This window comes from Muscardinus avellanarius (genome assembly GCF_963383645.1).
Source record: "Muscardinus avellanarius genome assembly, chromosome: 13".
In the NCBI taxonomy this organism is placed as follows: Eukaryota; Metazoa; Chordata; class Mammalia; order Rodentia; family Gliridae; genus Muscardinus; species Muscardinus avellanarius.
Genome location: NC_137799.1, coordinates 41,945,234 through 42,051,388, shown reverse-complemented (window position 1 = coordinate 42,051,388; position 106,155 = coordinate 41,945,234). Strand labels below are relative to the sequence as shown.

At 45.6% G+C, this 106,155-nt stretch overlaps 1 protein-coding gene across 2 annotated transcripts; it reads right to left on the bottom strand.

Moving 5' to 3' along the window:
• Positions 1 to 28,337: 28,337 nt before the first annotated feature.
• B4GALT1 (beta-1,4-galactosyltransferase 1) lies at positions 28,338 to 96,185 on the bottom strand (the record flags this gene model as incomplete). 2 transcript variants are annotated; one of them, XM_080709385.1, is made up of 6 exons in its annotated part: positions 28,338 to 28,470; positions 28,671 to 28,775; positions 31,383 to 31,505; positions 39,021 to 39,208; positions 57,282 to 57,517; positions 95,792 to 96,185. In XM_080709385.1, the coding sequence occupies 6 exons, from the start codon at positions 96,183 to 96,185 to the stop codon at positions 28,338 to 28,340; spliced, it is 1,179 nt and encodes a 392-aa protein (XP_080565511.1). The 2 variants fall into 2 exon arrangements, with proteins under 2 accessions (XP_080565511.1, XP_080565512.1); XM_080709386.1 differs by lacking the exon at positions 31,383 to 31,505.
• Between the last annotated feature and the right edge of the window lie 9,970 nt (positions 96,186 to 106,155).

Below are 106,155 nucleotides of genomic sequence, written 5' to 3'. Positions count from 1 at the left end.
CAAGCGTGTGCCACCACGCCTGGCTCCTTATTTTATTTTTAAGGTCTCCTTATTTTATTTTTAAGGTCTCACTAGGTTGATGAGCATCTCACCACTCTCTGAGGCTGTCTAAGAACCTGAAATACTCCGGTTTCATTCTCCCAAGTACTAGGATTACAGGCGTGCACCAGTTTGCCTGTCCTGAGATGGATTCTTTCTGGAGCTCTAGGCTTGGAACTGAGAGGGAGGCCAAGACACAGGAAAGGAGAAAAGGGGTGCAGCCTCTGCAGACAGCTTCGGAGGTGGGAGTTGGCCAGGAAGTGGAGGAAGTTCACACCCATTACCCTGGGGCTTTTCTGTGTAGTGGTGTGAGGCCAGGTCTTTGTGGTGAGAACACAGACCTTGGGAAAATGGTGCGGTCAGAAAGGAGCTGAGGGAATCTGGAGAAGGTGTGTGGTTTGTGTTAAACTGAGGAACCCCCAGCTGGGGCTGCAGGTGATAAACTCTAAGAGGTTCCATCCACCCAGCTACGGATTTGTCTTCAGCAAGGCTTAACAGCAATGTTGGGGGTTACTGGGGGAGGGGCAACAGTAGGGGCTGGGGTGGGGGGCAGGAGGCTGCTGAGGAGAGCGGCTGGCAGTGTAGGGCTGGAGGTCCCACGAGGTGAAAGACATGTTTGTGATCCAGTGCAAAAGAACTGCTCAGAGATGTGTACAAGAGAACCTGAAATGTTGGATTTTTAATTTTCGGAGGTGAAGCCCTTCTTACCTATGACAGGAATCAGAAACAGAGGGAGTGGCTGAACCGGAGTGCAGGGGAAATGTTAGAGTAAGAAAATCATGGAATTGGGGACAAATCCATACAGACATACAGCATAGAAACACATGCAAATTCACCAGGTATACCCAGACACCAAATGCACACGTCCAGCAGATCTATACAGACACAGAGAATGGGCAGGCATGTGCAGATTCACCAAGGCAGGACACAGTGTGGACCCTGCCCTCTGCTCCCTCCCAGCACAGGACAGAGAGGTGCACTCCCAGGGATGCATACGTGGACATGAACACATGTTAAGAGACATAACCAACCACGTGATGGACTCGGAAACTTTGACGCAGTCCTGAGACTTAGGGGAGTTAGATTCTCCCCCACCCCCGGGTATTGTTTTTCTTGTTGACTCTGGCCACCATGGTCCCCACGTGGCACAGTACTTAGAAAAAGGACAGAAATCTGAAGCCTCTCTGGAGTTAGCAACAAAGGGCTCTGGCACAGACTCTCCCTGGCTTGCCAGCCCAAGACGCTTGTCTCCCTGGAACTGGTATTCTGGCTCAAGTCCTGACTGCCCTAGGGGATCTCAGTGAAGGGAAACAGCCTCCCCCACCCACCCCTGGCATGGGGCACTGCTGGGACAGTGCCTGACTGAGCAGACAGCTGACACCCAGAGCCCCCACCTTCTGTCGGAGCCCCCACCTCCTCCACCCAAGCATTGCTTTTTCAGATAAGCCAGCCTCACGCCCTGCACTGCAGCCTGCTGGTGGGGGGTGGGAAGAGTGAGGCTGGAGAGACGGGTTAGAAAGTGGGACTTAAGCCAGGCATGATGGCACACACTTGTAATCCCAGTACTTGGGAGGCTGAGATAGGAGTATGGCACAGGTTCGAAGCCAGCCTCAGCTACTTAGTGAGGCTCTCAGCAACTTAGTGAGACCCTGTTTCCAAATAAAATATAAAATAGGTCTGGGAGTGTAGCCCAGAGGTAGAAAGCTCCTGGGTTCCACCCCCAGTACCCCCCCCCCCCACACACACACACACAAAGTAAGGCTTCACTCAGAGGAAAATGAGGGGCCAAAGGGTGTCAGGGGGGAACCTGATCTGATGTGTTTAAATTTCTATTTTAGAACTCCCAACATCTAGAATAGTACCCGGCACACAAGAACTATGAATGGCTCTGTGCTGCTGGTGGGATTCTAAATTAGTAAAATCAGTATGGAGGTTCCTCAAAAGACTAGGAATAAACTGAGCAGGTGTGGTGGTGCATGCTTGTAATCCCAGCATTTGGGAAGCTGAGACAGGAGGATGGTGGTTTTCAGGCAGCTTCAGCTACTTAGTGAGGCCCTTTGCAACTCAGTGAGACCCTGTTTCAAAATAAAGAATGAAAAATGGAGCTGGGGGTGTAGCTCAGAGGTAGAATGCCCCTGGGTTCCATCCCCAGTAACACACACATACACACACACACACACACACACACACACACACACACACACACACACTTACATGGATAAAGAACATGTGATATATATTCACAGTGATTTTTTTTTAATATTGGGGTTCCTGGAAACCATTCTACCTCTGGGTTGCACTCCAAGACCTATTTTTTAAGCCAGAATAATAACATTTTAAAAAATAGGACTGGTGAGCCCGGTGTGGTGGTGCACGCTTGTAATTCCAGCATTTGGGAAGCGGAGGCCGAAGGATCATGGTTTGTAGCCAGCCTCAGCTACTTAGTGAAGCCCTTTGCAACTCCCCTGTTTCAAAATAAAGAACAAAAATCAGGGTTGGGGTGTAGCTCGGAGGTAGAATGCCCCTGGGTTCTACCCCCAGTACCATCACCAAAAATAAAATAAAATAAAAAATATATATGTATATATGTGTTTGCATACATACACGCGCACACACACCCGTGCGCGCGCGCACACACACACACACACATACACAGGGCTGGTGGTATAGCTCAGAGATAGAATTCCCCTAAGTTCAATCCCCAGCACCACAAACAAAACATATATATGAATAGTTATAGTAGTTTCATGTAGAAGGAGCTGGAAACTGGCAGCCCTGGTGTTAGTAAGTTGAGCCAGGGGTATCTGATGAGGTAAGGGGAGATGGGACTTGGTTTAGGGCCAGTGGTGATATAGAGATGAAAAGAGAAACAAATGGAAGTGCCTGAGGATTTTATAAGAAAGACTGGTTGGAACTGACCAGAGCTGGCCCCCGGGCTCTCACCCATGCCAATTAAAACACCACCATGAAACAGACAGTCAATTGTGTGTGTGTGTGTGGGTGTGGTACTGGGGATGGAACCCAGGGTATTCTACCTCCTAGCTATACTGCCAGCCCTATATACTGCCAGTCTTTTATCTGAAACAAGGTCTTGCTAGGTAGCTCAGGGTCTTGCTGGCCACAAACCTGTGATCCTTCTGACTCAGTCTCCCAACTACTGGTATTACAGAAGTACACCGCATGCCCGCCTGACTTGTCAACTTACTGTGAGAAATATGTTAGTCATGCAGATGAAAAATATGTTCATCAGCATAACTGTGCTCATCAGCACATAAATATGCTCTGGTATCTTTTTTTGTTTTTTTCGGGTCTGGGTGTTGGGAGCCATTAAGGCTTTCCCCTAGATTAGTGTCTCTGACTCAGCTGACTGTCCTTCGCCCAGAGTCAACAAGGTTTGGGGTATGGAAAGTTCTCTCTCAGACCTTTTTGGCAATAGGTCAGAAGATTAGTTCCTAACGTAAGAGTTGTAAAAATCCATTGGGTCAAAAAATATAATATACAATGGGTCAAAAAATAAGTTTTTTGTTTTTTGCATATATGTTAGAAGATATGCTTTGTCTTAAGCTTCCTAAGGAAGAATCTGCTGCTCAGTACCATAGAAATGAGTTGTTTTCTTTAATTTCACCGCTTCAAGCAGCTATAAATCGGGCTGCAGAAAATGGAGAAGATACTAGGGGATTTAGAGTTTTCCCTGGATACTGAAGAGCCTGATGGTTAAGGAAGTGTTACTAGATTTCTTAGATGCCGACAAAACTGGGTCAAGGAGGTGTTTTTAGAGGACATAGACCCTTTCCTTTCAAACAATTGTTACTGAAGACCCTGACAGTCAAGGAGGTGTTTTTAGAGGACATAGGTCCTTTCCTTTCAAACAATTAAAAGAATCAATATGGACCAACAGCACCTTTTACTCAAGCCACGTTAGAATCTCTCTTTATGGAGGCTTTGTGTCCTTCTGATTGGAAACAGATAGCCAGAGCTTGTTTATCAGGGTGATTTTTTTTTTTATTGTGGAAGTCTGAATTTGCAGAACAATGCCAATCCATGGCAGATTTGAACGTAGCTCAGGGAATACACATAAATTTTGATATGTTAGCAGGAGGACAATTTAGGGAGACAGCTCAGCGATTAAAATTCATTCTAGCTTCAGCCGGGTGTGATGGCGCACGCTTGTAATCCCCGCTCTTGGGAGGCAGAGACAGGAGGATCGCGCAGGTTCAAAGCCAGCCACGCGCGCTGGCTTAGGAGACCCTGCTTCCAAATTTAAAAAATGTAAAAATAGGTCTGGGAGTATAGCCCGGAGGTAGAAGGGCTTCCAGGAACCCCAGTACCACCAAAAAAAAAAAAAAAAAAAAAAAAAAAAATTCAGTCTAGCTTCTTATGCTCAGACCAATGCTGCTGTGCGTCAAACATGGAACAAGTTGCCCTCTTCAGGAAAACAAACAGAAGATCTTTCAAAAACAAGACAAGGACCAGATGAGCCATATCAGGAGTTTGTAGCCAGGTTATTACAAACTGCTAGTCAATTGATAGGCGACAGTGAAGCAGGGCTGTTGCTCGTAAAGCAATTAGCCTTTGAGAATGCTAATGCTGTTTGTCAAGCTGCCTTATGCCCTTTTAGAAAGAAAGGAGACCTGTCTGATTATATTCGGCTGTGTTCCGATATAGGACCTGCATATACACAGGGACTAGCTATGGCTGCGGCATTACAAGGGAAAACTGTACAAGAAATCATTTTCCAACAACACAAAAAATCTGGACCTAAGAATAGTATGGTTAAAAGCTATGAGTGTAGCCGGGCGTGGTGGCGCACGCTTGTAATCCCCGTGCTTGGGAGGCTCGCACAGGTTTGAAGCCAGCCTCAGCTACTTAGTGAGGCTTTCAGCAACTTAGTGAGACCCTGCCTGTTTCCAAATAAAATATAAAAAAGGTCTGGGAGTATAGCCCGGAGGTAGAAAGCCTCTGGGTTCCACCCCTAGTACCACCAAAAAAAAAAAAAAAAAAAAAAAAAGCTATGAGTGTAGACAAAATGGTCATTTAGTTAAGAACTGTCCACAGAGGTGGAGTGCTAGCAATAAACGAGAGCCAGGCTTATGCCCTTGATGTAGAAGAGAGAGAAGCATTGGGCTAAGGAATGTAAATCAAGGACTGATGAGCAAGGGAATCAGTTCCTGTCTGAAATGGAAGAAGGGGCCCACCTCAGGCCCCACAACAACAATGTTATGGGGCACTTCAGACAGCTGTACCACAGCAGGACAACTGTCAACAAAACAAACCATTCAGGACTTATTCAGAGCAACCCCAGGCAGCGTAGGATTGGACCTCAGTGCCTCCACCTATACAGTATTAACTCCCGAAATAGGAATGCAAGCCCCTCCTACTGGCATTTCTGGTCCGTTACCTAAAGGGACAGTAGGACAGTATTGTTGTTAGGACAGAGTAGTGTCACCATGAAGGGAATTATAGTAGCCCCTGGCGTAGTTGATTCTGACTATGAAGGAGAAATAAAAATCATGATACATTCTCCTCAAGGGATAGCTGTTATTAATGCAGGTCAACGACTGGCACAATTAGTATTGCTACCTCAGGTGCAAACTAATAATAGTGCTCAGAGACCTAAATGGGGTAAAAAGGGATTTGGCTCATCAGATGCCTTTTGGGTCCAAGCGATTGGAAATCAAAGACCAGAACTGAAATTGTTTATTAATGGGAAAGAATTTTCAGGGTTATTAGACACAGGAGCAGATGTTTCTGTCATAACAGCTGATCTATGGCCTAACAAATGGCCTAAGCATTCTTCCCTCACTCACCTTAAAGGCATAGGACAGACGCAAAACCCCGAACAAAGAAGTAATTGGCTTACTTGGAGAGATGAGGAAGGCCATACTGGAGTTTTTCAGCCCTATATTGTTCCAGGACTTCCTGTCAACTTATGGGGCTGAGATGTTATGCAGAACGTGGGTGTATATCTTTATAGCCCCAGCCCTATAATGACACAGCAAATGTTAGATCAAGGACTTTTACCAGAGGAAGGTCTAGGGATAAATAATCAGGGTATTATAGAACCTTAAAAGCTTCATTTACAACACCCTCGAGCAGGTCTAGGGTATTTTTAGAAGAGGCTGTTGATCAGCCTGTACTCCATGCCGATCCTATTACTTGGAAAAATGAGGAACCAGTCTGGATTGATCAATGGGCCCTAACCTTAGAAAAAATAAAAGCCGTGGAGCAGTTAGTACAGGAACAGCTTGACTACAGCCATATAGAACATTCTAACTCCCCTTGGAATTGACCCGTATTTGTCATTAAGAAAAAAATCTGGTAAGTGGAGACTGTTACAGGATTTAAGGCAAGTTAATAAAACTATGGAATTAATGGGAGCTTTATAGCTTGGACTACACAATCCATCAGCTATCCCCAAAGACACTTATAAAATAATTTAAGATTTAAAAGACTGCTTTTATACGATACCTTTAGCACAACAAGATTGTAAGAAATTTGCCTTTAGTGTTCCATCTACAAATTATAGAGCTCCTATGCAAAAGTATCAGTGGAAAGTGCTACCTCAGGGAATGGCCAATAGTCCAACTCTGTGTCAAAAATTTGTTGCAAAGGCTATAGCTACTGTCAGAAGATCCTATAAATCATCTGTATATATGATACATTATATGGATGATATTTTATTAGCACATACAGATGAAGAGATTTTGTTGTCAGCTTATGCTAGCTTACAAATTACATTACAAAATAATGGTTTGATTATAACTCCGGAAAAAATACAAAGAGAACCACCGTATACTTACTTGGAAAACATTCTTTATCCCAAGACTATTAAGCCACAAAAAATTCAGTTATGTAAAGATAATTTAAAAACCTTAAATGATTTTCAAAAACTTTTAGGAGATATTAATTGGCTAAGACCATCTTTAAATATTACTACAGGAGAATTAAAACCTTTGTTTGACATCTTGAAAGGTGACTCAGACCCAACTTCCTCTCAGATCTTAACAGAGGAAGGACGTACTGCTCTTAAAAAAGTTGAATTGGCTATTGAATGTCAAAGAAAACAGTACATTGATTATACTAAAGAATGGGCTGCTTATATATTAACATCAGCATATACACCCACTGCTGTTTTGTGGCAGGATGGACCATTAATGTGAATACATTTACCCACTACTTCAAGCAGAGTTTTAATGCCATATTGGGAGTTAGTTGCCTGCTTGGTGTGTTCTGCTAGATCAGAATCTATAAAATACTTTGGAAAAGAGCCTTCACTTATTAGTGTTCTTTTTACTAAACAAGTACAATGGCTTTTTCAGAATGCTGATTCATGGGCTATTGCTTTTGCATCCTTTATTGGAGAAATTGACAATCATTTAACTCATGATAAACTATTACAGTTTGTTAATAAACATGCTCTTATATTTCCTAAAATAATTCATGCCACTCCCATATCTCAGGTGGTCTTGGTATTTACTGATGGCTCCTCAAATGGTAAGGTATCTTATGTAATTAATAAACATAGTACTATAATTCAAACATCCTTTATGTCTGTTCAGGTTGTAGAATTACATGCAGTAGCAGCTGTTTTTCAACATCTATCTGATACACCTTTTAATTTATATACTGATAGTTTATATATAGCTAATGCCCTCCAAGCATTGGAAACTGTACCATATATTGATATGCATAATAAATTGATAGGTAATTTATTTCTTCATATTCAAACTCAGATTTTATCACGCCAACATCCTTGTTTTATTGGGCACATAAGAGCACATTCTGCTTTACCTGGTCCTTTGGCAGAAGGTAATCAAATTGCTGATGAGGCTACAAAATTTGTCTGCCCCTCTCAGTTAGAACAAGCTCAATGATCACATTCTTTACATCATCAAAATAGTGCTGGTCTGCGTAAACAGTTTCAAATTATTCGAGAAGCAGTATGACAATTTGTTAAACAATGTCCTATATGTCCAGAATATTTACCTGTTCCTCATTTAGGTGTAAATCCACGAGGATTGGTTCCCAATAATTTATGGCAAATGTATATTACGCACATCTCTGCCTTTGGTAAGCAAAAATATGTTCATGTGTCTATTGATACGTTTTCAGGATTTATTATGGCTACAACCCAAACTGGGGAGGCTGCTAAGCATGTGATTTCCCATTGTTTGAAATGTTTTGCTTTCTTAGGCCTTCCTACCTACATTAAAACGGATAATGGTTCAGGATATACTAGTATGGCTTTTAAACGATTTTGCAATACATACAATATTCAGCATATTACAGGTATACCCTATAATCCTCAAGGACAGGGTATTGTAGAACGTGCCCACAATTCTTTAAAAACAACACTTTTGAAAATAAATAAAAAGGGGGAGTTATATCCCCATTCACCACAGAACTCTTTAAATCATGCTCTTTTTATTCTTAATTTTTTGAATGCTGACAAAACTGGTCGCACAGCAGCAGATAGATATTGGCATCCATCCTCCAAAAACAATTTTGCTTTAGTAAAATGGAAAGATCCTTGCACAGGAATTTGGAAAGGTTCTGACCCCATACTAATACGGGGAAGAGGGCATGTTTGTGTTTTTTCACAGGATGAAGATAACGCACGGTGGATACCTGAGCGGCTGGTGCGACATATGGATCAAGCAAGAATAGAAGACTCTCAGATTAATGCTGATGACTGAAAGATAGAAGACTCTCGGATAAATGCTGATGACTGAAACATGGGCTTATGTTCCAAATCGTCCCATACTTCAGCCAGCTATTTAGGAGCATCGGGAGATCACTGTCTTCAGTAACAACTCGCAATTGCTGGGACTTCTTGCTTTGAATTTTACACCCATTGCAAAAACTTTTGGTTATGCTGGACAAAGAACTGATAAAAATGTTGGGAATTTTACACCCATTGTGGAAACTTTTGGTTATGCTGGACAAAGAACTGGTAAAAATGTCAGGAAGATGGGATGTCTGCAGTTGACACCCGTGGTATTGCAGACAAGTACAGAGACTGATATTTTGGATAGAGAGTTGATAGTACAAAGACTGATAGGACAAGTACAGAGACTGATATTTTGGACAGAGAATTAAAAGTACAAAGATTGATAGAATTATTTTGGACAAAAAATGGAATTGGTACTTTTGGTGGTACTGGGGGTGGAACCCAGAGGCTTTCTACCTCCGGGCTATATTCCCAGACCTTTTTTATATTTTATTTGGAAACAGGGTCTCACTAAGTTGCTGAGAGCCTAAGTAGCTCAGGCTGGCTTTGAACCTGTGCGATCCTCCTGCCTCAGCCTCCCAAGCGTGGGAATTACAAGCGTATGCCACCACGCCCAGCGGAATTGGTACTTTTGATTATTTTGGACAAAGATTGATAATTGTGCTATTGAAGGTTTGGTCTTGTGGGGCCCTGGTTACCCAGGGAAAAAAGATAAAAATGTTAGCCCAGTAATAACTTGTTTACTCTGTAAAACTGATTCAATATGTAAAAATCATTGTGTTAATTGGAGAAAATGTCTTGCTGAAATACCTATGTTACATGATACTCCCAATACCTTGTTTGTTAGAGACTCGGGACAAAGTGTGGTCTCAGGACAAAGTGAGAACATTTTTTCAGCAGAAGTGCACAGTTTACCTTTGAAGGGTACCCCCGTTTAAGAGGCTGGTAGTCAATGACGGGTAAGATTTCCTTGGGACAAGGAAACCTAAGACAGGATATACAGCTTAGCTCTGTATTATCCAAAGATGGGTAATCCTTGATACAAAAAGGAAACAACCTAAGACAGGCACAGTCTTCTTTGAATATAGTAAAAAAAGGGGGAATTGTTGGGAGCCATTAAGGCCTTCCCCCAGATTAGTGTCTCTGACTCAGCTGACTGTCCTTCACCCAGAGTCAACAAGGTTTGGGGTTATAGAAAGTTCAAAAAGGTCTGAGAGAGGATCAGGTGGTGATGACACGAGGGTACTGATAGGCCTATCTGTAATGTGTGTGTTTTGGTCTTTATTGTATTCTGGTGGTGGTAGCACAAGAATGTTGATTGACTTGTAGCTGTGTATAAATGCCTCTGGAAAAACAAGCCCGTCGTCAGCGTCGGTGCAATAAAGATGAGATTGACCCAGAAGTTGCATCGGCCAGGAGTGTCGATGCAATAGAGAATACTGACCCAGGCATAGTCGTTGACCCATAGGAAATATTGACCCAGGAACAGGGGTCGACCAGTAGAGAGAGTAGGCTGGCGGCTCCCCCACGTTAGAATTAAAAATTCTCCATCCTCACGCCTCACTTCAGAACCCGTACTCTTGCCGGCTGGCTCAGGCATCTGGGGATGGAACCCAGGGGCATTTAACCTCCAAGCTACACCCCCTGCCCTATTTTTTATTCTTTTATTTTGAAACCGGGTCTCACTGAGTTGCAGGGGGCCTCACTAAGTAGCTGAGGCTGTCCGCGATCCGCGATCCTCAGGTCTCAGCCTCCCGAATGCTGGGATTACAAGTGTGCGCTACCATGCCCAGCTGCTCTGGTATCTTTCAACCTTCCTTGACTCAGCTCATTCTGCTTTATATCCCACTCCATTTTCCTTCTTTTTAGCTAAACTTCTAGAAAGTTTCTCCCAAATGTTAATTCGACTTCTTTACCCTATGCACTCTACCCTGTCCCAATATGACTGTCATCTCTACCATTCCATACAACCTTCTCCCAACAAGATCACTGGTAATTCCCACTTGCCAATCGCAACAGGCCTACCAAGGTCCTCCTCAATAGAAAATTAAGGCTCAGAAGGTTAAGTAGAATTTCTTGCTACCTGTCCCAGTCCTCCCATTGAAGACAACTGTAAAATTTAAAACAGATCTGAGCAGGGCCTAGAGTGGCTCATGTTTGTAATCCCAGTACTTGAGCAACTGAGACAGAAGGATCTCAGGTTTAAGGCCAGCCTCAGCCACTTAGGGAGGCCCCGTTTCAAAAACAAAAAAATAAGCCGGGTGTGGTGGCGCACACTTGTAACCCCAGTACTTGGGAGGCTGAGACAAGAGGATTTCAGTCTGTGGACAGCCTCAGCTACTTAGTGGGGTCTTCCACAACTTTGTGAGACCCTGTTTCAAAAATAAAGAATAAGCCGGGCGTGGTGGTGCATGCTTGTAATCCCAGCATTGGGGAGGCTGAGACAGGAGGATTGTGGCTCATGGACAGCCTCAGCTACTTAGTGAGGTCTTTTGCAACTCAGTTAGACTTTGTTTCAAAATAAAGAATAAAACAGGGCTGGGGGTACAGCTTGGAGATAGAACCCAGTACCGAAAAAAATAATAATAATAAAATAGGAGTGAGGGTGTAGCTGGGAGGTAGAATACCTTTGGGTTCATCCTTCAGTACTAAAAAAAAAAAAAAAAAAAAAAAAAAAAAGTTCTAGAAATCCCAACAGGATAAGCTAAAAGAAATCTATACCTGACCACATCATTATAAAACTGCTAAAAACCAGTGTGATAAGGAGAAAATACTAAAAGAAACTATAAGGAAAAAAGATTCCTTGCTTCAAAAAAGCAGCAATAAAACTACTACATGACTTTACTGAAAATAATGGAAGCTAGTAAAGAATGGAATTATAGCCAATACTTTGGAGGCTGAGATTGGAGGGTCACAGGTTCTAGGGCAGTGTGTAATAGTTTAGCAAGACACTGTTTAAAAGTAAAAAAAATAAGCCAGGAGTGGTGGTGTACGCTTGTAATCCCAACATTCAGGAGGCTGAGACAGGAGGATTGCAGTTTGCATACAGCCTCAGGTATTTAGTGAGGCCCTCAGCAACTTAGTGAGAACCTGTTTCAAAATAAAGAATAAAAAATAGGGCAGGGGATGTAGTTTGGAGTCAAATGCCCTGAGTTCCATCCCCAGACCCGCAAAAATAAATAAATAAATAAATAAATAAATAAATAAATAAATATATGTGTGTGTGTGTGTGTGTGTGTGTGTGTGTGTGTGCGTGTGTGTGTATAATAAAAAGTAATTGGGCATGGTGGCTCATGCCTGTAATTCCAGTACTTGGAAGGCTGATATGGGAGGATCATAGGTTTAAGGATAGCCTCAGCAATTTAGTGAGATTCTCAGAAACTTAGCAAGACCCTGTTCCCAAATAAAACATAAAATAGGGTTGGGGTATAGGTTAAAGGCAGTATATCCCTTGCTCTATCCCCAGCACCACACACACAGTAAATACATAAATACATACATACATACATACATACTTACATACATACATACATACATACAAGCTGGGTGTGGTGGCACACACTTGTAATCCCAGCATTTGGGAGGTTGAGACAGGAGGATCACGGTTCACGGACAGCCTCAGCTACTCAGTGAGGCCCTCAGCAACTTAATGAGACCCTGTTTCAAAATAAAGAATAAAAAATAGGGCTGGAGTGTAGCTCAGAGGTCGAATGCGCCTGAGTTTCATCCCCAGACCTGCAAAAAAAAATCATAAAAATTAATTAATTAATTAATTAATAATTATCGAGGCATAGTGGTGCACCCCTATAATCCCAGTACTGGGGAAGTTAAAATAGGAGGATCCTAGGTTCAAGGCCAGCCTCAGCAATTTAGGAAGACCTCCAGCAACTTAGCAAGTTCCTGTTTCAAAATAAAAAATAAAAGCCAGGCGTGGTGGCGCACGCTTGTAATCCCAGCGCTCGCTGCTCGGGAGGCTGAGACAGGAGGATCGCATAGGTTCAAAGCCAGCCTCAGCTACTTAGTGAGGCTCTCAGCAACTTAGTGAGACCCTGTTTCCAAATAAAATATAAAATAGGTCTGGGAGTATTGCCCGGAGGTAGAAAAGCCCCTGGGTTCCTCCCCTAGTACCACACACACACACACACACACACACACACAAATAACAATAAAAAAATTTTTAATTAAAATAAAATAAAAATAAAATAGGGCTGGGGGTATAGCTCAAAAGTAGAAAGCCCCTGGGTTCAAGTCCTAGTACAAAATAAATAAATAATAAATAAATAGTACTGTGGAGCCTGGAGTGGTGTACATACCTGTAATCCCAGTGCCTGTCAAGAGGCCAAGGCAGGAGGATCCCAAGTTAGCAAGACCTTGTCTCAAAAAAATAAAACAGGCCTGGGATGTGGCTCAGTAGTAGGGGCCCTACTAGGTTTAACCCCTAGAATAGCAACATAAAAGAAAAAATGTATTAAAGATGATTATGATAATCTTTCTTTCTCTCTTTCTTTCTTTTTCTGTCCTGGGGATTAATATTCTACCTCTGAGTTACACCCCCAGCTCTACTTTTTATTTTTTTTATTTTGAAACAGGGTCTCACTAAGTTGCAGAGGGCCTCACTGAGTAGCTGAGGCTGGTCTCGAACCAGAGATCCTCCTGTCTCAGCCTCTCAAATACTGGGATTGCAAGCATGATGGATTTTAAAAAGGTGGGCTCACATCTGTGTTCTCAGTTAACTCCAGAGGCTGAAGCAGGAAGATAACAAAGGCCAGCTTTGGCTTTTTTTTTTTCCCCTAAAACAAAAAAGCCACACAGCTGGAGATGTAGCTCAGCAGTAGAGTACCCCTGGGTTCAACCCTCCAGGTAGAAAGACTTCAGTAGGAGGCTCAGGTGCTCAGGACTGGAGAAGCCCCACTGAACATGGGGGGCTGACGCTGAGTCCTCTTGGGGTCTGCCTCAGGCAGCGTTGGGGAGGAAGCAGGAGCTAGGGTACCAGGGATCCTCAGGATGAATTTGGTGTCCCACTTTGCAAGCTGAACTTTGTGTTTCCTTAGCTCGGACCAAGGGGTGAGGCAAACTGAAGAAAGAAAAGAAACAGGCTTTCCAGGAAAACTCGCAGCAAAGACCCAGTTCCATTTGGACTCGGCCATGCCTTGGGGTCCCTCGGAACTGCCAGGGGTGCCCTTTCTTCCTCCTTCCCCACCCTGGTTTCCTGGATTGACAAAATAGACCTTTGTTTCTGGACTTGAGGCTTTCAAGGGAGGATGAAAGGTCTGTTTTAGGCCTTAAACTGGCTGAAAGGCTGGAGAAATAAAGATCAAAAACATCCCAGAGAGTTTTCTTAGAACCACAAGTTGGCAGCTCCAAAGGGCACTCAGCCATCCACCCAGTTTCTAGAAGAGAATCAGAGAGGGATGATCTGACCTTGCTCACTCAGAGTCAGCCCCGCTGTCCTGGGCCAGGACTTCCTCAGCTCCCCAGGCTGCCTGCACCTCCAGCAGGGAGGACATGTACTCACCCGAGGGGAGGCCAGGGCCAGGGAAGGGCTGGGCAGGCCTCGTTTCCCAGGAATAAAAGCCTGGAACAGTCTCCTGGAGGTTGTGAGCAGAGCACCTGCAAGATGGAGTAGGCCCAGGACAGGGACAGTGTCCACTCCCAGAGGCTGGGAGCCAGCAGGGCCAAACTCCATCAGCCAACACACAAATGGCCAGAGCTGCAGGGGACACTCAGCAACACGAGCAGATGTAGGTTCGTAGGAATGGCCCGGGCTGGCATCTGGGATGCCTTGCCCAACAAATAAGCTGGTCACGGGGACAATTCCCGCTGTCCTCAGCGTCCAGTGCTGTCCTCATTCCACAGCCTCATTGTGGCTTAGGTAAGCATCTACCCAGAGCAAACCGCATGAATCACAAATCACTGGGCTCTGGAGTCCATGGAGGTAAACCCCTTGGTTTGCTTTATAGGGCTCTTGCTTCCGCCTGTCTAAAAATCACGAATCATCAAAACAAACCACAGCCCCTGGCTTAGTTCGGAAACTTCTTTTGGCTGAGTGTGTGTGTGTGTGTGTGTGTGTGTGTGTGTGTGTGTGTGTGTGTGTTGGGGGTTTGGAATAGTGTGGCAATTGCCCTCCTTTGACAGGGGAAGAGAGGAGGCCAGAGGAAAGGGAAAGCTGATCGGGGGGATCCAGACTTCAGGGGGGCTGTCTCTGCTGCCCCTCGGGGTTCCTGCAGCCTTGGGACAGCTATCATGATGAGCCCTCCCGGATACCAGGTATTGGCCCAGGGCAGGGACAGGTCCAGGATGATGAACCAGGGTTTGGCATTGCTGCCCACAGAGGTGCTTCTAGAAGCAGAAGACTCCATTTTTCAGGTCCACATGGGTCCTCAGCCCCAGGTTCTACCTTCCTTCCTTTCCCCCATGCCTCGGGCCATCTGGCATCCTTGTGGTTAATTTCAGTATTAACTATTTCTAAGTGTTTCCCAGGTGGAAGTGATGCTGGTGGCCCCAGCACAGAGAGCTGTGGCTGCCAAGTCTACCAGGCTCCCAAGTCCAGAGGGAAAACAAAACACAGTCTCTTCAGAGAGATGCTCTTGGGCCCTATCCTGGGTCCCTTTCTCAGCAATTCTGTTGAAGCCAGGCTCCCTGAGGCTGAGGGCAAGACACCTCCTGGCCTCCCGCCTCCGGCTTCCATGTTGTGCTGTAAAGAGGCCTCGGGAGGCTGGGTGAGGAGCTGGCCCAGTGGCCAGGGGCTAGGCTGGGACTCAGGAGGTTGGGTCAGACGCTGCTAACTCGGTAACTCGGTGTGACCCTGTGTAAATCACATGACCCCCTCCTTGAGCCTGTTTCCAGTGACAGGGATTACCATAAGGAGCAGCAGAGAGCAGGTGGGAGATTTCTGAGTGTGCTTGGTGCTGGCCTGTCCCCTGTGCTCCTGTCCTCAGGGGAGACCACAGTCACTGCAGCCACAACCAGTACAGCTTCCCAGGCAGGGAACACACCAAAGCCCTTCTAATGGCCCAATGGCCCAGACTGGATAACCTCGGTGGCCCACCCCCTCTAGGGTTCTCAATGAAAGCTCCAGCTGGCTGGACTCAATGGCTGAGCGGGGTGGGGCAGGGCTGTGCACGCAGCCCGTGGCACCCCACCAGATAGGACTCAAGGCACGCACTCTTGCTGGTCACGGCCTGGCACATGCCCCAGGCAGGGACTAGGTCCAGAGCACCAGCCAACGGTCCAGCATTCGCATCTGGCCCGGAAATGAGTCTTGGACAGCTCCAGGCTCGAGTTTGTGTCAAAATCCAGATGTCAGGACCTCCCTGGGCTGAATCCAGAGCTCCTGGACTCTGGGGCCAGAGCTGCACTGTCAGTGGGGCCCCCTTACTTCCTCCTGGGCTCCTGTTCCTCTCAGGGCCCTGCTCAGGCACTTCCCAGCTAATCTTGCCAATTCAGAGCCAGGGAACAGTGCTCCCTCCCCACTTATCTATTCTTTGATGTTTTTATTATGTAAGTATAACAGACATTCAGGAAAGAGTGGCAAGAAATGCCATAATTTTTCCTAAATTTGAGAATATTACTAGAAGCCCCCCGCAGTTTGCATTAAGCTCCTGGTCAGCCTTCCTAGCATTCCATCTTTAAACTACATCTCCCAGTGATAACAGGGCTCAGTCCCCTTACTGGTCTCCCATGGGAGGAAGCCCCATCTCCCTTCCAAGTCTGGAGAGACTTGCAGGAAATGCAACCCTCCAGAGAACAATCCTCCTCCTCCTCCTCCTCCTCCTCCTCCTCCTCCTCTTCCTCCTCCTTCTTTCTTCTTCTTCTTCTTCTTCTTCTTCTTCTTCTTCTTCTTCTTCTTCTTCTTCTTCTTTTCTCTCTCTCTCTCTCTCTCTCTCTCTCTCACACACACACACACACACACACACACACACACACACACACACATTCATAGTGCTGGAGTTGAACTCTGGGCCTTGAACATGCTAGGCAACTGAGCTTTACACCCAGCCCTCAGCTTGTTATCTCAAGGGAACCAACACTGAACACTCAGCCCTCAGATAGTCCTAGAAACTAAATGTTGTTACCCCTTCCTAGGGCACTCAGAAAAAGAGCCTGGCCTCTGTCTGTGCAGAGAAGGGAAGACCATCCCCATTTTTTGTTCATGCATCTGCTCCCACAAATAGTTACAGAGTAATTTCTGCACTGACTTATTAATACATTTCCTTGCCATGTATTGAAACAGCATTCTGGAGTGTGTTCTTTCCAATCCATAAACGTAGCTTCACTTCATTCTCAACGGTTGCATTGTATTTGTTTAGGTGTACATCATTTTACTTTTTATCAGAGCCCCTGGTGTGTGTGTGTGTGTGTGTGTGTGTGTGTGTGTGTGTGTGTGTGTGTGGTATTGGGGATTTAGCCCAGGGGCATTCTATCTCTGAGCTACATCCCAGCCATTTTAATTTTTTTGTTTTGAAACAGGGTCTCACTAAGTTGCCAAGGTTGGCATTGAACCTATGATTCTCCTATCTCAACCTCCTAAATACTGGGATTACAGGTGTGTACCACCACACCCAGCTAGCATAGCCCCCTATTTGTTTTTTGCGTTTTTTGGGGGGTGTACTGGGGATGGAACCCAGGGGCATTCTACCTCTGAGCTACACCCCAGCCCTATTTTTCATTCTTTATTTTGAAACAGGGTCTCACTGAGTTGCGGAGGGCCTCACTAAGGCTGTGGGCGAACTGCAATCGTCTTGTCTTAGCCTCCCAAATGCTGGGATTACAAGCAGGCGCCACCACACACGGTTTATGGCCCCCTATTGAAGGTGGCTTTGCGTCAGGGCAAAGGACCTGGGAACAGAAAGGATGAAAGCAGCCATCGGTGTTGCCTTCTGTGAGGCTGAAGGAGGTAAACAGGAAAAAGAGAGGCCGGTGGGTGCCAGGAAATCACCACCAGCCCACAAGATAACAATTCAAACTAAGGATCAAAATTGTGCAAAAGTCATTGGTTCCTACAAACCCAATTCTGACCAATCATTAAAAAAAAAAAAATACAGAAAACCTCGGTAAGGTTTAAAAGCCACTCCCCAAGAGCTTCGGAAGTCACTCTCTTTCCGGGACCTCCCCACCATTTGGAGGGGGGGGGGCTTCTTTGTCTTCTCTCTTTCCTTGACTTAAAATGAACTTTTATATTTCTTTTATTATTTGCTTATTTATTTTTGCAGTACTGGGGATAGAACTCAGGGACATTCTACCTCTGAGATACACCCCAGCCCTATTTTTTATTCTTTATTTTGAAACGGGGTTTCACTAAATTGCAAAGGGCCTCACTAAGTAGCTGAGGCTATCCTCGAACCACAATCCTCCTGTCTCAGCCTCCAAGCACTGGGATTACAAGCATTTGCCATGGTACCTGGCTTAAACATATATATATATATATAATATTACATATATTATATATAATATATAACGTATAATATATATAATATATAATATTAAACATATACAATATATTATATATAATATATATAACATATAATATTATATATAATATATTATATTATATATAATATATATAACATATAATATTATATATTATATATTATATTATATATAATATATATAACATATAATATTATATATTATATTATATATATAATTTTTTTTTCTTTTGCAGTACTGGGGATGAAATTCAGGGGCATTCTACCTCTGAGCTACACCCCCAGCCCTATTTTTTATTATTTATTTTGAAGCAGGGTCTCACTGAGTTGCAAAGAGCCTCACTAGGTAGTAGCTGAGGCTGTCTTTGAACCGTGATCCTCTGTCTCAGCCTCCCAAATGTTGAGATTACAAGCTTGCACCACTAGGCTCGGATAAACTTTTATATTTATTTATTTATTTATTTCTTCTTCTTCTTCTTCTTCTTCTTCTTCTTCTTCTTCTTCTTCTTCTTCTTCTTCTTCTTTTTTGGTGGTACTGGGGTTCCTAGAAACTCTTCTATCTCCGGGCTACACTCCCAGACCTATTTTATACTTTTTATTTGGAAACAGGGTCTTTTAAGCCAGCCAGGCTGGCTTCGAACCTGCACGATCCTCCTGTCTCCGCCTCCCAAGCGCAGGGTTTACAAGTGTGCACCACCACGCCCGGCAACTTCTATATTTCTATATCCTTCACTAGGCCTTGGACTTCATTCATCAAAGTCCACTGGACAAGAACCCTGTAAGAGGAGACACCTCTGCTTCAGCTTCTCCTTTTTCAGGATTACAGGCAGCACTAGGGTAAACACTTCTGTTCATACTTTTTTTTCTTTTTACTGGAGTTTGAACTCAGGGGTGCTCTACCTCTGAGCTACACCCCCAACCCCTTTTTTTGGTTGTTGTTGTTTTTTTTTGTGTGTGTATGTGGGTCTGGGGATGGAACCCAGAGGTATTTGATCTCCAAGTTACATCCCCTGCCCTATTTTTTATTATTTATTTTGAAACAGGGTCTCACTAAGTTGCAGAGATCCTCACTAAGTAGCTGAGGCTGTCCTTGAACCACAATCCTCCTGTCTCAGCCTCCCGAATGCTGGGATTACAAGCGTGCGCCACCACGCCCGGCTCTTGGTTGTTGTTTTGAAATGGTCTCACTAGCTTGCTCACAGTCTTGCTAAGTTGCTGAGGCTGGCCTGGAGTCTGAGATCCTCCTATCTCAGCCTCTCCAGTACTTGGTTTGCAGACATGTGCCACCATGCCAGGCTGCCTATACATTGAGGCAGGAAGCAGATTGTTTCTTGGGATGAATTCCAGAAAGCTGAATTGTAAGGTCAGAGGATAAGTCCACTTTTAAGATTTCTTTCTATATAGTCTTCTCCCAGGAAGGGTGTACTAATGTGGCAGCATCCTTGCCAACACCAAGTTATGGTCTCCTCTCTCCAGAGTGCCCCACCCACCCTCCAAACCCCAGGGTCCGACACAGACCTCAGGCTCTCCCTCTTGACAGTAGGGGATCTTCATCTTCCTTCTTTCCTTCCTTCCTTAGTTCCTTCCTTTCTTCCTTCCTTCCTTCTTCTCCTCCTCCTTCTCTTCCTCCTCCTCCTCTTTCTTTTTGGTGTAAGGAATGAACTCAGGGGCATTCTACCCCCTAGTTCTATTTTATTCTGAAACATTGGAAACAGGGTATAAGTTACTGAGGCTGGCCTCAAACCTGTAATATTCCTGTGTCAGCCTCTCAAATTCTGGGATTAGAGGGATCTCCATCTGGACAGAACCTGTCTAGGTGTCTCTCTCCACTTTCAGCCCCAGCTCACCATTTCTTCCTTTCAAAAGCTCTGTCTCAATCCTACCTCCCTGCCAACAGTAAATGGGGATCCAGCAAGCACTCTGGTATTAGTGCTATCTTGCTCTTCACCCCGAGCCTAAATCCAGGCTTCATTTTCTCCACCCAAGCCCTGCCTGGCTAAAGGATGGCTGTGATTACATCCGTTCTGCCACAGTGGACCTTGTCAGGGAAGAACAATGCTTGTCTTGAGAAAAGGTAGTAATTAAAAAGCCAGTCCTCAAGCCGGGCGTGGTAGTACACACTTGTATCCCACCATTTGGGAGGCTGAGACAGAAGAATCGCAGTTCGTGGCCAGCCCCAGCTACTTAGTGAGGCCCTTTGCAACTCAGTGAGACCCTGTTTCAAAAAATAAAGGATAAATAATAGGGCTGGGGTGTAGCTCAGAGGTAGAATGCCCCTGGGTTCCATCCCCATTACTGCAAAAATAAAATAAAATAAAATAAAATGAAAAGCCAGCCCTCTGGGCCAGAGTATCAAGTTGAATTTAGACACCAAGCTGAGTCCCTGTGATCTGTCAGCTCTCAGGCAGCTCGTCCCTTGGGGCCAACCCACCTCTCCCTCAAACCTCCCCATAGATCCTGGGACTAACCACCACACTGTGCCCCCTTTACAAGAGAATAGATGAAGCGAAGCCCTAACCGCAGGGAACCCCTTTTTTTGATTTTTTTGAAACCTTGTGATAAAAGCCAAGCATGGTGACACACACTTGCAATACCAATACTTAGGATCACAGGTTCAGGGCAGGCTCAGCAACTTAGTGAGGCCCTCAGCAACTTGGACCTTGTTCCATAATAAAATATAATATAGGACTAAGGGTGAAGCTTAGAGGTAGAATGTCCCTGGGTTCATCCCTCTCCCTCAAGAAAGCAACAATCACAACACAAAAGAGAAAACACGTAAGGGAGAACAGTGAGAGGAAGCAGATCAGAGACAGAAGAACTGCTTCTGACGGGCACAGTTGGCGTGGTCGGGGAGCGTCTTCAGAGCCCAGAGGGCAGCAAGAGGAAGAGGGCAATGGCATCAGCAGAAACATTCCAGCCTTCCCTCACCAGGCAGGACTGTAACAGTTGACCAGCCAGCAGGATAGGCTTGTTTTTACAAATGGAGACACAATGACCTCTATCAGGATCGAGGAAAGAGGAAAGCCCAAGACCAGGGCGCTTCTCACTGGGGGCAGAATCATGGGAAGAGGCCGGGGGGATTGTGAGAGCAGTCCCAAAATGAAAGAGCTGAGACCCAGAGAGGGAAACTGACTTGCCCAGAGTCACCCAGCAGCAGGAAGGCCAAGGGAGCCAGAAGGGATGACCATTGTGTGTATGGCTCCTTCCTGTTTTTCCAAGCTCATGGCCTGATAATCCAACATAAACTCTCCACATAAATACCATGGCATTCTGGTACCAGGTCTCCCACCTTGGTGACCTTGGCATCCATCTTGCTGACAGATGTCCTTGGGAGTGCCACATTCCTCTGACTGTCAGTCAGACCCTATTATGCCAAACCAACCCCGCCCCACAGATTCCTCTGCCTCGCAACATGCAACATAGGTACCTTGAGGCCCAGACAAAGGCAGCAACCCCAGTCCCTGCCTGGGGACTCTGCCAAAGACGGAAATGAGGCTCATCTGGCACGACCAGCTCAGCCAGACGGACCTCATTTCCTTTATGAAAGGGTAAGAAGTTCCAGTTCTAAGGAGAAACTAGCCCCCCGGGGATGTCTGAGCACCCACCTTCTGGAAGAATCAAGAGCTGGGAGCATGGCCTGTGCGGTCGAAACGGGAAACCAGAACGTAGTCATCTTCTCCTTTCCTCGCTCTCCCCGCCCTCCCCATGCACAGCTGGCCTCGGTCAAGCAGCAGACTCTCCTTGCAGCGCCACCCCATCCTGGGCATGACAGCCCCACCCCCAGAGGACAGCCAGAGGTCAGTGATTTGGCACTCCGCCACAGTCTCCCATGGGAAAGGGGATCTGGTGCCACCAAATCCACTCCCATGGTTACCGGGGTCTGCCTGGTTCATACTTGGTTCTGGGGTTTGCCTAAAGTAGGGGACTAGAAGGGCATTTCTTGAAGAAATAGCCAAGCCCAGGAGCCAGTCCTTGGCCCCTCTCCTCTGGCCCCTTGGAGCCCAGCGGGGCCCGACCTCCCTGTCTCCCTGAGGCTGTGAAGTGTTGCTAGTCAGTTCCTGGGTGTCCCCAGCAGAGGCGCAGTCACTTAGCTGGATGTTCACCCATCCAGCAGCCTTGCAGCCAATGCAGACATGCACCCTAAGAAGAAGAAGAAGGTCCCCAGCACCTGCGCATGTGCACATCTGTGTAACGTGTACATATATATGTACATGTCAACAAATGCCTTAAAAATTTTTTTGGTACTGGGAATTGAACCCAAGGGCAATCTACCTCCAAGCTACACCCCTAGGACTTTTTATTTTTTTATTTTGAAACATGGTCTCACTAAGTTGCTGAAGACCTTGCTAAATTGCTGAGGCTGGCCTCAGATCTTGCTATCCTCCTGTCTCAGCCTCCCCAAGAACTGCGATTACAGGTGTCAATCACCATGCCTGCCTCTTTTTTTAAATTTTTTTTTTTTTTTTTTTTGGTGGTACTGGGAATTGAACCCAGAGGCATTCTACTCCAAGTTACACCCCCAAACTGATTTTATTTCTTACTTGGAAACAGGGTCTCTTTAGGGTGCTGAGAGCCTCACTAAGTTGTTGAGGCTATCCTTGAACCTGTGATCCTCCTGTCTCAGCCACCCTACTAGGATTACAAGTATGTGCTACCACACTCAGCTTCTTTTTAAAAATTAAACAGGCATTTGTAAGTTACAATGCTTATTTTGAGCCAGACATATTCTAAGTAACTTATAAGTATTAAGCACTTAATCTTTTTTTTTTTTTTTTTCCTGGTACTGGGGATGGAACCCAGGGGCATTCTACCTCCAAGCTACACCCCAGCCCTATTTTTTATTCTTTCTTTATTTTTTTTGGTGGTACTGGGGTTCCTGGAAGCCCTTCTACCTCCGGGCTACACTCCCAGACCTATTTTTACATTTTTATTTGGAAACAGGGTCTCCTAAGTCAGCGCACACGGCTGGCTTCAAACCTGCGCAATCCTCCTGTCTCTGCCTCCCAAGCACAGGGATTACAAGCGTGCGCCACCACGCCCGGCTTTTTTATTCTTTATTTTGAAGCAGGGTCTCACTGGGTTGCAAGGGGCCTCACTAAGTAGCTGAGGCTGCCGTCAAATTACGACCCTCCAGTCTCAGCCTCCCAAATGCTGGTTTTACCACTTAATCTTTTTAACAACTATAGTAATTATTATACAGATCAAGAAACTGAGGCATGACAAGGCCAAGCTATTTGCTTAGTCACAGAACCAGATTTGAACCTAGCCTTTGGCTTTTCATAGGCATGCCAGGCATGTTAATGTATTTTCTCCGGTTTTTTAACCCAGACCTTAAAATTGCAAACCCCTGTCTGACTTTGACTTAATAAATACTTGGTCTTTGTTCCAGTTCTGGGCATAGAGTTCCTAAAATATTTAAAATTTTCTGAGCAATAAGAGAGCTAGGAGAATCTTCTGTTCTGCTATTTGGTCTTTGACCTCCGTATTCTATGCAGAGCTCCCAATCTCTGAAATTTCCTGGGTGTTAGGAGTACCTTGCTTTAGTGACTTTTAGTGGGTTCCAGGATGGGAGCAGGTTGCCCTGTTCGCGTGGTGTTGCACGCTTATAATCCCAGTGCTTGGGAGGCTGAGACAGGAGGATCGCACAGGTTCGAAGTCAGCCTGAGCTACTTAGTGAGGCTCTCAGCAACTTAGTGAGACCCTGTTTCCAAATATAGTATAAAATAGGTCTGGGAGTGTAGCCCAGAGGTAGAAGGCCTCTGGGTTCCATACCCAGTACCACACACACACAAAAAAACAGCCAGGCATGGTGGCGCATGCTTATAATACCTGTGATTGGGAGGCGGAGACAGGAGGGTTGCGCAGGTTCGAAGCCAGCCTTGCTGGCTTAAGAGACCCTGTTTCCAAATAAAATATAAAATAGGTCTGGGAGTGTAGCCCAGAGGTAGAAGGGTTCCATCCCAGTACCACCAAAATAAATAAATAAATAAATATATATATATATATGTAAAACATAGTGTTTTCCTGGGTTCTGCAAGTCTCCTAGCAGATTAACTGAACCTGAAGAGGGGGTTGTGGGAACCCCAGTGTGTAGCTGGTTAGTCAGAATCACAGGTTACATTGGCGGTCTTGTGGCTGAGCCCTTAGCCTATGGGATCTGATCCTAATTGTGGGTAGGTGATGTCAGGATGGGTTACACTGGGCCAGGTGTGGTGGCGCATGCTTCTAATCCCAGCATTTGAGAGGCTGAGACAGGAGGATCTGGGTTCGCGGCCAGCCTCAGCTACTTAGTGAGGCCCTTTGCAACTCAGTATGACACCCTGTTTCAAAATAAAGAATAAAAATAAAAACTAGGGCTGGGGGTGTAGCATGGAGGTAGAATGTCCCTGGGTGCATCCCCAGTACCACACACACACAAAAAAAAAATTGTTCCACTGTAGGTCGCTCAGTGTGGAGAAATCCTTGTGCATCTGGCACTGGACATGAAGCATTGAGTGGTGTCATGTGAGAAGGACAGAAATAGGTTTGTTTGTTTGTTTTCTTTTCGAGGCATGCTGTGTAAAGGTCAGATGTGAGCCCTGGCTACCTCTGCTGAGGCCTGTGGCCACCAAGGATCCACCAGCAGTCACATACACAGTGGCCTGGGGCCACCGCGAGGGACTGCCCCCAGGACTCCTGTTTCCTAATTGCTGCTCATACTACAGCTTCATCCTCGTCAAGCCCGCACAGCCCCAACCTGCAGGTGGGGCCACCTCTCCCGCACTGGCACCTTCCTGCCCGTTTCTTCAGGAATGCCAATTCGACCCAACCAGTGTTGGAGAAGCTGCTGGTGCCTGGCCCTGGGCCACCAAGCAGGAGGCACTTGGGACAATTACTACCTCAAGTACCTGGCTGACAACCAAGACCCTTTAGAGCCCATGGTTACGTTTCCCGGGGCTGACAAGGTATTTGATAATACCATCTAAATTACATGTAAACACCTTAAGCCAATGGCTCTGAGGTCTGTATTGGAACTTTCCTGGTCTTTGCTGAAATTAGCAGAATGAAGCCACAGAACTACTAGGAAGAGTTCTACTTTGAAATGGTACTTAGATGTTATCTAGTAGAGTATCTGTGGAGTATCCAGGCCAATAGTTTAGATATATCATCTCTTTTTAGCCCCTCCTCCCAATGATTTCTTCCATGTTACTATTCCCTTTTCCAGATTAAAAAAAAAAAAAAAAAAAAAAAAAGCTCAGATGGGGAAACATCTGATTCCAGGGAGATGTGTGCACCTCCACCCTGCCCTGCGGCCAGGACACCCTTGAGCAAGAAGGCATGTGTGAGGCAGAGTCCAAACCCCTTAAATCAAGACAGAAACCACCACAGTTACAAAGATAGGGTCATTTATTCACGTTATATTACTGGATTTCAAAGGCAAAAATACAGTTGTTTGTTCTGAACACCAGAGTCAGATACTGCTCCCGCCCATGGTAAATACACACATTTGCATACATGAGATATCAAAATACACAGCACAACAGGTTTCTAGGATGTGAAAGCTGTTACTCAGCCCAGTGGTCTGCTGAGACCCTGCCCAGGCTGAAGGCCAGCAGAGCATTTCCTGTACCCTCCTGTGGCACCACTACCCTCTGATCTTTCCCAAAAACTGCTCCACACAGGGTCACCAGCAACAGGATGGAAAGACTCAGAGACAGACACAGCATATGACCACTCGGTGGTGGTACCTCCCAGGTGAAGGAAATGCTCCCTGAACCCTCTGTCCTGGAATCCCCAGGGAGGAAAGGGGACCGGCAGCTCAGAGGGCAGACTAACAATCAGGCCTCGCTGTCCCTGGGTTGTGCCCTGGGCCTGTGGGAGGCAGGAGAGGCCTGAGAGCACCAGAGGGGGAGCAAGGGTGGGAACAGGAGGAGCAAAATTTCCTTTGGTTCTGAGAAGGAACCACATACTCGGTAAAGTATGAAAATGTATCAGAAAAAAAAAAGGAAAGAAAGTCAGAATTTTGTTTTAAGAGTAAAGGAAATAACAAAGGAGTTACCATTTGGGGCATTCGACTCCTTTTAAGGCACTTTGGAAAAGTCAGGATCTGGGGAAAGAAAGAGAGGCCTTTGTGTTTCCCCAAATTTGCCCTCAGTGCAGTCAGTCTCAACTGTAAGCACATCCTCATTAAGGCGCAGGAGCTGACAGAGTGACACGCGGATACTTTTTGCATAGCCCAGCTGCTTAGGCAGAGGAAGATAATTTCTGACGAACACAAAGGCATCTGGAAAAAGAACCAAGTTAGCATCTGAGATGCTTAAAGCGATGAAGGCACAGGTGGAATTAGGGCCAGGCAACAGCTTAGCCTCCATACTCAGGGCTGGTACCCAGGAGAACAGAGGCTGGGGTCCCAGGTGACACAAGGAGAGGCTCAACCCTGGGACTGGGCAGCTGGACCGCAGGGCCTCAGTCTAGGCTGGACCTGGCACAGGCGCTTGCTCAGTGGTAGGCAGTGCCTGCTGCCATCTCACCCTGGGGGTGGGGGGATGACCCATATTCCCCCAGTAGAGGAGGGTTTGTCAAAGACAACCCCTTAGCTTAACCTCATGGGGGGCGGGGGGATGCAGGCACCAAAGTTCTCAGGAGGAGTCCAGGGATAGGTTCAGTGGAACTTTCTAGATTTCTAATTAAAAGGCACAGTCATTCTGGAGAATGAATAGTCTGTTTGACCCTGAGTGCCACAGGCAAGTTTTAGGAAACTGGCAAGAGGCAAAGGAAAAAATAAAATAAAAAAGGAGACGAAGGAAGGAAGGATAAAGGCAGGGCAAGAGAGGAAGAGGAGGGAAGAGAACCAGAAATGCAGGGTGGGCCGGGGAGTGTGGGTGCAGAGGCTCTTGGAGGCCCTCCCCACCAGAACAGAGGTTCCCTCCAGCTGAGGAGGCTCTAAGAGGTGGTAAACAACCTGACCGCTGTTATTTACAACCCCACAGCCTGGGGTAAAGGGGTCTGGGAGGAGGCTGAGGTCCCCTCCCCCTGCCCACCTGGGGCAGGTGGGGCAAGTGGGGTGCTCTGCCCACTGGGCAGAGGTCGCCTCCCAGGTCTCTGCCCCAGAGGTCTGGCAGGACACTGCTGACAGGAGGCCAGCAAGAGACGGAAGGTGATTTTGCTGTTTCTCAAAACTGGCCTGCCAGTAAAATCAAAGGCCCATTTATGGATACTACAGCACATATTATTTGTTTTCCCCCTAAAAAATGCTTGCTTCCTCCCCACACTTAAAACACCACAATAAAAATACATAGGAAATTCAAGTTTACATAGCATGCCCAGAAAAATAAATTGTCATGACTTAACACTAAACAGCTATGCAAATTTTGATCCACACAAAATCAAGCTAGATCATAATTAGAACTCGATTTGCTTTTCCTTTAAAATACTACAAGCTGCTTCTTTAAAAAAAAAAAAGTCTTTACATTCAGAAATCAGATAATCTGAAGACAGACTGCAGTTAAGTGAGAACTCCCAAGGTTTCTGCTCTGATGGCTAAAGTTGCCTTGGAATTCACACATTAGCAGGACAAAGGGTTCAGGGCTCAAGTTTTAAAATTCTTTTGCCAAGAAAAGACACTCGACACACAGTGATTGTAATAGTTGTATACCACTGAAAGAAGGCCTGAGAGGGGATGTAACATGAGACTGGCCTGAAATTGTGATTTTCTATTAAAACATGACCAAGAAAAAAAAAAAAGAAAAAGAAATCATACCAATCCAATTTCAGCAGCAGCAGTCTCCAAGTTTTCATAAAATTCACCACAATTTAAAGCAAAATTCTTATCCATTTCACAATTTAGCAGTTTGATCGGAGGGAATGAGCCCCACGGTCGCCAGGTTGTGAGCTGTGTATAGTTCTGTCTTTGGGTGACACTATGTTGAGAAGACCCCAACGGCTGACAGTTCTACACTGACAAACACATGAAATCATGTGCCCAGCCAAGCTGGGGCAAGAGAAGCCACGCGTCCTGGTCATCTGGAAGGCGTCTGAGTGATAAGCGTGGGGACCTATCGCTCAGATTGTACAAATGAGAGGGACCAGCCCAAAAGATTGGCAGAGACATACAGCAGAGGTCCCTGGACATTTTCAGGTCTCTTGTTTGTACCAAAACGCTAGCTTGGTGTCCCGATGTCCACTGTGATTTTGGTATACAATGGGTATCTATAAATGTCTAACACTTCGTAGGTGAGCGAGTTCAAGCCATCAGAGAACATTGTCTCTTTTGTGTGTGCAATTCGGTCAAACCTACGAGGAAAAAAAAGGCAAAGGGGAGGGGTCAAAAGAGAAATCTCAAGAAGAAACCATTAAATGTTTGTACCCTCCCCCACTCAGCCCCTGCCCAGATTGAACACTTTCCCTGGAGGCACAGAGCCCTCTCTGGAGCCTCTGATCCACAGCCTGCCCCATCCTGGGCATAAGAAGGACTACAAATGAATACAACATACCTCTGAGGATTGGGTTCATTTTTCCTGTCTCTTGAATGGCGGATCATGCGACACCTCCCAATCAAAGCATTTGGGCGAGATACAGACATACCTCTAAAAACTAATCTGCCAAGTACAAAGGAACAAGACACCTTCAGAGAGCTGCCATCCCCCAGATTGCTTGCTGTTCTCAATCTGCCCAAACCCCAGCGCCATACCAGAACCCAGACCTGAGCAATTGACTGAAACTCACGTTCCTACCCCATGTCCTTTCATGACTCATTCTGCAGTCTGTGGGTTGATGAACATGTGCAAGGCGCTGGGGGTGTCTGCCCTCAACAGAACTCACGGGGTGGGAGAGAGCTCAGATCATGGGCCAGGCTGGAGGTGATGGGGAAGGTGGGTTGAGAGGCACAGAGGAAAAAGCAACTAACTCAGAGACACTGCAGTGAGAGCAAGCATGGCGTCCTGGGGAACAAGGAAGGCCTCCAGGGACTAATAGGAAGGGTGTGAGAGCAGCAGGGACAGGCTGAAGAGCAGCACAGAGGCTCAATCATGAAGAGGCTCATCTTCTTAGAACATTCCAAATTCCAAGTAGCAGTGGCAGTGCAATGGGTGGTGCTCCCCAAAGGCTTCAGTCTCTCTGATAAGAGGTTTAAGAATGAAGGACAGAAAGCCAGGTGTGGCACACTATTGTAATCCCATTACTTGGGAAGGTGAGACATAAGGATCAAGGTTTGCAGAGAGCCTCAGCTACTTAGTGAGGCCTTCTGCAACTTAGTGAGACCCTGTTGCAAAAATAAATAAGCCCGGCGTGTTGGTGCACACTTGAAATTTCAGTACCTGGGAGGCTGAGACAGGAGGATCCCAGGTTCACGTGAGGTCAGCCTCAGCTACTTAATGAGGCTCTCTACAACTTAGTGAGACCTCCTGTTTCAAAATAAAGAGTTAAAAATAAGGCTGGGAATGTAGCTTGGAGGTAGGATGCCCCTGGGTTCAATCCCCAGCACCTCAAAAAAAATAAAAAAATAAAAAATAAAATAGGGCTTGGGGGTGTAGCTCAGAGGCAGAATGCTCCTGGTCTCAATTCGCAGTACCACAAAACAAACAAACAAACAAACAAACTGCAGAAAACAAGACCAGAGGTAGCCAGAAGAGGGTGAAAGTATCTGTGTTGGTGGGAGGGAGGAAGGGAGGGAGGGAGGGAGGGAAATGAAGACCCAAACCAAAGGTTTGCCAGCAAGATTAGGAAAGTTAGAGGCAGGACTGGCTCTGGTCCTGGGTGACCTACAGGTGTCTAGCCTTGCCTTCCATGGAGTACTGGTCCTACTGCCTAAAATACAGTAAGTAGGTACATGGATTTTTCACTGAGAAAGTTGCTCCAAACATTGCCCATCTTCCTGGTCCCACTGCCTTAGAGGTCGGTCTTGGATGCTCCCCCACAACCATGCAGACCACTCGGCTCTGTGGGCTCCCATCAGCCCTGCACACTACCGCACAGTCCGCAGTGACTGCCCGGGTGTGGCTCTGCAGAAGCAGTTTTGTTTCTGTCTGGACCCTATGTTCAGGTCTTCAGTATTCTCCCCACTGGGCCTGCCTGGCACAGTGCTTGCTCTGTATGTACTAGATGCTCAATGTGTACATGCTTAGCAGCCAGTCTGCATACTCTAAAATATGTTTTCTTCAAGGTCTGTATTTAAAAACTTGGCTCAATGTCAAGTTTTCACGCAATGGTAGCCTTGAATGACTTGGGTATTGCTCTGACAGATATTTTCTTCTGTTAAGTCAAATATATGTACTCTTAACTCAGGGAGGCTGAATCTGGGTTTTTTTTTTTGCGGGGGGGATACTGGGAACTGAACCCTGAGGCATTTTATCTCCAAGCTAAACTCCTAGCCCCTTTTTATTTTTGAAACAGGGTCTCACTGGGTTGATGAACTAGGTTGATGAGAGTCTCACTATTTGCTGAGGCTGTTCTTGAACCTGCAATCTTCCTGTCTCAGTCTCCCAAGTACTAGGATTACATACGTGTGTCACCACACCCAGCTGAACCTGGACTATTTACATTCTTTTGTATATGGTAAAAATATTCCAAATAAAAATAGAGCACAAAGATTCTGTGAAGAAAGTGAGGATTCTGACTTTCAGTAAACTTGTTTCACACTGAAAGGGGCCATGATAAGAAATAAGATGTTGAATTTTTTTTTTTTACAAAGGACATGGGTTTACTCTTTTCTTTTTTGTGTGGGTCTGAAGATGGAACCTGGGGGTATTTGACTTCCGATCTACACCCCCTGCCCTATTTTTTTTTTTTATTCTTTATTTTGAAACAGGGTCTCACTGAGTTGCAAAGGGCCTCACTAAGTAGCTGAGGCTGTCCGCGAACCGTCTCAGCCTCCCAAATGCTGCAATTACAAGTATGCACCACCACGCCCGGCTGGGGTTTATTCTTTAATACAAAATAGCCTGTTAGGAGTCAAAGTAAACTAACCCTTCCATTTGGTTCCCTTTGTAGTTTACTAAGGCTAATCTCAATATCTCAGAAGCTCATTTTCTTAAAGACCCTGCTCCAGCACCTACAGGACCTATAGAAACACACATCTAGGCATCTGGGCTGAGTAGGGGGCTATGTCCATCCTGAGGGTCAATCCTTGCAGAATAAACCAAGCACTGGTTCAAACCCTGGAGGGAAAGGTTGACAGGGAAGAAAGAGGTCTCAGTTGTGATGATTACCTGTTAAAAATATCGTCATCTTCTCCTCCCCAGCCCCAATAATTATTAGGAAATCCATTGATGGCAAGAAACTGCTGCTTACTCAGAGCAGAGACGCCTCCAAAATACTGAACGTAAGGTAGGCTGAGGAAAAAACAGAGAGGGCTATGGTTAGGAACAAAGCTCAATCAATACATGAGAACTTTAGATTCATCTTAGCCAGATGTGGTGGCCCACGCTTGTAATCCCCGCGCTTGGGAGGCTGAGACAGGAGGATCGTGCAGGTTCGAAGCCAGCTTCAGCTACTTAGTGAGGCTCTCAGCAACTGAGTGAAACCCTGTTTCCAAATAAAAAAATATAAAATGGGTCTGGGAGTATAACCTGGAAGTAGAAAGCCTCTGGGTTCCATCTGCAGTACCACCAAAATAAATTAAAAAAAAAAAGATTCATCTTAATTTTTCTTTTTCATTTTTTTGTGGTACTGGGGCTTGAATCCAGGAGTGTTCTACCACTGAGCTATACGCTCAGCCCTTTTTGTTTTTTATTTTGAGACAAGGTAACACTAAGTTATCTTAGCACACTGGCCTCAAACCTGTGATCCTCCTTGTCAGCCTCGCAAGTACTAGGATTACAGGTGTGTGCCACTGTGCCCTGCAAAAGTTCGGGTTTTTTTTCCCCCCTGCAGTACTGGGGGTTGAAGCCAGGGGCAGTCTACCTGAGCTACACCTCTAACCCTATTTTTTATTATTTATTTTATTATTATTATTATTTTGGGGGGGGTGTACTGGGGATGGAACCCAGAAGCATTCTACCTCTGAGCTATACCCACAGCCCTATTTTTTAGTCTTTTTATTTTTGAAACAGGGTCTCACAGAGTTGCAAAGGGCCTCACTAAGTAGCTGAGGCTGTCTGCGAACTGTGATACTCCTGTCTCAGCCTCCCAAATGCTGGGATTACAAGCGTGCGACACTAGGCCCGGCTTTTATTATATTATTATTATTATTAATTATTATTATTATTGGTGGTATTGGGATTCCTAGAAGCCCTTCTACCTCCGGGCTACACTCCCAGACCTATTTTTATACTTAAACAGGGTCTCTTAAGCCAGCGCGGCTGACTTTGAACCTGAGCAATCTTCCTGTCTCCGACTCCCAAGCAGAGAAATTACAAGGGTGGGCCACCATACCCAGCTATTCTTTATTTTTGAAACAGTGTCTCACTAAGTTGGGAAGTGCCTCTCTAAGTAGCTGAGCTGGTCATGAACCTGAGATCTTCCCGTTTCTGCCTCCTAAGTACTGGGATTACAATTGTGCATCATCACACCCAGTTAAAAGTTATTTCTTATTTTCTGTAAGAGAGAAAGAGAAACACACACACACACACACACACACACACACACACACACACACACACACACAATTGAACCCAAAAGTGTTTTACCTCCGAGCTATACACCCAGCCCTTATTTATTTACTGGGTACTGGGGATGGAAACCCAGGGTCATTCTACCTCTGAGCTACATTCCCAGCCCTACTTTATTATTCATTTAAAAAAAGGGTCTCAGTCGGGCGTGGTGGTGCACACTTGTAATCCCCGCGCTTGGGAGGCAGAGACAGGTGGATCGCGCAGGCTCGAAGCCAGACGCGCTGGCTTAAGAGACCCTGTTTCCAAATAAAAATGTATAAAAAATAGGTTTGGGAGTGTAGCCTGGAGGTAGAAGGGTTTCCAGGAACCCCAGTACCAACCAACCAACCAACCAACCAACAAACAAACAAAATGAACAAAAAATAAAATAAAAAAAGGGTCTCACTAAGTTGCAGAGGGCCTTACAAGTTGCTGAGGCTGGCCGCACACCTGCGATACTATCTCAGCCTCCCAAGGTACCACACCTGGCTTAGTTTTTGTTGTAAACAGGGTCTCGCTAGGTTGCTGAGAGTCTCACCGTGTTGCTGAGGCTGGCCTCAAACCTGTGATCCTCAGGTCTCAGTCTTCTAAGTACTAGTATTACAGGAGTGCACCACCGCACCTGGCCTGGAATTTTTATTTTTTATTTTTTATTTTTTTGCCACACTGGGGATTAAACCCAGGGGCATTCTACCTCCAAGCTACAACCCCAGTCCTATTTTTATTCTTTATTTTGAAACAGGGTCTCACTAAGTTGTGGAGGGCCTCACTAAGTAGCTGAGACTGGCCATGAACCTATGATTCTTCTCTTTCTCTTTTTTTTTGTGGTAGTAGGGATGGAACCCAGGGACATTCTACCTCCAAGCTACACCCCCAGCCCTATTTCTTATTCTTTATTTGAAACCGGGTCTCACTGAGTTGCAAGGGACCTCACTAAGTAGCTGAGTCTGTCCTTGAACCGCGATCCTCCTGTCTCAGCCTCCCAAATGCTGGGATTACAAGTGTGCACTACCATGCCCAGCTGAACCTGTGATTATTCTATCTCAGCTTCCCAAGTACTGGGTTTGTAAGCATGCACCACCACACCTGGCTTTGAAATTTTTTTTTCAATGAAAAATTTATGAGGGTTTTTGTTTTGCTTTTTTTTTTTCCTTTTGCAATACTGGGAATTGAATCCAGGGCCTCACACATGGCAGGCAAATACTCTACACTGAGCTATATCCCCAGCCCTGTTTTACTTTTATATTAGAACTCAGATTATTTTAGAGAAGACACAGACATCAAAAAACAGAATCTTTTTTCTAAGAATATAACACTATATTCTGTAGTTATTAAAAAAAAAAAAAAAGTCAGCCGGGTGTGGTGGCGCACACTTGTAATCCCTGAGCTTGGGAGGTGGAGACAGGAGGATCGCGCAGGTTCGAAACTAGCCTTGCTGGCTTAGGAGACCCTGTTTCCAAATAAAGATATAAAAGAATAGGTGTCTGGGAGTGTACCCCGGAGGTAGAAGGGCTTCCAGGAACCCAGTACCACCAAAAAACAAAACAAAACAACAAAATAGTCAGTAGGATGGGCTCAGTGGTGCACACCTGTAATCATAGTACTTGGGAGGCTGAGACAGGAGAATTACAGGTTTGAGGCCAGTCTCAATAACTTGGCAAGACCCCCCACAACTCAGTGAGACATTCTTTCTTTTGAAATAGTGACAAGAGTGGGCCCAGCCTAGTTCTTCCACTATGGCTTCCTATGTGCCATGCTCATGCAAAGAAGCCCTTATCCAAGAGATACGAGAGTCTGTCTCCTGGTGCCTACTCTATTATGCCCCCTCCTTACCCCATCCTATCTACCAATCTAACTTTCATTCTGCCAAAGGCATACTGGCCTGAACAGTAACTCAAGCAGTTGCACCAGCATTTCCGGAAATTTGCTCAAATAAAATTTTCATTGAAATGTCTACTTTAATCCAACTTAGCAAAATGCATAATGAATCTATTTTTACACATTTCCAAGTGGTGGGGCATCTGGGCTCTCATTATTCCATACCTTTTTGAACTTCACTATTTCACTGGCTATGAATGGTGGATCCTGAGGGACACAGAATAAGCATTGATGACAAATGTCAAGAATCAGGACGTGCCCCAAGGCCATACAAAGGCCTTCCTGTGGGTCCTCCCAGGGCTTCAAACCACAATCAGGCTCTTAGAGGATTCCAAAGAGACTAAAATCCATCACATAAATTATGGAAAACTCTAGTGCCGACTCTGAAGGAGTCTAGTGCCGACTCTGAAGGAGAAGTCAGCTAATCCATATGGAACATTTGAAATTAAAAACATAATTACAGCCAGGCATGGTGGTATTGGTAATCCCAGTGCTTGGGAGGCTGAGACAGGAGGATCATATTTCAAGGCCAGTCTTAGCAACTTAGCAAGACTCTCAGTAACTCAGTGAGACCCTGTTCCAAAACAATAACAATAACAAAAAATAGGATAGGGCTAGGGTAGCTCAGAGGTAGAATACTCCTGATCTCAGTCCCCAGTACCACTTCCAAAAAATTATTTTTATTATTATTTTTAAATACATTCAGGAATGTGTATATGTGTGTGTGTGTTGAACCCAGGGGCACTACACCTCTGAGCTATATACCTCCAACCCTATTTTATTTTATTTTTTTGGAAACAGAGTCCTGCTAAATTGTTGAGGCTCTGATCCTCCTGTGTCAGCCTCTCGAGTACTAGGATTATAGACGGGCCCCACCACACCAACTTATTTTCAGAAATTAATTCTTTCTTTGTATGTGTGTGGTACTGGGGATGGAACCCAGGGGCATTCGACCTCCAAGCTACAGCCCCTGCCCTATTTTTTATTCTTTATTTTGAAACAGGGTCTCACTGAGTTGCAAAGAACCTAAGTAGCTGAGGCTGGCCTCAAACTGCAATCCTCCTGTGTCAGCCTCCCGAATACTGGGATTACAAGAGTGCGCCACCATCCCTGGCTTTGATAAGGTGTTTTGATAATCAATGTTTTTATAGAAATGGATTCTTAGCCAGTTCAGTAGAATTACATGCTAAGTTGCCAAGGTTTGGTTTTGCTCTCTCTGCTGCTTTCTCTTACCTATCTCTGCCTGCTCTGTCCCCCTGTATGTAACTGGTTTTCTGTAAAGGGATCTATGGTAAAGAATGGTGATCAGTCACCAGGTGCACACCTGTAATCTCAGTATTTAGGAGGCTGAGATAGAAGGATCTCAGGTTCGAGGCCAGTCTCAGCAACGTAGAGAGACCCTGTTTCAAAATAAAAATATAAAATAAAATTTAAAAAGGGCTGGAGGGGGGCAGTGTAGCTCAGAAGTAGCTCTTGAGTTCAATTTCTAGTACCAAACCAAAGAACTGGGCGATCACTTGGCCCCCATCCTGGTTCACCCGCATGCTTTAGAGAGGCCAGGGTATGAACCCACATATTTCAAAGAGAAGAGGATACAGAAAGAAGGGGAGATAAGACAGGAGGGTACAGAGTGATTTCTGAAGAGTCTATAAGTTGTATTACATTCAAATAACACCCCACTAATTTTTCTAGTATTAGAGACTGAACCCAGGTACATTCTACCTCCAAGTTTCATCCTAGTCCTTTTTAAATTATTTGTTTGGAAACAGGGTCTCATTAGGTTGTGGAGATAGTCTTTCTATGTTGCTGAGGCTGTCCTCAAACTGTGATCTTCCTGTCTTCACCTCCCAAGTACTGAGATTTCAGCTGTGCATCACTGCACCTGGCTTTTAAGACCTTACCCCACTTTTTCTTTTTTTTGGTGGTACCATGGATTGAACTGAGAGGCATTCTACCTCTGAGCTACACCTCTAGCCCTTTTATTCTTTTATTTTGAAACAGGATCTCACTAGTCGCAGAGGGCCTCACTAAATTGCTGAGGCTGGCTGAGAATCTGTGATCCTCCTTTCTCAGCCTCCCAAGTGCTGGGATTACAAGTGTGCACTACCATGCCTGGCTAACATTTCCCCTCTTTAAAATGTGAAAAAAAAATTTTTTTTGGGGGGGGTGGCACTGGGGTTCCTGGAAGCCCTTCTACCTCCAAGCTACACTCCTAGAACTATTTTATACTTTTTATTTGGAAACAGGGTCTCTTAAGCCAGCGCGGCTGGCTTCGAACCTGTGTGACCCTCCTGTCTCCTCCTCCCAAGCGTGGGGATCACAAGCGTACGCCACCACGCCCAGCTGAAAAAATTTTTTGTGGTACTGAGGATGGACCCCAGGGGCATGCTATCCCTGAACTATACCCCCTGTCCTATTTTTATTCTTTATTTTGAAACAGATTCTCACTGAGTGGCAAAGGGCCTCGCTAAGTAGCTGAAGCTGTACTCGAACTTCAATCCTCCTGTCTCTACCCTCCAAATGCTGGGGTTACAAGCGTGCACCACCACGCCTGGCATCATTTCCCCTCTTTAAAGACAGAAAAAGTTTAAGGCTTGAATAGTTTTGATCTGGGGAAAGACCTGTATTCCCTGTAGTCACCTCACAGCCCCCATGTCCCCAGGAAGGGAGGATAGGAAGAAATGATGAGAACAAAATGAACCCGATAGGAAGCAGCTGTACCTGCACAAAGGACCTGCTATTTGTACAGGTATACAATTAACCACACTCTGTATTCAGCCTAAAACACACACAGGGCACTTTGCAGCCCAGCTTCTTAGAGCTTTAAGTTTACTTAAAGCAAAGAAGGAAGAGGTTATGTTATTTAACTGACAGGTAATTTAAAACAATTTAATGTTAATACAAACATGGATTAAAAAATGCATGCACATTTATTTACCCCCCCACCTTTTTTTTTTCTTTTGGTGGTGCTAGGAATCAAACACAGGGACACTGAGCCTACATTTCTGGCCTTTTTTATTTTGAGACAGGATCTCACTAAGTTGCCCAGTCTGGCCTGAACTTGTGAATCTCCTATCTCAGCCTCCCAAATACTGGGATTACAGGTAAACATCACTGAACCTACTTACTTACTTTTACTTTTATTTATTTATTATATATTTTTGCGTGGTACTAGGGATTGAACCCAGAACATTCTACCATCTCTTACTCTTTTTTTTGTTTTGAAACAGGGTCTCACTGGGCTGCTAAGAGTTTCGCTATATTGCTGAGGGTATCTTTGAACCTGTTTTTCCTGTCTCAGCCTCCCAAGTACTAAGATTAAAGGTGTGCAACACCATGCCCAGCCTTATTTACTGTTTTTTTTGTGTGTGTATGTGGTACTGGGGGTGGAACCCAAGGGCTTTTCTGCTTCCGGGCCATACTCCTAGACCTATTTTATATTTTATTTGGAAACAGGGTCTCACTAAGTTGCTGAGAGCCTCACTAAGTAGCTGAGGCTAGCTTTGAACCTGTGTGATCCTCCTGTCTCAACCTCCCAAGCGCGGGGATAACAAGTGTGCGCCACCACGCCTGGCTCTACTTTTTAAGATATAGCAATGAGCCAGGTGGGGTGATGCAAGCTTGTAATTTCAGTATTTGGGAGGCTGAGACACGTGGATCACAGGTTTGCAGCCAGCAGTAAGGCCCTCTGTAATTTTTGTTTGAGACCCTGTTTCAAAATAAAGAATAAAAAATAGGGCTGAGGGTGTAGCTCAGAGGTAGAATGCCTCTGGGTTCCATCCCCAGTATTGCCAAAAACAAACAAACAAAAAAAAGATACAACAATGGATGACAGGACCATGTTCCACATATGTCAATATGTTTTGGGTTTTTGGATTATGAGATCTACATCACCCTTGCTCCTGGACATAATATCACTGGGCTCCTCACTAGGGGCAGTTGGTAGAAAACTTTGGATTCCATGTTTAAGCAGAAGCATGTGCTCTGCTGGGAAACAAAATCATGTTCCTTCTTAAAGTGCCAAGGAACATCTGCTGAGGCATCCAACCTCAAGAATTTAGTGGGGAGAGGAATTATTCCAAACTATGTAGGGCAAGGAAGAGCAGAAACGGAAAAACCAAGCCACCGCTGAGTCTAAAGATAAGAGCCATCCTAAACACTAAAAACTATTTCCATCTTTATGTGCAGAAACTACATGCATTTCTGGACCCCTCTCTTCTCAAATAACTGACTCTAGACCTTAAAAAAACTGCCATCTCTCGAGGTGGCTTCCCCCTGCAGAGCCTAGAGGTACTCCTTGGTAGAGGGACTGTATTTCCTAGTTAACATTTAAGAGAGGAACATATATATTGCAAAGTTGGGCTGAGCTTCTCTTACCTAAATCCAAACTTGTCCATCGCAACAGAAATATGCCGCGGCTGTGAAAAGCACCTGTAGGCATTGTGGTCGTCCATGGGAATGAGATCTACATCACTAAACACAAAGCAGTTGTAGTCATAGTCCTTCAGGGCTTCTTGAAAGCCAACATTGAGGAGTTTAGCGCGATTGAACATAGACTCTCCAGCCTGGTGCAGAAAACAAACAAAAAGGTGATATCAGATCCCAGGAGACATCTCAAAGGAGCAGGATACCCACAGGGACCTGACTTGTGTGCTACATATGTACAGGAGACAACTGACCTTCTTTTTCTGCCCTTATTCACAAATCAATCCGGAGTGTCAAATGTCTTGGTGAGTAATCTCACTTCTCCAGCTTGTCCTACAGAGGGGCTTGCATGTGTACAAATAACCATGAACAATGTTGTTCAATGCAGAGTGTACACCATGGCAGAAGACTATAAACAGGAACATTAGCACCATTGGGGAAAGAGTTAATCAAGTCATGGTACAACCACACAATGGATGGAATTGTTAAAAAAAAAACAAAAAACAAGGAAGCTCTAAAAGAAAAGGTGAAAAAGGCATTTAAACACACATTTATCATTTATGTGTATATGTACATACCACAAATAGACTAACACTAGGAAAGATACACAGGAAACGGGTGACAGTTGGGTGCCTATGAAAGTTTTTATTTCCACCTGCTTTATAAGGTTGGCTATGGCTTGATCACCACCTTGTGTACCTTCCACATGTCTGGCAGGCACTAAAGTAAATGCCTGAGAAATACAGCCAACCCAACTCAACTTCTGCCCCCTTGGTGCTCACAGTGAAGGATAGACAGTGGTCTGATACACACCATGCTGAACTGGGCTGTACTACAGAGAAGGTGCTGGCCTCTGGGGCCAGAAGCACCAGGTGGTACAGAAGTAAATCATATTTTAGTGACTTATCTTGTTTATCTTCAGTGTCCCCTCACTAGACTGTAAGCTCAGTGAAGGCTGGGATCTCTTGTTCTTTACTCATCTAGTGCCCCACTGTCACATAATGGGGGCTCAATAAATAATTGCAGGCCAGTGAGATGGATGGATGGATGGATGGATGGATGGATGGATGGATGGATGGATGGACTAAGGAGTGAACAAATGAACTGATGGGTGGGTTTCAACACACACTGGCAGATGGCAACCTCCTGGGAAACTCCAAACAAAGGACTTGGGGTTGACCACCGGGGATGGGGCAGTTCTTACCATCTCTCATGGCCCCAGGTTAGTAGGAACAGTCCCTAAGTGTACACTGAAGCCCCTCAGACTAAGCACTTCACAAAAACATTCTACACAATCTTGCATCGAGACCCCACAACACTGCCATGAAGAAATGAAGGCCCAACCCGACATTTCAGAATCCTCACTTGCTGCTCTCTTCCATGTCTTTCAAAAGACAGGTCCCTCTACTTCAGGGAAAAAGCATCCCACAAAGGCCCTGCAATCAGCACATAATCTCAAAAGTGGGATGTGTGAAACCTCTCATGCCCCTGGAAGAATACTAGGAAAGTAGGACTCCAGAGACAGAGCCCCAGGGCAACTCAGAAACAAGCTACCTAGAGCAAGACAGGCAACAGGAAGCCAGGAAAAGCACTCAAGAGAATAGTAAACGAATTAAAGAGACATCTCACAGACAAGAGCTCCTTTCTTCAGTCCCTGACAAAGCTTTTCAACCATGCATGGTAAAAGACTGCACATGACCTCATTGATTCAAAGTCCACTTGGAATTCTGGCATCACCTAATTTGGGGTATGTCATGAGGCAAAAAGAAGTTCAAAGTTTAACTTCTTTTTGCATATATAAAAAAGAAATTGCATTGAAAACTATGAAGTTATCAGAATTACTTTAACAGCATATTGCTAATACCACTGGGGGCTATCACAGATCAGACAGGATAAGCATCTCCACATGCATGGCACACAATCACTTTGAGAATTCTCGAACAACGCTCGCCCTAACACAGTCTTACATTTTTTGAACATGGAACCCCCGACCAAGCGAAAGGGAGATGTTCCCACAAAGCCTTTCTATATTTGTGAAGCAGAATCTAAGGGTGGATGCCCAGCTCACCACCATGTACCTTCTCTTGGAACATTCTCCAAGAACGGGGGCAAGGTACTCTTTTTTTCTTCTTTTCGGGTACTAGGGATGGAACCTGGAGGCATTCTACCTCCAAGCTACACCCCCTGCCTTATTTTTTATTTTGAAACAGGGTCTCACTGAGTTGCAAAGGGCCTCACTAAGTAGCTGAGGCTGCCTGCAAACTGCAATCCTCCTGTCTCAGCCTCCCAAATGCTGGGATTACAAGCGTGCACCACCACGCCTGGCTGGCAAGGGACTCTTGATGGCCATCTCTCAACCACAGGACCTGCAGGCCAGACTGTCTGATCTAAGCAGATGTCTGACTGAGAATGAACTAAGCAGTTTTCCCCTCCTGGGAACTGGAAGTTTGTAAACATAAAGGAACACCTGTGGGGCCAAGGTCCCCTGGAGAAGAAGCCCAGGCAGGCCTGCTTTTGCCCCTTTCCCTGTGGGTGGTCTAATAGCTCCTTTAACTCAGGCGCCTCAAGGTCTGGCCCGCACTTAGAAATGGTCAGGTAATTTTCCAAAACAACCTGAATTACAACATGGCTTCTCCCATCATCTCAGCCTAGCCTCACCCATGTGAACCAGGGAGCAGGGAAGTGCTGGTGCATACTATTAGGTATTATTTAGAGGGCCACAAGGAGCACCAGCAGAATGGCAGACAAGGACAGAGTATCTTCCTCTTCCTTGAGATTCCAGAAAAGCGAAGCATTTTCTAGGCTTCTTTGGGTGAAATGCTTGAGTACTCACCTTTCTTTAGAAGGAAGGTGGACCTGGCGAGCCCTCCCCCACCTTCTACTGACAGGAAGTGCTCATCCTCCCCGGGGTGGGAAGCCCCCCACACCCCTCATTCCCACCCCTCCTCATCAGGTGCATTGCTACACCATTCCCTCAGGTACACGTTTATCAAGCCCTTGCTTGATAAATGTCAGGCCACATCAAATATGCAATTGGGACAATGTCTGTTCACTGATTAGCTAAGTAACTCTGGGCAAATCCCAACTCTACGCCTTAGTATTCTGTTTTGTGTCGTGGAGATGATACTTGGTGGGTTGTGTTAAATGAGACAATATATGCAAAGGCCTTAGCATGTGGCCTGGCCAGCAAGGCAACTATCATCCCCATGCTAGGAGTAGGTTTTCCCAGCCACCCTGAACCATCAGACCTTTTAAAGTGCCAACCTGGAGACTCCACCTTCTCTAGAGTTGGCTCATATCCTTCCCAATGAACTTCAAATTTCCTCCCCCAAATCCTGCTTCTCCAAGAGAGGAGGAATTTCTAAAAAGGATTAAGGCTTAAGATAATCAGCCAGTGGCTCACATGATTAGTCTCCAGTAGCAGCAGAAAGACAGATACCTTTAGAGACCTGTTGAATGCATGGGAAGTCACAGCAGGTGAAATGGAGCCAGCCTGCTGAGCGCAGGTGTCCCTTTGAAAGACCTAGTTTTTATTGTTTTTGCTACTAGGGATGGAACCCAGGGGCATTCTACCTTCAAGCTCTATTTGTTATTCTTTATTTTTGAAACATGGTCTCACTAAGTTGCAGAGGACCTCACTAAGTAGCTGAAGCTGGCCACAAACCTGTGATCCTCCTGTCTCAGCCTTTGTACTGGGATTACAGGCATGCGCCACCACACCTGGCAAGACCCAACTCTTAAAGGTGGGCTTCATCTGATATTGGCAAACAAGCCTTATAGTTGTCCCTTCCTTCTAGAGCAGCTGCCTACTCTTAAAGGGGGAAGACAGGAAGAACAAAGGAAGGAAAAAAAATATTACAAATCCCCAAACGACCGTGCAGAGATCGCTGTTATAGAATCAGAACAGACAGATGTTGGAGAAGGGCAAAGAGAAGACCATTCTAAGCAGAGAAAGAGCATTTGTAAAGGCTTCAACGAAAAAAGATCAATCAAGAACGATCAGAAATTCAGAAAGGGTGAAGCCAGAATGAGGCCTGAAGGTGGCGGAGAGCCAAATCACAGGGAGGGAGGAAAGCTTGGTTCTTGCTAAGGTACTTAGGCTTAATTTTATTTAGGTCACAAAGAGCCTTAAATTATGATTCCATGTCAAGGAGGGATTTGTGCCTCAATCCAAATACAGACCAGTTAGGAAGCTGTCATATGATTTGTGCAAAGGATGTGGGAGCCTAGACAATAACAGTGAACAAGGCAGAGGGTCATCTGCTTCCTGGGCCTCTTCTTGGGCATGCACACTGCATCTGCATGCTGTGTGTGTGTGTGTGTGTGTGTGTGTGTGTGTGTGTGTGTGTGTTGTTCAGGATAGGTACTAGGGTCTGGTCTCATCCCTAGAAAAATCTTTTTAAATTTTTTATTGGTACATTATATTCATATATCATATTGGGGTAAAAAACTTGTGTGTACAGACATGTACACATCACTGATTTAACCCCTACCCAGTTCCCACCCCATTCCCTCCCCGTCCCTCCTTCCCTTGCTTGGCTTAGTGGTTGACTTCGATATGTTTAAGTACATTGTGTGTTTTAGAGATTTTCCTCTCCCCCCCTCCTCCTTTCTCCTCCTTTAGGTTGCCTTGTTTGCTCCTCTGTAGGATTTCCTTTATCATCTAGAGTTCCTCCTATGGCCCATTTCTCCCTAGCTCTCACATATTATGGAAAGCATTTGATTTCTTGTTTTTTTGTGACTGACTAATCTCACTTAGCATAATGTCCTCCAGTTCTATCCATTTCCCTGAGAATTAGAAAAATCTTGACTGTAGCTAAGGCAGGCAAGAGTGGTATTCTCTGAATGCAACAGGACACAGATGACAAACTATGGAAAGCCATGGTCCCTTTGTCTAGGTCCTAGCAGTCTCTAGAAGATCTGTTCTAACTACTCTGGATAGCAGGCATATCCCCAGCCCATCAGGGCTTGGAATCAGACCATACTGGCCTCTCCTCCACCAAAAACCACATCAGCAATAAGGTTGCTGCCAAGACTCAGTGAATCTGAGTCTATATGTGATGGGGGAGATGATGCCACCCCCTGCCCAGTCACCCCAGGCTCCCCATAACATAGATCCACAGGCAGGTCTGCACACAGTGGCGATGCTTGCTGAGCACCCCAAGTGCTTTCCTGTGCCCACTCAGACACCAAGAGGAAGGAGCTTAGCTGAGTGGGTGTGAGAAGCCAGTGACAGATCAGGAGCCAAGGCGCTCTGTTTCTGCATTCCTGCAGGCCCACGCGTGGATCTCGGGTGAGGAGATGGGCTGGGAGCTGAGGCTCAGAGACTTACTGGGAAGAATTTATATAAATGTTAGGTTATATAAATGTTGAACTTGAGGAAGGCCAGTACCCACTCATTCATGAGTTCACAGCACTTGGGTTCTGGTTTTTTAACCATAATAATTTGGCAGCCTTGGGCTTAGACACAGCCCTCAACAAAACTGGTGTCTGAGATATGAGCTCTTCAGTTAGCCAATGAAAGAAACTGGACCCTTCCAGATCAGGAGCCAGGCTGAGGAGCCTTTGTGTTGGTCAAAGTAATTACTCACTAGAGTCTACACTAGTGGTGGTGCATGCCCATAATTCCAGTACTTGGGAGGCTGAGACAGGAGGATTGCAGGGTCAAGGCCAGCCTGGAGGTGTAGCTCAAAGGTAGAATGCTCTGGGTTCAGTCCCCAGTGCAAAAGAGAAGGAGCACTTTATCCCTGACCCCTGCTGCATGGAGGGTGGGAAGCCCTGAGCTCAAAGAACCAGTAACTTGTAGGGATTCTGGGTGAGGTATGCAGAGGACAGAATTTTAATCCAGGCACATAGGAGCCACAGAAGGACACCTGCCTCCCTCAGGCCTGAGACCTTTCTTCTTCTCTGTAGAATTCAGCAAGTCAGCCAGGTGTGGTGGCACACTAATGTAATCCCAGTGCTTGGGACACTGAGACAGGAGGATCACAGCTTAAAAACCAGCCTCAGCAACCTAGTGAGACTCTGTTTCAAAATAAAAAATAAAATAGGCTGGGAGTGTAGCGTGTCTGTCTGTCTGTCTGTCTGTCTGTCTGTCTCTGTCTCTCTTTCTCTCTCTCTCTCTCTCTCTCTCTCTCTCTCACACACACACACACACTATTTTATATATGTGGGGGGGGCACTTAGCACATTCAGGATGTTTAAGATACAACTTGGAATGTCAGGTATGGTGGTGCACGCTTATAATCCCAGCATTTGGGAGGCTTTGAGAAAGGAAGATCATGGTTTTCAGACAGTCTCAGCTACATAGTGAGACCTTGTTTCAAAATAAAGAATAAAGTCAGGCGTGGTGGCACATGCTTGTAATCCCAGCATTTGGGAGGCTGAGACAGGAAGATCAAGGTTCGTGGACAGCCTCAGCTACTACCTAGTGAGGCCCTTTGCAACTCAGTGAGACCCTGTTTTTTTTTTTTTTTTTTTTTTTTTTTTTGGCGGGTCTGGGGATGGAACCCAGGGGCATTCTATCTCAGAGCTACATCCCTTGCCTATTTTTTATTCTTTATTTTTTTGAAACAGGGTCTCATTAAGTTGCGGCGGGCCTCACTAAGTAGTCTGTGAACTGTGATCCTCCGGTCTCAGCCTCCCTAATGCTGGGATGACAAGCATGGACCACCACGCCCGACAAGACCTTGTTTCAAAAATAAAAATAAAAAAATTGGGCTGGGAGTGTAGCTCGGAGGTAGAATGCCTCTTGGTTCCATCTCTAGTACCAAAGAAAGAAAGGAAGGAATAAAGGAAGAAAAGAAAAAAGGAAGAAAGAAAGAGAAAGAGAAAGAGAAGAAAAGATGGGGCTGGGGTATAGCTCGGAGGTAGAATGCCTCTGGGTTTCATCCTCAGTACTGAAAAAAAAAAGATATAAGTTGGAGAAAAATACTCTCACAGACAAAGGCTTCTCTTTCAGAAATTCATTTGACCATTTTAAAGTAGTATAAAAATGTGTAGGTCATGCTGACATGCCTGTAATCCCAGTACCTGGATAGGAGAATTCCAGGTTTGAAGCCACTCTTGGCAAATCATTGAGATCTTATTTCAAAATAAAAAATAATATAGGGCTGGGGTTATAAGTCAGAAGTAGAATGGCACTTTAACCTCCAGTACAAAAACAAAACAAAACAAACTATAAACTATTTTTGAACCCATAATCCCACATCTGAATAGCTAGCCTGAAAAAATGATATAAATTTGGAAGAAGCCAACAGAGAATAAGCTTTTAGACTCAAAGATGCTCACCATGGCATTATTTACAGTCTTCTGGTAGAGGAAAGGCTACGCTAATTCTGGTAAAACTCTATGGTCAACTACTTGGAAGACATGGAAAGTCATGACTATGAAGACTATGAAATAACATGAGAAGATGCTTATGATACGGAATTTAAGAAAAAAAGCAAGCTATGAATATGTTTACATACACATGGTATGAGCTCGACCATGGCTTAATTAAAAAAGGTGAAATCTCTCAAACCTCCACACAATGAGCTGGCTTCCAGTGATCTTGGTTTTCCAAGACAGCCACAAAGGCCCTGCCCTTGCCTGGGAGAGACCAAGGCAGGAGGACAGCGTGCTCTTCTCCCTGCTCAGCAGGGCTCTGGGTTTGAGTTGAGGATGTTACCAGGGCGGTGGCAGCAGCGATGGCAGCAGCTGTTAGGATGGCAGCGGTAGCTAAGTCGGCCTTCCTTTCTCTCTCTTTATGGGAGACGGAGAGTACAGAAGAGAAGGTAGGTGAAGAGTAAGAAGCAGATCACAGGGAGGAACTTCTTCAGCTTGCTTTGCTATAAACAGGATTAAGAAGTAAAGGCAAAAGGCCCCCGCTAGGAGAGAAAAAAAAGAGAAAAGGAAAGAAATGAGGGAGAGGTAAGGGACAAAGGAGGGGGGCCCAGTCAGAGCACCCTTGTTCTAGGGCAAAGGCAGTGTCCTAACACCTGTAGTTTCGTCACAGCATCAAGGTAAGCAGAGAAAATGGCATTTCCCGAAACAATGGCCAGAGAGGCAATTCACCAGCCATGAGTACCAGCATGTGTTTCAACACAGTCCCCAGGAGAACAGGGCGGAGACTGCAGAGCAAAGGGGCAGCGCTCAGACGGGGGTGGGTGGGGTGTGTGTGTCACGGGACCCTCAGCCTTCCCCTGCCACCCCCGCCTTGGTAGGCTCGTAGAGGACCTGGTGCCCAAAAAGAGGGGAAAGACAGAGGGTGGACAGGACAGAAGGTGGGCCCCTCTTAAGCCCCATCCCCACACATATCAACCTGGGTAAGAGGAGCTTGAGAGGAGACAGAAGGCAGGGCTGGGGGTTGGCACACAGAGATGATCAAGATAGAAACCTAGTGGGGGGGACACATCCCTAGGAAGCAGTCCTGGATACTGAGGTGGACCCGCAGGCCAGTGTCTTCCCAGCTGATCTTAACCTTCCTGAGTGGAATCCATGCCTGGCCAGTAATAGAGAGAAGCTGCTGAGCTGTGGAACCCCGTGGATGCTCTCACTCCCTGAGGGTACAAGGGTTTCTCCAAATCCTCTCATAAGCAGCCTGGAACTGTCCCCCATCACCCTGAAACAGTGCAGGGGTGAAAAGGAGAAGCCAGGGCTCCTCAGGGCAGCAAGCTGGGCTCTCCCTCGATCACTCCAAAGCCTTCCCAGCCAGGGCCCAGCTAGCAGCGTGGCAAGTGTATAAGACTCCCCGGCAAGGGAACAAGAGTCTGCATTACTCAAAGGCTACTGCAGTGGTGCATGCCTGTAATCCTGGTGATTCACGAGGCTGAGACAGGAAGGCCACAGGTTTGAAGTCAGCCTGGGCAACTTAGCAAGACTATCTCAAAGTAAAAATATACTTAGTGAGGTCCTTTGCAAGTCAGTGAAATCCTGTTTCAAAATACAGAATAAAAAATTGGGCAGGAGGTGTTGCTCAGAGGTAGAATTCCCCTGGGTTCCATCCCCAGTACAGAAAAAAAAAAGGGCGGGGGGGCTGGGGTTGCTGGGCATGGTGGTGCATGTGTGCTTGTAATCCCAGTATTTAGGAGGCTGAGACAGGAGGATCACAGGTTTGTGGCCAGCCTCAGCTACTTAGGTCCTGTGCAACTTAGTAAAACCGTATTTCAAAATAAAGAATAAAAATAGGTCTCAGAGTATAGTTCAGAGGTAGACTGCCTCTGGGTTCAATCTCCATTATAAAAAAAAAAAAAAAAGGTGGGGGCTGAGGGTATGTCTCAGTGGTAGAGTATCCCGGAGTTCAATCCCCAGTACCAAAAAAAAAAAAAAAAAAAAAACATACTATCTCCTCCCACCCCGCTGCCGCCGCAGCAACAGCCGCCACCGCCACCGCCACCACCACACTCCCATGATCTAGCAAGAATCACAGCATTGGCAAGCATTTGTGGGATGTTCCGGGATGAAACAGGTAAGGTGGAATATTCTTTAAGCCTCAGGTAACTTCTGTCTAGACCCCAGCTCTGCTACCTGCCTGTATCCACGCAATCATCTTTGTTCCCTCCCTGAACAAGGAAAATGAGATGTCACTGGAGGCTACAGAGGCTAAAATTTAAAGGACCATAAACAAGATTATGACCACGAACAGCCATAGGGCTAAAGCAAGTTCTCTATATTATTTCCTGAACAGAAAGGTCACTAGGAGGACTATGTCACAGGCAGGCTATGTTCTGGTCAACAATGAGCAGGAAGCTTTGGGGAAAGGCCTAGGGGGTGGGGGTGGGGATGTGCAGGTTCCCGGGGTCACTATCTGGCCAAACTGGATGAGGTGGTTCACTTCCAAGAGGCTCAGATTCAGCCAGAGGAGCCAGGGCCAAGGGTCCTGAGACTGGGCAGGAGTCCCAGAGCCCTGACTGAGTCTGTAGTGGACTGTGTGTGGCCTACATAGTCAGGGAGGCAGGAGGAAGTCAGATCTGAAAGACTGGGAATCCAGAGACTGGGACAAGGCACAAACAGAGGTAACCTACCCTTGCTAGAAAGTGCAGAGGCCTGGGAGTGGCAGGGAGAGAGAAATCAGATTCGGTCCACGGAGCCAAGATGTGTAGAAGAGAGCCACTGGGGATGTGTGCACAGAGGACAGGTGTCTGGATGATGATGGAGTGGCCCCTGTGGCTGCGGCATAGCATGTGACGGGGGCTGAGGAGGACGTGGCTAGAGGTAGGTCAGGGCCAGATAGCAGAGGTCTCAGATCCAAGCCCAGGGCTTCAGACCACCTAGGCCCTTGCGGGCAGGCAGCGGGGATAGACTGAAAGGTTTAAAGAGAGGGAGTGACAAGGTCAGAACTATAAAGATTGTGAGGAGACCAGAGGTACCAGACAGAACATCAGTGGAACTGGAGAGACTGCTCCTGGGTCCTGGCTCTCTGGCAAAGGGCTGCTGTGGTTATACACACCCCCTCGGCCAACTGTGCCTGCATTCCTCATTTAGTCTGTAATTTGTATGGTTGGTCGTACCGCAAGCATCCTTCATTTCATTTTTCAGGACTTGTGCTGACAGGTGGCAACCTACCTTCACTTCACCTTGGGTGGTTTTAGTTTCCTGACTGAAGTATGAGAAGTACAATGCCACTTCACAGTGACACCCTGACATTTACCGCTATACCACGGTCCCAGTTCTCAATTCAAGATAGGGGTCCGTCTCTCAGAGCAGCGCCTTTAGCTCCATAAGTGGGATGTGCTGGGACCCTATGTTAGCTTTTCATCGCTAGGACAAAGTGCCTGAGAAGAAGAACTTAGAGGAGGAAAGATTCATATTGTCTCACGTTTTCAGAGGTCTATCCAGGGTTGGCAGACTCCAATGCTTTGGGCCCGAGGCAAGGCACAATGTCATGGTGGAAGTGTGTGGAGGAGGAAAGCCACTCAGCTCATGCAGAATGAGGCAGAGTAGGGAGAAGAAGGAGAGGAGAGAGAAAGGACTGGGATATGCCTTTCCAGGATATGACCACAGTGTCTTATTTACACAATGAGGCCCTACCTCCTACAGCTTTCACCACCTCCCAATAATGACATCCAATTATTGTATTTATTTATTTAGTGTGGTACTGGGAACTGATCCCAAAGGCATTCTACCTCCAAGCTACACCCTCCAGCCCTGTTTTACTGGGTTGCTAAGGGCCTCATTCAGTTGACAAGGCTGGCCTTGAACCTGGGATCCTCCTGTGTCAGTCTCTCCCAAATGCTAGGATTATAGGTACGAGTACCATGCTTGGCTAATATCAAATCATTAATCTGTCAAAGTCAGAACCCTCATGATCCAATCACGTCTCAGAAGTCCCGACTCTGACCCCTGCTACAACAGGGACGAGGCCTTCAGCACGTGAGCCTTGGAGGGACAACTATTCCAGAACCAAACCCCAGCAGGGCTTAATAGAATCCCCGCACGCTGGTGGCTGTGGCAGGAGGAGGGGTAGAGGCCGTTTGCTCTCCTTTCTCTCAAACCGTAACGCCCTTCTTTTGAGATAGAAGTTGTTATGGTGGTTGGAGGGGCCAACACTGAACAGGGGGTGATCAACAGCTTTCTACAGACAGGAGTCTGAGCCCTGAAACTTGTGAAAGTTCACCTTGTGTGGGAGCTTAAGACATAATCCTCCTCTGAAGAAGTTTACAGGCACGACCTGGTCCCTGATTCCTCTGAGATTGTCACCTGACTTACACTAATATTCATTATCCTCTGACCCTGCAGAGGCTACACAAATGAGAGGGATCTGCTGCTGGTAGTGGAGTGGGTGAAGCAGGGGGCAGGGAGAGCAGCAAGGGTTTCTCACCACAGGGCAGAGGCAACAGACAGGAAGAGTGGGGGGGTGGTGGCGTTAAGCGTAAAGTGCTAAGAGCTAATATTGACTGAGGGCTTCTCGTAGCCAGGTGCTTCACAGACTGGGAGGTAGGCAGACCCCCTTTCCCTCCCCTACAGGAGGAATCTGAGATCTGAAGAGTGTACCAGCCTGCCTGAGGTCACTGGCCCCAGGAGGGAAGTGGCTCACTCCCAGCCCCAACACCAGGCTCTGAGAAACGCCTGGAGGGAGAGGCCAAAAGGCTGCAGGACAGGAGAGTGACCATGACACGTAGAAGGCCCTAAACTTGGAGTCAGGCTGAGCTGGGGAGGAAGTCCTACTGTTATTTATGTGACTCTCTACTGCACTCTTTCTCTACTTGAGCTTCTGTGTCCTGGCTCTGGGAATCTGGGTGAGTCCTAGTAAACAAGGAAGGGGTTGGGGATAGGGTCTGGCACTCACTTCAAGTAGAGTAACACCTTTGTGACCTGCTGTATTTGGGGACTGTTGAGCACTTTGATGCAGCAGAAAAAGAGTTCTGTACTAAAACATAAATAAATAACCATTGGGGAACCCCTAGACTAGATGCCACAGAGCACTTTGATGCAGCAGAAAAAGAGTTCTGTACTAAAACATAAATAAATAACCATTGGGGAACCCCTAGACTAGATGCCACAGAGGCTACTCCCATTTTAAGAATTCTTTCTAATCTCAAATGGAAGTAGTGGGGAGGGCAATGTAGAGTCAAAATGGCACAGGCCACATGTGGCGCACACCTGTAATCCCAGTACTTGGGAGGCTGAGACAGGAGGATCACAGGTTTGTTGCCAGCATCAGAAGTTTAGCAAGACCCTGTTTCAAAATTTTAAAAAATTATAAAAGAGGCCGGGCGTGGTGGCGCACGCTTGTAATCCCCGCGCTTGGGAGGCGGAGATAGGAGGATTGCGCAGGTTCGAAGCCAGCCGAGCTGGCTTAAGAGACCCTGTTTCCAAAATACAAAATAGGTCTGGGAGTGTAGCCTGGAGGTAGAAGGGCTTCCAGGAATCCCAGTACCACCAAAAAAAAAAAAAAAAAAATTTTATATATATGCTGAGCCTCAGCTACTTAGTGAGGCTCTCAGCAACTTAGTGAGACCCTGTTTCCAAATAAAATATAAAATAGGACTGGGAGTATAGCCTGGAGGTAGAAAGCCCCTGGGTCCCACCCCGAGTACCACAAAAAATAAAAAATAAAAAATTTAAAAAAATAAAAATAAAAGGGCTGGAGGTACAGCTCACAGTATGTCTAGAACAGGAAGAAAGGGCTTAATGAGGCCTGAGAGTTCATACCATAAGGTTTATCTCTTTGATAAATAATGAGCAAACGCCAAAGCCATATGCTACAAAACATTTTTTTTTTCCTTTTCTAGAATATAACCATACAGCAAAGAACACAGGAAATTCCTAATTTGTAGATAGGGTGTGTCCTACATGAGGCACCTCTTTGTTTTCAAGGGTGGTGTTCCGCTCCTGGCCTTATTATCTATACATTACATTATTCTTTCCTGGAAAGAGCTGGCTTCAGTTGCTTCTTCACTTGGTTATCTGAATTCTGATCCTACTTTCCCAGAAGGATAATCAGGGTGCAGTTGGATGGGAAAATATAAGATCAGCTGGGAGTGGAGTGTAGTGGCACACATCTATAATCCTAGTACTTGGGAGGCTGAGATAAGAGGATTGCAGGTTCAAAGCCAGAGTCAGCAAAGGGAATTAGCTGGAAGGTAGAATGTCCTTGGATTCAACCCCCAGTATAAAAAAAAAAAAAAAAAAAAAAAAAGGTATGGAGTTAGGGGAGATACTGTATTGATAAGATTTTTTTTTAAAAAAGGAGCTAGGTGCTGTGGTACTCACCTATAATAAAAATATTTAGGAAGCTGAGACAGGAAGATAGCAGGTTCAAGGCCTGCCTGGGCAATTTAGGGAGACCCTCAGTAACTTAGTGAGACCCTGCTTTAAAATAAAAAATAAAAAAGGTGTGGGGTGTAGCTTAGAAGTAGAACACCTCTGGGTTCAATTCCCAGTTCCACAAAAAGGAAAAAAAGTGTGTAAGTGTGTGTGTGTGTGTGTGTGTGTGTGTGTGTTAGAAAAAACTAAAGAAAAAAATGTTTGCAGTGCTGGGGATCATACCCAGGGCCCAACACATGCTAGGCAAGCACACTACCATTGAGCTACACCCCAGCTTCTCTGATGCTAAGTTACAAGTGGGAGAAGGGAGGGAAGGAGGGAGGAGAACTGGGAGTTCCTGATATCCCATGGAAAAGGAGAAGGTGTTGATTCAGGCCTACTGTCCCCAAAGTGGAATTCACAAAGCACTTGTCATTTGAGATGATTCTTGGAAAAGTGTTCTGGCTAGACAAGCTCAGAATGCTTCTTCTTCTTTTCCTTCTTTTCTTCCTCCTCCTCTTCCTCCTTTTCCTTCTTCCTCTCTTTCTTTCTTTTTTTTTTTTTCTTTTTTTTTTTTGGGAACTGGAGGCTGAATCTAGGGGCAGTCTACTTCTGAGCTACACCCTCAGCCCTATTTTACTTAAGGTTACATTGTACGGATGAACTGAAGAATTTGCAAGAATGAGATCTTCCTTCCTCAAATATATCTAGGAACCCCTGGACTAGATGTCGCAGGGGCTACTCTACTGAATCTAGGGTGTTCTACCTCAGAGCTCCATCCCCAATCTTTTTTATTTTTTGTTTTGAAACAAGGTCTCACTAGATTGCTGAGAGTCTCACTAATTGTAGAGACTGACCTCAAACCTATGAGCTTCTGATCTTCCAATCTCAGCCTCCCAAAACTGGGATTACAGCCACTCCCTGATTTTAGTGGTACTGGGGTTCCTAGAAACCCTTCTACTTCTGGGCTACACTCCCAGACCTATTTTTTTACTTTTTTATTTGGAAACAGGGTCTCTTAAGCCAGCGCAGCTGGCTTTGAACCTGCGTGGCTGGCTTTGAACCTGTGTGATCCTCCTGTCTCCACCTCCCAAGCTTGGGGATTACAAGCGTGCGCCACCACGCCTGGCTCACTCTTTGATTTTAAATGGGGGAGGGAGGAGCAGCACCATTTTAGCCAATGTCCAGTGTTTACCAGCACAGCACAGCTACTGGTCCAAGATAATTCGGTTAGTTTTTCTGCCAACTTGGATTGAGGCAGTAAGGAGCATGTGGTTGGTGTTGGACATTCAGAAATTTGTTATTTCAAGCCTGGGGACTATCAATATAAATATAAATATAATACATAAATATAAATATAATATAAATCATATCATAGAGTCGGGTATGGTGGCGCACGCTTGTAATCCCCGCACTTGGGAGGTGGAGACAGGAGGATCGCGCTTGTTCGAAGCCAGCCACGCTGGCTTAAGAGACCCTGTTTCCAAAAAAAAATATAAAATAGGTCTGGGAGTGTAGTCCGGAGGTAGAAGGGTTTCCAGGAACCCCAGTACCATGAAAAATAAATAAATAAAAAATAAAATAAATCATATTATAGGAGTGTAAGCTGATAGATAAATTTTACTGGTCTAATTATTTGTTCTGACTTCATAATTATTATTAAACAGGGAAGTCTCACATTCACCTAAAAGTCAACATAGCTCTACATGACCATCTTCCCCTCCAGTCTTCTGTGCCATGGCCAGCTGCATTTGAAAACTTTTACCCTTTTTATCAAGTACATTATTTATTTATTTATTTATTTATTTATTTATTTATTTATTTTTGCAGTACTGGAGATGGAACCCAAGTGCACTGCACCTCTGAGCTACACCCCCAGTTCTATTTTTTAGTCTTTTTATTTTTTGAAATGGGTCTCACTGCGCTGTGAAGAGCCTCGCTAGGTAGCTGAGGCTGTCTGCAAACCACGATCCCCTGGTCTCTGCCTCCCGAAGGCTGGGATCACAAGTGTGCGCCACCACGCTGGGCCTATCAAGTACATATGTTAGTCTATGTGCCATCCTGAGCACAGTGGTCTATCTTCTGGGTCTATCTTCTGCTCAGGCAGAGGTGTGCGAGGCCATGGGATGCTTTGCTGAGTAAGGTCCGACCCATGTGTCTACAGTGTGTCACTCAGCTACTGGTATAGTGACTATCCGAGAGAGGTAAGACAGAGCCGGCACTGCCTGTTCTTGGTTACCCGCGTTGGCTCTGGTGTCTGCAGCTCTTTCTGCAGGTGCTCCTGCATGCATTGCTTTACTAACGAACAGCCTCCTGAATCTTGCTGTGATCTGCATGGGCTGCAAGGCACAAGTCTTTCTTGGTGACAGGACCTTTTTTTTTTAAATGGATACTTGTGTTGAAGTGGCCTGCACTTTGCAGGACATTTACTTGTTTTTCCTTTATATTCTCCAATATTTTTCTAAGATTGCCTGTGTGGCTGTCTTGCCTGCAGGTGTTCACAGGGCCCCGGCCTCTACTTTGCTTAGCCAACAGCCTTGGGCTTCCCTACCACTGCTCTCCAACCTTGAGCTCTGTTACTGCCTAAAGGCCTTGCTCTGCCCTTTTCTGGCTGACGGCTCAGCTCCAACACCTGCCCTGAACTCCAGGGGCTTTCCTATCCCACTGCTCATCTTCATCTCCAGGAACATGCAGGCTCCCTTCTTCCTTGAGGTTCCCACACACTGGCCCAGTTAAGATGCCTGCCCACAACCTTTACTTATTTACTAACTTATTTTTTTTAACTTTTTTGTGGTACTGGGGACTGTTTTTTGTTTGTTTGTTTGTTTGTTTGTTTTTTGGTGGTACTGGGGTTCCTGGAAGCCCTTCTACCTCCGGGTTACACTCCCAGACCTATTTTTATACTTTTTATTTGGAAACAGGGTCTCTTAAGCCAGCGCGGCTACCTGCGTGATCCTCCTGTCTCTGCCTCCCAAGCGCAGGGATTACAAGCGTGCGCCACCAAGCCCGGCTGGTACTGGGGATTGAACCCAGGGGCATTCCACCTCTGAGCTATACCCTCAGTCCTATTTTTTATGTTCATTTTGAAAAAGCGTCTTGCTGGGTTGATGAGAATCTCGCTTCTTGCTGTGACTGTTCTCGAACCTGCAATCCTCCTGTCTCAGTCTCCCAAGACCTGGGATTACAGATGTGCACCACCGCATCCAGCCCCTCAGCCTCTAGAACCTAGTTTATATCCTGGTTCTTCCAGGTCACTGCTCTTTCTCCTTCCTCTGAGTTTCCAAAGCACTAGGTAGCCACTATTCATTCACACTATCTGAGACTGATAAGGAATTGTTGCCTGGGAAGGTCCCACTTGCCAAAAGTGGGTTGGAAGCTTCAGGAGAGGTAGGACTGAACACACTGCTTTAGACAGCCATGTCGGCATGTCTAACAGGTTACAGCTTAAGTGCATGAATTTAAGTATTGGGGATAAACTTAAAATACCCAAATCATGTTCTTGGAAAAATAATAATGTTCTTCAAGCAGACTGGAATAAATAAAGTTAGTTCAATAAAAATACCTCTTAGAAAACCAGTAGAATAGTAAAAGGGGGATGGGGGAGGGAGGTAGAGAAGGGAAGATGAGGCTTGAGAAAGGGAGCAATTCAAATAAGGTTATATCCATACACGCAGGTATTAGTACCAATGTCATTAACATGTATGAAGCAGAGGAGAGGGAGCTGGGTGGGATACAGAGGAAAATAGACCGAGAGTTGTGGGCATGTATTTATGTATCACTTTGGTTCTCAATCTGATGTATAATTAAAATACACCAATAAAAAGCATTTTTAAAAATGCCTCTTAGGTCAATCTGATTCTCTAGGTTGTGGTGATAAAGGCTGACATGCTTCAGCATTAGTTTCCTATGAAGGACCACAGACACCGTGAAAAACTCTTTTCTCAGACCCAGACCAGTGCACACACCTCTCCTCTGATCAGACATTCCCACATTTCACCAGGGGGCACATGCAGGTGTGTGGCCTCAACTTAGCACACCACCTCCTGAGGGGGCCCCAGAAGACGTACTGTCTGACTGGATAAATTCTGAAGTTGCCTAAAATTCTGACATTTAAACTTTTGCTTTTTAAAAGTAACAAGCGAGATACATGGCTACTCAGAGACAGGAAACAATTGGCACTTTACTTGGGATAATAAGAGTTGTTGTCTTTTTTCCTCTCAATGATGCTGGATGTCTACTTCCAAAAAACAAAAACAAATACAAAAAATAAAATAAAATAAAATAAAATTACACTCTGGCCAATTTCCCTGGGCAAGCAGAGCTTAGAGTAACAAGCAAGTTTGCTGTCTGGCATTTAGCTCATCTGCAGAGTGTAAATAAAGACAGTAGGTAATGCTGATGGTAGGGTTGGTTCCTCACTACAAAATGCCAGGAGCTGGTGAAATGTCTCCCTTCCCCACGCTCACTGCAGCCCCTAGGCCTCACCTGGTTGATAACATAGATGCCATAGTCCAGCTGCTGGCGCTGAAGGATCGGGTGCAAGTAATACAGCCAGTACTTGAGGTGCTCCTGTCGGTTGCGGAAGGGAATAATGATGGCCACCTTGTGAGGGGAGATGCAGTTCTTGGGGGTGTAACGGCCACCCAACCTCACTTCTGGGTTCTTCTTTGCCAAAGCCTCCAGATCCACAGGGATGTTAAATTCGATCAGCATGTAGCCAACTAGAGAGGTGGATGGAAGGAGAAGTTAATAGGTCATGGGACACACAATTTGGGGCAGCATGGCCATAGGGAGGGCACTTGTGCCCAAGGTTCCTTGTCTAGCATTGGGGTGACCAACCATGTCAGGAAACTCCTCAGTGCTGGGCAAACCGAGATGGCTGGCTGCGATGTGAAGCACACCCTGCCCAGGACCCTCCCCTTTCAGACTCCATAGGAAAATGGAAATAACGACAGCTCAGACTTTCTGACAGGCTGCCGTGAGAGAACACTTTCTCTGTAGGCACCATAGGGCATGCCTGTAATTCCATCTACTCAGCAGGCTGAGGTGGGTGGGTCATGAGTTTGAGGCCAACCTGGACAACTTAGTGAGGCCCTGTCTCAAAATAAAAAATTAAGTAGGCTGCCGGGCACGGTGGCGCACACTTGTAATTCCAGCATTCGGGAGGCTGAGATCAGAGGATCGCAGTTTGTGGACAGCCTCAGTTACTCAGTGAGGCCCTCTGCAACTTAGTGAGACCCTGTTTCAAAAAATAAAGATTTTTATAAAAAACCAGATGCTTTCCCTAATATGCAAAAACTAGGAAGAAATAGGTAATAGGAGGAGATCTAGTTGAAGAAAGGACCCTATAGAGGAGCAATTAAGGTGACCAATCAGAGGGGATGGGATGGGGGAGGATGGAATCTCTTTAAAACTCATGATGTATGTAAACAAATGTATCAAAGTTAATCACTAATCAAGCATGGGATCAAGGGAGGGGGAGGGAATGGGATGGAGATTGGATAAAGGCTAAGTGGATGATATGTGTTTGTATATCCTCACAAGTCTTGTATTCCATTGTGATGTATGAATACAATGCACCAATAAAAATGTATATATATTAAAATAATAAATAATTTTTTTTTTTGGTGGTAATGGGGTTCCTGGAAGCCCTTCTACCTCCGGGCTATACTCCCAGACCTATTTTATATTTTTTTATTTGGAAACAGGGTCTCCTAAGCCAGCACGCATGGCTGGCTTCGAACCTGTGCGATCATCCTCCTGTCTCTGCCTCCCAAGCGCAGGGATTACAAGCGTGCGCCACCATGCCCGGCTTAAATAAAGATTTTTTTAAAAAATAGGGCAGGGAGTGTAGCTTGAAAGTCGAATGCCCCTGGGTTCCATCCCCAGATCCACCCCCCCCAAAAAAAAAAAAGTTAAGTAGGCCAAAGCTCAGAGGTAGAATGCCCCTGGGTTCAAAAGATAATCCCCAGTACCAATGTGTGTGTGTGTGTGTGTGTGTGTGTGTGTGTGTGTGTATAAAATAAAAACAGAATATAAAAATATATTAAAAAATATATATATAAAGTAAAAAGAATGTGGTAGATCACCTCTAATCCCAGTACTTGGGAGGCTGAGACAGGAGGATCACAGGTTCACGGTCAGCTTTAGCAACTTAGCAAGGCCCTCCTTAACTTACTGAAATCCTATTTCAAAATAAAGTAGGGCTGTATTTATGTATGGGGTGCAACTCAGAGGTAGAACAACCCTGGGTACAATCTCTAGTACCACAAACACCAAATATGTGTGTGTGCATGCGTGCATGCGTGTGTGTATGTATGCACATATATAAAAATAAAATAAATAAACAGGGCTGGTGATGGAGCTCAGTGGCAGTGTCCCTGTGTTCAACAAATGGTGCAAAAAGGAAAGTACTTTCTTGGAAATCCTAAGGTTGAAGCTGGGCGTGGCGGCACATGGCTATAATCCCAGCACTGGGAGGCTGAGACAGGAGGACTGCAGGTTTGCCATTAGCCTTAGCAACTTAGCAAGACCCTGTTTCAAAATAAAAAATAAAATAGGGCTGGGAGTATTGCTGAGAGGTAGAACACCTCTGGGTTCAATCTCCAATATCACATACACACACAAAAAGAAGAAATCCTGAGGTTGAGCCCTGTCTCAGTCACCTGCCAGATACGAGATATATGGTCTTGTACAAAAGACTGATATGGCTCTCTGAACATATCCTAATTAGGAAAGGTGTGTGTGTGTGTGTGTGTGTGTGTGTGTGTGTGTGAGTGAAGTCAGCTTCAAATCAGAAGGTAGTTAGGAGTGACAGGGACAGGATGTAGAGGTGAACCAAACCAACAGTAAGGAACAGAGGCAGTGAGACCCCAGAAAAGACTGGGGGGTAAGAAAAGAAATAGCTGGAAAGAACACCCAAGAATGCTGAGTAACAGTACAGAGCAGAAAAACCGGAGACAGCAGATGAGTCAGACGTTATAATCCCAGTACTTGGGAGGCTGATGCAGGAGGATTGTGGGTTCATGACCATCCTCAGCTACTTAGTGAGGGCCTTTGCAACTCAGTGAGACCCTGTTTCAAAATAAAGAATAAAAAATAGGGCTGGGGATGTAGCTTGGAGGTAGAATGCCCCTGGATTCCATCCTCAGTAACGCAAAAAAAAAAAAAAAAAAAAGTAGCTGGGTGTGGTGAGATACACTTGTAATTCCAGTACTTGAGAAGCTGAGACAGGAGTATCTGGGTTCAGGGCCAGCCTCAGCTACTTTGTGAGGCCCTCTGCAACTCAATGAGACCCTGTTTCAAAATAAAGAATAAAAAAAGGGCTGGGGGTATAGCTTGAAGGTAGAATGCCCCTGGGTTCTGTCTCCAGTACTGCAAAATAAAGAATAAAAAATAGGGGCTAGGGGTGTAGCTCAAAGATAGAATGCGGGAAGAGAAAGGGATGGCTCCAATGTTTCTGGCCTGAACATGGATCCAGATCAGAGAAATAAGTCCATAAGGGAGCTGTTGGTCCAGAAGAAAAATGCTGAGATGCTGAGACGTGGATGGTAAAATTTGAAGCGCAGGTTAGGAAGAAAGGGGAAAGGTCAAGGTCCAGACACAGGGCATGTGGCACACATGGGTGGTCTAAGCACACAAGGGGGTCAGGGCAAAGGGCTCACAGCACCCCTGGAACTTCACAATTCCTCAAAATAGGTTCCAGAGCTGGGTGTGGTGGTGCACACCTGTAATCCCAATACTTGGGAGAGGCTGCAACAGGAATATCACAGGTTCGAGGACAGCCTCATCAAGTAGTGAAACTCATCAACCTAATGAAACCCTGCTTCAAAGTAAAGATTAAAAAATGTGGCTGGGGATATAGCTCAGAGGTAGAAAGACCTTGGGTTCAATCCCCAGTACCATACATACATATATACATACATACATACATACATACATACATACATACATAAATAGAGCTAGGGGTGTAGCTCAGAAGTAGAATGCCCCTGCATTCAATCCCCAGTACACAAAATAATAATTAAAAAAAAAAAAAGGTGAGAGGGGAGGGTGTTCAGGAACCATTAGAACCAGTAAGATGCTCAGTGGAAGATCACAGCCCCTGGTCAAATTGAAATGGGAACCCTGCATGCTAACTCGTGCTTCCAGAAAAGTGTGATACACACCAAAGGTGCTGAGAACTGTGTAATCAAGAAGCTCCGTTCAAGCCAGACATAGTAGTGCGTACTTGTAATCCCAGTATTTGGGAGACTGAGACTGCAGCTTCGAAGACAGCCTCGACAAGTAATGAGACTCTAATCAACCTAGTGAGAGAGACCCTGTTCCAAAATAAAAATAATAAAAAAGGCTTGGGGTGTATTTTGTATGTAGAATGCCCCTGTGTTCAACCCCCAGTACCAAGAAAAAAGAAGTAACACCTTTCACAGTATTGTTTTTTACTTTTGTTTCTGTTTGTTTTGCTTTGGTTTTGTTTGTTTGTTTGTTTTTGGCATACTGGGGATTGAACCCAAGGGCATTATAAGCTATCCCCTCAGTCTTATTTTCTTTTTTATTTTGAAACAGGATCTCACTAAATTACTGAGGGCCTTGCTAAATTGCCGAGGCTGGTCTTGAACCTGTGATTCTCCTGTCTCAGCCTCCCATGTACTGGGATTACAAGCATGGGCCACCACGCCTGGCTTCTTTTCACTTTATTAACCCAGCATTTCCCCAAATTTACTTGGTCACTGTCCCATTTTGCCAGGGAACACACTTTAGAAAGTTTACTGTGGTATAACCAGCTTCACCTCTGAAGCCAACTAGACATTAGAACAAAGTGAGGAACCTACAGGAGGCAGCAGGAACGCTAACCACAAGCTCAGATCAAAGTTCACTGGAGACAGACAGCCACCCGCCCTGTCGCGGCCCAGCGCACAGCAACACGCAGCTCCCCACGTGCCCAGGGACCACTCATCTTTCTGGTACAAAACAGCCCGGGAAAAGGAACTGTGAGCCTGGCCCCAGCCTAGCAGCAGGCACAGTCCCTCTCCTGGGACATTCTGCACACCTCCTGCCTCTCCACTGGCCCAGCTGAATCATCGTGAGACCTGTTCCCCTTTGCTCATTTTCTTTTGACACACAGCTCTGATCAGCTCACTGTCGCACTAAAAGCCTCCAAACTCTGGGGCTGTGTGACCCCGTGCAAGATAAGGCCAAACCCCTGGTAGGTAACAAGGCTTTCCAGTTTTGTATGTCTCCTAAACCATGCCTAAATCTCCACCTTTCCCTTTGCCAGAAATCCCCTCCCCTCTCTCCTAGAACTGGCAGTCCTAAAAGGAGCTTCAGCTTTCAACTCTTCATAACCATACGGCTCAGGCAGCAGACTCCCCTGCTGCAGGGAAGGAGATCCTTAAAACTCTTTCTTTGTCCCTGGCAAAGGACCTCCCTCCTGGATGCCAAAGGGCTCACAAGGCTGCCGCTCCAACCTCCAGGATGCCCTGAATAGTGATCAGGCGCTATCCTCTGGGACTAAGTCAGTGGTCACCCTGGACCAGTCTTTACCAAACCTATCGTCAGAATCTTCTGAGGTAACCAGTACATAGTCTTATGCCACTCCCTGGAATCCAACTCGGCAGATGGTGGGAAGAGCCTATGTAGATGATTAACAAAGAGCCCAAGTGAGGATGAGGATGATTTGGTACTGGGGATGGAATCTAGGAGCATTCTACCTCCAAGCTATACCCCCAGACCAATTTTATTTTTTGCTTTATTTTTGGGGAGCTTTTTGTGGTACCGGGGATTGAACCCAGGGGCATTCTACCTCTGAGCTATGCCCCAAGCCTTATATTTTATTCCTTATTTTGAAACATGGTCTCACTAAATTGCAGAAGGCCACACTAAATAGCTGAGGCTGGCCGTGAACCTGCAATCTTCCTGTCTCAGCCTCCCAAGTGCTGGGATTACAAATAATGCGCCACCACACCTGGCTTTTTGATTTTTGTTTTTTGGTACTGGGTCTTTGAGCAAAGACCTCTGGGAGGCCCACAGCACAGTGAACTCATGAAAAGACCCATCATGGGTTCATCCCACTTCAGAGGGCACCAAAACATCTGCTACCTTTGGTTCTGAAGATACTGCTCAACTTAACAAACATCTGGGCTACCACCCTACCAATGTGTTCCTATCTTCTGAAACCAGCCCAGAAGACAAGAATTCACATATGGCCTGCCCAGCCTCCCCAGAGCAGACACCTGCCCCAGACATGAGAAGGGAAGCCTGGGTCCTGGTGACTGGATCATCCTCAGGCAAATACCAACCACTCGCAGGATACTGGTTTCCCCACTTATAAAGTACAGGGATTGGACTGGACGAACTCTAAGGTCTCACAAAGCCCTGGGATCCCAGAGATGCTGGGTTAACCAAAAAGAGAAGAGGGACCGAAACCAAGATCTTCTGAAAATCCTTGATCTCACCTTCCCTTGGCCCCCCAGAGAGCATGAATGATAGGAGAAATGAGTGCCCTGGATGACAGAGGTAGAAAGAAGCTTTGCTCACTTAGCAACACCACCCCGCTCCCCTCCGACCTCACACCTATGTTTCCCAGCCTCGTTCCTTCACCTCCACTTTCTCTTTTCACTTTCCTTAAACATCTCCCTTCTCACTCTCACCCTTAAGGACATGACAGTTTCCAAACCTCTGTCTCCATCCCACAGCTTTCTCCCACTGCACAGGACATGGTCGGCTCTGTGCCATGTGCACCCTAAATTCAACCGACCCCAATGAACTTAGTCAAGCCCTCCCATCGGCACCTGCAGCCTGCCCGGCTTCTCCTCCAGGGTTCCCTCAGCACCTGAGGCCACTGTCTACCCAGTATGGGAGTGATGTCTGGCTGGTCCCTCTTCCGTCCTCCCTCCCCTCTCCCCGAGCCCAGTGTGTGTGTGTTCTCTCTCACACACACATACACACACACTTATACACACGCATGCTCACTCACAAACACACACACCGGAGGTGTCGACAACATGCTGACAACCCATGGGAGTTGACCAAGTACGAAACCAGTCTTTATCTTGAAATGTTGTTTAATGCAAACTTTTTTTTTTGGTGGTACTGGGGTTCCTGGAAGCCCTTCTACCTCTGGGCTACACTCCCAGACCTATTTTTACATTTTCATTTTGGAAACAGGGTCTCCTAAGCCAGCGCGCGCGGCAGGCTTCGAACCTGCGCGATCCTCCTGTCTCTGCCTCCCAAGCGCGGGGATTACAAGCGTGCGCCACCACGCCCGGCTAACGCAAACTTTTCCTGTGGCATGTCAAGACCACTTTTGTTTCAATCAATACTTTTTGGGTACTGAGTGCCAAGTGGTGTGCCAGTCCAAGAGGGTTGGAGGGAGGATGGTGGAGGGAGGAGAGGACAGCTGAGCTCAGAGCAGAACGAGCTGAGCAGGTAGCAGAACCTCAGTGGATGTCGCCCTGGTTCACTGTCGGCAGAGGACCCTGCTCCTCCAATGGCTCTGTGCAGAGCTTCATCACTAAACACTCCTCACTCTCCTGCTTCCTCAGCACCCTCTCACAACCCCATCATGTCTCCCACGCACGGAGCCCACCTGACCCCCAATCCTGCCCTCCTTGCCCAACTTGGTAACTCTTTCCCACCTTCTGTCTCCAAAGCCTCCACTCTGGGAATCTGGTGGCCCATGCTCAGACACTGAAGAACAGAGGGGCAACATACTGAAGAACTGGAGCTTATGCCTTCCCGGGTCCAGGCAGTCAGGAGGCCGCCCTCCTGAGCGCCCTGCACACCTCCTGCCATGCTGCAGGGGCTGACCTCTACTGCTCGCCTGGCTCAGTCCCAGTGAGGAGGTTCAGAGAGTCCGGACTGCAGCAACATAACCATCAACACTATTCAGAACAAGCAGACCTGCCACCGGGTCTCAGAGCCACTGCCTGGGGCTGCAGGGAGAGGCTGCAGGAGGCAGAATGCTGAGGGCTTCATGACAGCCCTCAGGCCCAGCCAAGGCACCCTTGCTGTGCGGCACATGCCGTGTGCTACCACAGGCCCTGAGCCCCGCTGGGCTGGCTTGTGTGTTTTCCTGGCTCTGGGAGCTGGGAGGCAGGGTTACGTAAGCAGATGAGCAGATGTGAGCTGTCCTCCGCTCCCCCAGCTCAAGCCCCGCCATGTGGGCCTCTCGGCTGGGAGTCCAGGTCATGGCCTTGCATGTAAGTCGCTCAATAACTTCAATGTGTGAGCTCAACTCAGATAAATTCCTCTACTCTCATGTCCAGCACGGCACAACCAAACACAGACATGCCCCTCCGTCAAAAGCCTGGCTGAGCCAAGCCAACCCCAGCACACAGTCCCGCCTTGCATTCATGCTGGCTAAGCCCCAGTTCAATCCTCTAGCCTCAGCGAAACAGGCTGGAACCTCTAGTTCACTGCTTTCCAGCTTACTAGGCTGTGAGTGGTTCAGGACACAATCACAGGATTGTTGGCCTGTGTCTGGATTGTGACAATGTTTCACCAACTTGAAATGATAAAAGTAAAGGTCACAAAGATAGTTTTCATCAAGCCCTTTCCTCCAAGATGAAGTGCCTCTTACTTTTTAAATATTAAAGTGTTCTTTTTTGGTACTGAGGATGGAACCTAGGGGCATTCTACCTCTGAGCTACACCCCCAGCCCTATATTTTATTCCCTATTTTGAAACAGGGTCTCACTGAGTTGCAGAGTGCCTCACTAAGTAGCTAAGGCTGTCCATGAACCAGGATCCTCCTGTCTCAGCCTCCCGAATGCTAGAATTACAAGTGTGTACCACCACACCTGGCCTTAAAGTGTTTTTTTTTTTCTTATGAAATGATTGTGTCATAGTCTGAGTTTTGATTGATTGGTTGACTGTGGTAATGGGGATTGAATTCAGGGCCTCATGTATAGACAAGTACTCTACCACTAAGGTAGGCCTCAACCAACCTTGTCTGTCTGTCTGCCTGCCTGCCTATCTATCTATCTATCTATCTATCTATCTATCTATCTATCTATCTATCTGCAGTACTAGGGATTGAACCCAGGGGCATTCTACCTCTGAGTTACACCCCCAGCCCTATTTTTTATTCTTTATTTTGAAACAGGGTTTAAGTTGCTGAAGGTCTCACTAAGTAGCTGAAGCTGGCACTGAACCTGCAATTCTCCTGTCTCACCCCACAAGTACTGGGATTAAAAGCATGTACTACCATCCCCAACTCTCCCTTTTATTTTTATTTTGAAAAAAAAGTCTCACTTAAGTTGCCCAGATTGGCCTTAAATTTTGATCCTTTATATCAGCATCAAGAATAGCTGGAATTAGAGGCATGTACCACCATACCCAGTTGGATTGATTTTTTTTCTTAATTAAAAAAAAATCTTGCTGGGCGTGGTGGTGCACGCTTGTAATCCCCCCCCCTTGGGAGGCGGAGACAGGAGGATCACGAAGGTTCGAAGCCAGCCGCGCTGGCTTAAGAGACCGTTTCCAAATAAAAAGTATAAAAATAGGTCTAGGAGTGTAGAAGGGTTCCCAGGAACCCGCGTATCACCAGAAAAAAATAAAAATAAAAATATAAAAATCTTGAGCCAGGCATGGTGGCGCATGCTTGTAATCCCAGCATTTGGAAGGCTGAGACTGGAGGATTGCAGTTCCAGGACAGCCTCAGCTACTACTGAGGCCCTTTGCAACCCAGTGAGACCCTGTTTCAAAATAAAGAATTAAAAAATAGAGCTGGGGGTATAGCCTGGAGGTAGAACGCCCCTGGGTTCCAACCCCAGTACCACCAAAAAAAAAAAAAAAAAAAAAAAAAAAAAAATCTTTCTGGGAAGCCATGAATCAGGGCCCTAAATTTCTTCTGAAAATTTCCTGGGCAAGAAATTCAAACATTTGGGAAACATTGAGGAACATGTGGAGCTGTGCGGTACACAGGACGCTCTAGTTGTAAAAGCTGGGATGTCTTCCTGGACCAGGTCTCAGATCTGTCAGTGCACTGGATAGTCCTCTCCAAGCCACCTCTCCCACTACAATACTATTTCATGGGCTCATGTGGCTGGGCCACTTCTCGGTTCCCTCAGGGAACCAAGATCTTAGCAAAGCAGACAACGGTGGTGGTGTGACAGGAGTGAGAAGTGAACTGGCACTAAAGCAGGAAAAGCAACTCCCGGGGCAGGAAAGAGAGTCGAGAAAGGCTCCAGCGGGAAGCAGCTGCCTCAAGTGGACGCCTGAACTCCTCTGGGGAAGACCCGTCACACAGACCCGTGCCCACTTGTCGGTGAGCTCCCTTGGTGGCCATGGGCCTGCAGGGCGTGCACCAGTGAGTTTTAGTTGAGTGCGCATGCACACCAATCCTCTTGCTTCTTTCTCTGTCACTAACATGAGCCGCAAACAGTCACAGGAAACTTGATAAAAGAACATGGGATAGCAAGCTGCCAGAAGGGATTCCCAAATCTCATGCTAACCATTTCTTTTTTTTTTTTTTTTTGGTGGTGGTACTGGGGTTCCTGGAAGCCCTTCTACCTCCGGGCTACACTCCCAGACCTATTTTTACATTTTTTTTATTTGGAAACAGGGTCTCCTAAGCCAGCGCGCGGGGCTGGCTGCTTCGAACCTGCGCGATCCTCCTGTCTCTGCCTCCCAAGTGCAGGGATTACAAGCGTGCACCACCACGCCCGACCCTAACCATTTCTTAATTTTTTTTTTCTTTTGTACTGGGGATGGAACCCAGGAGCATTTTACCTCTGAGCCACACACCCCCAACCCTATTTTTTATTTAATTTGAAACAGGGTCTAAGTTGCAGAGGCCTCACGAAGTAGCTTGAGGCTGGTGGCAAACCTGCGATCTTCCTGTCTCAGCCTCCCAAGTACAAGCATGTGTCACCACCCCCAGGGCTCATTGAGTTTTAAACTAATTCACAAAGACTTCAAAGGCTGTGGAAATGATTTGCTTCTTTTTCTTTTTCTCTTTTTTTGTGGTACTGGGGGAAGCCAGGGGCTTTCTACCTCCGGGCTGTACTCCCAGACCAATTTTCTATTTTATTTTGAAACAGGGTCTCACTAAGTTGCTGAGAGCCTCACGCAGTAGCTGAGGCTGGCTTCGAACCCGTGTGATCCTCCTGTCTCAGCCTCCCAAGCGCAGGGATTACAAGCGGGCGCCACCACGCCCAGCATGATTTGCTTCTTAAATCAGATGTTCATGGTATTTTCTTTATGTTTTTGTATATTTTTATTGTTGTTATTATTATTGTTTGTGGTTCTGAGGATTGGACCCAGGGATACTCTACCTCTGGGGTATATCCCCAGCCCTTTTTACTTTTCTTCTTCTTCTTCTTCTTTTTTTTTTTTTTTTTTTTTTGTTGGGTCTAGGGATGGAATCCCAGGGCATTCAACCTCTGAGCTACACCCCCTGTCCTATTTTGTATTCTTACTTTGAAACAGGACCTCACTAAGTTGCAGAGAGTCTCACTAAGTAGCTGAGGCTGTTTGCGAACCATGATCCTCTGGTCTCAGCCTCCCGAATGCTGGGATTACAAGCGTGCGCCATCACGCCTGGCTTTACTTTTCTTATTTTGAAACAGGGTCTTGCTAAGTTGCTGAGGCTGGCCTCAAACCTGCGATCCTCCTGTCTCAGTCTCTCAAATACTGAGGTTATAGGCATGTGCCACCACACCCAGCTTATAACTTTGTATATCTTTAAAATAGTTTATACTACAACACAAGGATAGGAAAGGTAACCCCCTCTGTAGTCCCATTCCCAATAATAAACATTATTATGGGAATAATAAACATTTCAAAATAAACATTCCAAAATAAACATTTCAAGACAGAGAACTTGGTTCCCTGAAAGCAGGAATTATCTATTCCTACAGCTGACATGATATGTCTTGGGCACACACACAGAACACAAGTTCAACACCCACTCTCCTTTCTGCCAACTCACCACCAAAGCCACTGTTAGACCTCAGGGAAAGAAACACTTCTTCAACAGGAAACAGAACACATCTGTGGTCTGAGAACCCTACGTTTGGAGACACAGAGAAAAAGTGTTGCTCAAAAATAAAGGAGTCTTCAGAGGCTACAGATCAGGAGCAGGTGGCGGGTGGGAAGCTGTACCACACTGGGGCCAGCTGCTCCTCCGTCCACCTCTGTGCGCGCTCGGGAGTGTGCTGGCCTGTGCCTGTACTGTTCCACTTCATATCCTTCCCAAAGGGGACCCAACTGCCTCCCAAGCCAAGACCACCAGGCTCGGTGGAACTGTCATTTCTCACGCCTTGCTGTCTCCCCCATTAAAGTCCTAAGCAACCTCCATAGCCAAGCACTCAGACCTGCTTTTAAAGCCTTGGCAGGGTTTCCATCTGTCACAGTGGCCCTCAAACTGTGTGGTTCGAGAAGAAACATCTGAGGAAGTGTGTGACACTAAGGTTCTGATTAGCCTGGGACTGGGACCCAGGAAGCCATATTTTAACAAGCATTCTAGGGCATTTTACTTCTTCTTTTTATTTTTTTGGTGCTAGGGATTGAAGAGCCTTGTGCATGTTAAGCACATACACTACCACGAAGCTATATACCGCCCTGGGCCCAGCTCTCTAGGTATTTTAATGAAAGCCTCTGGACTCAATTTTCAGACATGTTGGTTTACAGGTTTACTCATTAACCACCACCTCCCTTCTACCCCAGTGAGGCTCTTCAAATCAGTATGAAATCCAAGAAAAACAACTTGGGGTTTGTGTAGCTCAATGGTACAGTATGTGCTTAGCATGTACGAGGCTCTGGGTTCAAGCCCAGCACCCAAAAGAATGAGTAAGTGTACATGAAAAGGTAGAGAGAAAGGAATTTTACACCCTGGAACTACTGTGTATTTCTTTTCTCTGCTGATGTATATTATGTAATAGAAAATATTTCACTTTGGGCTTTTATAAAGGGTCAGATATAATAACCATTTTGGAATTAATGATCTGAATATCTACATTTTAATTCTTCCTCAATTTTATCTAAGTTCTATTTCCTCTTTTTCTGATTTTTAAATTTATATCAATCCTTTCTGAGGTATTTGTTTTTATAAGTCATCACAAAACTTTGGTAAAAGAGGTATGGTTGCAGTCTTTCAAAGTTCAAAGCAAAAGTCATCTCTTCTACAGAACTTTCCCAGCCAGGTAATGTAGCACATGCCTGTAATTCCAGTACTTGAGAGGCTGAGAAAGGAGGATCACAGGTTCCAGGACAGCCTCAGCAACTTGGCGAGACCCTACTTATTTATTCATTTATTTTTGTGTGATACTGGGGATTAAATCCAAGGCATTCTATCCCGAACTACATCCCAGGCCTACTTTATTTTTACTTTGAAACAGGGTCTCGTTACTTGCTGATGCTGTCCTCAAACCTGTGGTCCTCCTGTCTCAGCCTCCCAAGTAGTGGGATTACAGGTACTCTGTTTCATATTCTTAAAAGGGATGAAGAGGACTGTGCTTGAAGGAAGATGCCCCTTCAAGAACCAAAACAAACAAAAAAATCCAATGTGGGTCTTGAGATCACCAAAGCTACCATGGCCTAAATCTAAGCATGCAAAAACTATGATCAGATTCACCATAAGTGGTCAGGACTCACCTCAAACCAAACCCCAAAGAATTCTGGCAGACCAGACAAAGCCAGAGGACGCCCCAGAATTCCTACCTGTGAAGAAACTGAAGGCCAAAGAGGTTGACAGAATTACTCAAGAGCCCTCAGACTGGCCAAGAAGCTGGCCTCATCATCCCTCTAAGAACCCTTTAGGGTTCTGATGCTCACAGATACATCTGTGGCATAAACAGCAAATCACAGCACTCAGGCCTCTGCTGTTTCCACGCTGTGCTGTGGAGATTCTGTCTCAAGTCCTCCTAGATCTTGGGTTCCAGGAAGCCAACTGGTTGAGGTAGCATAAAAGTGAATCTCATTTGACTCAGTGATTTAACCCTTCTTTAGTTTATTTCTTGATCACAGTGCTGGAATTCAACAGGGCAACAGTAAATAGAGCATGGGTGATCCCAGAGCTAGGAGTTTAACAATTCACTTCTGCTCTGCAGTGACCCAAAAAGGTTCCTACCAGCAGTGAAAGCACAGACAGGCATGCTAGATCCTTGGATTAAGGAAGGTGCCTGGAGGGCCTGAGCTTTTACAACCCAGTAAATAGGAGTATCTTGCCTCTGGGGAGAAAGTTGGAGGAAGAATTTCTGCTTTGTTTGGTCCTGGCCCAAAGGCAGATTCCTCTACATCATTCCCTTAGCTGGAATTTGTGGGAATTGTACCTGGCCACTGCTATCATCCCCAGGAAAAGGCTCCATGTTAGCCCTCACAAAGATTCAGCATCTCTCTCTCCCCCTAGAACTAAAGCAGAAAGGAGAGTCTGAGCTTCTCAGAAGAGATAAGACTCTATAGACTCCTAGGGTTTTATGTTGAGACCTTTACTTCCAGACTGGGGCAGTTTGCTGGCCTCCTTTGGACCTCCTCTAAACTTGGATCTGGTCACCTGCAGGTAACCCAAGGTTTGCCACTTGAGAACTCATGAGTTGCATGTCCCTCAAACCCCACACCTCAAGTGAGGACGCTGGAGAGGATCTCTTGCTCTACATCTCCTAGAGTCATTTGTTAGAAGAAATATAAAATCTGTCACACAGAGCTTGGCGTGGTGGCTCATGCTTATAATCCCTGAGACAAGAGGACTGCATGTCCATGGGCAGCTTCAGCTAACTCAGTGAGGCTCTCAGCAACTCAGTGAGACCCTGTTTTGAAGAAATAAAATAGGGCTGGGGTAGAATGTCCTGAGTTCAATTCCCAGTGCCACAAACAAACAAACAAACAAAAGAAAACAGAAATAAAGAACCTGACACACAGTCTATTGAAACCAAGAGTAATTTCCAAGGGGAACAGAATAGTAGGAAGAAGTCATAGATCAGGTTTTGCCTCTGAAAAACCAGTTTCATAATCTCTCTGACCTTCACCGTGATAGCACAGTGCCCAACACACAGCAAGCCTACAACACAGAAATGCTAAGTAAATATGTGAATAAGATTAGTAGGCAGGCCTCACACTCCAAGAGGCAAACAAATATTTTTTTTTTTATTTTTGTGGTTACTGGGAGCAGAAACCAGGGGCACTCTACCACTGAGTTACAACTCCAGCCTTTTCAACTTTATTTCCATTTGAAACAGGGTCTTGCTAAGTTATCATGCAATGGCCTTGAACTTGCAATCCTCCAGTCTCAGCCTCCCAAGTATTGGGATTACAAGTGTGTGCCACCATGACCTACTGCAAGTCACTTAATAAAATTCAACAGAGGTTAAAGTGTCATAAAGAGAGACTGTTTGGTGAAGAATTAGCCAAGTTTTGCTATACCAATATACCTAAAATATGGAGGAAAGCTGGGTGTGATGGCGCATGCTTGTAATCCCAGTACCTGGGAGGCTGAGACAGGAGGATCGTACAGGTTCAAAGCCAGCCTCAGCTACTTAGTGAGGCTCTCAGCAACTTAGTGAGACCCTGTTTCCAAATAAAATATATGTCTGGGAGTATAGCCCAGAAGTAGAAGGCCCCTGGATTTCATCCCCAGCACCACAAAATAAAATAAATAAAATAAAATATGGAAGAACAAAGGTTGGTCTCTTAGTTACAGAAAAAGAAGAATATAAACAAGAGATCGCACAAAACAAAGGGTTTGGAAAAAAACCTTAAAAACAAAAGTGGATCCCAGTACTTGGGAGGCTGAGATAGGAGAATCAAGGTTTAAGGCCTGCCTCAGCAACTTAATGAGACCCTGTTTCCAATAAAAATGTAAAATAGGTCTGGGAGTATAGCCCGGAGGTAAAAAGCCCCTGGGTTCTACCCCCAGTACCACCAAAAAATAAAATAAGAACCTCAACCAGAGCCAACAGAATAGGAGATTTCTGTCGCCTACTCCTCCAATAGAGGACTAATATCTAGAATATACAGAGAACTCAAGAAACTAAGCATTAAAGAAACAAATAATCCAATAAAAAAATGGGCAAGGGAACTAAATAGACACTTCATGAAAGAAGAATTCAAATGGCCAATAAATGCATGAAAAAATGCCCAACATCATTAGCAATCAGAGAGATGCAAATCAAAACTACCCTGAGATTTCATCTAACTCCAACTAGAATGGCAATCATTCAAAACACAAACAACAACAAATGCTGGCAAGGATGTGAAGAAGTGGGAACTCTAATACATTGTTGGTGTGACTAATTAGTGCAACCACTTTGGAAAACTGTATGGAGGATCCTCAGAAGAATGGGAATGAAATTACCATATGATCCAGCAATACCACTTCTGGGTATCTACTCCAAAGACAGAAAATCAAACCACCAAACTAATACACGCATATCTATGTTCATAGCTGCACAATTCACAGCTGTCAAACTATGGAACCAGACAAGAGCTTTATCAACAGATGAATGGATTACAAAATTACGAGATATGTACACAATAAAATTTTACTCAGCCATAAAGAAAAACGCAATTACATCATTTACAGGGAAATGGATGGAACTGGAGAACATTATGCTAAGTGATATTAGTCACAAAAAATAAAAATATTGTAGGGATGTGTTTGTCATGTTTGTCAGCCGACAACCTGACAAGATTTGACAGAGTAAACAGGCTTCTCTACTCTGGTTTCTAACTCCTCAGCTGCCTGATTACTCTGTGGTCTTGCAGGGCTGCCGGCAGCTAGGGAATTCCAAGCCATTTAACAGATCTTCCAAGTAAAGCAGCAACTTCCCATCCCAGCATGTCAGTCAGTCTCCAGGGGGGCTGCATTACAGAGTCAGCTAGTCCTCTGATCAGTTCTGGAGCCCTGGTGCAATTTCTGGTCCTGCAATGCTAATTACATCCTTCTCTCTCCATCTAGAACCAGATCTTAGAAGGTAGAGAGTCTAATGTCCCTGTGGGCCATCTGGGCAGTCAGCCAGCCATACACTCCAGGCAATACCTCTCTAGTATCAGAACCATTTTAAATGCAGCCAGCTCCAATTTCCTCCTTTAAGGGGTGGGGATAATTATGTCTTCTTTTCAAGTGATGAGATAACACATATACATACTTAACAGTGCTTGGCTCTAATAGATGTTCAATAAATATTACTTTGCTTTCTCCCCTGACTCCCCAGAACTTCAAAACTTACAGATGATTATAGCTCTATCAACACAAGTGGCTAAAATTTCATATTTCAACTCGGATGAAGTAACAGCAGTGATAGACTTGAAAGAAGAGTCTGATACACAAAGGGCCCCAGAAGGCTTTTTGAGGTACAGGAGGAGGACTGAACAGCTATTCTGTTCACCTTTATTGTCAGGAACAAGTGTTCAAATATTAGAACCAACACAGAAGAAAATACTGGAGAAGATAAATTTATAAGCCAGGCATAGTGGCACACAATTGTAACCCCAGTACTTGGGAGGCTGAGACAGGAGGACTGCAGGTTCATGGCCAGTCTCAGCTACTTAGTGAGATCCTGTTTCAAAATAAAGAATAAGCCAGGCGTGGTGGCACACACCTGACCCTGTTTAAAAAAATAAAGAATAAAAAATAGGGCTGGGAGTGTAGTTCGGAGGTAGAATGCCCCTGGGTTCCATCCCCAGTACTGCAAAATTAAATAAAATTAAAATTAAATAAAATAAAGAATAAAAAATAGTCAGGCATGGTGGTGCATGCTTGTAATCCCAGCATTTGGGAGGCTGAGACAGGAGGATAGCAGTTTGCAGACAGCCTTGGCTCTTTACAACCCAGTGAAAACTTGTTTCAAAATAAAGAATAAAAAGTAGGGCTGGGGGTGTGACTCGGAGGTAGAATGCTCCTGGGTTCAATCCTCAGTTCCACACATACACACACAAAAAAAATTATAATGTAGGGATGATAAAGACCTTCCAAAGTGTGAAAACAACCTGAAGTCACTGAGGAAGGAAAAGACACACTTAAATACATAAAAGTAATTCAAAACTTCTGTATAGATGCAGGTACCAGAGTAAAGTTAAAATTTAAGGCAAGTGGCATCTCCCAAGCACACAAAAAGAGGTCAGGCACAGACAGCTTCACTGGCGATTTCTACCACATATTTTGAGAATTAACACAAATCCATCTGAAAGTTTTCAAAAACCAAAAATAGATCTTTGACAAAGGGGCCAAACTCATACGCTGGAGAAAAGACAGCCTTTTCAACAAATGGTGCTGGGAGAACTGGATATCCATTTGTAGAAAGATGGAACTAAACCCCTATATCTCACCTAACACAGGAATCAACTCAAAATGGATCAAAGACTTGGAAATTAGACCTGAGACTGTGAAGTTATTAGAGGAGAGCATAGGCTCAACACTACAGCATATTGGCACAGGCAGTAACTTTCTCAACAAAACCTCCAAAGCTCAGGAAATTAAAGCAAGAATTAACAAGTGGGATAGCATCAAACTAAAAAGTTTCCTCTCATCAAAGGAAACCATCAGTAACCTAAAGAGGAAGCCTACAGAATGGGAAAGGATCTTTACCAGCCACCACTCTGATAGGAAGCTAATATCCAGATATACAAAGAGCTCAAAAGACTCTACACCAGCAAAACAAACAACCCAATCAAGAAATGGGCAAATGAACTGAATAGACACTTCACAAAAGAAGAGATATAAAGGGCCAATAGATACATGAAAAGATGTTCTACATTACTGGTCATCAGGGAGATGCAAATGAAAACCACACTGAGATTCCATCTAACCCCAGTCAGAGTAGCAAGCATAAAGAAATCAAACAACAACAAATGTTGGGAGGATGTGGAGAAAGAGGAACTCTTTTACACTGTTGGTGGGAATGCAAACTAGTTCAGCCACTATGGAGATCTGTGTGGAGATTCCTAAGAAAGGTGGGAATAGATCCACCATATGATCCAGCTCTACCACTTTGGGTATCTTTCCAAAGGGGTTGAATTCAGAGAAATACAGCAACATATGCATACCTATGTTCATAGCAGCACAATTCGTAATAGCCAAAATATGGAACCAACCCAGATCTCCATCAACAGATGCATGGAGTGCAAAACTCTGGGAAATACACACAATGGAATTCTATTCATCCATAAAGAAGAACAAAATTATACCATTTGCAAGAAGATGGAAAGCCCTGGAGAACATTATGTTAAGTGAGATCAGCCAAGCACAGAAGGAGAAGGTACATATGTTTCCTCTAATATGCCCAAACTAGGAAACACAGAGGATACCAGTGGGACTCCAGATAATGGAGGGAAAATATCAGCAAAGTTAGAATGGAAAGATAAGAGAGGAGGAAGGCTGATCTTGATTAATGATGGTCTACATCTGAACATGTGTAAAATTAAGAATATGACATGGTTAACCTGGACAACCATTGGTGGGAGGGGGGAAGGAAAAATGGGTGTGTGGGGGGGAAGAGGGCACCAAATATAGTTTAAATGTATACCATTTATGTTCAATAAAAAATTTGTTTTTAAAAAAATAGAAGTGAAAGAACCACTCCATACTCATCCTTTGTGGTAGTATTACCCTAAAACCAAAACCAAAGATATCACAAGGTAAAAACTACATAACAATCTCTTCTGGGGAAGAAGGGGGCAGCAAACTCATTCCATCAACAAATAAAAAACATTATAAACCATGACCAAGTGACATTTATTCCAGGTATGCAAGATTGATTGAATACCTGAAAATCAATGCATAATATTCCATATCAATAGAATAAACGACAAGAACACATATCTCAACAGAAAAAAGTACTTGACAAAATTCACCACCTTTCCATAATAAAAACACTCAAACCAACTAGGCATAAAAGGGACCCTTCCTCAATCTGATCAAGAAAGACCTACTAAAAAGCTGGACACAGGGGCACATGCTTGTAATCCCAGATATTTAGGAGGCTGAGGCTGGAGGATAACAAGTTTAAGGCCACGGTGGGCAATTTAGCAGGACTTTGTCTTAAAAAGACAAAAACAAGTTGGGCATGATGGCATCATCTGGAATCAGGAGTATAATAGTTTCAAGGTCAGATTCCACAATTTAGCAAGATATTATTTCAAAATAAAAAATATTTTTTTTAAATTTCTGGGTGTGGTGGTGCACACCTATAATTCCAATAGTCTAAAGGACAATCCAGTCTCAGCAAGTAGTAAGACTCTCATCAACCTAGCAAGACCCTGTTTCCAAATAAAAAATAAAATAGGGTTGGGAGAGCTTAGAGGTAGATGGTTCCCTGGGTTTAATTCCAAACACCCTCCCCCCAAAATAGGGCTTGGGGTGTAGCTCAGAGGTAGAACACCTCTGGGTTCAATCCCCAGTATGAGAGAAAAAAGAGAAGAAAAAAAAAAAAAAAGAAAAAAGACAAGCGGAGAACTGAATGTTTCCCACTATGGAAAAACTCAAAGACGTTCTTTCTTACCACATTGTACTGGTACTCAACGTTGTACTGGAGGTTTTAACAAGGGCAACCGGGCAAGAAAAAGAGCTGCCGTGAAAGTCAATGAAAACGATGCGTATGAGGAACTTTCCGCATGTACGGCCTGTGGTAAGTACTAAACTAGCATGATCTGACGTGGGTGGCTTGATGTGGCTGTTGCTGGAGACTAGGCCTCTATACTCACAGTGGCTCCCACTGACTGGGTTTTCACACTGACCCATCATTCCCTGGCTTCTGATTTCCTGCTTAGGTACTAGAATTGCCAGGAGGGTCTAAAGTTAATGTGGGTATGGATTTCTCCAGTAAGACTCAATCCTGGTTCTCAGGGCCCATTGACAACTACTGCAGCTCTACATGGCTGGCCCTAGTGGAGGCAGCAGGCACTCCAGTGTCCTACAGTGAAGCCACTTAGGCATACTGGGAAGGCATGAGCGGCTACATCAGCAATCCCAGGTAGGAAGATGCTCCAAAGAGCATTTAAGCCAACCCTTTGCCTCATTTCATAAATGGGCAAACCAAAGCTCAAGAGGGGACATAACTTCTCGAAGATTACTCAGCAGGTTGGATACAGAGAGCTGGAATCTGGGGCTTGGATCCTGGATTAAAATATCGGCTAAAGGTAGAAAACAGAAGGCTATCCACAAGCCTGGGCCTTAGACTTCCTACCAATACACCAGGCATATAAGCAGACAGGGCCCACCTACATCCAGGCTCCACGTTTCATTTTTAACTACATACCTTCTCACCTCCTGAGACTCCACCAGACATCCAGTGCTTTCTTCCAGTTCCTCTTCCTAACCTTTTAATTGTGGTCTGAGTACTGATATACTGTGTCTTCCCCCTAGAATATGAATTGTGTCTACCTAGAGAAGGGAAGACTGACTAGCCACAAAATCCAGGAGCACTCAGTATGTGGCAACACATGCTCCAGGTTCCCAGTGTTGTAGGTTCAACAAGACAGAGCCCTTTTCCTTGTGGCCTGGAGTAGGTGTGTCCTACACCGCCAAGCAGGTCTCCACAGTCATTGGCTCTGAGTTACCACTGTCCCTCAGGTGTGGTCACAGCCTTACACCTCTCCTTCTGCCCCAGGGCAGATGAGAAAACAGTATTTGAAAGAAATTTTACTGTTCCAGCTAGTGAATGAATGTATGCCTAAGGGGGTATTGATTAAGCATCAATCAAAAGATACTGATAGTACTGATATTATTATATGCCTCATCTTGTCCTATGCTTTTATCAACCCCTTAAGGTAAGAAATTATCTTCCCCATTTTATGCAGGGGGAAAAAAAATCTTGCCCTGGATGCTGAGGAATAATACGCTAAGCAGCAGCTCTGACCCAGAGTACCTGAAGTTAAATCTGAACTGTGCGTTGGGAGTGGTGGTGCACACCTGTAATCCCAGTACTTGGCAGGCTGAGATAGGAGGATCACAGGTTGAAGACCAGCCTCAGCAACTCCATGAGACTGTTTCAAAATTAAAAAAAAAAAAAAAAAAAAACAACAGGAGGGTTGTAGCTCAGAGGTCAAACATTCCTGGGTTCAATCCCCAGTACAAAAAAGAAAAAAATTAAATGTGAACTGTAAATTCAGTAGAAGAGAGGACATGAAGAGTGGCTATAAGACAAAAGGAATGGCTGCCACAGGGCAACTACGGCCTTCCCTGTTGGGTCTGTAAACTTTTGATCACTGAAATCACTGTCTCCAAAGTCATTCGATCACTTATTCAATTCAGCAGGTCCTGGTTAGTCCACAAAGTGGCATGGGCAGGGAAGGTGGCTATAACAGAACCTCATATCTGCAGAACTTCATACCTACAGACTCTGGGACACTGGATCAATTTATTTTCATCAAATATAACCTGGATAAGCCAGGTGTGGTGGTGCATGCTTGTAATCCCTGTGCTTGGGAGGCTGAGACAGGAGGATCACGTAGGTTCGAAGCCAGCCTCAGCTATTTAGTGAGGCTCTCAGCAACTTAAGTGAGACCCTGTTTCCAAATAAAATATAAAATGGGTCTGGGAGTATAGACTGGAGGTAGAAAGCCTCTGGGTTCCACCCCAGTACCACCAGAAAAAAAAAAAAAAAATATATATATATATATATATATATATATATAGAGAGAGAGAGAGAGAGAGAGAGAGAGAGAGAGAGCACGCACGCAAGAGCGAGCACCTAGATAATAGGCAATATAATTTGCAAATAATTTTTCTTTCTTTATTTGGGCTCTATTTCTAGATTCCATAAGCTGTCAGCTGGGAGTTAAATGAAATATCACTTGTATTAAATGATTAGGCATATTGACTAACCTATCAGCACCTAGTATAGTTTCCAGGGATGGCCACAGGAAGTTTTTCAGCAACCAAACCACAAAAGTTTAGATCACTACCATCTTCAAGTCAGATTTTTAATGCCAAAGTCTGACCCCATTCTATAAGTTTGGCTCTCTCTATATATATACAAGAAAAAGGAAAGAAATTTCTTAGTTTGTGTAAATCAACCCTTATTAATTCAGTTAAAGCAAAAAGCTATACCCTGCAAAATTATTCATCAAATTATCATAGTGGTCAAAGTCAGACATGGTGGGCACGCCTATAATCCCAGTATTTGGGAGACAGAGAAAGGAGGATCACTGGTTCAAGGCCGGCATCAGCAATTTAGCAGGACTCTGTTTCAAAATAACAAAAAGGCCAGGGCTTGAAGAGCATGGTGGCACATGTCTGTAATCCCAGTACTTGGGAAGCTGAGACAGGAAACTCTCACTTAGTGAGAGCCCAAAATAGGGCTGGGGATGTGGCATGGAGGTAGAATATCCCTGGACTCAATCTCCTGCAACACACACACACACACACACACACACACACACACACACGACGCATGTACATATACACAAATGATAGGGCTACAACTCAGAGGTAGGATGTCCCTGGGTTAACTCCCCACTACATACATATATACACAAGAAAAGGAGGTTATAATAATGAAACCTAGAATGTAAAATGATACGAGAATATCTCTAAGAGTAGCAGACAGCTGCAACAAAAAATAATCCCAATAATTATAAACAATGTTACAAGCTGGGCTTGGTGTTGCACAATTGTAATCCCAGTACTTGGGATGCTGAGACAAGGATTGCAGGTTTGAGGCCAGCCTCAGCTACTTAGAAAGGCCCTCTACAATTTAGTGAGACACTGTTTCAGAATAATGAATAAAAAGTAGGGCTGGGGCTGTAGCTCAGAATAGAATGCCCTGGGTTCAATCCCTAGTAACATACACAAACACACACACACACACACACACACACACACACACACACACACACTCCACAGTTGAGAAGACAATGTTATACAAAAACAGCTGAATACTTACTTTCTTGCAATGACTGCAACATAGTAAAAAAGTATACAACTAGAAAATAATATCAAGTTTTTTTTTTACAGTTGTAGGTAGATTTTTTTAAATATTTAAATATTTTAAGTAATAGCAAGTTTTGTTACAGTTGTGGGTAGATTTTTAAAATATTTAAATATTTTTAAAATATTTTTACAATTGTGCAACACCATACCCAGCTTGTTACATGACAGCACTGTATTTTCAACCAAGAAAAGAAGTCCTATAAAGCAAAGCCAAAATCGTTACAAATAAAAACTACAGCATACCAGGCGTGGTGGCACATGCTAGTAATCCCAGTACTTGGGAGGCTGAGACAGGAGGATCACACATTTCAGACCAATCTCAGCACTTAGCAAGGCCCTGGGCAACTTGTGAGACCCATTAAATAAAAAATAAAAATAGGGCTGGTGGTGTAGGTCAGAGGTAGATATCCCTGGTTTCGATCTCTAATACCAAAACTAGCTAAATAAATACCCTACAGCAGGCCTCCTCCCCTAACTAGTTTAGTTTCCCATGGTGTCAGCTGCCTGCTTCAACTGAGGTCTGAAAACATTAAATGGAAAACTGCATATATAAACAACTTACAAGGTTTTTTCTATTTAAGCTTAAGCAATTTTATTATTACAAAAGCAGAAAGAAAGGACAGAACAAAACACTACATCAGAGGGACACAGTGGAGTGACTTGAAAATAAGTCACTCAAGCCAGGCATGGTGGCTCACTCTGCGCTTGGGAGGCTGAGACAGGAGGATCACACAGGTTCGAAGCCAGCCTCAGCTACTTAGTGAGGCTCTCAGCAACTAGTGAGACCCTGTTTCCAAATAAAACGTAAAATATGTCTGGGAGTATAGCCCGGAGGTAGAAAGCCCCTGGGTTCCGCCCCAGTACCACCCAAAAAAAAAGAAAAGAAAAGTCACTTAACTCACAAGTTTTAAGTAACTTTTATCATAGTATGTAATTAAAATTGTTCTATTTTTACTATTATTATTTTTCATCTCTTACTAGACCTAATTTGTAAATTAAGCATCCTTAGAACATCTTGAAATGTATCCCCCACAGGTAGGGGAGTCTTTCACACATCTACCATCAATAATAAATGATAACCAGGCATGGTGGTACACACCTGTAATTCAGTACTTGGGAGGCCAAGACAGGAGGATCGCAGGTTTGAGAACAGCCTCAGCAACACAGCAAGACATTCAGCAACTTAGTGAGACCCTGTTTCAAAACAAAAAACACACCAGGAGGTGTGGCAAGTGTTTGTAACCCCAGTACTTGGGAGGCCAAGACAGGAGGATTTAGGTTTGCAGCCAGCCTCAGAAATTTAGTGAGATACTGTTTTAAAATAAAGAATAAAAAGTAGCTGGGCATGGTAGTGCACGCTTGTAATCCCAGCATTTGGGAGGCTGAGACCGGAGGATCATGGTTCGCAGACAGCCTCAGCTACTTGGTGAGGCTCTTTGCAACTCATTGAGACCCGGTTTCAAAATAAAGAATAAAAAATGGGGCTGGGGGTGTAGCTTGGAGGTAGAATGCCCCTGGATTCCATCCCCAGTACCACAAAATAAGTAAATAAATAAAGCTGGGCGTGGTGGCACATGCTTGTAATTTTAGCATTCAGGAGGCTGAGACAGGAGGATCGCAATTCAAGGACAGCCTCAGCTGCTTAGTGAGGCCCTTTGCAATTCAGTGAGACCCTGTTTCAAAATAAAGAATAAAAAAATAGGGCTAGGGGTGTAGCTCAGAGGTAGGAGGTAGAATGCCCATGGGTTTCATCCTCAGTACTACTACAATCCCTGGGTTCAATCCCTACTACAATCAATCAGTCAATCAATCAATCAAGAGTTGGAGCATGATGGGACACACTTGTAACCCTAGCTACTCGGAAGGTTGAAGGTAGAGAACCACAAGTTCAGTGTCAGTCTGGACAACTCAGAGAGACGCTGTCTCAAAAAACATAAAGGGCTAGGGGTGTTGCTCACTGGCAAAGTGCTTGCCTAACATACTGGAGGCTCTGTGTTCAATTCCCAGTCTCCTCTGCCCAAAAAAGTGTGTGTGTGTGTGTGTGTGTGTGTGTGTGTGTGTGTGTGTGTGTGTGTTTTCAGAGCTTATTAAGTATCAAACACTGTTTTAAGCCCTTCCTGGCTACTAACTTAAACTTTACAACATCTGTGAGATAGGTTGTATTATCCCATATTATAGGTAAGAACACTGAGGCCAGAGAAGACAGCCACCTCTTCAAATTACACAGTAGCTAATGTGATAGAAAAAAACATTCCTAATGCCTTTTTTCCTGGTACTAGGGATTGAACCCATGACTAGAACAGTCCCAACAGCACCCCTTCTTTCTCTTTCACCTTCTGCTCAGTCTGCCTTCATTCCTCTCCCTTCATTCCTGTCCTGTGGGTAGGTATACTATATGCAACTGCTGCCACTTCAGCTACATGACAGCAACTAGAGGAAATGCTTTTAGAGGAAATCCCTCCCCTTCCCCAAAAGGGAGACTTCAAACATACAGACCAACAGGGATGCCGAAATCGGTGTCTGGAAGAGAGGCCCTCTATTTTAACGCTGGCCCTGGCCACCTAGCTGGCTCCCAACAACTCTTGGTGCCTTCAGGTCTCACGGCTCCTCCCTGACCACACCATATTTACTGCTAGAGTCTCCACTGCTCAGGGACTTCCTAAGAACAGGGGCTGGCCCTTGTTTAGGCTATCTCCCATGATTCCTTCATATGGGGTTGTTACTAAGAAAAGTTTGCTGAATAAGCCCATGAGTTCCCCTTTGTCCTCCTCCTTGAGGGCCCTCCTGACTTAATATGAAGACTTGATTCTTGGCCAGGAGGAGACTTTGCTCAGGCTGCCTGAAATACTTACTAGATGCTGGCAGCTACCAAACACCCCCAAGTTCTCATGATCCTATAACACAAATACCAGCTTTTCTACCTCCCCCCACCAAAGTCCTTTCCTGTTATTTTTTTTTTTAAGCTGGTGGTGTCCTGCCTTGCCAACAGAAGTTCTGTGGTTTCAGGATGTCACAGGCAAAAGGACATGCAAAACAGGAAGAAACTTTTAAAGAATATGCTAACAGCATTTTTAGAATGCACACTGTCTTGGGGCCAAGCCCTTATTGAAACCCAGCTGAGGCCCCTCCCCTTGACAAGGTCCATTTGGTGGGGCAGGAAAGAGCCTGACGTCACACTTTATGGGTCACTCACACTCTAAGGGTCATGCTGATCTGACAGAATCCTGCCCTGTCCCTCAGAACAGCCTCTCCCTCGTTCCCCAGGCTCTTGCCAAATGACCCCTGGCAGATTCTCCACACCAAACTATCCCTCAGACTAGAATCTGCTCCACTGTGGGCATTCAAAATGGAGTTAACTTCAAAATATACTGCTTGGGAAGAACCAGGCAGGCTTGCTTGCTTAAGTGTTTTTCTTTTTTTGTCCTGGGATTGAACCCAGGGACACTGTACCTCTGAGTTATTCCCCCAGCTTCCCTCCCCATTTTTTATTTTGAAACAGAGCCTCACTAAGTTGCTGAGGTTGGCCTTGAACCTGTAATTCTCCTGTCTCAGCCTTCCAAGAATTAGGGTTACTGGGCTAGGATTTAGCTCAGTGGTAAAGCGCCGGCTTTGCAGGTACGGCGCTCTGGGTTCGATCCCAGTTCAAAAAAAAAAAAAAGAACTAGGGTTCCAGTTGTGCTCCCTAAATCATCAAGTCCCCACTGAGAACCAGGCTCCACTGATCTCTGAGGTTTCTCCCTAAGAGAATTTCTGGAAACCTAAAGGTTCACACTCCCAGGCCCCTCCCCAGAACTCAGAAACACTGTAAGTGACAGAGCCATGCTGTGTGTCTCAAAATCTGATCTGCTAGCTTGTCCCCACTCTCCTGCATGTCACATCTCAGTGATGTCGACAGCACTGCAGTAGCTCTCTGGTATGCACCCAGCACGAAGAAGACCCGGAGCCACGTAAGCCTAGCCCAGGGTTTGGCCGCTAAGAAAACAAACGGTGACATTTGTGAGAAAGCATCGTCACTACTCCTTCCGTTCACAGCAGACCTCTGCGCAGCCAGATCCTAAAATCTGTCCTGTAGTAAACTGGGCATGGTGGCACATGCCTATAATCCCAGTACTTGGGAGGCTGAGAAAATAACATCACAGGTTTGATGCCAGCCTCAGCAACTTAGTGAGATCCTATTTTATTTTATTTTATTTATTTATTTTTGGTGGTACTGGGGTTCCTGGAAGCCCTTCTACCTCCGGGCTACACTCCCAGACCTATTTTATATTTTTGAAACAGGGTCTCTTACTCCCAGACCTATTTTATATTTTTGAAACAGGGTCTCTTACGCCAGCGCTTCGAACCTGCGCAATCCTCCTGTCTCCGCCTCCCAAGCGCGGGGATTACAAGTGTGCACCACCACGCCCGGCTGTGAGATCCTATTTTAAAAGAAAACATAAAATAAGGCTGGGGGTATCGCTCAGAGATAAAATACCCCTGGGGTTCAAACCCTGGAGACACACACACACACACACACACACACACACACACACACACATCTATACTAAGCCTGGCTGCTGCCCCTCCCCCAGGAACTTCCTGGACTAGTTTCTTTTTAATCAGAATTCTAGACACTTCATTTAGCAATAAGTGGTATTTATCTGCCAGTACTATGCAAAACTATAATTTCTGACCCATCTATTCCTTTATAAGACTAGCTTAAAATTTTAGCCTTTCTCAAAAAGCATTAACCCCTTTTTTCCTTTTTAGAAAAGTTTCCTACAAAAAGCACCCAGAGTCCAGTTTTGTTTTGTTTTGTTTTTTTCCACAGGCCTCACCATACCACGAAGAAAAAACAAAAAACTAGATACACATGTATGTCCAACAACATTGAGTGATAAGGAAAGTTATGGTATATTTAGCTGACATAAGATGACAACTATATGATTTTAAAAGGCTGAGGACCAAGAATGTGACAGAATCTTAAGTGGATCCAACTAGAATGGCCATCATTCAAAACACAAACAACAACAAATGCTGATGAGGATGTGGAGAAGTGGGAACTCTAAAACATTGTTGGTGGGATTGCAAATTAGTGCAACCACTTTGGAAAACGGTACGGAGAATCCTCTGAAGAATGGGAACAAATCTACCATTTGATCCAGCAATACCACTTCTGGGTATCTACCCAAAAGAAAAGAAACCAAACTACCAAACTAATGCATGTGTATCTATGTTCATAGCTGCACAATTCACCATAGCTAAACTATGAAACCAGCCAACATGTCCATCAACAGATGAATGGATTACAAAACTGTGGGATATGTTCACAATGGAATTTTACTCAGCCAAAAAAAAACACAATTACATCATTTACAGGGAAATGGATGGAACTGGAGGACATTATGCTAAGTGAGATTAGTCAGTCACAAAAAATAAGAAATCAGATGTTTTCCCTAATATGTGAGAACTAGGGAGAAATGGGTCATAGGAGGAACTCTAGATGAAAAAGGAAATCCTATAGAGGAGCAAACAAGACAACCTAAAGGAGGAGAAAGGAGGGGGAAAGAGGAAAATCTCTAAAACACACAATGTACTTAAACATATCGAAGTCAACCACTAAGCTGAGCAAGGGAGGGAGGGAGGGATGGAGAGGGAGTGGGGTGGGAATTGGGTAGGGGTTAAATCAGTGATGTGTACATATATGTATACACAAGTTTTTTACCCCAATATGATGTATGAATATAATGCACCAATTAAAAAAAAATTTAAGAATCTTAAGTGGAAATGCTGAACACCATGTTATCTACATGAATTTACATCAATCTATCTGTCCACCTAGAAAGACATCAGCCATAGCAAGGCGTGGTGGCACACAGGCTTATAATCCCAGTATTTGGGAGGCTGAGACAGAAGGATCTCAGGCTAGAGACCAGCCTCAGCAACTTAGCAAGGCCCTGTTTCAATATTAAAAAAACAAAACTTGCGGGGCGTGGTGGCGCACACTTGTAATCCCTGAGCTTTGGAGGCAGAGACAGGAGGATCGTGCAGGTTCGAAGCTAGCCGTGTGTGCTGGTTTAGGAGACCCTGTTTCCAAACAGAAATGTAAAAATAGGTCTGGGAGTGTAGCCTGGAGGTAGAAGGGCTTCCAGGAACCCCAGTACCACAAAAAATTAATTAATTGATTAATTAAAAAAAAAACTTGAGCTGGGAGTGTAGCTCAGAATGCCCCTGAGCTCAATCCCCAGTACTACAAATAATCAAAAATTTAAAAAAAAAAGATATAAGCCATACTCTTAAATATGTCCAAGAAAAAGACTAGCAAGGGCTGGACACCTATAATGCTAGCTACTTGAGAAACTGAGACAGAATGATCTTGCCAGACTGAGCAACTTATAGAGACCCTATCTCAAATTAAAATGAAAAAAAAAATGCTGAGGATATAGCTCAATGGTAAAAGCCCCCTGAGTTCAAGCCTCATACCACAAAAACAAATAAATAAAAAGACCACCAAGAAATATGGTAATGTGTTTTTCTTAGGTGATAGGAATATGGGTGTGCTATTCTACATATTTGCAGGGCTGGAAATCAAACCTAGGGCCTTGTACCATCCTGCTAAATCTCCAGGTCCCACACCACTTATCTCTTTACAAAAAAAGGAAGAAGTTACCCCGACCCCTAGGCAAGTCATTCTCCTCTCTCTGGGCTTTGTAAGGAGCTGGGGGTGGGGGGAGCAGCCACAAAGCACACTCAGACCAGACATCAGAATCATCCCCAAAGAATTCAGCATTAGCCAATTATATAGCCCCTGGCCTCCATTTGTGTAGAGAAGGGGCGAGCTGAGGCTGGGCTGAACCTGAAACCAAGAACAAAGTGTGTGACTCACCCCTCTGTCTCCCAAGGACAAACCCCTTCAGGCCACGTTCACCCTTAACCAGGTCCCAGCCAAACCCTACCCCCCACCCACAATCCACCACAACCCTCTACTCTGGAAGGCTTTGCCTCTCAGAATAGGATCTGGAAATCTCTCCTCTGGCCTCACCCCACCCTGCTGAGACCCAGATAAACAAGGGAGCCCAGTCTCATGCCTTATTAACTTCTCTAAGAGTCTGGCTGGCTGACCAGGAACTACACCAGGGCTGTGCCAGAACCAAAGATAAAACTGCCACAGTACTAGGGACTCAAAGGATTTAAGCCAAAAGGATTGCCACTTCGTCGAATAGGAAACACTGGAATTTCCAGAGGGATGTGAAGGAAATTCTAGTCTGTCTCCTGGCAGGAATACGTTGGAAACAAGGTGCAGGAGGCACTGAGCAAATGAGTGGAGGAAGTCAGACCACTGAGCTACTAGACCACTTCCATACATACCCACAGCCCCGCTGAGCCCAAGGGGATGCGCCTGCCAGCTTTCCCCACTGTCTGAGTGGTCCCCAGTGTGGAATCTGCGGAAGAGCTTAGACTGCCTTAGCATTAACTGCCCCATCATTCTAACCCATAAATTAGCCTAGTCCCAGCCTGGAAATCTCTACCCTACTGCTATCTAAAGGCCATAATATTCAGGTATACAACTGTGGGTGTCTCATAATCATAAGGCAGCAAGGCAACACTACCGAGCACAGCTAAGTCGAAACTTCAGAAATTTAGAGGAAAATTTTTACACAACTGAATAAAACCAGAAGTGAAGAACACTGATATCAATCCTGGGTTTCTGAAAGAAGAAAGAAAAAGAAAAGAAGAGAAAAGAAAAGAGAGAAAAAGGGGGAGGGAGGGAGGAGGGGGCGGAACTGCTACAGAGAGGCAAAGGGGAAAGAATAAATACACAGGGCATACACTTTGGTTTCCCTAAACGGAATCAGCACTGTTTAATTATGTCTCCCATGCCTAAACTGTGAGTTCCAACAGGGGAGAGATTTTCTCCTTTTAGCAGCTGTAGTGATCAACACGGTACAGCCACACTTTATGGTAAATGAATGAATAAAGTTACCAGATGTCTTTGGCATCAATGACATGCATATAAGACCTTTCAGACAGACTTGAGGCAGGAAGGTTAAAGGTTTAAAATTTAAACTGGTAGCCGGACATGGTGGCGCAAGCTTGTAATCCCAGCATTTGGGAGACTGAGACAGGAAGATCATGGTTTGCGGCCAGCCTCGGCTACTTAGCGAGGCCCTTTGCAACTCAGTGAGACCCTGTTTCAAAATAAAGAATAAAAAATGAGTCTGAGAATATAGCTCCAAGGTAGAATGCCCCTGAGTTCCATCCCTAGTACTGAAAAAAAAAATTTTTTTTAACTTGTGATGGAAAGACACTGCACACTTAAAATGAATAGTGAAAGCCAGGCAAAGTGGTGCATGTTTATAATTCCACTATTTGGGAGCCTGAGACAGGAGGATCACAAGTACAAGGATAGCCTCAACAAGTAGTAAGACTCTCAGCAACCTAGTGAGACTCTGTTTCTAAATAAAATAAAACAGGACTAGGAGTACAGCTCAAGGTAGAATGCCCCTGGTTTCCATTCCCAGTACCAAAAAAATAAATTAAAACAAATTTTTTTTTTTTTTTTTTTGCAGTACTGGGGATAAAACCCAGTGGCATTCTACCTCCGAGCTACATCCCCAGCCCTAATTTTTAGTCTTTTTTTACTTTTGAACCAGAGTCTCACTAAGTTGTGGAGGACCTCACTAAGTAGCTGATGCTGTCCACGAACCGAGATCCTCTGGTCTCATTCTCCTGAATGCTGGGATTACAAGCATGTGCCACCACGCCCAGCTAAAACAAATTTTTAAAAAATGAATAGTAAAAAAAAGCCTCCCCAAAGCCTGACGTGGTGGCACATGCTTGTAATCCCAGTACTTGGGTGGCTGAGACAGAAGGATCCAGGTTTGCAGCCAGCCTCAGCTTCTTAGTGAGGCCCTCTGCAACTCAGTGAGACTCTGTTTCAAAATAAAGGCTGGGCATGGTGGTGTACACTTGTAATCCTAGTACCTGGGAAGCTAAGACAGGAGGATCATGCAAGTTCGAAGCCAGCCTCAGCTACTTAGTGAGGCTCTCAGCAGCTTAGTGAGCCCCTGTTTCCAAATAAAATATAAAATAGGTCTGAGAGTGTACCCTGGAGGTAGAAAGCTCCTGGGTTTCATCCCCAATACCAAAAAAAAAAAAAAAAAAAAAAGAGAGAATTGGGCTGGGGTGTAGCTCAGATGTAGAAAGCCCCTGGGTTCCAGCTCCAATAAATACCACACCAAAAAAAAAAATAAAAAAATGCTCCTGGTTTTTTTTTTTTTTTTTTTTTTTTTTTTAAGGGTCTGGGGATGGAACCCAGGGGCATTCAACCTCCGAGCTACACCCCCTGCCCTATTTTTTATTCTTTATTTTGAGACAGGATCTCACTAAGTTGAGGAGGGCCTAAGTAGCTAAGGCTTTGTGTGAACCGTGATCCTCCAGTCTCAGCCTCCCGAATACTGGGATTACAAGCTTGCACCACCACACACAGCTCTGCTCCTGGGTTTAATTCCTAGTACAAAAACAAAAAACAAAACAAAACAAAACAAAAAACCATGTCGGGGGATGGACAGGGGGGAGAAGTAACAGTTTCACATTTTAGATAATGTGCAAAATGACACAGGTGCACTAAGAGATTGCAACAATATCATGAATATTGCTTTGTAACCTACAATAATGCAAATTCCTGATCCACAATTATATAAATACAGTTCTTCCTTTGACTTCCTTACCTCTCTGTCAGTGGTCACTGCTGTCTGGCTGTTGTACCTATGGGGGTAACAACCTTGCTGTATTAAGCAATGCAATAAATGATTTCTTCTAACTCTCTGTTAGCATGTTTGACTTCTAACCTGAATGAGCTATAAGGACCCACAGACCAGTGACAGGCTCACAGACACATCTTGCAAGGATCTTCTCCCCAACCTCTCAGCCACATCAGGCCACCCCTGAGCCTCAGTACTCCAGGTCTACTACCAATCCTGAAGAAAGAGCACCAGATAGTCCTGTCCTAGGATGCTATGGCTCCAAGAAGCTGCAGTTTGAGTCCAGTCCCACATCTGGCTCCTGCCTATGCTCCAGGGAGCTTCTACCTGCTCCATCCGAGGCCTGGCTGTAGAAGGAGGAGTTTGGATCTGGCATGGAGTTCTGTGGTAGAGCACTTGCCTAGCAAGCAAGAGACTCTGATTTGATTCCCAAGCACCAGCAAAGAAAAAGGGGAGACTCCCATGTTTGCTCAGAGTCTGGGATAAATTATAAGCAGGGATTACTTCTATTGCCGTTAGGCCATATAAGACAAAGCAAGCAGGTTTCACAATGAAAATGAGCCAGACAGTCATGGAAGGTTTCTTGTTGTTGTTGTTTTACTTTATTTTTTGGTACTGGGAGTGGAACCCAGGAGCATTCTACCTCTGACAGCCCTATTTTTTTTATTCTTTATCTTGAAACAGGGTCTCACTGAGTTGCAGAGGGCCTCACTAAGTAGCTGAGGCTGTCCGCAAACCGTGATCCTTCTGTCTCAGCCTCCCAAATGCTGGGATTACAAGCGTGCGCCACCACACCCAGCTCACAGGTATTTCTGAATCAGACTGTTAGACAAGAAGTATCTATGTAAATGTCAATAAATTATTTTCCCCCCAGAAAACAAACAAACAGGACAAAGTTGACTTAAAAGATTCATTACCAAAGCCCAAAGCTTCCAGATCTGGCCACAGGTAAGGATTTGTATGGCTCCTCTCACCCCAGGATGAGATGCCACCTTAAAACAGAAGATGATGATACTCCAAGATTCATCCCTAAACAGGTGGGCAAAAGAAAGTCCTTTCCCTAACCTCAAAGTATACTCTGTCCAGGGCAGCCTGCTCAGATCCACAAGTGCACAATGCAGGGGTCAGGGGCACATGCTGGTGGAGAAACGCCAGAGCCAGACAGCCCAGCAGAGCCTAAGCAAGAGCATCATCTTCAGGAGCACAAACCATGGCAGAGGCTTTGCTGATAGTCCTCATAAAAGCCAGGGAAACTCAACCATCAACACGTGCCCTCTTAGGGCGTGGCCACTGGCCATAGCTGCTGTTTGCTGGCCCAGGTGCCACCTCTAGATCCCATACTTCCTTTTTTTTTTTTTTTGCAGGTTTTGGGATGGAACCCAGGGCATTTGACCTCCGAGCTACACCCCCTGCCCTATTATTTATTTTTGAAACCGGGTCTCACTAGGTTGCAGAGGGCCTCACTAAGTAGCTGAGGCTGTCCGAGAACCGCGATCCTCCAGTCTCAGCCTCCGGAATGCTGGGATTACAAGCGTGCACCACCACGCTCAGCTCCAGACTTCCCTTTTAAACAAATGAAGATCTCTCAAAGCACAGCTGGGCAAGAGAGGCCTCTGAGGTTTAAGCAATTCAGAACTCATTCTCTACCCCCTCAGGGGAACAGTATCAACCGCTCCAGCCCCCAGCTGAGCCCCTAGACCAGCCCTGACTCCCCAAACCATCCAGCCTTCTGTACAGCCCACATTCCCCGACCCCAACCCTCCCCAGGCTGCCTTTGCCACCGCCAGTCAAATCATATTGAGCTGCTGCCAAATCTAAGCAGAGATAAACATTCCGGGAAAAGAAACGCAAGACTGCTGCTCCTCCCCGTCTTGCTGCTCCTCCCCTCTCCGGCAAACACCCAGGTGGCCAGAAAAGGAGCCTCACTGCCAGGGTCAGCAGAGTAGATCCCCCACAGTCCCCTAAGGGCCTGAGATAGAGCTGGAGAGAACTTCCCTGGGAAAGCTGTCACGGACTCTACCCTGTGATGCTCATTCCTAAGAGCTTCAGGCCAGCCCACAGGTGGCAGGACAGTGTACTGTAAAACATCACAACCTGCCCTAAGTCACACGAATGGCATATGCAGGCGCAGGATTCTAACCCGAGGCTTTCTAAAGTTGATTCCAGGGAGTATAGCTCGGAGGTCAATTGCCTCTAGGTTCCATCCCCAGACCCGCAAAAAAATAAAAAATAAAAAATAAAAAAAGTTGATTCCAATGCTCTGACACCCCAGAGACAGATCAGTGACCTATCAGTGGCCTTGTCTGTGTTGCCTTTCAGCCTCAAACCCACCACCTATCAGCTGGGAAAGATTGAAGCATCTGGCCCAGACCTCTGGACACCAGAAAGTAGACCCAAGGTGGGGAAAGGAACAGCAAGTAGTGAAAAGGCCACAACTCTACACCCCACGGATGCTTTCTCCCACTGACCTCAAAACCACCCTGCAAAGGCTTTGGCTGAAACCTGCTCGGCTGAGCAGACGGGCTTGCCTCCCCCCACCTACACGCTCCCAGGCAAACTTTCAGCTTTCTCAAGACCCCCCTCTTGGCCAAGGACCTCCACCTCAAGAGCTACACCCAGCCATTAAAACTTAAGAGCTCCATTAAGTGAAGACAAGACCTCAACGTTCTCTTCTGGGCTTGCTGCCTCAGCAGTGGCCTAATCGTCATGGCCTCATGTGAGTCACATGAAGGCAGCCAGGCTAGAGAGAGCCTGGGGCCTCACTCCACACCCTCGACAACAGTACCGTGAACAGTCAAGTTCAGAATCAACTTCACAACACCAGTAACTGGTAAAAGGCTGATGATTAGTGACATCATATTACAAAATAAAACAAAGCAGGACTGTGATCACCTCTGTGTGTCTCATACATTTGTGAGAAGGCCCAATCTAATGAACCTACGTACTTTTCTTTGATTTGTTAATCAATTTCTCTTTCTGCACAATGCCCAGGCAACAACAAAAGAACAACAAAAAAAAAAAAAAAAAAAAAAAAACAGGCCTCTCTGTGGTCTGGGGACTCACTCTCTCTTCCTCCTTTGCTCTGCTCTTCGGAGCCATGTCTGTAGGAGTCTGAGAAAATGAAACTTCAAGGTCTCAAATCATATTGCTATATTATCAAGTTAGGCATAGTGGAGAATGCCTGTAATCCCCATACTTGGGAGGCTTGAGATAGGATCACATGTTTGAAGACAGCCTCAGCAATATAGTGAGACTCTCAGCAACCTAGTGAGATCCTGTTTCAAGACAGAAAATAAGCTGGGTATGGTGGCACACACTTGTAATCCCAGTACTTGGGAGGCTAAGACAGGAAGATCACAGGTTTGCCGACAGTCTCAGCTACTAAGTGAGGCCCTCCTTAACTTGATGACACCCTCTTTCCAAATAAGAAATAAAATTGGGCTGGGGTTGTAGATCAGGGACAGAATGCCTCTGGGCTCAATCCCCAATACCACAAAAAAGTAAGTAAATAAATAAAATAGGCTGGTGGTGTAGCTCGGAGGTGGAAAGCTTCTGGGTTAAATCACCAATATAAAAAAGAAGTCACACACACACACACACACACACACACACACACTATCATTAGCTAGGAAATGAGTACCCTACTATGTGTCAGGTATTTATTTTTATTTTTTATGGTACTGGGGGTTGAACCCAGTGGGATTCTACCTCTGAGCTACACCCCCAGCCCTTTTTGTTTGTTTTGAAACAGGGTCTCAACAGGTTGTAGAGTCTCACTACTTGCTGAGTCTTTCCTCCAACCTGTGATCCTATCTCAGCTTCCCAAGTAGTGAAATTACAGGGGTGTACCACCATGCCCAGCTATGTGCCATGTATTTAACATACACAATCTCAATTATTCCTAAAAATGGCCCCGTTAAGCAAGCTTAGACAACCCCATTTCACACAGGAGCATCAAATTCTAAAAAACTCTATGACAAGCCTAAAATCATACATTTAGCAGTAGGGCAGAGTCTTTTTCATTTTACGGGACTACTCTGCTTCCCAGACTAACCATCAGGTCCAAAGGAATTCAATTTCCTGCTTTAAAAAAAAAAAAAAAAAAAAGCCACCCCCTTTAACCACAGTTCCCGTCTGACCTATTCCAAGTGGTTCCTCCCAAACTTGATATGAAAACATTGAAATAATTATTAGAGAAATTGAGCAAGAGCATGTAGGAAGGCCTGCTCGGCCGGGACTCTCCCAGAACGTGACCCAGCTGTTGGCAGGATGCCCGCTGCCTGCCAGGGCCCCTCACTCAGAACAACATTCTCTAAAACCTGGCATTAGAAATAAGCAACCACCTGTCTGGTAACCCTGGAAGCAACCTGTGACTGTCTTTGGGCCTGTAGGCCTGTGGGTTACAGGTCAAGGAGAGGTCCAGGCTGGCTCAGCCTCCTCCGGACTTGGAGAACGTGAATCACCTACCTGAACTCCCTGAACACACAAAATCAGCCAGGGTTTGTTGGGATCACCTGGGCAAGTGCCAGAAAGGGGCACCCCCCTGCTGACTGGTTACATTTTAGCCCACCAGCCCCCAGGGTACACAAGCCCCCTGCCTCTGAGAGGCCACTCACTTATCAAGTAGGCTTTGGGAACCTACAGCAGGAGGCAGCTGGGGAGTGACCCCCTCCAAAAGGAGGGCCCCAGGCAGGAATCTGCACTGAAGAGGAAATGGACACAATACTGACAATCTACAGAGAACTTAATCCTCATTAATTAAACCCTTATTTACATCGTTTCATTTACTCTTCCGAAACAATACCTGAAATAGCTAATATTATCTCCATTTACTAGAAGGACAAGCCCTGGTTTAGAGAGAAGTTAAGTCACTTGCCCAAAGGCTCAGGGCAAACCCGTCACTCGGGAGAGTGGCTCTATAAAAGGACAAAGGTGAACGAACTGGTCAACTTCCTTCCCCACGTGGGACCTCAGTGTCAGTGCCCCAAACAGGGGTGGGCTACCCTGAGCTCTCCGGAGATTCCTGCCACTGCTGGCATGCCAAGTCCTCTCCGAGCTCTAAGCAGACCCAAACTCCAAAACTTCCCGAGCCTGGCTTGCGTCAGAGCAGGAACATCTCCAAGGCTTTCTCTGGTTCTGTGGACAGAGGGGCCTGCCGGCCTCGCACAGGCTCCGGCCCCCGTCTCCAAGACGACTTCCAAGGGTCACACCACCCAACTTCTCTCCCCCATCAGGCCGGGAACCTCTCTTGGGGATTAAGCATTCCGATCCGGAGCAGGAAGGACCGCAGTCGTGGAAGGAGGCACGGGGGATTGTACCGGGACCCCCCGTTCGGGAAATTCAGGGGAATGCCTGTCCTCGGGCTGGCGCCACCGGAGTCCTTACCGAGCAGCGGAGACTCCTCGGGGCAAGCGGGCAGCGGCGCGGCCGAGGTGCGGGACCCTGGGTCCGCGGTCACGTTGCTCGCGGGGCCAGGGCTGGGGTGGCGACCCGGGCGAGGCTCGGAGGAGACGCCCGAGGGCGCCGGCGGCCGGGGCCCTCTGGGCGGGCGCTCCCCGGAGGGCTGCCCGCTGGAGGAGACGCCTTGCGAGCTGTTCCGCGGCGGGGTGTACACTCCGACCAGCTGGGGCAGGCGGCTCAGGTCGCGGCCGGCCAGGTAGTAGACGAGGGTGACGCCGAGGTGCAGCGCGCACACGGCCACGAGCAGGCGGCAGGCCCGCTGCAGGGACGCGCCGGGCATCGCGGCGCTGCCGCCCAGGAGTGGCTCCCGCTGCCTCATCTTCCCGCCGCGGCTTTAAGAGCGGGGGTGCAGGCGGGGAGGCGGCCCGCCCGCAGGCCGCCCGCCAGGCGCAGCGGGACCGCGGCCGCGGGGGAGGGGCCGGCGGGCGGCGGAGCCTCGGCGGCCGGACCCCAGCAGTCAGGAGGGCGCCCGAGGCGCGGGCGCGGCGGGCGGGGCTGCCGCGCGAGGAGGCCGGGCCGGGCCGGGGGCGGGGCCGGGCCGCGGGGCGGGGCCTCCCGACGCCCGCCCTCCCGCCCTGCGCTCCCGCGGGGCGCCCGCGCGCCGCCTCCTCTTCTCCGGCCCCGCGAGCGGGCCGCGGTGGCGCCAAGCCGCGCCTCCCGCCCGGGCGCGCAGCCCCCCGAGGCCCCTCCCTCGGCTCCCTGGGGTCCCCAAACACCGGGGTGCGCGCGTGGGACGGCGGAGGACGGGAGGAGAGGCGAGCGGGCGCGAGGCTGCCTGGAGAGGTTGGGACTGCGCGGGGTGAGGAGGAACCCGGGCGGAAAAAGGTTGCCCAGGAGACGGGCTTCCACGCCGCGGCGGCGGAGGGATCCTCGGGGACGTTCGAACCCTCTGCGGGGCCTCGCTGCCTCGTGAGGGACCTCGGGAGGCTCGGCCTCCTGGGAACCCTGCGCGCAGGAGAGCGGGCCGGTGGCCGCTGGGCTCTCGCCCTCCTCCTGGCCTCTCTCCTGGGTTAGGGAATCCTAGAGCCAGCCCAGCTCTGGTCGGGGGTGGGGGCTGCCGCCTCGCCCGTCCTGCAGACACTTGCTGTGAGTACCTGGGTGGCAAGAACCTTCAGTAACTCTCACGCTGGCATACGGGAGAGCAGCCTTTTTTTTTTTACAATCTAAACTGGGCTGTAACAATCCTATGAAGAAGAAATTTGTCCATTTTACAAATTAAGATGTCAAGAAACTTGCCTAAGATCCCACAGCTGATGAAAGGTAGAATTCTGACTCTAGAACCCTTATTTATCCTACACACACACACACACACACACACACACACACACACACACACTTCCCCTTGTTGATTAGTAAGAAAAGGCTGAGTCTGTGTGGGTGAGACTTAATTGCTGAAGCCATTGGACCTAGATTTGACCCAGAGGCCTCAGACCCACCTGGTACTTGAGTGGCCTTTTCTCTGTGAAGGACCTAGGTAGGAGCTGTCATTTATGTGAATAGGGAAGCTGAAGGCTCTGGCAGCCAACTCACAGACTGGGAATGTTACCACTAGCTAATATATACATATATACATATATATATATATATATATATATATATATATATTTTTTTTTTTTTTTTTTTTTTTTTTTTTTTTTGCGGTACCCAGGAGCAGTCTGCCTTCGAGTTACACCCCAGCCCTATTTTTCATTCTTAATTTTGAAACAGGGTCTCGCTAAGTTACAGAGGGCCTCATTAAGTAGCTGAGGCTGGCGGAAAACTTGAGATCCTGTCTCAGCCTCCCAAGTACTGAGATTGTAAGCATGCACCACCACACCCTGCTAACTACTATACTTTGAGAGCTGACTGTATGCCAGTATTTGCTATGAAATAAATGTTTTTACTGTCTCTGCTTCATGGATTAGAAAACCTAGAGCCTTTTTTATTTACATTTCTCTGATTGCTAATGATGTTGAACATTTTTTCATACATTTATTAGCCAGTTGAATTTCTTCTTTTGTGAAGTGTCTATTACTTGCCCATTTTTAATTAGGTTATTTGTTTTCTTAGTGCTGAGTTTCTTGAATTTTCTATATATTCCAGATATTAGTCCTCTATCAGAGGACTAGTTGGCAAAAATCTTCTCCCATTCTGTTGGCTCTCTGTTGCAGTTCTTGATTGTTTCCTTTGCTGTACAGAAGCTCTCCAGTTTAATCCCACGTATTAATCTGCCTTTTAGTTTCTTGTGCCTTTGGGGTCTGGTGAGAAAGTTTTTACCTGTGCCTATGTGTTGAAGTGTTGGACCTATGCATTCTTCAAGAAGCTGCAAGGTCTCTGGTCTGATTTCCAAGTCTTTGATCCATCTTGAATTGACTCTTGTGCAGGGTGAGAAAGTGGGGTTTATTTCCATGTTTCTGCGTATGGTTAACCAGTTTTGCCAACACCATTTGTTGAAGAGGCTTTCTTCCAGCGTTTGTTTCACCTAATTCCAACTAGAATGGCAATCATTCAAAACACAAACAACAACAAATGCTGGCGAGGATGTGGAGAAGTGGGAACTCTAATACATTGTTGGTGGGATTGCAGATTAGTGCAACCACTTTGGAAAGCAGTATGGAGGATCCTCAGAAGAATGGAAACAAATCTACCATTTGATCCAGCAATACCACTCCTGGGTATCTACCCAAAAGAATGGAAACCAAAATACCAAACTAATGTGTGCATATCCATGGTCATAGCCACACAGTTCACAATTGCCAAACTAAACCATGGGATATGTACACAATGGAATTTTACTCAGCCATAAAGAAAAACACAATTACATCATTTACAGAGAAATGGATGGAACTGGAGAACATTATGCTAAGTGAGATTAGTCAGTCACAAAAAGTAAGAAATTGGATGTCCTCCCTAGTATTTGGAAGCTAGGGAGAAAATGGGTCATAGAAGAAACTCTAGACGAAGAAGGGGAAACTACAAATGAGCAAAGGAGGCAACCTTACTGAGAGGGATGGGAGGGGGAAGAGGGAAATACCCTAATGTACATGATATAATTTACAAACATCAATCACTAAGCCAAACATGAGAAGGCAGGAAGAGGGAGAGAATGGTGAGGGAACTGGGAAAGGGCTAAATGAGTGATATGTGCATATATGCCTCTACTATCTTGTACCCCATTAACATATATGACTATGCAGGATGTGGTGGTGCACTCTTGTAATCCCAGCATTTGGGAGACTGAGACAGGAGGATCTCGGTTTGTAGACAGCCTCAGCTACTTAGGGAGGTGCTCTGCAACTTAGTGAGACCCTGTTTCAAAATAAAAAATAAAAAATAGGACTGGAGGTGTAGCTCAGAGGTAGAATGCTCCTGGATTCCACCCCCAGTACTACCCCCCCCAAAAAAAGTATGACTATAATGCACCAATTAAGAAAAGAAAACCCAGAGTCGGGCGTGGTGGCACATGCTTGTAATTTCAGCACTTGGGCGGCTGAAATAGGAGGATCACAGGTTTGAGGCCATCCTCAGCTACATAGTGAGGCACTCTACAACCTAATGAGACCCTGTTTCAAAAATAAAGAAAAAAATAGGGCTAGGAGTATAGCTCAGAGGTAGAATGGGTTCTGCCCTCGGTACTGCAAAACAAAAGATAGAGAGAGAGGGAGAGAGAGAGAAAGAAAGAAAGGAAAGAAAGAAAGAAAGAAAGGAAAGAAAGAAAGAAAGAACGAACGAACGAGCCCAGGCTGAGGAGTTGACACTTAGTTGTGATCATACAGAATCTACTGTTTTACGTAACTTCCTGGACACTAGGCCCTGCAGATCTTCCTCATTTCACTAGCCATTCCTCTATTATCCTTTTAGACATTTCTTCCTCTTTCCCAGTTGTTGGGGAATGCCCCAAACCACAATCCATGATTCTCTGTCTATACTTGCTCCGTAAGTATGGGGAATGGTGTGCACGCATGTGTGTGTATTAGTGGGGATTAAACAAAAGGGTATTCTACCTCTGAGCTATACCTTTTTTAGTATTTGTTTTGAAACAGGATCTCATTGGGTTACTAAGAGTCTTGCTACAATGCTGAGGCTGGGCTTGAACCTGAGATCATCCTGTCTCAGCCTTCCAAGTACTGGAATTACACCACCACATCTGGCTTACTCTTTAATCTTGAAAAATAATCTTGCTAGCCAGGTGTGGTGGCGCACGCTTGTATTCCCCGCGCTTGGGAGGCTGAGACAGGAGGATCGCACAGGTTCGAAGCCAGCCTCAGCTACTTAGTGAGGCTCTCGTAAACTTAGTGAGACCCTGTTTCCAAATAAAATATAAAATAGGTCTGGGAGTGTAGCCCAGAGGTAGAAGGCCCCTGGGTTCTACTCCCAGTACCACCACCAAAAAAAAAAAAAAATCTTGCTAAATTATTACCTTAGCAAGACTTGTACCTGTGATCCTCCTGTCTCAGCCTCCCAAGTCCTAGGGTTACAGGTGTGTACTACCACGCGCAGGTCCTAGCTGTGATAACAGCTGTATACTGACAACTCCAAATTTCTGTCTTCTGCCCAGATCTCTTCCCTGACCTCCACACTCACATGTCAGTGTCTCGGATTCACCACATCCTGCCCAATATCCTAATCCCTACATTCCACTCCCATTTTCACACATACACACCCCCAGAGAGTGACACCATTGTCCGTCCAGCTTCCCAAGAACAAACCCTGAAAGGTGTCCTTGATGAACTTCCTAATTCCCAAAGGCCATGTCCAGACTCTCAGAAGGTCTTGGTGTTACATTCAAAATACCAGAATTCACTTGCTAACTCTGCTGCACTCATTGCTGACTAAGCCACCATCATCCCAGCCTCCTAATGGTCACCCCACTTCCACCCCTCCTATACCGCTCTCCAATCCTACACTCTCCCTGCCTCAGACCTCTGCACTTGCTGTTCACTTAACCTGAAGCACTCTCCCTCCATATTTCATTTGGATCCCTCAGCTGTCACTTTATGAAAAACACCCCTCGGACTAACCTATGTAGAATAGTCTGCTGCCCAAACCTGCTTGTTCTGCTTGATTTTTTCCAAAGCAAGGGTCACTACCCAACATGATGCGTTTATTTTCTGTCATCTCCTGCATTAGAAGATCAGCTCCATGTAAAAAGGAACTTTCTCTCTTGCTCGCTACTGTATCCTTGGCCCCTAGAACCCAGCCTGGCCCATAGCCAACATCTGAGAAATACTTGGTAAAAAACATTTGGTAAATGAGTATTTGTGGGTTGTTGTTGTTTGGTTTCATTGTTGGTGGTGGTGTTGGGTTTTGTTTGTTCGATTTGCAGTCCTGGGGATTGAACCCAGTGGTGTTCTACTTCCAAGACACACCCCCAGCCCTTATTTATTTATTTATTTATTTATTCATTCATTCATTTATTTTGCAGTACTGGGGATGGAACTTAGCAGCATTCTACCTCCGAGCTACACCCCCAGCCCTTTTTTTTATTCTTTATTTTGAAACAGGTTCTTGCTGAGTTGCAAAGGGCCTCACTAAGTAGTACCTGAGACTTGTCTGCGAACCGCAATCCTCCTGTCTCAACCTCCCAAATGCTGGGGTTACAAGCGTGCGCCACCATACCCGGCTTCCTTTTTTATTTTTTATATTTTTTGTACTAGGGATTGAACACAGGGGCATTCTACCTCCAAGTTATACATCCAGCCCAATTTTTTTATTCTTTATTTTAATTTTTAATTTTTTTTTATTATTTTTTGGGGGGTCTGGGGATGAAACCCAGGGGCATGTGACTTCCGAGCTACACCCCTTGCCCTATATTTTATTCTTTATTTTGAAACTGGGTCTCACTGAGTTGCAGAGGGCCTCACTGAGTAGCTGAGGCTGTCCGCGAACCGCGATCCTCCAAGTCTCAGCCTCCCAAATGCTGGGATTATAAGCGTGTGCCATCATGCCTGGCTTATTCTTTATTTTGAAACAGGATCTCACTAAGTAGCTGAGGCTGGCTGTGAGCCTGTGATTCCCCGTCTCAGCCTCCCAAGTAATGGGATCACAAGCATGCACCTCCATGTCCAGCTCTTTTTTACTTATTTATTTTTACGGTACTGGGAATTGAGCCCAGGGGCATTCAACCTTTGAGCTACATCCTCAGCCCTAAATTTTTTTTAAAGGTCTCACTAAGAGTTGGGGTGGGCAATGTGCACACTTGTAATCCTAGTACTTGGGAGGCTGAGATAGGAGGATCGCAAGTTCGAGGATAGCCTCAGTAATTTAGTGAGGCTTTCAGCAACCTAATAAGACAGTTTCCAGAAAGAAAATCTGTGTGGATGTGTAGCTCAGAGGTAAAATGCCTCTGGATTCAATTCCCAGTACCATACACACACAAAAAAGAGAGAAAGTAAGGTCTCACTAAATTACAGTGGACCTCACTAAATTGCTAAGGCTGGCCGCAAACCTGTAGTCCTGTCTCAGCCTCCCACGTACTGGAAGTACAAGCATGCACCACCATGTCCAGCTTGTTTTTTATTTTGAAACTGGGCTTCCCCAAGTTGTAGTAGCTGACCTTGACCTGTGCTCCTGCTGTCTTAGCCTCCCAAGTACTGGGCTTACAAGTGTGCCTTCTCCCCAAATGTCCCCAGCTCTTTCCATTCTTGATTTTGTCAAATAAAATGAATCCCATCAGGTAAGACACCTGGAGAGATTGTAGAGCTGCCTCGCCGAAAGCTGGGGCCCAGGTGTGACAGGTGGCCCATCCAGTGCTCATCTGCCCAGAATCTCCAGCTCTCTGCTTTCTCTGCAGCTGGCCTCTGACCATTTAGCAGCCTCTCTTCTGCCCTCTCCCAGCACCAGCCTCCTCACCTGTCCATTTCCATCTCTCTTTTACCCTCGTAAAACAGAAGGGCAGAGAACAGTGCCTGGCATATGGTAGACAGTTACTTCAGAGAGCTACTGCACCACTCCAAAACTTGGTGTCTTAAAACAATTTCTCACAGTTGTGTAGTTGGCAGGGCAGTGCCACCTTGCACAGTGTCCACCATTGGAGCACCGACACGGAAGTTCCAAAGTGGCCTCACTAGCATGGCTGGTAGTTGGTGCTGGCTAGGTTGTGCAGAATGGGTTGTGGGCCCTGGGGTCTCTATTTTCCCTTGCATTTCCTCACAAACTAGATGATGTGTTCCAAGAAGGAATACATCAAGAATAAAACACAAAGCCAGGCATGGTGGCGCACGCTTGTAATCCCAGCATCAGGGAGGCTGAGACAGGAAGATCGTGGTTCGCGGACAGCCTCAGCTACTTATTGAGGCCCTCCGCAAAATAAAGAATAAAAAATAGGGCAGGGGCCGTAACTCAGAGGTCGAATGCCCCTGGGTTCCATCTTTAGACCTGCAAGGAAAAAAAAAAAAAAGAATAAAACATGAGTCATGTGTGGTAGAAATGCTTGTAATCCCAGTACTTGGAAGGCTGAGGCAGGAGGATTGTAGACTTTGGCCATCCTCAGCAACTAAATGAGGCCCTCTGCAACTTACTGAGACCCTGTTTCCAAATAGAAAATATAAGTGATAAATGAGTCTAGGGGTATATATAGCCTAGAGGTAGAAGTCCCCTGGGTTCCATCCCCAGAATCCTCAGTGCCCCCCCCAAAAAAAATGTAGACCTCTTAAGAACTAGCCTTAAGGATCACTTCTCTGGGCATTCTTTTGGTAAAAACAAATTACAATACCCAACATACATAAGGCTCTGGTTTGATCCCCAGTACCTCAAAATTTTTTAAATAAACACATACATAAATAAAAGGGCCAAGTGTGGTGGCACATGCCTATAATACCAGTTCCTGGGAGGCTGAGACAGGAGGATCATAGATTCAAGGCCAGCCTCAGCAACTCAGGCCATCTGCAACTTAGTGAAACTGTTTCAAAATAAAATATAAGTGGAGGTGTATTGCTGAGGTAGAATGCCCCATGGGTTCAATCCCCAGTACCACAAAAACAAACAAATCAACCAATCAATCAGTTAATAAAAATTACAGGACAGTCCAGATTCGTGGGCAATAAAAATAGACTCCAAAGCCAGGCGTGGTGGCGCATGCTTGTAATCCCAGCATTTGGGAGGCTTGCTACAGCATCTCGTGCAGGCCTTGGGCAAAAGCTCGGCCAGGGGACTCGCAAAAGCCTAAGTCCCCCATGAGTATGGGCATCTCCTTCAAAAAAATATTTTAAGATTATTTAGATTAATATGTGTAATTGGAATTTTATGTATAGGATTTATAACTAAAATAGATGGGCAGCGACATGTGAGAGACTCAGTCAGCAAAGATCTTTTTATTTCCCCCAAGGATAAAGTTTGGGCCAACATGTAAGATTAAGTTCAAGCTGACGTGATATGAAGCAAAGCATACTTTCTATGACTTACTAAATGTCTGACACCCTGCCCTGAAGTCTGTTAAAAAACTTTTTCTGTCCTTCAAGTATTCTGCTTGCATGATGTGGTTTTGTCTGTCCTGCCAAGAAAGAAAGTATAAAGATTGTAACAAATCCTGAATAAAGTTGGAGAAGCTTGCATCTGGTCTACTGTGTCAAAGTCTTCTCTCTCCACCTCGACTCCTCTCAGCAACACACGACCCCCCACTCCTGCTAGGGCTGGACCCCGGCAGAGGCTGAAACAGGAGGATGGCAATTCACAGACAGCCTCAGCTACTTAGTGAGGCCCTTTGTACCTCAGTGAGACCCTGTTTCAATCCTGTTTCAAAGTAAAGAATAAAAAATAGGGCTGGGGGTGTAACTCAGAGGTAAAATGTTCCTGGGTTCCAACCTCAGTACCACAAAAATAAATAAATAAATATAAAAATAGACTCTACCTCTTGATGGGAGAAGGGGCAAAGAATTGGCAGGTCCCTTTACTCCATCATAGTTGGCCTAGTAGCCACAAAGTATTTAAAACAGAGAGAGAGAGAGAGAAGAGAGAGAGAGAGAGAGAGAGAGAGAGAGAGAGAGAGAGAGAGAGAGAGAGAGTGTTTTGCTGTGGATTAAACCCAGGGGTTCTCTGATCTATACCTCCAACCCTATTTTATCTTTTATTTTGAAACAGAGTGTCACTAGGTTGATGAAAGTCTCACTACTTGCTGAGGCTGTGATCCTCCTTTCTCAACCTCCCAAATACTGGAATTATAAGCCTGTGCATCACCACCACGCCCAGCTACTATAATTTTTCTATATGTAAAGTACATTACTCTCCTTCTGCCAGAGGGAGAAACGAGTCCATTCCTCACTTCAGGAACTCAGGACCAACAGGGTTCTTGATTTCCATAGCAGAAAGAATTTCAGCATACACTAGTCAGAGACAAAGACAGAGGTTTACTTAGGAAAAGTGGGAGATACATTTTCAAGGAAAAACATGGGCCATCTCAAAAGGGAGAGAGCACTTGGGGTCTTTATAATCCTTTTTTTTTTTTTTTTTTGCGATATTGGGGATGGAACCCAGGAAGCTACATCCCCAGCCCTATTTTTTTTTTTATTCTTTATTTTGAAACAGGGTCTCACTGGGTTGCAAAGGGCCTCACTAAGTAGTAGCTGAGACTGTCCGCAAACTGCAATCCTCCTATCTCATTCTCCCAAATGCTAGGATTACAAGCGTGTGCCACCCACGCCTGGCTTTTACAGTCCTTTTTTAATAAGAAACCCCTGAGAGGGGGTGGCTAGGAGCACATGACAGGGACAGGGTGACTGGTCCCCTTTTTTGAATCCTCAGATTCTTGCCATTTTATTGGTGGGTACTGGGTGATGCCTGGCCTCTACAAAAAGGGAGACTTGCTGGGCATGGTGGCACAAGTTTGTAATCCCAGCATTTGGGAGGCTGAGACTGGAGGATCATTCAAGGACAGCCTCAGCTACTTAGGCCCTTTCCAACTCAGTAAGATCCTGTTTCAAAATAAAGGATAAAAAATGGGGGGGGGGGTAGCTCAGAGGTCCAATGCCCCTGGTGCCATCCCCAGACTTGCAAAAAAAAAAAAAAAAAAAAAAGACTTCCTTTAGGGATACTGTTTGCCTAGCATCCCAGGAAGTTCAGGTGTGAAAATAGGCCATTATGATTAAAGTGTGGCAGATTAAGGGTTTTTGTCTAAGAAAAAGCAGGTGAAGTTAAGGATTATAAAGTTTCTAGATCTTGAAACCACATTTTCCTTTCCTTCTTGGTTCATATCCTTTCCACTATCCTACCTCACTCCCAAGAACCCCCTAAAGTCCATCCCATAAAACCTTAGGCTCAGAATCCTGTCATCTAAATAAGCTCCAAGTAGAGTGTGGTGGTGCACGCCTGTAATC